General features: G+C 49.6%; 2 protein-coding genes across 21 annotated transcripts; one reads left to right on the forward strand and one right to left on the reverse strand.

Annotated features, from left to right (window-relative positions):
* Positions 1-799: 799 nt before the first annotated feature.
* On the forward strand, positions 800-92,868 carry DIP2A (disco interacting protein 2 homolog A). Of its 20 annotated transcripts, none has more exons than XM_060151144.1 (40): positions 808-1,096; positions 16,910-16,981; positions 21,764-21,883; positions 25,942-26,061; positions 27,144-27,371; positions 31,558-31,692; positions 38,674-38,793; positions 39,913-40,110; positions 48,069-48,160; positions 51,583-51,693; positions 52,886-53,009; positions 53,355-53,464; positions 53,804-53,906; positions 55,263-55,327; positions 55,549-55,642; positions 56,619-56,738; positions 58,034-58,148; positions 59,524-59,663; positions 61,678-61,814; positions 62,262-62,342; positions 62,789-62,916; positions 65,336-65,450; positions 70,092-70,293; positions 71,149-71,258; positions 71,344-71,424; positions 73,772-73,895; positions 78,772-78,893; positions 79,000-79,111; positions 80,273-80,382; positions 80,886-81,016; positions 81,589-81,757; positions 82,051-82,221; positions 84,103-84,164; positions 84,734-84,791; positions 87,865-87,939; positions 89,212-89,386; positions 89,912-90,035; positions 90,627-90,875; positions 91,438-91,500; positions 91,669-92,868. In XM_060151144.1, exons 1-40 carry the CDS (start codon positions 1,006-1,008, stop codon positions 91,781-91,783), a joined length of 4,872 nt encoding a protein of 1,623 aa, XP_060007127.1. In that variant the 5' UTR covers positions 808-1,005; the 3' UTR covers positions 91,784-92,868. The 20 variants fall into 20 exon arrangements, 10 of the variants coding, with proteins under 10 accessions (XP_060007133.1, XP_060007134.1, XP_060007127.1 ...); XM_060151146.1 differs by having other exon boundaries at positions 91,323-91,500; positions 91,669-91,798; XM_060151145.1 differs by having other exon boundaries at positions 91,323-92,868.
* A 16,040-nt stretch (positions 92,869-108,908) lies between these two features.
* On the reverse strand, positions 108,909-112,856 carry S100B (S100 calcium binding protein B). Its single transcript, XM_060149480.1, has 2 exons — positions 112,689-112,856; positions 108,909-110,162 (listed from the first exon to the last, which is right to left on the reverse strand). Exons 1-2 carry the CDS (start codon positions 112,824-112,826, stop codon positions 110,022-110,024), a joined length of 279 nt encoding a protein of 92 aa, XP_060005463.1. The 5' UTR covers positions 112,827-112,856; the 3' UTR covers positions 108,909-110,021.
* Positions 112,857-133,109: the final 20,253 nt, after the last annotated feature.

The following is a 133,109-nucleotide window of genomic DNA, read 5'->3' on the forward strand; positions in this document are numbered from 1 at the left end:
CCTGGCAGCTACGCTTCCCGCCGACACCGGGGATCACCTCCCTCAGGATTCCCGGTGTGTGTGTGGAGGGGGCGGGGGGGTCTCAGTTCAGCTCCGCCAGCCCCCAAGGCTCCGGACGTCTGTAGTTCCCTCATGTCTGTCCTCGCACTTCCCAAGGTCACCCCACGGTCTGAAACGGCTGCTGGAGCTCCTTCCAAGGCTGTTTTGAAAAGCACATGGGCTAACACACACGTCACAGCGCGTCTACGAAGGACGTCCAAAGGTGCCCAGGGTGTCCTGCTCACTCCCGAGAGTCGTGAAAAGGCCCACGCGTGCTGGGGAGGAAGCGTGTGGACGCCCCCCGCCCGCCCCAGCGCAAGCCCAGCGCACCCCGAACCCTCAGCGTCCGCGCGGACACCAGACCAGGGCCTGCAGGGTCGCCGTGGACGGACGCCCCCCTGAGGCCCGCGACCCCAACACCGGAGGCGAGGGGCGTCTCGCGCCCGCAACCCCAACACTGAGGTGACCGCGCTGAGAGGCGAGGCCGCGTTCCTGCCTGTCGGCGATCCAAACCCTCGGCGCAGAGCCTCTCGGGAGTGACGCTCTCCCTGCTCTCCCAATGGGAGCCCGGAGCGGCCTCGCCGCGTCCTCGCGACCAATGGGAGCGAGCCTCTGGTGTTGCTGGGCGGGCCCGGCCTCCCAACTGGCAGGCGACTCGCCGCGTTACCCGTCTTGCCCTTCCCGCCGCGCACGCGCGCTCCGTACAGGGTCGGCCGGGCGGTCGGGGGCGCGCGGGGCGGTGGCGGCGCCAGAGGAGCCGTCCGCGCTCGTGCCCGCGCCTCTGTGGAGCCGCCGGGGCCGCGCCCCTGACCGCCGCCTGCGATCCCCGCGGGCCGATGCGGGTCGCCGGGCAGAGGGGAGCGACGTAGCCGCCGCCAGTGCCGCCACCTCGGCTCGGCGCGGCCCGACCCAGACCCCGACCCCGCCCGGGTCGAGCCGGCCGACCGGCCGTCCTTCGGCGGGGCCATGGCCGAGCGCGGGTGCCCGCTGGAGGCGGTGCCGTTACCCGCCGAGGTGCGGGAGAGCCTGGCCGAGCTGGAGCTGGAGCTGTCGGAAGGTGAGCGGCCCGGCGCCTGGGACCCCCGCCCGGCCCTCCTCCCAGACCCTCGCCCGACCCTCCGCGGGCCCGGGACCACCGCCCGGCCCTCACGCCCGAACCCCGACCCCCGTCAGGCTTCCGGCTCCCGGCGGGTGGCCGCGCTTTGGGTGGTTTGGCCTAAGGCGCGGGAACCTGGACGGGGATGACCGTTCTGTCCGAGCGGGCTGTCCGAGCGGGCTGTCCCAGCCGAGGGCTGCGGGTCAACGCCCTGGCAGTCGCGCCGGCTGCAGCCCCGCGTGCCTCGGTTTCCTCCTCTGAGACGGGGTGGTCGCAGCACCTGCCTCTCGGCGCCCGTATGAGCCTAATGCCTTAGCAGGTGCAAAGCACTGAACACTTCGAACGAGGTTGTTAGCCCCTTTTAGGGAACTTTTAAAAATTTAAAAAGCATATTCAATAAGTGGTTGTTTGTTTAAAATAGACTGAGTGATTAGGCCTCAGAGGCGTGGGTGGTGTTACCCCTTCGTCTGTTACCCCAAGGCTCGTGTCCTGAACTCCGCGTGGCTGTCGGCGCACAGAGTTAGTTCTTGTCCGGGATCAGGGAGGCCTCGTAGCCGTTGAAGAGAAGCAACTAAAGGCTTAACTGTTCTTGACACTTAAATGCGTTTTCAACTGTCAGCAGCCATTTACTCCATAGTCTGAACCCAGTTCAAGTTTCGCTCCGGCTGGGGTAGTGACTTGTTACCACTGTCTAATAAATATGCCCCGGACTGTAGTGACTGCTGACCAGCCTTCGGGAGGTAGGTGCCATCGTTATCTTTGTTTTACAGATAATACAGCATTTACATGCAACCGCTTTGAATTCAACATCCAAATTTTTAAACGTTCTGTGACATGTGGCTTTTTTTTTTTTTTTAATGGAAGTGCAATTGGAAAAGGGTGGATTTGAGAATTCTTGGTGATTAGGTGCTCCTGGAAAATCTGAAAAACTCAGATTAGGAATGGTTCTGACAGTAACTACTGTCCTGAGTTTGTCATAGTTCTTCATCGAGAGAAAAATCATATAGATGCCGTTTAGATTTTACACAATTTCAAATATGTTTTTGCAGATTGTTCTTAATTTCTTCCCCAGTGTATTAGTTATTTCCTCAATTCCTTGTTGTTTTGTGGTTGGATGTTGAAGGTCTTTCTAGGAGTTGACAGATAAGATTGAGAGCTTCATGATTTGTGTGACAGAACACACATAAAGACAAGTACTTCAACAAAAGAAATGCTTCTCTATTGAATCCTTTTATGCTGCTGTCATTTTAGACACATGTAGAGGATGTACAGTTGGGTGAAGGGTACAAGATTACGCATAGGTGGATAGGAGCCTGGAAGCGTAGCTTAAGCTGAGGAAGGAGAAGACAGTGTTGAGGGGAAGGGACAGCAGAGTGCGGTGCAGCCAAGGAGGCAGGAGCCCCGGCCTCTGTCCCACGCCCACACCGGTGAGGTTTTATTTACGTAATTAAAGGAAGGTGTTATTAATGAAGCACACTCCTAAAGCAACCAAAGTTCGTGTCATTGTCATTATCATTTTTATATTTTCATCAAGTAGAAGTAGAAAGTGGGTCTCCCTTTGCCCTACGTGCTATGTCTCTCCCCCGGCTCCCCTCCCCCCACCGTTTGAGAGAAACTTCTAAGTTAGAATAAAGTCAAGTCGGAATAGGGTGCCTTCATGGCACTCACATTTGTCTGAATGAGGAGTTGCTTAAAACTTCGAGATGACATCGTACGAGGCAGGTTGGAGGGAGGAGGGAGCTTAACACAGACAAAACGCTGCCCACATGGAGACAGGGGTCATTGTCAGATACCGGGGTAACCTGGAGAAGCCTTCACGATGTCCCCTCAGCCTGTACCCGGCCTTGACTAGGAGAAAATACACCCCTGCCTTTATTCATAACTCGCACGTGGCCTTGTTCTCCAGCATCCTCACTGGATTCTCACTGACTGTTGAAATTGGGGTTCACCCTCAGGGATGGTTCTTGTCTTTGGAGGCACTCATTTCTCCCCATAGAGCAGGTCTGTGGACTTTCTCATTCCAGAGGGAAACAGGCACAACGGTGCTCTTGCGCCCTAGCTTTCCTGGCTGCTTTGCCCGTCCTGACTCAGGGGTCTTCTTCAGATGAAGTTGAGGGTGACGGGTGGAGGTACACAGAGCCTCACTCTTCTTAGAAGCCCCCCCACCCCGTGAACATACTCAGAAGAATTCACGTATGTGGCTCCTCAAAGCGGATCAGAATGTTTGTGCATGAAAATGAGGTTATTAGAGGTATAATCTTGATTTTTTTGAAAGAATTAATTCCCAAACATTTACACTTTGCCTATTACTGTCTGAAATTACCTTCGATTTGCCTCACAACTAATTTTGGTGCCGAACAGTGTCTTGGGGCTGTTGCTGCTGAACTGCTTTAAACGAGGATGACGGGGTGAACAGGCGGAGCACAGGGGATCTCTAGGGCAGCGCGACTGTTCTGTACAATACAGTAATGGTAGATACAAGTCATTCCACGTTCGTCAAAGCCCAGAGATTGTACAACACGAAGAGTGCGCCCTAATGTTAGCTGCGGACTTCGGTTATAATAACGTATCAATTTTATTCATCAGTTAGAACGTATGTACCACAGTAATACAAGATGTAAACAGTAGGGGATGTGTGGGAAATCTCTGTTGTTTCAAATAAATTTTTTGTAAACCTGAAAAAAAAAACCCACAAAAAACCAAGGGTGATGGTGTGAAGTTTGTTCTTTGTTTTAGTTGCCTGCAGAGGTTTAGAGAGGAAATTCCTACACAATAGGTTACATTTATCCCACTCCTGTTTTTTCATTCTGGTTAATAGGTCTATTCTGTAGCTTTAACTTTAGTCTGTTTCTTGTTTTCATGCAGTTTGACAGTGCAGGGGCTCCAGCCTGGATGGAGTCGACCAGAAAGGGGAAAAGCTCCATTTGTGGATGTAGAGGAAGGGACTTCTTTTCACAAAAAGCGTTTTTCCTCATTAAATGTCTTTAATTTCTAAAATTTGTGATATATTGATAATTCTCTAGTTTTCAAAATGACAGCCCGACATTGCCTTCACATCGATAAACATTTGTTGTGCTTCCTAAATATTCTGTGGTATACTAAAGTTCTCATGTCCAAATTCCATTCATCTGTCAAAGCCCAGCCCAAGTGTCTTATGTGACCCTTTCCTGATCCTCTCTGATGAGGCTCCTTTCTCATAATTCTCATCACCCTGCCCCCTCTTTTGGAGTTCTTGCCACCTTTTGTTTTTTGCATTTGTTATTTATATATATTCATTCATTCAGTAATTATTGCGTACCTGCTGGGTGCTAGGTAATGTTTTGGCTGTAGTGGTCAGGTTTAGCGTTGTTTCTCCATTGACCATAAGGCTTTGCACAATGTTGTATTAAAATAGGAACGTAGATACACATTGCAGAGAAATGAAACAATTTAAAGGAAATGTAGGCTGGAGTGAGCATCCCTCCTACCTCTGGCATCTTCCCAGATGTGGCCCGTGGTATCCATTTCTTGTGTTTTCTTCTAGAAATAATCTGCCCGTGGTTCCCATACCGTGGTTCACACACCTCCCGGGCTCCCTAAGACCGTTGCTGGGGGCCTATGAGGGAAAACTGTCTTTTTATAATAATACTAAGACGTCATTTCTGTTTTCCATGTTTGTACTGATGGTGCAGGAGCAGTGATGGATAAAACTACTGGTGCCTTGGCAGAAACTGTGAGGCAAGGGCCCCAAATCACACTGATCAGTGCATTCTTCACCACCTCCCCACTTGCAGTAGGAACAGTGCCACTTTGACTTAGACATATCCTTTCTTGCTGAAGCAGTAACAGTTAACTTTCTTAAATCTCAACCCTGAGTACTTGTTCTAGTCTCCTCGTGAGGAATGGGAGGTGCACGTAAAGCACATCTGCCACACTGAGAGGTCCAGAGCCTGTGAACGGCTCTGTCGTGCAGTTTGAGCTGCAGAACAAATGGGCCACGTTTGTTGTGGAGCGTGATTTTTACTTGAAAAAGTGAGTGACAGACAAGCTACAGTTATTCAGAGTTGGGTATGTGGTGGATGTTTTCTGAGAAATGAAGAACGATTGTCAGAAATTGTAGCCAATGATAATATTTGTGCTTTCAAGCAAAAATATAAAAATTTAAAGCTTCTGTCTGCTACCAAGAGCTTGACAGCCTCTCAGTACTTAACGACTTACTTTGATGGGATCAGTGGCAATATTAATGAATGTGAGTTATTGATATTATTTAGTGAAATGTGTCAACGTTAGGAAGAGCTGCGTAATTCTGTGAACCAGCATTTTCCAAATGAACAGCGTATCATGTTACAGATTTGTGCATGGGTAAAAGATCCATTCAAATATATACCAATAGATTGCAATGAAAAGTTGCAGTACGAAAAGTTCATTGACAAGGTTTTAGATTCTACATTGCAGCTGTCATTTAAGAAACTACCACTTGCCTAGTTTTGGTGTGGTATAAAGCAGAATGTCCACAGTGATCTGAAAAGGCTACTGAAATACTCCTCCCTTTTCTAACCCATGTGTGTGTGAGGCTTTGCTTCATAGACTTCATAGACAGGATTTGCTTCATAGACTTCAACCCACATATCCTGCAGCCAGCTGAATGCTGAAGCAGATATGAGAATCCACTTGTCTTCTAAGAAGCCAGATATTAAGGACGCATGTAAAAGTAAAACAATACCTGTACTCACTAAATGCTTTGGAAATCTATTATTTTTTTAATTTAAAATATTACTTATGTTAACATGGTAGGTTTATTATAAAATTTTTTAAATTAATTAAATGTTAAAAATTGCATAGTTTTAATTGCTAATATGGTAAACATTGATAACTCACAAAGAAACAACAGCTCTTTGGGGTCCTCAATAATTTTTAAGCGTGTGAAGGGTTCTTGCGGGCAACACCTTTGAGAACCACCAGACCACGTAACACTAACAGGGCTTTTAAGGAGATACCTAGATGTCAACATCTAAAACGCATCTCATTTTTCGTCCCCTGGTACTCGGGTTCGCCATTCCAGATGCTTTACTAACAATCTCCCCACTTGGAGAGTCAGTGCCTTTAACCTCCCGTTTGGCACAGTTTGCAATTTCTGCGGAGGATGAACTGGAATAGGGAGAACCAATGAGAGGTATTTTTCTTTTACTTTGTGTAACATTTTTTTAGCTGTTGCCTGGTATAATGTGATTTCTGTTTATATTTTTAAGGGAAATCAGATGTTTCAATTTATAAAACATATGTTTGAAAATCTTTAAAAATTGTACTTACTGACTAGCTGCTTGTACATCCATCCCACTTTATGCAAAATCCATCATCATGATTCAGGTGTATTCCCTTTAGAATGTTTTTCTTTCTATAGCAAATCATCCTAGTGCAGCTGTCTTTTTAAAGAATATTGATTTATAAATTTTTAAAAGAATATCAATACTAGGATTTCCATTAATATCGTAAAACTTTGCACATGCTGTTCATTGCCAACTCTCTGTACGTGTTGAATTCCTTCCTTCGTTTTAAGACTTAAGTTTAAAATTCACTTTCTCTTTGAAGCTCTGCCTTCCTCTGAGAACAGCCCGCTCAAAGTTAGGTGCCTAACTTTTTGTCCCTGTAGCACTTACTGTGTCATTCTTACAGGATTTATCCAATTCTGTGTTTATTGTTTGTTTGGCTTTTCTTTGCCACTTCATAGGGAGCAATTCCAGAGGAAGTTTGATCTGCCCATCATCATGTCCTCAGCGCCTAGCACATTTTAGGCGTTTTACTGAGCGCTTGCTGAATTAATAGAAGAGTGACCCACGCGTGGTGCTTATTCTCAGTTTTAAATCAAGAATCCTCCGTAATTGGCTTGAATACTTAGCTTTTTGATAATAGTTTTTCAGATTCAGTGAAGCCCTGGGAGGACTGACCTGTGCCTCGGGGAGCCATTGAACCAGGATGTGGTCTTTGTTGCTCTGAACTCCTAGGAGGAAAAGCGGCTGAGATGAGTGCGCTGGGAGTCTGGCCCCGCCGCGTGGAGCTCCAAGACCCCAGTCTAATCCGGCGCCGCAGTGGCCGTGATCCCCCTGGGCCCTCCCTGCTGGGGTCTGGGTCCACACTGACCACAACTGAGGTCACGACTCCTGCCCCAGGAGTACAGCAGCTGCTGCATGCCTGGGAAGCTGTGACTCCCAATAGGGACCTTGGCTCAAGGACCCCACGTGGCCTGAAACTTTCCTAGGGCTGCCTGGAGTCTAGGACTTTTCCTGCCCCACCCGCCTGCCTTTCTTCTTCCTTCTGCAGTCACACCCGACAGCTCGCCAGCCTCCTCTGGGGCCCTCCCCATTTTCCCACCTAAATCTCTTCACGTCTGATCCTGTCATGATGTGTGCTTCTTGGAGGACCTGAACTGCCTACAGGGTCATGGGTTTAGACCCGTGTTGGGAGGGCTGGTTTATTTGGTGTTCTGGTTTACGTGTGTGTCTCCCTTGTCGATGGTCTGCCCTTCGCGGTGGTACCCGGCACGTAGTTGGTGGTCATCGTGCACTGAACTGACCTATTTACTCTTTCAGGACTCTCTTGGCCGCGGCCAGCTCTGGCTTAGTTGGCCATCGTGACGCTTCACCAGAGCAGGGGCCGAGCCCACCTTGCTCTCCTCGGTGTCCCAGGCACCAGAGCTGCCGAAGTATCGGCCATGTCCATTGACCTGTTACACTTCCAGGCTCTGTCGTAAAGAAAGGCGCCATTTGCTCTGTCCATTTGCCTTCTGTTAACACCTGGCAGACAAAGGGAGGTTGGGCCCTTGGGGAGGTAGCCTTAGACTGGGTCAGGAGGAGCCGTCCCTGTGGCCGGGGAGGGAGCAGTCGCGGCTGGCGGGCTGGCTGGGCCGGGGCCGCAGAGGAGGGAGCCTGCCGAGTCACGGCGCGAGGGGCAGGCCCTGGGAGACGGGCCAGGAAGGCAGCCCGGGCCGGCCGGGCGGGTGTGCTGGGCCCTGGGCTTCTGCGCCAAGTGCGCTGAGGAGCCGCTGGAGCTCTTGCTGCTCTGACCACTGGTGCCCTTAAAGACTCCTTGGCTGCTGGGAGGAGGGAGAGTGAGCCCGAGGCCAGCTGCAGGGCAGGCGCTGCGGCAGCACGTGCTCGGATGCAGGGCAGCGGCTACAGGGCTGAAACGTGGCTGGATCGGAGGCGGGTCCGGAGCAGGACTGAGGGCATCGCTGTCGCTGTTGCTGGAGGGTGGCCAGGAGTCAGGACTGAGCGCCATGATTTGCTGCGTGTGCCCCGTGAGATGGGAGGGGCCGGGGAGGGCCGGGCTGAGGGAAAGCATGGCTGCTCCTTCATTCGCAGAAGAGCTCGCGCGAACACAAGGGCCGTGACTCGTGTGCGAGGTGGCCGCATGGAGGTGTTACAGGACAGAAATTTCTACCCTCACAGACGTGCGTCCTCAGTGGGGGGCGCAGACGGCCAGATGAATAAAAACATACGCAACATTAGATTTCGATAAGTGCGTTGAGAGAAACCGGGAGGGAAGAGGGACGGGGAGGAAACGCTTGTAGACTTGGGGCGGGGGGGCTGCAGTTCTTCCCAGGGTGGGCAAGGGAGGCCTCCCCGAGGAGGGCCTTTGAATCCAGGGAGAAACTGCATTGCTGGGAGGTTTGTTTGAGGGGAGGGCTCTGCAGGTGGGGAGGCCCCAGGGCTGGTGAGGACTGTGTGTGTGTGTGTGTGTGTGTGTGTGTGTGTGTGTGTGTGTGTGTGTGTGTGTGTGTGTGTGTGTGTGTGTGTGTGTGTGTGTGTAGCAGAGGGGGACGAGCAGCGGCTGGAGGAGATTCCCCAGGGCCCCTTGTGCCTCCGCAGTATCAGTGTTTATCCGGGGGGTGGGGCTCCGTGGAGGAGGGCCGTGGTCTGGCAGGTGCCTCATGCCGATCTCTGTCCTGGCAGTGAACTGGTTGCCTACGATGAAGCTGAAGGCAGAGAGTGGCGTGGTGAGCGAGGTGGGGACCCCAGCCAGTCTGCTCCATCGTTCCGCTGTGTTGGGATGACTTGGAGGGGCGCGCCTGCTACCCTGTGCAGTAAATGCTTCCCATGTGACACACGGGCCAGGACGCGGGATGGAGACGTGAGGGTCCTGTCTCCCCCTCGGCAGTCGCAGCACCTGGGGGAGAGCGACTGCCGTCCTGCTCGGCACTGGCCAGTCTGGCCAGGCCCTTTCCTCGGCTGGCGGGCAGGAAGGAGCGGGTGTGTCGGGGCACAGTGCCCTTCTGGGGACAGCCGCCTGGCGCAGGCCTCAGCCCAGGCGTGTGGGTCTGAGTCGTGCACTCGTGGCAGCCTCTGTGGTCATTCAGTTCCCTGCCCTCCTTTGACCGTCAGCCTCGCAAAGTGAGATCAATATACATTCAGGACTTAGAGTCTGAAAAGAGACCAGGGCGGGGGCACTGCTCTGCTGGGGTGAAGAGTCCTCGCGGAGCAGGGCCCGGGGGTGGAGTCCCTGCCTGCCGATGCGGCCCGCACCCCCATGGGGCATCCCCGCAGGTGTCGTCGTCGGGCTCCAGGGTGAGTGCTCCGTCGTCTTAGTTGGAAAGACCCAGAGACTTGTAATTTTGAAGACATATCTCTCTTTCATCTTTTAACTGACATGATATACACCATTTAATATAAAATGAGTGCCTACAAAGCATTTGGTCACTCTGCTATGACACGGCCGAGGAAAGGGGGGAGGAAGCAGGGTGGTGGGAGTGGGAAACGCACTGCTGGCACGTCCTTAAGACAGGCTCTTCCTGGAGCATTTTGTTTGCAGTGAGCTGCTTCTGAGTGAGACCAGCATAACCCTTGTGGATCGGTCTGTATACCCGTAAGCTATCAAACATTTCTGGTGTTGTGCTTCTGCATTAAAATGACTAGGAAGTTAGGTACTATTTGGCAAAGAAAAACCTCTGTGGTCAGGGAAGGAAACCCTAAACATTGTTACCTCTGTCATCTGTTGATGAAGAATCTTTTGGAGTGATGCCCCCCAAGGGCTCCCTTCCCACTTTTCACACAGGAGATGAATGGCCTGTGTTTTGAGAGTTCCTGCATTCTTGGGGCAGCACTTCAAGTAATCGCCGGGGTACAGTGATCACGCAGGGGTTTCCATTCAGACTTGGCTTTGTGTCATTCAGCCGTAAGGAAAGAATAGAAATCCTGTTCCTTCAGTCTACACTGACTATTCGTGATTTAAGACTACCATTTTGGAAACAGAGAAGGAACTTTTATTCCCTTTCAGACTTCACAAATTTTCTACAGGGTCTTTGGTAAAGAACCTTTAAACTGAGTATCTGAAACGTCAAAAGCTATGCTTATGCTTGTTGAGAACAGGCAACTCAAAAGAGCATGTCCTAGTAAGTTCCTCCATAACTCACGGGTTTGTGTCCTTAGGTTACCTCTAAAGATGAAGGAGGCTAAGCTGTTTTCAGGAAACAGCTAGGAAACACTAAAACTAGGATCGTTTTGAAATGAAGGTCATAGAAATGTTATAGAAATAGAGATTCTCATCTCATCGTCAGATAGCCTTGGTGCTATGGACTGAACTGTGCCCCCCAAATTGATATGTCGAAGCCCTAACCCCCAGTGTGACTATATTCCTTTAAGGAGGTGATTAAGGTTAAATGAGGTGCTAAGGGTGGGTCCCCAATCCCCTAGGAGCCGTGTCCTCAGAGAGAGAGAGAGACACGCACACACACGGGAAAGACTACGTGATGACCCAGGTGGGCGGTTGTCTGTACACGAAGAGAGAGGCCGTGGGAGGGACCAGCCCTGTTGCGACACGTGGATCTCAGACGTCCAGCCTCCAGAACCGTTGTTTAGACCACCCAGCCTGTGGCATTTTGGTATAGCGGCCCGAGCAGGCTAAGACCCTCGGCGTGTCATCCTGTCCTTCAGCAACCTTCAGCAGACTGAGTAGAAAGGCTCATGACCTAGCGGGGCTGACAGACGCGTGAACTGGCAGTGCGGTGAAGTGTGCGGGCCCAGTCGGCGCTAAAAGGGGAGTGACCGTCAGAGCTGGGCAAGCAGGAAATAGAGTTTCCTCCAGCTTTGTTTTGAAGGCACGTGTGAGGAGGGTGGAGCAGAAGAGCACGGAAGGACGTGCTGGGCAGAGGAGGGTGAGCCAGAGCTGAGTGAGCTGGGGGTCCAGACAGTGTCCCCCTGGCCAGTGGTGGGAGAGCAGGCTGGAAGGACGGGGCTCCTCACGGGAGGATTTATGCATGCCAGAGAGGAATTTGGACCGGACTCTGGAGTCTAGACCAGTGTTGGAACAAACTCACATGCTGCCTGCAGCCAGGTGGGTGTTGTAGATGTGAGGTGACAGGCACAGTAGAACCTTCTGTGGTGGTGGAAATGTTTTGTGCTGTCCGGTGTGGTAGCCACTGGCTACTTGAGGCATTAAACACTTGAAATGTGGCTGGTGGGCCTGGGGGACTAAATAGTCATTTAATTTACTTTTAATTAATGAAAATTTAAATAGCCACATATGGCTAGTGGCTGTTGTATTGGACAACACAGCAAAGTGTGTGGTCTGCTAAAGGCATTGTATTAAAAAAGAAGAATGCCATCAACGTATACCTTATGCAGTCTTCTACCCCAGCTCTCAACAGTGGGAGAAGATTAAAATGAGTGTGTGCGTTCAAGAACCCACAAAATCTTGAAAAGAGAGATGGCCAATTTTCTGTTTTTGAAAAAGGGCTAAGGGAGTGGTTACCCTTGGGTGCTTTATTTTAAGCAGGTCTTCCTTAATAAATGATGGAGCCGGCGGAGTTTTAAGGTATTAAGCAGCAATTGAAATATTCCTGTGTGATCTCTGTCTGTCTCTCTTTACTCCTCTCTCTCTCAGATTTAGAATGATTTTTCTGGTGGCATGTAGAGAGTGGTTTGGATGAGTGTGACATTGGGATAAGAAACGTTAAAGAGCATGTTGCCGTGCTCCAGGGCAGGAGACCGTGCTGACCTGGCTGGAGGCTGAGCCAGTGGGCTGGGGAGAGTGCTCTGAAATAGAAGCAGCAGCCTTGGTGTGAAGAGGGGCACGTCGGAGGATGACCCCTCATCGGGGGGCTCTAGGATGACTCCCGAGTTTCTGAAATGAATGCTGGGGAGATGATGGGTCTCTTCACTGAAGATGTGGGACACGGGAAGAACACATCTGCTTCATACCTGTTGAGCGTGAGGCACCTCTGGGAGATCTGAGGGATGGTGTCCAGGGAACATTTGGGTGTGTAGGACAGGCACTTTTAGAAAGGGCTAGTCTGGAAGTAGAAATTTGGAAGTCATTGGTACAACAATTGCCCCGTCTGGAGAACTGAAAAATGCAAAGAGGCCTAGGATAAACCCTCGAGGGACTCAAGCCCCAGAGGGAAAGGCAGAGCGAGGAGACCACAGAGGAGACTGAAGAAGGAAGACACCACAGCAGGAGCAGAGCAGGGGTTGGGCCTCTGTGCACAGAGGCTGGAGAGGGTCTCTAGCCAGGGAGCATTTACTTGGGGTGGAGGATTTTCTAGGTCAATATGCATGACCAGTCATCAGGTGAAGATGACTCTCCTTCCCCAGATGTCACGGAAATGGTAGCAGTTTTAAAAATTGAAAGGAAATTGACAGCAGTCTAGATTCTGGAAAGTCAGAAAGGTCGGTCGGCACAGTGAGCAAGGTCGGGGCGGGAGCGGGGAGGCAGGGCTGAGGCGGGGAAGCCTCTGCACTGGGGAGGAGAGGGTGCCTTTCTCAGGGGTTTCCGGAGTCCGCCACGCCACTGCATTGGGAGGAAGGGGTGCCCAGAGGGCAGGCCCGCCGCTGCCTCAGCAGCACAGTTTCTCACTCACATTCCTCAAAAGAGTTCGCTCGAGTGGAAGCTGTGCAGCTGAAAAGTTGGGAAACCCTGGAGGGGATGATATTTAAGTTCTCCTTTCAGCTGCAAGAGTGTTCTGCGTTCTGGTTATGAGCATCCAGTGTGAATCATACCATAGTGTCGCTTTATCTCACCAAGGGATGTTTAAAAGCAACCTGCACGTGGCTGTTTATAGGGGCTTTATTCATTTATTCATTCAAACTTGGAAGCAACCAAGATGGATGTCCTTCAGTAGTTGAATGGATAAATAAACTCTTACATTGAGACAATGGAACATTATTTAGCACTAAAAAGAAATGAGTTATCAAGCCAAGAAAAGGCACAGAACAATCTCAAATGCACGTTACTCAGTGAAAGAAATCAATCTGAAAAGGCTACTGATTCCAACTATTCTGGAAAACTATGGAGACAGTAAAAAAGCTCAGTGGTTGCCAGGGGTTCAGGTGTTCAGGGGGTGGGGAGAGGGATGAATAGGCAGAGCACAGAGGATTTTTAGGGCAGTGAAATACTCTGTATGGTAGCGTAATGATAGATACATGTCATTATACGGTGGTCCAAGCCCACGGAATGTATGACAGCAAGAGTGAACCATATGGGCTTTGGGTGATGATGACATGTCAGCGTAGCTCATCATCTGTGACAAATGCACCACTCTGGTGGCAGATGTTGATATTGGGGGAGGCTGTGCATGTGGCGGGCAGGGGATGGATGGGAACTCTCTGTGCCTTGCCCTCAATTTTGCTTGTGACCCTTAAACTGCTCTAAAAAAAGTAAAATAAAGCAAAAGAGAGAAGGAAAAAAAAAACCTGGAAAATAAATCTACAAGCCCAGATGGTTTCACTGACAAAATTTATCAAACATTTAAAAAAGAAATAACACCAATTTTACATAGTCTCTCTCACGTATATTTTAACTTTTAATTTTGGAATAATTTTAATCTCATAAGAAATTGCAAAAATAGTACATAGAATTCATTCAGTTTCCCACAGTAACATCTTATATAGCCATAGTACATTATCAAACCATATTCCATATATTCTTAATTATAAAAGATTATATGATTATTGTGTTAAAAGATTTAACGAGTTCAAAAGTGCATGAAGTAAAAAGCGAAATCTAACACCCACCCCAAGCCAAATAAATAAATCACTTCCTAGAGGTAACCACTGCTAATAATTTGTTGGGTACGCCTCCAGACATTTCGTGCACATACAGAAATATATATACCTACATGCATGTGAATATAGTTTTATTTTTTAATTTTTATCAGAATTACATCATTTCATATGTACATTGTTTTTCAGCTTGCTGTTTTTACTCAGTAGGATATCATGGATCCCGTGTAAGTGATACCCACCCCTTCCCCGCCCCCTCAAGTACCAGAGTATTTTTTAGGACTCACAGTATCCTGTAGTAGTGAGGTATGGCATCACATTCACTTCTTCCTACTTGTTTTCATGGACAGTTAGGTTTTCTCACATACTTTGCTGTTACATGTAATGTGCACCGCCTGTCCTCGTTCACGTGACCTTAAGGAGCTACTGAGTGCCTTCGAGAATAGGTCTTTAGAAATTGTGTTGCTGAGGTAGAGACATGATGATAGCATTCGGGGTTTTGCCTTTATAATCCAAAGTGGATTTGGTTTGTGGCCGTGGAGGTCAACCCGAGCCACACATCGTGCCCCTGCCTGGAGCATTCGTGAGAGCAGCTGCCCACAGGCCACCAGAGAGGCACCTTCTGCCGATGGCCTGGTGTGTTTCCAAAATCGCCCTGGGGCCGGGGTGCCCTCGCAGGGGAGACCTCCACTGTGTCTGGGATTCCCTCTGGCTGGTGGTCAGGGTCATCCCGGTTCTGTGCAGCAGACTGAGGAGCTTGCTCTGCTGTTGGTCTCTCTCTAGCGTTTACCGAACCTGGGGTCAGAAATCTTGGATGTGAGTCCCTTTATTAGTTCATTAGTTTTGCCCTGGAGTCTGTTTTGGATTCCATTTTGCTGTCTGTGGCTGGAAGCTTTGCATTCAGAGGTGTGTCAGGTTGGTGTCTACATTGGATACTTGAAAATATGCTAACTGGTTACACGCGGAAATGTGTAGCGGGTTATATTCAGTTGGTTTGGGCAGCTTTCAGGATATCATGAGCACCAAACTGGGAGTTAGCACGTTTCCTTTCTGAATGCTCTTGGTACCTTCACCATGTAAGCGTTCATTTGAAACGGGAACATGAGAAGAGACAGTTTCTAGAAAATGAGTACTTAATTTTAAAATATTCTGAGATTGGAATTGACATATACACACTACCATATATGAAGTAGATAACTAATAAGAAACTACCATATACCACAGGGAACCTTATTCAATACTCTGTAATGACCTATATGGAAATAGAATCTAAAAAAGAGTGGATATACGTATATGTGTAACTGATTCTCTTTGCTGTACAGCAGAAACTAACACAACATTGTAAATAACTGTCCTCCAATAAAAATTAATTTTAAAAAAATTGAAAAAAATATCCTGCAAAATCCAATGCTCTGCTTTAAATGAGGATTTATCTGTTTTAGTTTAGTGTTGCAATATTGTTTTCATTTAAATTTGTCTTAATTACATATTTTCATATGTTCTGGAGGAAACAAATTTTTTAGTAGATATTGTTTAAAAAAAACACATGTGCTTTAAATTTGTTCACAAGTTGAAACTCAGTAAGCAAAATCATACAATCATATCCTGGATCCAGTCAGGGTCTGTGAGTGTCCAGTGAGTGTAAGACAAGGACAGCGCAGCCCACGGGCCACTGCAGTCAGCAGTGGATTAGGTGTGCTCATTACATCACAGATTGGGTGATGATAAAGACGAAGTGCTTAGTGAAGAATTGACAACAGAGTGAGATTTATTATATGATGTCATTCAGGTAGAGTAAAGATACACAGACACAAGGCAGGATATGTTTTGCAGAACATATTCAAATTAAAAGGCCCACAAGGCAGTAGAATAGTTTTGTGTGGGGTTGGTGGGGGGTCAGGTGCAGACCAAGGCCGAGTCAAAGGGTGTCGGTGGCAACCGGGAGCGGCTCTGTGGGCGCCCGACTGGGTGCGCAGTCCTCAAAGCGGAGGCTCTGTGCAGTGGCCTCACCACTTTGCCTGTTTGTTTGGGGTGGGTGGGCGGGGGGCAGGGGCAGGAGGGGCGCGGAGTGGGTGCCAGGAGGGCTTGCAGAGCACTGGAAGATTTCTGTTGAAGACCACTCACCCAAAGTGCAAGGTACTCGTGGACACTGTGATACATGCTTCTGGTCGAAATAAAGTCTCCCAGACATGCTGGATCTGCCCTGAGCGCTCCAAGTTATCCAGGAAACCAGCTGCTGTGCTTAGACTGAGAAGTGTTTCCCTGCAGACACATTTCCTGCCCTGTTTCTGGGTAGGTTAATTCATTTTTAGGCTGTTCTTCTTTAGGTCCTATTCCCCGAGTGCTGGCCCAGGGACACCCCGTGGCCTGCGAGGGTTGGTTTCCTGTGGGTCCCTTACACCAGTACTTCCGCAGCTTGAACCTGCACAAGTCACCTGGGGATCTTGGTAAAATGCAGATGCAGATTCTGTCGGTCTGGGGCATGGCCTCGGAGTCTCTGCAGTTTTGACTCTTGTCCAGAATGTCCTGTGACGGGAATGATTCGGCATGTAGCCTTCTGAGTCTGGCTTCTGTCACTCAGCAATATGCGTGTAAGATCCACCCAGATTGTTGTCTGTCGATAGCTTGTTCCTTTTTACTGCTGATTAGCATTCCACTGTGTGGATGCATCATGCTTTCTTTATCCAATCACCAGTTGAAGGACCTAAGTGTTTCCAGTTTTTCCATTATGAATGAATTTTTAATTAAAAAATTTTGGGAACTTCAGAAGAAATGTAATTCTATTTTTCCATTGTTGTTTTAGGTGACATCACTCAAAAAGGATATGAAAAGAAAAGGGGAAAGCTGCTTGCACGTTATGTACCACTCGCTCAAGGTAAGGTCAGCACGCGTCTCGTAAAACCGATTTAAAATTTGATTTTAGAGCTTGACATTGGTAGTTTCATATTTTATTGAGAAGGTCTGGGCAAATAGCATGTCTACTATAAGATTATAAAATCCAAAGGCATAGAGTATAATTTATATCTCTGGTTTGGTGTAGATTTCATTCCCAAATAGGATTTCTTTTATTTTTATGATCATAGACCATGATTATTTTTATGGTTTTAGTAAGGAACATTTCCTTACTTAGGTTTGGAACCAATATTATAAAGATGTCAGTTCTTCCCACCTTAGATTGATCTGTAGCGTGCACATTCAGTGTTTCAACAGAGTTGTTGGGGGTGGAATTTAACAAGCTAATTTTAAAATTTATATACAAGTTTGGGACTTCCCTGGCAGGCCGGTGGTTAAGACTCTGCCCTTCCACTCCAGGGGGCGCGGGTTCGATCCCTGGTCAGGGAACTAAGACCCCATGTGCCGTATGCGGCACAGCCAAAAAAAAAAGAAAGGTTTATAAAAAAAAATGTATATACAAGTTTAAAGGGCCAAGGGATTCAAAATATGATAAGAAAGAAGAATGAGGGGGGAGGATTTGCTGATTAGGGTACGAAGAGTTAATATCAAGCCGTCGTCATTAAGACAGCCTGGTTTGGCACAAGGGAAGACGGCTAGAATGCAGAGCAGATCATGGGCCCAGACAGACATGCGCCGCTGTGGAGACCAGGCTTACGGTGGAGGTGCTGTTGCCGCTCCCGGTGCTGGCGCAGCTCCTTAGGACACGGAAACCAGATATTAAGGGCCTAAATGAGAAAGGCAAAAATCATAGCACCTTTGGAAGACCGCACAGGAAAACGGCCACCGTCTCTAAATAGGAGGGATTTCTCAAGTCCCTAAAGGTACCAATAAGCAGCAACTGTAAAGGAAAAAATTGGTAAATCGGGGTGTGTTAAAGTTGAGAATTTTATTCTATCGCAAGTCCCCATGAAGAGACTAAAGACAAGCCACAGCGTGGGAGGAGATAACCCCAGCACAAATAACAGGAAAAGGACTAGTTTTCCGAGCCTGCAAGGCAGCAGCATCAGCAGAGCCCTTTGCGATAGTGGGAATGGTCTGTAGCTCCACTGTCTGGTACACTGACCAGTTGCCACGTGTGGCCCCTGAGCAGTTGAAGTGTGGTGGTGTGACTGAGAGACTGAATTTTTAATTTAATTTTAATTAATTTCAACTTTAAAGAGCCAGAAGGTCCCCCAACATGATTTTTTAAAAAGCCCAGTAGGAAAATGGAGGAAACCCTAATAGCCAGCAAGCAAACGAAAAGATACTTACCTAAGCTTGGTAGCAGTCAGAGAGATGCACATTAAACCTTGGGCTGTTGGAGAGGATTCAGACGGGTGTGCACAGCTCGTGGGACCTGGCAGAGTTGAAGAGGTGCAGAGGCAGCCGGCAGCTCTCCTTCAGGGACACGCATGCCCTGGAGAAACTCTGCATGCCTGCACCCTGTTCTTGTTCTGTGCAGAAGAATGTTCATTGTTTTCTCTCAACTGCCAGGTGCTCAAACATCCATCAGCAGGATGCATACGTGTGTCAGCAAGGATGAATCTCATAAACGTAACGGGGAGTGATAAAATGATTACACGGGGATATAGCCTGTAAAACTAAAAAAACCACCGAACTGCCATTTCTCAAACCTTTTTGTAGCTGGTAAAGAAAGAGGAGGAGGGAAGTGGTCTTCCCTGAAGTGAGTGTGGCATTTCCGTGTGTGTGGAGACTGGAGGGGGCCACAAGGAGCTCTAAGGCACATGAGTGTTTATTTCTTAACTGCTGCAGTTGTTACATTGAGTTTTTTTCTGTATAATAATTTTTGAACTGAATACATGCTTTATTCTGCCTGTATCGGTACGATATATTTTACAATAAATCAGTAACAAGAAGAATACTGAGGAGGTGCTTTATGTACTGACATTCATCCATCAAAATAAAGGAAAAACAACTAAAATTGAGTACAATTGGAGGAAACTATTAAAGAAAACATCTTGAAGCCCATTTGCCAGGCATCAACAGCAGCTGTCCAACGAGGCGTTCATGTGGCATCGTACTTCCTTTCCTCAGCGGCAGCCATGCCCGCCATGCCACTTCCAGGCCCTCCGTCAGGGTGGCCAGTGCCTGTGCAGCGCCACAGACAGACAAGGCAGGCGAGTGTTAGAGAGCGCAGCATGCCATCCTTGCACAGGTGCTGTTATTTTATACCTTGAAAACCTAGGTGACTCCTTACTTAGCTATTAGAATTAGTAAGAGCTTTGGTTTGATAGGAGACAGATATGCAAGAATCAATAACTTTTCTCTGGCAATATTGCTCTTTATAAAACAACTCACGTTCGTAATGGCACTAAACTATCAAATGTTTTTAATACATTTAGCAAGAAAGCCACAGGACCTATGTTAGGATCATGCAGTCCGTTTGAAAGAAATAACCAAGACCCTAAAATATGAAGAAATATACCAATATCCTAAATGGAAAAATTTAATATTATAAAAGTAGTAGTTTCCAAATTAATGTGTGAACAAAATGTAGTCCATTCTGAATACCAGTGGCTGATTTTTTTTTCCTGAAACCTGGCATTGGAAGTAATAACCCACTTGAAGGAGAAAAGTTCTTCAAGTAGCCAGTACACTTTTGGGAAGGAGCCAGTGAGAAAGGCCTGGGCTTCATGGTGTTCAGCCCGCTTGCTCGCACTTTCTAGTCCCAACCGCAGGGCGTTGGTGGACGGTGTGGAAGGCCCAACAGTGTAAGAGAGGGGCGTCTAGAAACGATTCGGGACAATTCAAAGGAGGGAAGATTTATTTAGTAACCGGCGCCATCCCTTTGGAGGCAACAGTGGGACCCTCTTCCTCTCCACCATTAGCGAACGTAAGCTTTAGAAGGATTAAAGCTCTAAATATGTTTGTAATTATAAAATACTACAAAACTCCAGAGAACATTTGAACAACCTTCGAGTGGGGGTTACAAGATAGGAGACCTGGAAGAAAAAACAGGTTATGATTGTCTCCCTAGAAATGAAAACTGCAGAGTGATTGCGACCAGCTGGCCATGGCCTGGGGTGCGAGCACAGCCCAGGGTGGTACCTCCAGCTGAGCCGAGGCTTCCTGCAGGTCACTTGGGGGGGCTCCTTAGCTGGATAGAATTAACAGAAATTCAGAGAAGAGAACATACGGATGGGCAATAAACAGTAAAGTATGTTCAACCTCACTAGCAGACACGGGAATGCAAATTAGTGAACCATTTTTCTCCTGTCAGATTGGCAAAATTCTAAACCTTATAACATCCATCGCTGACAAAGACGTGGGGAAATAGCACATTGCGGGAGTGCGAATTGCTGTGACCTTTCTGAGAAGTTCTCTCTTGATACCTGTTAAAAATATACCTACTCTTATCCAGTGATTTCCCACTGGGCTTTGTATCTTCGTTGAATAAATGAATCGATTTCAATAAAAGCACTGTATTTTGGAGTAAAACTGTAAGGATGTCCATATGCATATATGTCACTTAGCAGCATGCCTGGTTATAGTCTGTAACACGTAAGATTCTGTGTTCTCTGTCACGGACTCTAAAGAAATTTTATCCAGTCACAAGAAGCAAAAAGCCAGAAGCAGTGCTGACCAGTATTGCTGTATGTCGCGTATGTGTATGTGTGTATATGTTCACACTTTGAAGAGCTGAACATGGATTTCCAGGGGGTGTCGCTGTCCTCTCGTGCTGCATAACTAACACCCCAAACCTGGTAGGTAAAACAACAGCAAGAGCAGCGCTTTGCCCCCAAACCTGCAGGTTGGCCTGGCTCGGAGGGCAGCTCCTCCCTGCCTGCGGAGCCAGAGCTGGTGTTCTAGGGGCTCCTCAGTCACAGGGGTGGCGTCGGTGCCGGGAGGCTTGGGCAGCCGAGCGCCTGTGGCCCCCGTCCCCTCTGTCCTCTCTGTGTGTCGTCACAGAGAGCTGGGGGCCAGGTGGCCTTTCACGAGCAGCGTTGGAGGTCAGGACCCACCCGGGCCCAGGTGGGGATAGGCTGCTGCTTTTGGGGCAGTGGTAAGGGCTGGGGGCCCTGGAGGTGATTTTTCGGAGATGTCTTGAAACAAAGGCTAAAACACTGAACAGATTATTTTGTTGAAGCCCAGCTGAAGGCTTCACTTTGTGCTCTTCTCAGATACCAGCAAACTAGGGCTCAGCCCACACTGGCTGCATGCTCGTGCGCCGTGGCACGTGGCGTCCGAGGGCCTGGGTGTCGGGGCTGTGGGCATGAGAGCCCGGGAGGCTGCGACAGGGCGTGGAGAGCTGGCCGGCCGCCCGTCGGGGTTGGTTGGCACCTGTCTTCATCCCTGTGTCTGAGGGCGGCTGGCGACACCCCCAGTGATGGCTTTGTGGGCTGTTTCCCACTGGGCTTGCTGACACCAGGGACACTGAAGGGGAGGGAGAGCCGGCCCTAGAGAGCCGGCCCTGCGTGCGCACGTGCCCAGCTCGGGGCCCAGGACGGCTGGGTGCCGGTGGGCAGTGAGGCCGCGGGGCTGCGCTGGGCTGTGGGTGGTGGGACTGGAAGCGGACATTGACGTCTACGCCCTGACCTCCAAATTCAGGGTCTTCTGGCGTTGGGGCCACCACAGCGTGCGTGGTCGTGCAGCGGGTGCTGTGCAGCAGTGGACGGGAAGCGTGGGCTGTTTTACATGGGTTTTTCCATGATTGGAAAAGCAAATTGTTCACAGCAGGTGCTCCTGTAAAACTGTGTTTCAGGAGTAGATCCATCCCTACAAGCAGAGACTAGGATCCCCGGGCCCTCACAAGCCACGGCCCCCGTGCCCGAACAGCAGAAGACGAGGCCCAGCCACGCCCGGGACGAGCGCTTCAGGTCAGGTAGGGACCAGAGGCCTGCAGGCCTCTGCTCGGACACCACGTCTCCGCTGAGGAAATTGTTTTCTTTCTTTCTTTTTTTTTAACTTTTTATTTTATACTGGGGTATAGCCGATTAACAATGTTGTGATAGTTTCAGGTGCACAGCAAAGCGACTCAGCTGTACATATACATACACGTATCCATTCTCCCCCAAACTCCCCTCCCATTCGGAAATTATTTTCACTTGAACCATAACTTACCACATCATATTTTTCAAGAAAAAAATATAACTTCCACATAATATAGTATGTTTTAATGTAGCCTGGAGTGTAAGTGTTCTCTTCTTAGGGGATGCTTATAGGAATCTCAGGAGAAAGCTAAATCTTCCTTCCCCCATTAGAATAATTTCTGTAAATGTTTGTGTCCATTTTTCTACCTAGATCTTTGGGGTTGGTATTGGTGGATTTGTGCATCAAGGACCACTTTACTACTGTAGGTGTTTTAGTATTTTTTTCTTTCTCTAATTTTGGAGATTTCCTTCTAATTAGATTTCTGCCACTCTGTTAGTGCTTTTATAAATATTTAAATTTGTCTCTGATATTTTATTTGAATCATCAGGACATCCATTGAAAAAATTTGTGCTTTCAATTATAGATTACATATGGATAACTTTTGAACACTCTTTTGCCTGTTTAACATTTTCACCATTGTGTGATTGTATATTTCCTTTGTATTTAAACTCTCTCAGTAAACCTTTGTATAAAGAAAAACTTTAAAGAGAGATAAAGAAATGGCCGTTTTGTTTTAAGAATACCTAAAAAGAACGTTAAGTTTTTAAATGTTATGTCAATATGGGAGTGTGATGAAGTGATTTGAGAAATTTTGGTCAGATAATTTCTTACCAATTTAATATACATTTTTAAAAACTTCCTCACGCTGATAATAGTTTCTTTTCTGATTACATAAGTGATACATGTAACATAGGATATTAGAAACGGCCCCATCAACATTCCACTGATACCATCTTCTTTAGCCCTGGGTACAAAAGCACACGCATGTACACGCACCGTAAGTAGGGTCACCAGAGGTCTCCTTCCTGTCCCTGCCTGTCCTCATCTCCCCGCTCCCTGTCCCCCCTCCATTTCCATGTAACTGACGTTGATGACCTGCTTTCTGCCCTTGTGAACTGTATCTGGTTCTCATTCTTTACTTTCTGAAAACAAGACTTTTATCATTAATGTGCTTTGCTCATATTTTCCGTAAGGCTTTGTCTTCTCTTTGAACTCTCTTACAGTGGCTTTTGTAGCAGAAGTTTTTAATTTTAATGAAGTCCAGCTTATCAGTTCCTTTTCATGAATAGTGCTTTTGTTCTCACATCTAAGAAATCTTTGCCAAACCCAAGGTCACAAAGATTCTTATCTGGGTTTTCTTCTAGAAGTTTTATAGTTTTAGGTTTTAGCTTTAGGTCTATGATTTAGATTTTAGTTAATTTTAGTATGGTTCAAGGTATGGCGCACAGCTTACTTTTTTGAATGTGGTAATCCCGTCGTCCCCGATGCCCTTGCTCCTTTGTCTAAAAGCGGTCGCACGCATGTGTGACTCTCTTTCTGGACTCTGTTCTATTCTGTTGATGTATTCGTCTGTTGTTATGGCAGAGCCGGCTCTCTTAATGGTTGTAGCTTAACAATCATGCGTTCACATCAGTAGTGTTATTCCTCCAAGTTTATTCCTTACTGTTGTTCCCTTGTATGTACTGTGCCTTTTTTCCCTCTGGTACTTTTAAGATTTTTCTCTTTGTCACTGGTTTTGAGTGACTTGATTATGATGGGCCTTGGTGTAGTTTTCTTTGTTTCTTGTGCTTGGGGTTTGTTGAGCTTCTTGGATCTGTTGCTTTATACCCTGTAATGTTGATATTGTCTAGATTTTGAGTTGTTGGTTGTCTTATCTGTACTTAGGTTTTTGTTTGTTTCTAAGGCAGCAGTAACGTTTAAGGTGTGTGCTCAGCCCGTCACAGCCAGATCTCTTGCAGGGGCTCCTAGGTTTGTCTCTTTCCTGAGCACTGTCTTTCATGAGTGTTTTCGGTTGTATGTCTGGGAGTATTTTTATTAGACCCTCAAGTTTAAATGATACTTTGGCTGGATATAAAATTCTAGGTTCAACACTCGTTTCTTCAGCTGTGTTGCTTTCTTGCACCCGGTGTTTACTCCTGAGTAAAGTCCGTCTGTTTCCTGAGCCTTCAAGATGATTTGCTCTTTCTCTGGGAGCTTTTAGGATTGGCTGGCTGTCTTTGATATTTGTAAATTGTACTTTAATACGCCTAGGTGTGAATTTTTCATCTTTCCTGATAGTACCCTATGAGCCATTTTACTATAAGGTTTCTAAATGCTTTAAAAACATTTTGTTGGGGAAAATTTGAACATGTACAAAAGTGGACTTGGTGGTGTGATGAGGCCCAGACTCGTCCAGCCCCCACAGTTCCTGCCGTGCTCAGGCTCAGTCTTGGCTTCTTCATCAATCCCCTGCTTCCTCCCTTCCCATGTGATTTTGAAGCACATCTCAGAGATCATGTTATTTCATTTAGAGGGCATAATATTCTTGGCTTCTGTATCTGAAAAGAATGCATGTTATCTCTAAAAGATAATGCCATTGTCACAAAATAATTAACAATAATTCCTTAGTATCAAATACCCAAATGTTCCTGTGGTTTGGGAAAAAAAACAGTTTGTTTGGACCCAGGATCCAAATGTGGTTGCACATACCTCAGGTGGCTGATGTGTGTTTCCACCTTTGATAACTCGGTCTTGGGGCCTGGGCTGTGGTCCGGCGGCTCCATGGCTCCAGCAGGTCACTTAGGGTTCTGTGTTCTCTCATCAAGAGGCACTGCAGGCCTGAGTCTCTCTCCTCCTTGGGATGCTGGCAGACCCATTTGTTCATTAGGGTGGCAAAATGGCTGGACTGCTTCTATGGAGAGAAACTTGTGCTCGCTCACCACAGGGCACAGGAGAACCTGGAGAAACACTCAATTCTTTCCATCTGTTTACTCCTTTTTAAAATAATGGGTTAGGTCACCGGCATCCTCCAAAGGCAGCCAATTACTTTTGCTTCCTCTCTTCCTTCCTTTCTTTTCTTTTATCTTGTTTTTTAGCATTGTAGTTGATATTCAGACCTTCCAGCATTTATCCTTGGTGATGTTCCAACTGCCCCATCTTTATGAGCCTTTGGGAGCGTCTCCACATCGGCTCTGGCATTTGGGTCACTGGGCCGTGTACTTATGGCTGTTAGGATGCAATGCTCCAGGCTCCCCTGTGTGCTCCCTGCCCCCACCCTAGAATCCACCATGTCTCAGGGTGCTTGCAGTGAGGATGGTACTTTAAGACCACAGTCTGGGTGGTAGGGATGCTCATTGCTATTGGGCTTGTCATCATTCCTAGACATTGTTAGGGACAGAGGTTAAGACATACTATCTAAAGATAAAATGCCACATGTGTTCATGCTGATAATTTTCACTCAGATTCAGGACTGCAGGGTTTTCCCTCACTTTTGGTCTCTGTTTGTGTCTCTTGTTTCCCTCACGAGTGTCTTGGTCTCCAGGGAGGGGCGATGGAGCGAGACCGTCAGGCCCCTCTTTGTTTGCTCTCTCACACTCGACCACAAGCGTGGCAGTGTGGCGGGGCCCCCGTGACCACCGGCAGCAAGACTGCAGGAGAGCCTGCGTTCCCTGTGCGGTTCTGCCGTCCTGGGGCTTGTCTGGGGTAGCGGCTTGACGGTCTGACCACAGGGCTTTAGCGCCACTTGGAGTGGTTTGTGCCACAGTCAGAGCACATTAGGTTCATGTTTCATATTATTTTCAGTTTGGAGGATTTCTTCTTTTTGATTTAAATCTGAAAATATTTCCAAAGTCAAATCTACAAGCCGAGGAATATTTATGGAAATCTAGGACCAATGTGTGGGACCCACGTGTAGGCTGAGCTTGTGTTCCTTTTACACTCAGTGAAAACAAATAAAGACGTGAACCATGGTTTTGTTACTTCATAAGGAATCTTGTAACACGTGTTTTTGTTGCTGTTCTTTCCGTGCAGATGTTCATACCGAGGCCGTGCAGGCAGCTTTGGCCAAATACAAAGAGAGGAAGATGCCCATGCCTTCCAAGAGGCGCTCCGTCCTCACGCACACGGCCGTGGAGGCCTACACACCTCCAGGTACTGGGCAGGGTCACGGTGGCCTGGGAGGGGTTTCCCGTTGGGGCGGCACAGCCTCCGACTGTAGTGAAGAGTGTGTGTGTGTGGGGGTGTGTGTGTGTGTGTGGGGGGGTGCAGACTTGCTTTCTACAGGACATCTGTGTATATTTTAATTTTTTCACTAAGATGCAGTTTGTGTCTTTTAGTAAAGAGAGGAACCTGGAGTACGTACTTCATGGAATGACAGAGTTCCCTGAATTCAGAATTCTAAAATTATTCTCATCTCACTAGCTATTACTTGTTATGTTGTTACCAGGCCTTAAATGGGAAAGAATAAGGCTATTTGGAGGGTTATTTATTTTGTTATTGTGCTTTTGTTGTCGTGACCATTAGAAATGAAAACTTGTATGTGGAGTCTCTCTTCAGGATAGTTAGTATGTCTGAAGTTTCTTTGAAAACCCTGTCCAGGTGCTTGAGAGCACGAGGCTGCTGCCTGTCTGGTTATTTGAGTCACGAAACTGGTGACGTGCATGTTTGGTTTGAAGACATGGTAAAAAACCAAACACACCAGGTCTGCAAGATAAGCAGAGCGTTTTGGTGATGCTTCCTCACTTACAAAAAAAGTCTTAGAAATGGCTGTCAAATTCTTGTTTCTACTGAGTATAACCATAGATACTACCCAGTTTTTAAAGAACTTACTGGTAACTGTGAAACCCGTGATAAAATGCAGTCCTGCTGACTGGATGAAACCAGAGCTCACCTCACTTTTCTTGCCCGAGGCGGTGGTCTCAGGCAGGGGCTCTTTTCAGAGCTCAGTCACGTCTGCTGAAGGGAGGCAGGTGCCCTGGGGGTGGACTCCCGGGACCCCACAGCACGCACTGAGGCCGTCAGGCTTGCGGCTGGCTGTGCCTCCGGGCGTGGCGCCCCGAGACCGAGCCTCCAGGGGAGCCCGGCCGCGGGGCTCACGGCCGGTCAGACGCAGGCCCTCGTGGACCCGCGGGCGCGGCTGTGCAGGGGCCCAGGGCACGGGCCGGCTGGGGCCAGTGGGGACTCCGCCCCGGAGGACGCCCCCCTCATGCCTGTCCTCGTTATTCTGACCACAGACACGTCGTCCGCCTCAGAAGACGAGGACTCTTTACAGCGGCCCGGGCGACTGGCCTCCGCGCCGCTCCAGAGCCACGCCGGTGTCGCGCCCTGGCTTGACCAGGCCGTTCAGGGCTTGCCCGCCTCCTCCGCCGCATCCTGCACCTCATCTCACCCGGGAGGGCGGCCTGCCGCCGTGCCCAGTGCCGCCGCCGTGCCCGTAGGCCCCGCGGCCCTCGCCCGCGTAGGTCGGTACAGCCGCAGGGGCCCCTCCAGGCAGGGGAGCCCCCGCGCCCAGCCAGACCCACCTTCTCCTTTTCCTACGGAAAATGTCCTTTCGGTAACAAAAGTGGTTCCTGATGCTTCTGTGGTTTGGCAGCCCCAGCCAGACCCTGTGGCGTGTGGGCCTCCCCCGGGGTCCCTGATGAGTGCCTGGTGTTTCCGCTCTGGAGGCGGCGGCCTGCACAGGTGGACAGTCCCTGACGATCGGGGCCTGCCACCTGCACGTGGTCCCCGCCCTTGCTCCTTCCTTGTGTGTGCAGCTGGAGCCCTCGGTTGTCCCTGCACTGGGCATCCCAAGGCGGGGCTGGGGCTGCAGCCGCCGTCCGGCCTTTCTTTCTCCACGTACCAGGGTTAGACGGCCCTCAACCTGAAAAGAGATGTCAGTCAGAGCTCAGTCATACGGGTGCCCAGACCTTTTCCAAGTCACCCGGCCCTTTAAACTACATTAACCTTAGGGGCTTCCCTGGTGACGCAGTGGTTAAGAATCCTCCTGCCAGTGCAGGGGACATGGGTTTGAGCCCTGGTCCGGGAAGATCTCACGTGCCACGGAGCAACTAAGCCGGTGTGCCACAACTACTGAGCCTGCGCTCTAGAGCCCGCGAGCCACAACTGAGCCCTCGTGCCACAGCTACTGAAGCCCACGTGCCACAACTACTGAGTACACGTGCCACAACTACTGGAGCCTGCGCGCCTAGAGCCCGTGCTCCGCAACAAGAGAAGCCACCGCAATGAGAAGCCCGCACGCTGCAGTGAAAGTAGCCCCTGCTCAACGCAATTAGAGAAAGCCCGCGCACAGCAATGAAGACCCAACACAGCCAAAAATAAATAAATAACATTAATCTTAGAAAGGAAAACATTGCAAGCCTTTCACCATTTAAAGTCATTTTTTTAAAAGCAAAACTAGTAACGTAGCTGGCATGCAAAGCCCATATACATTCTTGCACGAGTACCTTAAAAAAGTGTACTTCTCAGATGGTGCATCAGTATTGCTGGGGTCATCTGAACACCCTCTTCCTTCCAGGTGTGGAGGGAAGAGCTAAGTTGTGTGATTGTAGCCTGCCTGAGACCACACAGCTGGCTGTGCTGGAGCCAGGGCTGGCCCACAGTTTTCTGATTCCTGTTCATTTTCTTTGCTGTTAGCTGCTGTTCTGCTAAAACCAAAATGGTGCATCAGAGGTGTGCCCATGACTGGCCAGTGTTTTGGGTGGGGTCCCAGTGGGTTAACACCCCCCAGGCAGGCCCAGGTCTCAGGTGCTGGAACTGCTTTTATGTAAGATCTTGGTCATTTGGCTGGACTGGGCATTGTAAGTGACTGACGTCTTCCATCTCTGGCCTCTGTGGGCCCATCAGGGATGCTCTTTGTTTGTCATTGGCTGTGTCACTGCAGACGTCTGCACATTTCTGTGGAGCTCGTGCTGTGAGTCTTGGGTGAGAACTCATGACGCCTCGACCTGCTTCCGGCAGGTGGAGGAGGCTCCAAGACCGCTGGGGTCGGGCTGTCAGGACTGTCCTGGGGAGTTTGCGTTACGAGAAAAGGCTCCTTTGGAAACAGCCTGCCAGGATTGTTTTGGTAGCTTTCCTGGGGGTCCTAAAATGGCTGGTGTTTATAGCCCACCTGCCCTCACGGGGGTTTACAGTGGAGAGCTTGAAAACAGCTTGAGATGGATATATTTTCCTGTTTGTCACAGCGATTTCACATTTTGGAAATACACAGGTACCTCCAGTGTGAGGAAAGCAGTAGTGTTTGAATGTTCTCTTCGCTTAGTTCAGCTTCCCGAAGCTCTCTTCTGCGTTCGACGGTGAGGGGAATAGGTTAGAGTTTGCTTGTATCAGCCATTGCCGAGCTGTCGTAAACACAGCTTCCTGGTGGGTTAGAAATAGAAGCATATTTAGCGTGAGAAACTGACCACAGTTCAGAATGTTTAAGCAGACAGCCCTCGACTCCTCAGGGTTGTGGGATGTTTTGAACATAAGGTGTGTTTGAGTGGGCGTCTCCATCCCCGGAAGGTCCTGGCTGTAAAGACGTACAGGTGGGTTTGTCACCTCTGTGGGTGGAGGACTCCTGGTGTGCAGCTGTGGCTGAGGCCACTCTTCTCGCGTCCTGCTTGCCTGGCCTTACGTACACATTGTGTGATTCGTTCTGGTAGATTCTAAACATCTTAACTCGGGCTCTACTTGATACCTTACTGTTGTTTGTAACCTTCATATGCTACCTGTTTGACCTGAATTTTTAAATCTGAAAAATACTCCATTTCCCTCTCCTTGTTATAAAAACCACCCTTTGTTTTAGTTTCTGACACTAGAGAATTCTTCAATTTGGGCTAAGGAAAGAAGTGTAGAAAGAAGATGACTGTAAAAAATTGGAGGCAGAAAATGTTAGGTAAAGGTAATTAAAAATATGTATCATTTTCAATTTTGGGTTAGGAAAATCATATACATAAAACATTTGGACACAAAGTAAATACCTATATTTAAAAGCAGTACGTTTAATTACAGTAGTTCAGTTTTGTTTTGTTGTAAATTTATTTATTTATTTATTTATTTTTGGCTGCATTGGGTCTTCGTTGCTGTGCACAGGCTTTCTCTACTTGCGGCGATTGGGGGCTACTCTTCGTTGCGGTGCGCGGGCTTCTCATTGCGGTGGCTTCTCTTGTTGCAGAGCACGGGCTCTAGGCGCGCGGGCTTCAGTCGTTGTGGCTCGCAGGCTCAGTAGTTGTGGCTCGTGGGCTCTAGAGCACAGGCTCAGTAGTTGTGGCGCGCTGGCTTAGTTGTTCTGCGGCACGTGGGATCTTCCCGGACCAGGGCTCCGACCTGTGTCCCCTTCATTGGCAGGTGGATTCTTAACCATTGCACCACCAGTAAGTCCTAGTAGTTCATTTTTATTTTGAGTGTAGTTTGCTTATTTTTATGCAGCTATTTTAAGAAACTACTTTGTAGTTGAGGTTACCATTTGTACCTTTTTTCATTAATAACTGTTAAAATCACTTTTTTTTTTTTGCTAGATTTGGAAGGGCAGGGAAATTCCTTTTTAAACTGAAAGAACTTTGTGATAGGCGTACTGTAAAATGCTAATTTCATTAATATCAAGCTTTTTCAAGGGTTGTGAAAACTGTTGTCAAAAAGTTAGTTTTTCCAGGTGGTGTTTTCTGCTATGTTAATAGTGAGTTTGTGTTTTTCTGCCACATAATTTCATCTTTCTACATATTTTTAAAAATTCTTAGATTGCATACTGCCTAGGTTATGAAATGATAGATAAATGATTGGCATTAAAAAATTTTAAGTATCAAGGTGCCATCTATGATGGTGGGAGCATTCATTTGAAGACTAAAGAGACTACAGATCAGTATCGATTCTCAAGAGTGGACGAGCGTCACGCTAGGTCCAGACTCGGTACTTTCCTGGTGGAAGGCTTGGTTGTAGCAGAGATGCTACAGCAGCTCTCAGCCAACCAGTATCCGAACAGATAAAAATGCCATACAGTGAAAACGAAACCCAGAGTCGACATTCAGACAGTGGGAGGAGTGACTTTAAACATTTTTTGTACCTGACATAGTTTGTCTTTAAATGTGACATTAATAAATTCTGCCTTAAGAACCTGATTGCAGCCTCTTAATAGTGAGGCTTTTGAACTGGCAGGAGGGATAGTTTTTAATCTGTGTAGGTTTATTCTGTGAAGACTGCAAAGGTTCGTGTCTGCATGACAGCCAACTTGCCTTTTGGGGGCGTGGGGATAGTTTATAGAAGCCTGGCAATTTTTCTCATAATACAATGAAAAATGTTCCAACAACAATTGATTTAAAATGTGTTTCTGCTTCATTGAGGGAGATTTCTAAGTAAAACCTCATTAGGCCGTCGGGAAAGGCGAGTTCCTTGCACCGTCTCTGTGCCGTAGTTGGTGGTTCTGGTCTAGTTCCCTCTGAGAACTGGATGGCCACCTGCACGCGGTGCTGTCGGGCCATGTCTGGAGTTCAGAGTTCACAGGATCCGATGTGCCTCGGTCAACCGGAAAAGCAAAATGAGGCAGAATGCCCCATGCCTTGCTTAGAGCTCAGCTAGTGAAGCTTCAGCCGAATGGGGTTTAAACAGCAACTTAAGGTTAGTGCTCTCCTGAATTAACAGCACCTTTATTCTGGGTTTGTTTTTCAAAAGCAGATCTGCACTCTGCCCCTCCCGATGTCACTACGGGCCTCGCACAGCATCAGCACACCTACTGTGAGCGTCCACAGCTGGCTTCTATGAGAGGAGCCCCTCGGGGGGGCAGCAGGAGCGTCCTAGAGACGGCAGGTGGTGAGCATCCTCTCTTCCTTCTTTTGAGACAGCAGAGCACAGGTATTGGACCTCACCTTGGTGTCTTCAGTTTAGCAAACCTGAGCCAGCCATCAGGTATCATCCTGGTGCACTTAAACTGCCCGTGTGTATATCTTGCGGAGAAATAATCAGGAATAGCTTCGGAATTGGTCAGATGGGGAAAGAGGGGAGTAGGGAGGAGAAAGCCTTCACATTTAAATCAGACGCCCAGAGTTTGGATCTACGGTACTGTGGGAAAATGAGAAGCTGGGGAAGTTTCCTTTCGTGGACCCAGTAGGATGAGGGCAGCCCTGCCTGGGACAGCAGCCCCGCCTGGGACAGCAGCCCCTGCAGTCTCCCTCCTCAGCAGCCTGTGATCAGTGCAGCCATGGCTGGGCTGTCCCACATGCAGGCCCCGAGATGTCAGCATGAGTCTCGTCTCCTCATTTGCACTATTTCCTTTTGAAACAGTTTCCAGTATCTTTTATCAGAATCACATGGAGTTTTCCTTCCAATGTGCCAAATTTGAGTTAAAGAAAAATCCAGAGTATCTCAGGAGTGTTTTATACTCCTGAGCAGTTGGTCAGATTTTGTTGAGGTCTTTCAACTCCTTGTTCAGGTGCAAGAGGAGAAACTAAGTCAACATGAAGCAGGCTTTACATTTGTTAGATAGATTTTAAAATTTTAATTTGTTACTCTCTAAATTTTCTTTTTCTAAATATTTATTTATTTATTTTTTGGCTGCGTTGGGACTTAGTTGTGGCACGTGGGATCTTTCGTTGCAGCGCGCGGTGCGCGGGCTTCTCTATAGTTGCATCTTACAGGCTTAGTTGCCCCGTGGCCTGTGGGATCTTAGTTCCCCGACCAGGGATCAAACCAGCATCCCCTGCATTGCAAGACGGATTCTTAACCACCGCACCACCAGGGAAGTCCCTATTTAAAATATTTTAAGAACTTGGTTGAGGTATAAATGACATATTTTCTACTGCACATATTAACGTGTGTAATTTTATCAGCTTTAAGAGACATGTACACCGTGAAACCCCCACTGCAGCCAGCACACCCAGCGCTCCTGGAGGCTTCCTTCCTTGTATGCCTTTGTAACAGCTCTTTGCTGCCCTTTTTGGCTTCCCTCAGACAACCGCTGATTTACTTCCTGACACTATAGATTAGTTTGCACTTTCTAGGATTTTATATAAATAGAATCGCCCAGCATTTACTCTTTATTGCCTGACCTCTGCCACTCTGCAAAATGATTTCGAAATTCATCCATGTTCTCGCATGTATCAACAGTTCATTCCCTTTCTTGATCTATTTCATCCTACAGATGCACCCTAGTTTATCTTTTCACCTACTGATGGATATTTGGGGTGTTTCCAGTTTTTGTCTATTAGAGGTAAAGCTGCTGTGACTATTCCTTTACAAGTCTTTGTGTGGGTATATCCATTCATTTATTTGGGGTCAATACCTAGAAGAAAACCTGGATCATATAGTAGGTTTATGTTTTAGCTTTTTAAGAAATTGCCAGACTGATTTCCCAAGTGGTTGTACCATTTTACATCCCCACTGTTAGTGATAAGAGTCCCAGTTCTGGGCTTCCCTGGTGGCGCAATGGTTGAGAGTCCGCCTTCCGATGCAGGGGATGCGGGTTCGTGCCCCGGTCCGGGAAGATCCCACATGCCGCGGAGCGGCTGGGCCCGTGAGCCATGGCCGCTGAGTCTGCGCGTCCGGAGCCTGTGCTCCGCAACGGGGGAGGCCACAACAGTGAGAGGCCCGCGTACCGCAAAAAAAAAAAAAAAAGAGTCCCAGTTCCTCCACATCATTGCCGAGAATTGGTATTGTCGGTTTTTAAATTTTAACCATCCTAATAGGTGTGTAGAGGTATCTCATTATAGTTTTAATTTGCATCTCCCTAATGACTGATGATGTTTAGCATCTTTTCATGTGCTTATTTGCCATCTATATATCTTTTTAGAAGAGTCTGTTCCAATCTTTGGCTTACTTTTTAAAATGTGTTGTTTGTTTTCTTACTAAGTTTTGAGAGTTCTTTATATAATCTAGATACAAGTTCTTTATCAGGTTTACAAATTGTACTTTCTCCCAGTCTATGGCTTGTGTTTTCATTCTCTTAATAGTGCCTTTCAGAGAGCAGAAGTTTTTAGTTTTGATGAAGTCCAGTTTACCATTTTTTTCTTTCATGGATCCTATTTTTGTGTTATATCTGAGATATATTTTCCTAACCCGAGGTCATAAAGGTTTTCTCCTATAGTTTTATGTTTTATGTTTAGGTGTATGATTCATTTTGAGTTAAGTTTAATATCAGTGCAAGGTATGAACCTAAGTTCACTTTGCTGTATATGGGTGTCCGGTTGTTCTAGGATCATGTAATACAAAGACCCTTCTTTCCCTATCCAGTTTCTTTGGCATCTTTAGTGAAGATCGGTGGACCGCATGTGAGAGAAGCCTGTTTCTGGGCTCTGTACGCTGTTCCACTGCTTTGTCTGTCCTTATACCGGTACCACACTGTCATGATCATATATGTATATGTGTGTGGGGGGGTTATATAATAGATCTTGAAATTGTGTACTGTAGTTTGTCTTCAACTCTTCTTTTCATTTAAAAAATTGCCTTAGCTATTCCAGTTCCTTTGTATCTTAATATATAGTTTAAAATCAGTTTGTTAACTTCTACCAGAATTCCTGCTGGGTTTTGACTGGTACTTCACTGACTCTCTAGATCAATTTGGAGAGAATTGGCATCTTAACAATACCATATGTTTCAATTGATAAATATGGTATATCTCTCCATTTACTTAGCTCTTTAAAAAAAAATTTCAGCACTGTTTTGTAGCTTTCAGTGTACAGGTATTGCACATGTTTTGTTAAAATTATCTCAGAATAGGGACTTCCCTGGTGGTGCAGCGGTTAAGACTCTGCGCTCCCAACGCGGGGAGCCTGGGTTCGATCCATGCCACAACTAAAGGAGCCTGCGAACCGCAGCAAAGGAGCCTTCCTGCCGCAGCTAAGGAGCCCACCTGCCACAACCAAGACCAGGTGCAACCAAATAAATAAATAAATATTTAAAAATGTGTACATTAAAAAAAATTATCTCAAAATACGTTATATTTTTTGATGCTATTATTGTACAAATGGTATTTAAATTTTTTTCCAGTTGTTTATTGCTCATCTAGAGAAACATAGTCGGTTCTTGTATATTGACCTTACATTAATTCTAGTAGTCTTTTTGGTAGATTCTGTAAGATTTCCACATGTATGATCATATTGTCTATGAATACCATCTTACTTTTCTTTCCAAATTGTTTGCCTATAGGAACATTCAGTTTCCTGGCTTTATTGCAGTTTCTAGGACTTGTAGTAATGTCAGTTAGAAATGTCAAGAGTGGACACAACTTGCCTCGTTTCCCATTTTAGGGGAAAGATCCGCTTTTCACTTTTTAATTGTGGTGTTAGCCATGGGTTTTTCATAGATGCTCTTCATCAGGCTGGGGACGTTCCTTTTTTTCCCCTAGTTTTCTGAAAATTTTTATCATGATTTTTGTTAAATGATTTTTAAAATGTGTTACACTCATCACATGGTTTTTCTTTCATAGTTTGTTAATATAGTACATTTCATTGACTGATTTTTGAAGATTAAGCCAAAGGTATGTTCTCAAGATAAACCCCACTTGGTTATGGTGTATTACCCCTCTTACGTATTGTGGATTTGATTTACTAGTATTTTGTTAAGGATTTGTGTCTATGTTTGAGATAAATACTGGTCTGGGATTTTTGTCTGGTTTTGGTATCAAGATAATACTCATCTCAAATGAATTGAGCAGTGTTCCTTCCTCTTTTGTTCTCACGTCAGTTTTGTGTCTTTGGAGGAGTTTGTCCGTCTTGCCTCCGCTCCGCAGGTTCCCTCATTATGGGTTGGTGTGGGACCTGCGATGCTGTCCTGCCCGGTCCTGACACCAGCAGTTAGGGTCTCCTCACTCTTCATCTTAATCGTTCTAGCTAGAGCGTTCACTGGATTTTGTTTATCTTTCAAAGAACCAGTTTTAGTGTAATTGTTTTTCTCTATTGTTTATCTTTTTTTTCTATTGCATTTATTTCTACTCATATATATTACTTCTTTCCTTCTCCTTACTTTGGCTTTCCTTTGCTCTTCTTCTTCCAGTTTCTTTATTTTAAATCCAGAATGTGTTTATCGGGAGGTTTTTCTGTTTGTCTTGATTCAGTTGCTGCCACGCCTGCCCCTCCCACATCGTCTGCTGCTTTCGTGATGGCAGAGACGGTGCCACGGCCCCAAATATTTACTCTCTAGCCCTTTAAGAAAAAGTTTGCCAGCTCCTAGTACAGGAAAATAAGCAGAAAATACAGACAATTCACAAAAAGAAATGTAAAAATAGTTCTTACACATGATGTTCATTCAGCCTTTTTCGCAATTAGGGAAATACACATTGTTGGTGGGAATGCAAAGCAGCTCAGCCTCTCTGGAAGAGCAGTTGGTAAGATCTGTGTCTGTGCTTCCATTTGGACCCAGCAGTGCCAGTGTAGGAGTTTACCCTGAATGCACACCTCTAAAAATAAGGAAACACGTGCAAACGAGGTCGTTCATCGCAGCACTGTCTATACCTCCAAAATATTGGGAAGTACCTGTTATCCAAGCCTCTCAAACTGGTTGAATAAACCTGGTACATTCACACTGTGGCGGACCGCGCAGCTGCCAGGAGTAGCGAGAAGACCTTTATGACCTGGAATGAGGTGCTTTTCCGGGAGACATTAAGTGAAAAGGCGAAGAGTAAAGAAACGTTTATAGTACACCGCCTTTTGTGTGAGAAATAGGAAAATAAAGCAAGCATAAATCTATCTCTATAGAAGGAAATGCAGGAAGGATAAGCCAGAAAGCAGTGGGCTGGTTCAACCCGCAGGTGCATGGGGTGGGGTGGGCAGAAGGACTTTAGGAGGGAGTGACATTTCTTTGAGTTTATCTTTTTATATAGTTGTGATTTTTAGAAGTACGTTCTACACATTCAAAACATAAACTTAATGGATGGAAGGAAGGGAAAAACCCTAAAACTGAAAGGAATTGTAAGTAAACAAACCTGATTGTATTTCCAAGAACTACGTAGCCACCCTTAAGAGGGTGAGGGGAGAGAGCTGACAGAGGTCAGTGATGGACACAGCACCCTCGGTCCGGGACGAGGCTGTGTAGGAAGCACAGAAAACCAATTCTGAACTCTTGTTCCTAGCTTTGTTTCTGTAGTGGTTTGGGTACAACAGTTGGAACTGATTCTGTATCTGTGATAGCACTGAGCGAAGGTGTTGGTGTTGGGAGCCAGGGTTCTCGCTGCAGAAGGAAGGCGCCCAGACGTGGAGCACAGCACTGGGGGCCCTGGCGTGGACTCGGGGCTCTAGGATAGAGACCTGTATCTGTTACGCGGCCCGTGTGCACATGTGTATTGTATGTGTAGGGGGTATGCATATCCATGGGTACATACGTGTGCATGTGCACAGCATTCGTTCTCAGCTCCGTGTGCTAGAAGAAGAAAGACACGGAGCGGCAGCAGTGAGCACACCGAGGCACCAGGTCTTGGCCTTCAGCACCTGTCCCTCTCAGGAGAACCAGGAAGGGAGGAAGGAAGTCAGGCGTCAGCCGTAAATGTCAGTGGACTGCTCAAGCTGGAAAGTAATTCAGCAACCGTTGCAGTAAACCTTGCCTCTGGCAGAACGACCAGCGGCTGTTAAATGGAGGGGGAGCTGGGTGAAGATCGGGATACTCGTGAGGTCCTGAAGTGTCTCCTCTCACACTCTTATTGGTGGCACAAGCCAAAAATAGTACCGATAGTGGAGCCCTGCACGGCACATGGCCCGGGTGACAGAAACCCGCGTCTCCCGGAGGGTAGGTGGGTGTCCCGTGGGTCTGGACGTGATGCTCAGGTACTGCTTCAGCCAGGAATGCAGCATCTGACTTGAATCCTGAGAAAACCTCAAGCAAATGCAGGATGAGGTATGTGCTACTTAATGATGGAAAGAACTGGACTCTTTCAGAGTGCTGGTGTTGTAAAGGACAAGGGAGACTGCTGACCAGGCCAGCGAGTGCAGCTCTCGATCGCTGGCCCAGCCCTGGAGGAGGGAGGTGCCAGCTGCCTCGCAGTGCTCGGGGGTGGCTGGGGCTCCAGGCCTTGCCCTCGCCTCCTCTGCCAGAGCGCCTGCTTGTGTTCCCACGTGCCTTTCCCTCGGAGCGCTTGTCACCGAGGCTGGTGCCCTGTTCCACCAGCACATGTACATATTTCTGCTGGGTTTTGTGCAGCAGACGGTGGCCTGTTTGAGGGCAGACTCTTATCTGTCTTGGCTGACTTTACATCTTCCTTAATAATTATGGAGGACACCAGAGAGCTTTTAGCTTATGCGGGTTATATCTCTGTATATTTACCATATTAGAAATTAAAACTAAAGATTTTTTAAAATATTTACTAACTCATTTAAAAATAACAATAATAAGCTCATTATCTCTTAACATAAGTAGCACATATTTATGAAAACAGTTCTAATACAACGAGATGCCGTGAGAAGGGTAGGCTTGTCTGCTGCGGTTGCTGGTCTCTCATAGCTGGCGAGAGAGCAGCGTCTGGGTGGGTTCCGTCTGCTGGGCGTCCCGCACTGTGTGGCCTCTGGAAACCTCCACTGTGCGCGTGTGAGAGAGGAGAGGGAAAGAGCAAATGGCGTCTATAATGTGACCCCTGAAAGGGTCTCGGGCACCCCCAGGGGTCCCTGGGCCACTCTGAAAACCGCTAGCTTAGAACAAGTTCTGGTTCCTGGAAGGCATTCAGTAAACATTTGTCAAATGAACTAATAAATTCCAAAATGGCCATTTGAGGGGGCCAATGCTTGGTTGGATTTACAAGTTCTGACGCACTCACGCGGGTGGTCTCTGGACCTGGGTTCCGCATCCAGCCTCAGTGCTCTCTTCCCGTGGCAGGTGTCCCCGTGAGCAGCAGAGTGTCCTCCAAGATCCAGCAGCTTCTTAACACCCTGAAGAAACCAAAGCGCCCTCCACTGAAGGAGTTCTTCGTGGATGATTTGGAGGAGGTGTTGGAAGGTGAGTGTCCCAACTCCGGCATACTAGTTTGTGCAGACAGGGTGGCCGTTACAACTGAGGACGCAGGCAAACGTTCTTCATATGTGGGTCAGACCCAGACTCTGTGGTCATCGTGTGTGGTGGGGACCTCAGCGTCACACATGACCTCGGGCTCTGTGTCAACAGCTTGTAGTTAAGAGACAGCGTCTCTCTGTGCCTCTGGTCCAGTGGTTAGTACTTTGTTAGAATACGTCTAAGATTTCATTTTACTTCCATGATTTAAATTTTTATTTAAACTTTAAATCTGAAATACTTGTCTTCCCGTGGTTTTATTTATTTATTTTCCCCTTGGTTTTAAATTATTATATCTTTAGCAAAGTTTGGTCTCTTTTTCAGGATTTTAGCCTCTCATTTATGAATGATATATATATTTGGAGAAAAAGAATAGACTTATTTTTTTTAATTACCAAGAAACAGAAAGGAGTATAAATCTGTAGAAAAGTAAGAGAAGTGAAGCCCCGTACAAGATAGCAGCGTGTGATGTGTGGCTGGGGCCTCGGGACACCAGGCCACCCCCTGCCCCCGGCCTTGCACCTCTGCTGTGCAGTAGTCCCACAGACAAGCTCTGGTGTCTCCTCCTACTTGGGGATTAGACATGGCTGTTAGGGCACGTCTGTGTAATCAGATCACGCCTTTCAAATTCAGAGTTCAATGCTATGAATGCTTTTTAGGAAGTCTTTCGTACATTTGGGCAAATCTTGATGACATATCCACTGGAAACGTAAGAGATTTTACTTTATTCTTTTCATTCAACGTGGTTTGAGCACCTAAACTGAAGTGGTTATTCTACTCTCATCCTTTATAAGTGGGGACACCTGCTTCTCAGGTGCCTTCTGGGTGAAAGCCTGGGGGTCGTTGTAATCCTGGGGTTACAGTAGCCAGGATTCATCTTGATCCATGACTAGCTCTCTTTCCATCCTTGCTCAGTTGGTCTGTGACTGTTACAATGATGGGGAAATCTAATAGCCTTCTTATAATTGGTATTTTTAAGGAAGAAAAGTATAAAATGTGAATGCCTAACGGTAGAGTACGTGCCTGCTTCTGTGAAATGCTGCTTTTCACACTCGGTTTTGCTTGTAGTGCAGCAACCAGATCCAGGTCAGCCGAAGCCTGAGGGCGGCCAGACGGCGGTGCTGAAGGGGGAGCTGCTGGCCGTGGGCAGCACCTGGCCGCCGTCACTGCTGGCCACCTTGCAGCAGTGGGGCACCACGCAGCCCAAAGCCCCGTGCCTGACCGCCCTGGATACCACGGGGAAGGCCGTCTACACCCTCACCTATGGCAAGTGTCAACAGAAAGCAGCTGGGCGCTGGCTAGCTGTGAAATATTACATGTCGTACAACACAGACGTGCAGCTTGAGGACCATGAGAGAACAGATTCCTGACAAGCTGACACAGCTGGCAGGGAAACAGAACCTCGCCTCCCCCCGGGGGCCCCTCCCGGGCCACTGCCCTTCCCCCACCGGGGGACCACTTCCTGCCTGGTGGTTTCGAGCGTTCACATCTGTGTGTGCATTTCTGAACAGTGGAGTTTAGTTTTGTCTCATTTTGAACTTTGGACAAGTGGCGTCAAGCAGTATGTGTTTTTCGTGTTTGGCATCTTTTGGTTCCATTCTACGTGTTTATGTAACACGAATCGCGTGCATTTGGCCGGACATGTTTTCACAGAGCACTCAGCCCCGAGGCACTTCTGGCCCCCAGGCCGGCGTCCCCCACAGCCGAGGCCAGCGCCCTGCTGACCGCTGGGTGTGAGCCAGTCCGAGGTGCTCTGGGCTGCGTCTTGCTCAGCGTTGTCTGAGGTTCATCCCTGTGCTGTGTGCTGCATGGTCAGTTCATGCTCGTTGATGGATGGTATCTCATTGTGAGAATGCAACGTCTGAGCTCAGCGGCAGGTGGGCGTCTGGGTTGTGTCTGCTCCGGGGCTGCTGCGTGTCAGGCTGTTGTGAACGTTCTCTGTGGGTCTGAGGTGGACGTGTAGGCAGGCGTTCGTGCTGCTGTAGGCGTAGGACTCGCACGTCAGCTTCAGGACGAGCTGGCGAGCTGTTTCCACCCCCCCAGCCCTGGGGGAGGAGTCCCAGCACTGGATACTGTCTGTCCCCGTTCGCCTTCCTTGAGGGAGCATCGTGGTGTCCAGTGCCTGGTGCCGAGGGTGCTTCTAATGTGCTTACTGGCAGCTTGAACACCTCCTTCTATGAAGTACCCAGATCTTTGGCTCATTTTTCTGTTCGCTTGCTAATGCTTTTTATGTTTCAGATACACACCTTTTGTCCAGTACATGTTTTGCAAATATCTTCTTCCACCCTTTGCACTGCCTTTTAACACTTTTAATTGTGGCTTTAGAGGAATAAGAAGCCTTAACCTAGGCTCAGGTTAATGTAGTCTGATTCATCTGTTTTCTCCGTTGTTTGTGCTTTCTCTTCTGTGTAGGAAGTCTTTGCCAGACCTAAGGTCACAAAGGCATTCTCCTCCTCCGAGTCTTCTTCTGAAGACTCGTTCTACTTTTCACACTTGTTGTTATGATCCATCTACAGTTTAGTTTTGTGTATGGTGTGAACTTGGACTCATTTTCTCTCCTATGAATGGAATTGACCCACTATCATTTGTTGAGAAGCAGCCCTTCCCCCAGATATGGCTTTGTCATCCGTCAGGTGAAAACTGTACTTGTGGGTCTGTCCTCTTCACCATCCGCGCTTGCTGAGTTGCTGGAGCTTTACGAGTCTGTGTTGGATGTCAGTCCTCCAGCTCTGCGATTGCGCCTCAAGATTTCCTTGACTATTCTTTTTTTTTTTTTTTTTTTTGCGGTACGCGGACCTCTCACTGTCGTGGCCTCTCCCGTTGCGGAGCACAGGCTCCGGATGCGCAGGTTCAGCGGCCATGGCTCACGGGCCCAGCCACTTTGTGGCATGTGGGATCTTCCCGGACCGGGGCACGAACCCGTGTCCCCTGCATTGGTAGGCGGACTCTCAACCACTGTGTCACCAGGGAAGCCCTCCTTGACTATTCTTGGCCCTTTACATTTCCAAGTAAACTTATTTATTTATTTATTTATTTTTGGCTGCGTTGGGTCTTCATTGCTGCAGGCGGGCTTTCTCTAGTTGCGGTGAGCGGGGGCTACTCAGCTACTCTTTGTTGCAATGCGCAGGCTTCTCACTGCGGTGGCTTCTCTTGTTGTGGAGCACGGGCTCTAGGTGCGTGGGCTTCAGTAGTTGTGGCACACGGGCTCAGTAGTTGTGGCTCGCGGGCTCTAGAGCGCAGACTCAGTAATTTTGGTGCACAGGCTTTGTTGCTCCGTGGCATGTGGGGTCTTCCCGGACCAGGGCTCGAACCCGTGTTCCCTGCATTGGCAGGAGGATTCTTAACCACTGCACCAACCAGGGAAGCCCTCCAAGTAAACTTTAGAATCAGCTTGTCCATTTCCAGAAAAAAATCCTTCTGGGGTATTGACTGGCAGTGCACTGAACCCATTGTCCAGCTTGAGGCGAATCGGTGTCGTTGCATTTATGGGATCTTCCAGCTCATGACCCTGGAATATCCCGCCTTTGAAGGCCTACTTTAGTTTCTCTCAGTGACGTTTTACGCTTTTGAGTCCAGGAGTCTTGAGCTTCTTTCGTTAGATTTATTCCTATTGTAATGGAATGATTAAATTTTTTTCTACTCAATTGTTGCTTGTAAATAGAAATGCAATTGATCTTTTAAATGGTGACTTTGTATCTAGTGATCTTGTGAAAGTGACATATTAATTCTTTTTGGTCTATTAATGAGTAGTTTTGGACATCCTGTGCACAAGTTGAGCCCCTGTGAGCAATGACGGTGTTGTCTTGGCCTTTCTAGTTCTCACACCTTCGGTTTCTGTTCTTGTCTCACTGCACAGGCTGGAACCGCCAGTGCAGTGTGAATCCTTCTCTGTCTTAGGTGGAAAGCAATTGGTCTTGAAGTACGCTGTTTACTGTAGCTTTTTTGCTTGTTTTATGGTAGAAATTCTTTGTCATAATGAAGTTCTGTTTCTAGTTTGCTGAAAGTTTCGCACCATGGGTTGGCTTTTTCTGCTTCATCGAGCTGACCATACAGTTTCTCTGCCCTCCTCCACTAATTTGATGAATTACATTGATTAATTTTCAAATGTAAAGCAGCCCTTGCATTCCTGGATTAAATCCCACTTGGCCGAGATATCTTTTCAATAAACGCCTGGATTCTAGTTGCCCGTATTCTGTTTGGGGTCTTCGCACCTGTGCTCGTTAGAGACATGGCTCTGTAATTCTTTTTTTTTTTGTTTGTTTTTGTTTTTGTTCTGCGGTACGCGGGCCTCTCACTGTTGTGGCCTCTCCCGTTGCGGAGCACAGGCTCCGGACGTGCAGGCTCAGCGGCCACGGCTCACAGGCCCAGCCGCTCCGCGGCATGTGGGATCTTCCCAGACCGGGGCACGAACCTATGTCCCCTGCATCGGCAGGCGGACTCTCAACCACTGTGCCACCAGGGAAACCCTGTAATTCTTTAAGAAAGGAGCTCGCTGCGCACTCATGAGTGTGCTTTGCTGACAGCCTCCACCTGGAATTCAGCTTCCGGGTGCGGGTTACACGAGGCATTGGGACCAGGCCTGTGTTCCATTCAGCACAGACTTCCCTTGTGAGGGAGTCTGCAGGGACTGCGGCCGGACGGCGTCACCCGCATTCACTGTCCCGCACTTCCCGGGAGCCCTTCTTGTGCCTTGCTCTGCCTCAGTGCTTCCTGAAGACCCCAGCCTGTGGTCCTTCTCTCCTTGTCTTGCGTTTTAAGTCTGTATCCACTACACCCGTAAGACACCACTCACTATTCTTGCTTTTTAAGTCAGGAGTCGTGCTGTTTTTTCTTTCCTTTGCGGAATGTTCCTTCCTGCCACTCCGCGTTTCCCACTGTAACCTCTCCTGCTGGCTGTGGGACTGCCCGCGTCTTCCTTTCTGAAGGCGGACAGGCATCTGTCAGCACTCTGAAGACTTCTGTGATATCTTTTGAGGAGTGAGATGCCAGATTATCGCTCCTCTCTGGATGAGGATGTGTCTTTTTCCCTGTGATGGCTTTTTGGCTTTGGCTTGCATCTGTCTTACTGTGATGTACATATTTAGCTGTTATGTTCTTTGGAAGTTTCCTGCTTGGGGTCCACAGGGCTTCGTAGATCAATGGAATGGTATCTTTCATCAGTTTTTGGAAAATTATAGCCATAATTTCTTGATATAGTGCTTCTTCCCCATTTCTCTCTCCTATCCTCCTGGGAGTCTGATTACATTTATATTAATACCTTTTCTGAGTCCCACGTGCCTTTTTCATATTTTGTGTTCTTTTTTAAAAATTTGATAATTGATTAATTTTGGCTGTGTCGGGTCTTAGCTGCAGCATGCGGGATCTTTCATTGTGGTGCATGGGCTCTTTGTTGCAGCCCACAGGCTTCTTTCTAGTTGTGGCACCTGGGCTCTCTAGTTGTGGCATGCAAGCTCAGTAGTTGTGGCGCACGGGCTTAGTTGCCCTGCGGCATGTGGGATCTTACTTCCCCAACCAGGGATTGAACCCACGTCCCCTGCATTGCAAAACTGATTCTTAACCACTGGACCACCAGGGAAGTCCCATGGCATCCTTTTTATATATATACTTCAGTTTGGAGATTTTCTGTTTTCCTTTATTCACATTTTATAAAATTGGTGTGATCTGTGTGACCCTTTCCTCTTGTGCGGGGGGGGGTCCCCAACCACGGGTTTTGTCTTATGTGGCGACTTGGGGGCTCTGCCTGGCCTTTCAGAGGTTTCCACCCGCTGTGCATGGCCCCGAGATTCAGCAGACTCCTCTTGAAGCCCCAGTCTCCGCGCCCCAGCAGCAGCACTCCGAGGGGCGCAAGGCCGTGAGATGTTCGTCTCCTGTGGGTGCCAGACGCTAAGCCCCGCCCCCCCCCCCCCCCCCCGCTTTTGTAAGAACAGCTGCTGAAGGTCAGCTCACCTCCCAAGGGTTTCCCCAGGGGTCTTAACTCCTCTAGTTGTCTTTGCTGCTTCCGACAGATGGTTTTGCATTTTATCCAGTCTTAAGTCATTTTGGGTGCGAGTGCTGGTCTGCCACCACTGCTCCTTCCTGTGTGGAAGCAGAGTCTCCGACCTTTATGCTTTTAAGATTCATCTGTATCATTGTGTATAGTTGTAGCTCATTCATTTCTGTTGAGGAATGAATATTGAATATTTCAGAATGTATGTCTCCATTATACTGTTGATGGACTTTTGGGTCATTTCCAGTTTTAATTGTTACAGACAGTGCTACCGGGAACATTCCGGTATGTGCTACCTGGTGTGTAAGCGTGCATTTTTGTAGGGTATGTACTTAGGAGAGGAGGCGCTAGCTAGTTCTGGGATTATGACATCTTTACATTTATCAGATAATTCCAGACTTTTCCAGTTTGCACTCACCTGATCAGTGTATGAGTCCCACCTTCTCCCTGTCATTGGCAGGCTTATTAATTTTGGCTAATCTGGTGAGAATATGGTGACAGTCGTTGTGGTGCTAATTTGCCTTTTCCTGATGACTAAGTAGGTTGAGATCTTTTCCTGTTTTTGATCATTTGGGTTTTCTCTTTTGTGAAGTGTTGTTGAATCTTTTGCACATTTTTATACAGGGTTATTTGTGGGCGTTTTGTGTGTTCTGGATGCCAGTCCTTGTTGGCGGCTTACTGTGTGCCCTGGCCGCTCACGGCCCTGCAGCAGGCTTCCCTCCTCCCCTCCTGGGCTCTAGCTCTGCTGTTCTCCCACCCGCGTTTAGACTTGCCGCCCACCCGGAGGGAGTTTAGTTTGTGTGTGTGGTGTGGGCCTGGCCTCCGGGTCAGTTCTTCAGGAAAGATGGCAGTTGTCCCGTTCTTGTCCCCTTGGTGCTACCTGTGTTGTAAGTGGAGTTGTCCACACGGGGGTGGGTCTGTTTGGGGTTTTTTGTTTTATCACGTTGATTTATATTCTACCCTTACGCCAATAGCACGCTCTTTTTTTTTTTTTTTTTTTTTTTTTGCGGTACGCGGGCCTCTCACTGTTGTGGCCTCTGCCTCCGCGGAGCACAGGCTCCGGATGCACAGGCTCAGTGGCCACGGCTCACGGGCCCAGCCGCTCCGCGGCATGTGGGATCTTCCCGGACTGGGGCACGAACCCGTGTCCCCTGCATCGGCAGGTGGACTCTCAACCACTGCACCACCAGGGAAGCCCTTTTTTTTTTTTAAAGATTTTTTTTGTTGTGGACAGTTTTTAAAGTCTTTATTGAATTTGTTACAGTGTTGCTTCTGTTTTATGTCTTGGTTTTTTGGCCTTGAGGCATGTGGGATCTTAGCTCCCCAACCAGGGATCGAACCCACACCCCCTGCATTGGAAGGCGAAGTCTTAACCACTGGACCGCAGGAAGTCCCAGCCACACTCTCTGAATTGCTGTCGCTTTATAATATTCTTGACGTCCATTGAGAAAGTCTTCCTGTCTTGTCTCCTTCTTCCAGAATGTCTTGGCTTCTCTCGCCCTGGTATTTCAGTGTCAGTTTGTGTCAGGTGCCACAAACACACCTGTTGAGGTTTCGGTTATCGTTGCCTTGAGCAGTTTGAGGAGAATTAGCACGTTTGCATTACGGTGCCTTCTAGCAAATGGACATAATAGGTTCCTCCGTTCATTCAAATCTTTTTCAACCTCAGTACTGTTTTATAAGTTTCTGGGGGGAGACTTTGCATATTTTTTGTAACACATTTTCTTAGATATTTGGCATGTTTATTTAAATCTTATTATAAATAGTATCATTAAAATTTTTATTTGCTGTTTATTGATGGCACATAGATACTAAATGCTATTTGCGTATTGCTGTTATATCTGATAGCCTTGCTGATTTCAGTTATAGGATTCATGATATGTGCAGTCACGTCTTCTGCAAATAATGACAGTTTTGTTTCTTATTGTTTTACCTTCTCTGCCGCTTTCACCCCAGTCGCATTGGCTGAGACTTTCAGTAAAAGGCAGCTGTCCTTGACTTACTCCTGCTCTCTGAGGGAAAGCTTTCAATATCTGACCATTAGTTATGATACCGCCTGTGGAATTTTTAAAGATGACTTTTAACAATCACATTAAGGAAGTTTCCTTTCATCCCAAATTTAAGAAGGATTTTTAAAATCCTGAATGGTAAATTATTTTAGTTTTTTTCACCTTTATTCTGTTAATGTGGCAAATTATGTTGATTTTCTGTTAAACCTCTTTGCATGGTTGCAGAGAGGTCATGATGCGTTTTTCTTTTTATAAATATCTGGATTCAGTTTGGAAATCTTTACGTGTTACAGTTACAGTTATTAACAGCTTGAGTTGACCTTTCTATTTAGGCAAAGGCAGCGGTGTTTTGAGTTGACTATTTTTCTCATTTATTTCTCAGGCCCCACAGTCCACTTATCTCACAACGTTGTGCCCGAGTTTAGACTATTTACAGCAAAGGGCGTGTGGTTGCCGCGTGGTTGCCAAGGGGTGGGGAGGGAGAAGGACGGCTCTGTCTTCCTGCTTTGCTGCACCGCGCAGGGTGAGTGGGAGGGCTGCTTCCGGTTTGGGGTGGACTTCAGGCGTTTCTGTCTTCCTCCCCCTCTCCCCCTGCCCTTCACTGTCCCGTGTATCATGTGCCGCGTTCCTCAGGGAAGCACCCACAGGGCTGGGCACCTTCAGGAGGGGTCCAGACGCTCCCCTCCAGCCACCCGTGGCTCTGCCAGGTTCCCTAACATCTCCCTGACTGTCTCCTCTTGAGTGGAAGCAGAGATGAAGATGGACCCACCTCATGAATTGTTGTTGTAAAGGTTAAATGACTTATATGCCACTCTTATAAGGGATATAATTGAGACACATTCAAAGACACGAAAGCGCATTCACAGTGCAATGTTGATTGAAAAAAGGGTGAAGTATGATCCCATTTCTTAAAAATTATGCATGTGTGTGTGTGTCTGTGTGTATACATATATAACAGAATGCTTTTTTCAGCTGGCTTTTCTACATTCTAAATTTTCTATAATAAAATGCTGTTTTACTTTTCTGTTAAGAAAAATAAATCTGTAAGTTGTTTTTAAGAGAAAACTTCATTGCAGCATTGTGCAAAATAATTATCAATTGGAAACTACCTGAATTTTCAGCAATAGACTAATAATGGTATGTTAATGGGATGTTATGATTGCTACGTTAAAATGCTAATTATTAGTTTCTTAAATTTTACATTGCTTAGTATTTTTATTTTATTTTAGGCAAACTTTGGAGTCGGAGTTTAAAACTAGCTTATACTCTACTTAATAAACTGACTAGTAAGAATGAACCACTACTTAAACCCGGAGACAGAGTAAGTAACCAAATGCACCTTTGTTGGAATGAGTGAGAATGGAGACTAAAAATCTGTTTCATTGACATCAGTGTGCTCTCAGTTGTTCAGATTTACAGCATTAATACAAGGGATTTAAGTCAGCAATGAAAAAATATTAAATGTGGAAAAAGTTTGTGTTGATGTAGGTAAAATGATCGTTCCTTTTATTCTCCCTTATTGCCCCTTTCCTGTTTCTTAAACCTCTTTTCTCTTTGACTTCATATGTGTTGATTTTAATAAAAATATTAATGTCAGATATTAATCAGTGCTACATTTCCAAAGCTTAAGTTTTGTGAAGAAACGTTGACCTTACTTTGAAACTCTGTGTGTTTTATATTCATCTCCTTCCCTCTTCCATGTGGCCAGAACAGAACTGAGAGGAGGCTTGGGGCTCAGTTCCTCGTCCTGCACTGCCCAGCATGGTTGGCAATAGCCACAGGGGGCTGTTTAAATTAACCCAAATTAAATGAAATTAGAGTTTTAGTTCCTTAGTTGCACGAGCCCCATTTCCAGGGTTCAGTCACTGCGTGTGGCTGACAACTAACTACCATATTTGATAGCTCGGAGAAAAAACGATTCCACCATTGTGGGAAGTTCTGCTACACAGCACTGCTCTAGGCAAACTGAGCCAGACTTGGGGAACCCTGGTGTAGCGGGAGGTCCAGCATGGTGAAAGCCAGCATACTCAGCCGTGAAATCCCCAGTGAGAAAGGTTGCCTGAGGTCAGGTCACCCATCAGGGAAGCTGTAGGTTGACAGGATGGTGTGGGGTTTCAGACTGCTCTCGAGTGCCTCAGTCTTTAATGTGGACCAGTAGCCAAGGACATTTATGGACCACGAAACTTCAATGTGAAAGAGCACAACCAAAGGGCAAAAAATGGGGAAAAAAAGAAAAGGGGAAAGTGGGGGGAGGGAGGGAGGAAGAGGAAGCAGACCTACTTGGAGGAAAGCTAGATACGGAAAACAGTTGTTTTTTTTTTTTTTAATTAGTCTTAATATCCCTGGAGATCTGAGGTGAAGATATTGCTCCATAAATCAACAAGAAGATGCTAGTGGGGGAGACCGAGATGGAAAGTAGGAAGGAAAAACGGTGCAGATTAGACTTGATCAAGAAGGCCGACATCTGACTAATAGGACTTCCAGAAAGAGAAGGGGGAACAGAGAGTAGAAAGTTTTTAATGCTAATGATGATGCAAGACTATACCCCGGAGCGGGGGGCGGGGGGGGGGGCGAAGGACCGGCAGGCGGTGCGGGGACCCCCACCGAGGCGCTTACCCCAGTGCTGCGTAGGGCAGGGTGCAGGAACCTCGCAGCCTCCTGGGGAAAGTGGGCTGTGCACAGAGGCCAGCAACCCCAGGGGGCCTCAGTTTCTCAGTGTGGCACTGGGGGAGACAGCTGTGCTTCGGAAGCCCAGAGGGAGTACGGTCTTCCTGGGCAGTCGACGGATGTGAGGGTGGGGCACCATTCTCAGACAGGCAGGACTCAGAAGACTGGGCTCTTTCTTGGGAAGCTCACAGAGGGAGCGCTCCCGCATACGAGTGAGTGGTCCAAACAGGAGAGCCACCAGGGTGGCCCAGGGTGACTGCGAGCTGTGGGCGAGGAGCAGCCGGACAGGACCAGAAGGGCGAGGCCCCAGGTGGGCAGGCTGGTCAGCAGCTGGTGAAACCCAGGAGCTTACCTGACTGGTTGGCTATTTAGAAATACTATTGACAGGTTTGACACACCCAGCGGGGCATTTCCGAGCAAGGTGGCCGGTGCACACAGATGAAGGGAAGCCGGTGAAAGAGGCAGTGGCTGTCACCACCAGAGAGAAGGGGCACGCTTGGCTGTAGAAACGTAAACAGTACAGGAATGATTCCTTATGATACCTGGCGCTTTAGAACAAACCTGTCGGAACCCCTGACTTATGTTGTGCTTTAAAATGAATGATTCTAAGGATCACAAATTTCTTTCTCTTGAAGAAAGTTCTTGCAAGGACAAGGACTTCCAGATACTTCGTTGACTTGCAAGTGAATCCACGTAATTGGGTTAATTATAAAGGATTGATGAAATCACAGTTAGCGATTGATTTAGTGATTGGAAATGAATGGCAAGTTCATCCTCCTGTGATAATATACTTCATATAAGTGAACAAACACAACCTTTATAACAGATTCTCTAAGGACATGTATGTTCTACCAGACATCCAGTCTCTAGGCTAAAGGTCACAGTTCTTAATCGTGGGACAAATGCAATTAACACCAACTTTCAAAGGAGATCTTTGCCGTTTTCAACAAACTTATTAGAAACTTGATTTCCAGTCCTCAAGTACAGAATTTTGATACAGATACAGCTTAAATTTTGTCTTATGAAGTACAGGGTTATTAATTATCCAAAGCCCTCGAAGGCCCTGTGTTAACGGTTCCCTCAAATACTATTCTGACTTATCATGTAGGTTTCGAGCACACTATTATTACAATATTTGGGACTTAGAAAAACCTCATCCCATAAATAGCTTTTAACTTAACCAGACATTATAAGAAATGGAAATTGGGATGATGGGAGAAGAGAAAGATGGGGAATGAAGAGGGCTCAGTGTTTGTCTACAGTAACAGGAAATAAAACACATGTCCAAATACCTTCACACGTAAGACACAGCAGTGTGAGCATAGTATCGAAAAAGATAAGAGCAGTTGGCAAAAAGAGGATATAAAGCATGTTAAGAGTGGCTGTCTTGGGGAGTGGGGAAGGGTGATATGGGTGTTGCTTTTCGTTAGTACTTTTCGTCATTTTGATTCTGTGTTTTAAAACTTTTTCATAAAAATAAAAATGTAAGGTAAATGTAATAGAATATGTAATTTAAACAGTGGCAGCATGATGACCAGGTGGGAGCAGGAAGTGGGCCCCCCCTGGAGACTCTGAGAGGGCAGCTGTAGGGGTCTTGCTGAGTTCTCTGCCCACCACCCTCCTCTGTTAATGTTTTGGTCTTGAGCGAAGGTCTGTCCAAGTAAAACATTGGTGTCAGGATTTTTTCTTTTGGAAGACCTTTTGATAGACTTTGATTCCTGGTTCCCTCCTCATGTCCAGTTGTTTTTCACCTGGGCTACTTGATGGTGGGTGATGGTCCATCGCGTCCTTCCCTGAGTCGCTGCTGCCCAGATGGTCAGAGTGGACGGAGCTGGACCTAGACCCCACGGGCAGACCCAGCTGCGCTTGCCTCTAGCCCCAGGAGTTTAACATTATTTTGTCACATGCGAGGTAAAGACCGTAACCTAAAGACTGTGTATTAGAAGTTACATGGCTGCAGACACTTAAGGACCAAGGGTTAGCACTCAAAGTAACGTTTTCTGTCTCAGCAGCAGGCATTCAGATGACTGAATTATTCACCAGTGGATTTCACGGTTTTCCTTTGTACTCTCGTAGGTGGCACTGGTGTTTCCTAATAGCGACCCTGTCATGTTCACTGTTGCGTTCTATGGGTGTCTCCTGGCAGAGCTGGTTCCTGTCCCCATCGAAGTGCCACTAACAAGAAAGGTAGCAAGCGCGGTGCAGGCCCCAGGTTCACGGTCTCTGACGCTGCATCCTGAAGTCCACGCGTCCATTCGCAGGCCTTAGTCTCCTCACTCCAGGTGCCGTCTGGAGCCGGGGGACAGGCTGGCGGGTCTCAGAGAGATTAGAGCAGCTTCATCTCCAGACGCTCCTTTTATGTATCTCGCTGGTGACAAGGGCACTGGAACAGCTGTTGGTGGGGCCAGTATCACTTTCTTGAATTTCCCAACAGAAACTAACATTTTCTCCTCCAATGCATAGAAGTTGGGATTTGATGAGGTTTTGTTAAATCATTTCTCAAAATGGTGTGTTTATTGATAATAACTTTCATTTCTTGGGGATAAGTAAATCATTACAGAGATGTCTTTTAGCTCACTTCTAAGTGATAGTTTTAAACATATGACATTCTCTTGCATTTCTGTTCACTTCCATAACAGCGAGCAGCTTTCATCGCTGACAGATGACTTCTGGCCGGGGCAGGGGGCGGGTTGCTGGTGTTCTGGGTAGCTATTACATTTTAGGTATAAATACCGGTAATCTGATTATTGAAGAATAGATCATTTTAGGAGTAGATTCCGCATGTATTTTAGAAAATCATAGTTTTCTATGGTATCCCAGTGCTCAGGCAGTTGTTCACATGAGTATTATCAGCAAGAAATATTCAAGAATCCCAAAGGTGAAGCTTGTGAATAAAAGCAGTATATCCCGAAGGATAATATGTGATGAACAGATATTTGAATACCAGGATTCTTAGGGTAAAACTAGAGTTTGTAAAATTTATAAGAAGAAAATGATAAAACTCTACTGAAGGACATATTCTGTGTGGAAATAATTAAGATTGCTAAAGGTCAGGCCTGCCCATATTAATCAGTAAATTTCAAACACAAATCAAGCGTAAATTTCAATGCTGTTATGTTTGGAGTTTATTAAAACGGTATTAAATGTCATGTGCAAGAAAAAAGTTTGAGAAATTAGCCCATTACCCAGAACTTTATATGTCATGGCAGAAAATATATCTTTCAAATTTAAAAACAATTGTATTTTATTTGGATGAAAACATAGTATATACTTATAGCATATACCTACACAGGGCTGAATTGTCCTAATTTTCCACGGGCTGAGAGAAAGAGTTCTGCTCTGTGTGAGCTGAGCACCTCTGCCTTCTCTGTTTCTGCAGGACGCTGGCAGCCAGCAGGTCGGGTTTCTGCTGGGCAGCTGTGGCGTCGCCCTGGCCCTGACCACGGACGCTTGTCAGAAAGGCCTGCCCAAGGCCCAGACCGGAGAGGTGGTGGCCTTCAAAGGTGGGCCTGTGGGCGGGCAGCATGCGGCCCAGTTCTCTGCCAAACCGGGCCCTCGGGCGTCCTTTCCTGTCAGTGACCGTTACAGAGACGGAAGGGCCTTCAGGAAAAGCGAGGCCGTGTTCTAGGCCTTGGGGAATCTTGCTCCTCGCCTGGGTCAGGCTCTCGACCTGTGCTGTCCAGCCTGGGGGCCACTGGCCATCAGACATAAGTTCATAAAGGTTCAGTGAGGCGAGGCTCCTCAGCTGTCAGCAGCTCGGGCTGCATGTTGGGCGGCAGAGGCGCTGTTGCGGGGAGCAAAGACTCCTGACCCTCACCTCTGCCGTGTCCCTGTCTGCACCCTCACAGGTTGGCCCCCCCTCACCTGGCTGGTGATAGACGGGAAGCACCTGACTAAGCCCCCCAAGGATTGGCACCCATCAGCGCAGGACGCGGGGGCCGGGACCGCCTACATCGAGGTAGCCACCTCGCCTGGCGAGGCTGAAACAGACCCCCGTGTTCAGGGCTTGTTCCCCGAGTGTAGCTGCTGCTGCTTAGATCACAGGCAACAGCTTCTGTGCTTTGCCTTCACCCCAGAAAGATGAGGTGTCTTGTGGGAACTCACTGAGATCCTCCCCTGGGGACCAGCCCGCGTGCCCTGTCGCCCTCGGTACCTCCCCAGGGTGACCCGACTTCAGCTGAGGGTGTCACCTCGAGGGCCTGGGCGTGAAGTGCGCTCCAGTTGAACCGATGGTTGGTGAAGGGGGACAGCCTCCAGAGACATCGCCTAACGAGCTTGTGCTTTTGAAATCTTGCAGTATAAAACCAGCAAAGAAGGCAGCACCGTGGGGGTTGCGGTGTCCCACGCATCCCTGCTGGCACAGTGCCAGGCTCTGACCCAGGCATGCGGCTACTCAGAAGGTGAGGGTGTGGGGCGGCTCTCCAGCGGGCACAAGGCACCTGGACGCTGTCCGCGTAGCATCTGCTGTTTAATCCAGGTCGTGCGGCTCGCGAGCTCGCGGCCTCTGCTCTCCTGGACAGGTGGAGTTTGGACATTGGCGTTACAGAGCGTGAAACCCACTCACTACCCATTGGTCTGTGCCCAGTGAGCTGAGGGGCAGCGCATTTTGCATTTTCTTATCGGGGCGCGCTTTTTCGTACTGTTTTCTGTGGCTGGCTTTGGCCTAAGCTGTCACACACTCGGAGGTACCAGTGGAATATTTGTGGTCAGGGCTTGTCTCTTGGCAATGTACCGGCAGCTCCCTCTTCACTGTGAAATATCAGCTATGTAACGTAGAGAACTTTACTTCTTTCCACTAAAATACTGGAATTGAACAAAACTAGGAAGTAAATTGAGTGGTATGTGTAAAATCTGAAATATCAGTGTTTAGAAGCAAGGGCTAGCTGAGGGCACCGGGCAAGACTTCGGTGGACATTTGGAAAAGGATTTTAGGTGTGTTCAAGGGCCTGCGTAGTTTTTTTTTAATTCTATCAAATCAGGTCCCCCGGTTTTCTTTTTCTTCAGATCCAGTGCTAGCCATACATGTATCACCTATAACTTGGGCTCTTTAGCCAACAAGGGAACGTGTGTACAGTATTCTTAGCAGAATGCAGCAGCATTTCCTGGCACACAAACCAAACTTCCCATTCACTGTTGGGTGTTCCTCCTGTGGGTGCGCCTGGCAGCCCCAGGCTCTGTCCTCTGCCTGAGCTCTGAGCTCAGGGCTGTGCTGGAAGCGGCCCTGGGACCCCAGCTACCGCTGCGCCCTACAGCACGCTCGGCACAGCCTCTGGGAGAGAGAGTGGGCAGGAGGGAAGGAACAATCTCTGAAGGGAAGTGACACAGGGAGCCTGTGACATTTCCCGGGGCTGCAGGATGACGTGAGAAGTGGGGGTGTGCGGACGTAGGGTTTGAGAGGTGAGAGACCTGCCACGGTCCTTCATCTCCACATCCAAGCCTGCAGCCTCTGGAGTGTATGCTGCTCCCTGTGTTTCCAGATTAGTGATCAGCAGATTCTCCGTTTTAATCCACAGTTGTATGACCTTCTACTTTTATGTTTTTCCAGTAATTTGAATAACCAAGTAACTTGATAACCAACATTATTGATTGATTGGTGCATGGCATTTGGGAGCGCTGTGTATCTTTCCTAAAACTCTTATATGTTGATGATGTAATCATCTCAGGGTTTCTCTGAAAATGCACATGACTTGTGAGGAGGGTCACTCCCCACAAGTCATGGTTAAACACGTGGTTTAACCATCTTTGTCCTCTTTCAGCTGAAACATTAACAAATGTGCTGGATTTCAAAAGGGATGCCGGCCTGTGGCATGGAGTGTTAACAGTGAGTGCTGTGTCTAAACGACCTGACTGTTAGAGGGAGGGTTGCTAACGTTTCACGTCCGTGGGTGACACCAAACCCTATCATAGCTGATGGATAACGCTTAGTGGTGTTGGTGTGAACGGTGTCTCTGGACTGAGCTGTCCTGTGAGCAGAGCTCTGATGCTCTCTGTGCCTTTCCTGGCGGGGTGCGTGCCCAGCCCCGACCGCTCGTCTCTTTGCAGAGTGTCATGAACAGGATGCACGTGGTCAGCATCCCATACGCGCTGATGAAGGCGAACCCACTCTCCTGGATTCAGAAAGTGTGTGCGTATAAAGGTAACGGAAATAGCACCATCTCTCCATTCATCCTTCATTAGAGAAGTCTCTTTGAATTCATCTTTGGCGATTAAGAAAAAATAAAGCAGCATGCAGAACCGCAGGCGTGTGTGGGCCGGGGCCAGGCTCCCCTACAGCTGTGGTGGGTCTGAGTTGCCAGCGCTGGGGAGCTGGGGGGTCGTGGAGGACAGCTCTTCTCTGCAAGGGCCGTAGACTCCTAACTTTATTCTCTCACAGAAATGCTCCTAATTCTTAGTTCTTGAGGTGGTTTTGATTTGAAGTTAGGGCTCTTCAAGCTACCAGTAGCAAAGCTGTGTACTCAAAGCGGCTTATGACCCAGAGTGAGGGGGCTGCCCGTGGGGCCCAGCCTGCCCTGCTGTCCACCTGTGGTCAGTCGGTGCTTCCCCAGCACGGCCACACCTGCGTGGTCTGAGCGTCCCTCTGGCTCTGCTTCGGCGGAGCTCGGGGGCACCTTTAGTCACCCCTGAGGGGGACTCGGGCTTTTTTCGCACTGACTTGCCCCGGGTGGCCGTGTGCTTGCCGACTGCACCGATGATGGTGCCAGTTACCGATGTGGACGTGGGCTGTGCTCTGTGGCGTGTTGGGCGCTGTCTCTGTTTACCCTGTCTAATGGAGGAGAACCAAGGTCTGGTGGGGCGTTTGGCGGGTGCCTCTGCTGGTGAGAGCAGGGCCGGGAATGAGGCCCAGCCCGTCTGTTCACATCGGGGGCCTCCCCGCAGCCCCACGTCCCCGGGGCCCCCAGCACAGGGCAGGCCTAGCCTCGTGGCTGTGGAAGGGGCAGCTCGAGAGGGAGGGGCCAGTGTGGGGAGAGCAGAGAGGCTCCGAGAGAGAATCAGTTGCGAACGAGCGAGTTGATTTCTAGGTACGCTGGGCGGGGAGGCCGGGCGGCAGGGAGCACGCGGCCTGCTCTGTGTGCACGCGCCCCTGACGCAGGCGCGTCCCTGCCCCCCCGCAGCCCGGGCCGCGCTGGTGAAGTCCCGCGACATGCACTGGTCGCTCTTGGCGCAGCGAGGTCAGAGGGACGTCAGCCTCAGCTCCCTGCGCCTGCTGGTCGTGGCCGACGGTGCGAACCCGTGTGAGTACCGCCTGCCCACCCCTGCCCCCGCGGGCCAGCCGCCGGGGCTCAGGGCTGAGCCGGAACGTGTTGGGTGCCCCGTGGACATGGGTGCGTCTCCTGCTCTGTGACTCGGGGTCTCGTGGTGACTCACGGGTGCGTCTCAGACGTGTTTGTCAGGCCTCTCCGTTTAAAGTGGTTTTGACACAGTGGACGGGAGGTCCATGCCTGAGCGGGTCTGACCAGAGTGTAGATACAGCCAGAGCCCGGTTCAGGCTCCCAGCCTGTGGCCTGGGCCCCACTGCACTGGCGTGGCGGCTGCGCGTTCCCAGCCGCCCCGTGTCCTCCCGGCGAGTTTTTTCACTGCTTTAACACCTGTGTGTCACTGTTCGTGCACTGAATCCGCCCTGGACCAGAGGCTGCCTTTCATCTAATACCCTGTCCAGCTATGGCCCCGACACTCGGGAGGGCACCCTACATTCTAGCACCCCAAAGCCTCTTGTTCCCTCCACCCACCCCGAACCCCGAGGGCCCCGCCGTCCTGCCTCCAAAGCACCAGGAGCTGCTGGCTTCTCCAAGCCTCCACTGCGGTGCACCCGTCGAGCCACCAGGAGCCCGTCCCAGGGCTGCTGCCCCCCAGACCCCAGATCCCACCACTCCGAGTGCCCGTCACTTCCCTGTAGCTCCGAGCCCTCTGGACAGTCTTGTGTGTCCTCTGCTGGACACAAGGACCCATGACCAGGTCCCCTCCTTCCCTGGAGCCTCGCTGTGCAGAGAGAGGGTGCAGGTCATGGTGCAGCCCCGGGGCCCCAGTGGGTGCAGGGCTGTGCTGACTCAGGCCCTGAGCGGGCAGCACCCAGCCTCCTAGGAGCTGAGTTTTCGTGGCCCGGTGACACTGGCGGAGAAGCAGGGACAGAGAGCTAGGCTGTGCCCACAGGAGAGGCACGGCAGGGCCGCCTGGCAGAGGCTGCAGCTCCAAGGCACGCCCAGGAGAGGGCGCGCACGTGGCCGGGGCCTCAAGCGGTGGAAGGTTCGGCTGCGGCTCCTGGGTCACCTCCCCCTTGGCAGAGCTGCCAGGAGGCGGGTGAGGCCGTGGGTTAGACCTCAGAGACAACGCGGGGCTGAGAGTTGGCTGCTTGTTTGCTGGTGATTTGAGAACGCGCCCTGTTTTTCATGGAAAGAGCCCCACCCCCTCCCCATGAGACTTTGACTGTGAGGTGAAGGGGTGCAGCCTCCAGGCCCGGCGCCAGGCGTCCCCCACGCCGCGTGCCCGTCGGCCTTGCACTCAGCTCTTGCGTCCACTCTGTCTCACGCAGGGTCCATATCCTCCTGTGACGCATTCCTCAACGTCTTCCAGGCCAGAGGGCTGAGGCCGGAGGTGATCTGTCCCTGCGCCAGTTCCCCGGAGGCGCTCACGGTGGCCATCCGCAGGTAGACCATGCTGTAGACGCTTAGTTCTTCCTCGTTCAGCCGAACTACCTGTGGTAGCAGATTTGGTTGATCTGTTCCTGAGCAGGAGAAATCGAGAGCAGCGACTGGCCCTGGGCCCGTTTCCCAGGTGTGTTGGTGCTGTAATGGGGCAGCCCCAGGTGCCACATCCAGCAGCCTGTGTTGGCCGCACGTCCCACACCGGCCTGGTTTGTGGCGCGAGTTCGATAGCGGCTCCCTGGGTCGCCATCTCTGGATTCTTGCAGCACGCGGGCTGGTTTTCCCGAGTGTTCCTCCGATCAGGAAGGCCTTGTGTCCCGCGGTAAACACTGCAGCCAGGACTCGCCCCTATTCCGGGGCAGGGTGGCCGGTGGCCAGTGCACATCAGCTGTGGACGGGGGTCTGTGCCTGTGGGACCCTTGACCTCCCAGTGGTGCCCCCAGCCCCTCCGCCCCCAGGCTGCATTGTCTCTGGGCTCATCCATGTCGCTCCGCGGGCCTCCGCAGGTGTGCCCCTCGGCTCACCTTCCTGCCCACGTCGTCCACGCTGCCCTGAGCGCCATCCTCGGGTAGAGGGCAGCGTCCTTGCAGCTGAGGGTGACTTAGTGTTAATTTTCCACCCTCAACTCAAATTAGCCTCAGCTGTGGTCTTGTGTTACGTCTGTGTATTTATAAATAGTGGTGTAAGTGATGGTAAAATTTTAGTAATAATTAGCATTGAAAACAACGTCTTTATTCTTTACAGACCATAAGGTGTTCTTCGTTCCTTTGTTCTGTGGTGATTTCTTGTGCTCAGCAGAGTAGTGTTTTCCCGCTGGAGAAGATATGACATTTGTTTCTCAGCATCCTGGTTCCTGCTGCTGCGAAACTAATCAGGCCCAAACTTGGCGTCGCAAACAGCAGCAGTCACTTTCCTCCCTCTCCTGCTTCCCACGGTCAGGAGTTGGGAAGGGCTGCTCAGGGCAGTTCTGCCGGTAGTTTGATGGTCTCGGGCTGGCACGTGCTGGGGAGCGGCCGGCGCTTCGCTTCGTTGTTCCTGCGTGCGGTCCCAGGCTCCTTCCCCTGGCTTTGGTGCTCGCAGGCTTGCTCCCAGGAGGCGTGTCGCTCTGCTCACCTGCTGCTCGGGGCCCCGGGGGATGTCCCAGGACGGCCTGGTGGAAGCATCCTTGCGGCCCACAGGGCCCCCCTGCAGAGGAGTGCGTGGGGTGGGGCGTCGTGCAGACCTGTGGAGATACATGCTGCCCCCCAAGGTCCTGCAGCCAACGTCCCCACAGCCGGCGCAGACGGGCACCTGGCTGCTCATCGTCCTGTCGGCAGGGGGCCGTGGTCCTACGCCCACGGGCTCTTTCCCCTTGTCGGTTAATCAGTTTTGTTTCCAGGCCGCCTGACCTGGGGGGCCCTCCTCCAAGAAGAGCTGTGCTGTCGATGAGCTGCCTCAGTCACGGGGTGATCAGACTGGACGCGGAAGAGAAGCTCTCGGTCCTGACGGTTCAGGACGTCGGTCAGGTGATGCCTGGAGGTGAGGTCACAGCTGGGGATGGTCTTGTCCTGCGGCCGGGTGGCAGCAAAGGCTCTGGAGCACGTGAGCACCAGAGGGCTTCAGGTGATTCCCCATGTGAATTGGGATTTTAATTAGTAACATATTTTTTGCTTTTTGCCTCCCTCTGTATCAAGTTAAAGTTGTGCTGAAATACGAGGTGTGTCTATGGCCTGTGAACCGGACTCTGGTTCCCCACCGTTGGGGAAGTAGTGCCAGAGCTCGGGTTCTGGGTGCTCACTGCGCACCAGGCAGTCGTCACGCCTCTCTCGAGGCCAGGCGTCAATCTCAGACCCCTGGACGTCTGCAGGTAACCCGGTGATGAGACTGTCTCTACATCCTGACAAGGGCCTGTTAGGGGAGCAGCGTGGCCCTGAAGGTTCCCAGGGATCCCTGTGCTCCCAGAAAGGCCCCGGGCCCAGATGACGCATGCGTCGCGGGGCGTCTGTGCCGCCGTGGCAGCCGGCGAGCGCAGGAAGGTGACGGCGCTGTGCCCTGAAGCTCCCCCGCAGGCGCGAGCACACGCGGGACCCTGCGCAGGGTCATGGGGGAGAGTTGAGAGCAGAGCCGGGCCCGGGAGGCCCTGTGGCACTGAGATGGGGAGCGCCCCTCACCGCAGTGACCCCGTGGCTGCTCCAGCTGCCCTCCTCCCCGTGCTGGCCCTCCCGGGCTCCGGGCAGCTGCCAACCCACCTGGGCAGCCCCGGAGAGCAGCCCCATCTCTGCGCCAGTCGCCCCGTCTGCTGCTCTCCGGGGTACGGGGCCTGCGCGGGCGGGGCGTGAGCCGCGCACGCTCGGGGACAGGCTGGGAACCAGTGGGAGGGCCACGGGCCGCGGTCTGGGCCTGTGCGTGTGCCAGAGGTCGGACACGTAGAACAAGGCGGGACGTTTGAGTTTGTTTCTAGCTCCACTTCCTTAGAAGCGTGAGTTGTGTTTTTTCCTTGCATAAGTCTACCAAAAGTAAGGACTCAGCGGTTCTGTGGAGGCAGAACTCCAGCATAAACATTTTATGAGGGGTAAAGAGCAGGGTCTTTCTGATTTTTAGTTGTTATGTGGCGAGCACAGTAATTCTTTAAAAGGTGGTGAAATATTGTAATAGGTGATTCTTTTGATTGAAAGTATAAGGACTCTCGTTTTATTCTTAAACTTGGACCAGGTTCTGTGTGTGTGCACACACTCCCTCAGGCACGTGTGTGCTCCCTCGGGGTGTGTGTGGTGTGTGTGTGCACGTGCTCCCTCGGGTGTGTGTGTGTATGTGCACATGCTCCCTTGGGGCGTGTATGTGTGCACGTGCTCCCCTGGGTGTGTGTGTGTGTGCGCGTGCGTGCACACGCTCCCTCGGGGGTGTGTGTCTGTTGCCAGGATTGTTGCAGGTCTGTCAGTGAGGACCTGGGGGGTCTTGTTTTCGGCAGATGCGCAGCCTTCTCTGTCCCAGCCCCAGGTTGTGTTAGCGCGGCTCGCCGGGGTTGTCCCTTTGGTCCGGTTGTGGCGTGGGCGGGGTCTCTGTTGCATTAGAATGCGGGCGAGCGCGTGGATCTGGGGGGAAACGCACACGCAGCAGCGCCACCCTCCGCTGCCTGCCCTCCTGAGGCTCTGGGCCACAGGCGGCCGCATCGGCGGGCATGCTGCTTGGTGAAGACAGAAGGGGGTCATGGGGCCGCGGGAGGGGCCCACGCTCGGGGGGGTCGTCAGGCCTGGTGTGGGAGCCAGCCCGAAAGGCAAAGGTGTGAGCGGGTGGCACCGCCCATCTCCTGCGGGTTCAGGAGGGCGGTGCCGGGGGGGACGACAGAGCCCGCGTGACTGGGAGCATTTCTGTCACCTTCAGGCACCGCGTGTGGAACACGCAGGCTTGTGGCCAGAGGGGTGTGAGTGTCCAAGCCTGGAGCACACGAACTGTTCGTGTCCACCCTGCAGAGGCCAAGCCCGCGGGTCTCTGGGGATGGCCCATCTCAGTGTCCTCTTTGTTTGTGCCCTTGAGGGTTGTTTTCTCTCTTTAGCTAACGTGTGTGTTGTGAAGGTGGAGGGGACCCCTTACCTCTGTAAAACCGATGAAGTTGGAGAAATCTGCGTCAACTCCAGCGCGACGGCGACAGCATACTATGGGCTGCTTGGGATCACAAAGAACATCTTTGAGGTCCGTGCCTGGTCCCTACTTTGTGCAGAGGTCGAGTCCGCAGCTGCGGAGGGGTGGGAGGGGACAGTGCGGCTCTCGGCAGTGCCCGCTCTGTCAGGCCAGCCCTGCGTGGGCACCTCGTGGCCCTGACGGATCCAGGTTGGCCCAGGGAAGCTGGCCTCTGGGCTGGAGAGTCCAGCGAGTGCCCCCCAGACCCCGGGCCGGGACGGGACAGGCCGGGAGGGGGAGCACGGGCCGTGGAGGCCAGGAGCCTGAAGGGGGTCTCACCAGACGGCAGGGACTCTGGCCCTGGTGGGAGCCCCTTCCCCTCCAGGCAGACGCGGTGATGCCCGTCTGAGGAGCCACGCCCGGCACGGGCAGCGCATGCCTGGCCCTCTCTCTCACCTGCCTGCCGCTCGCTTGATCCCTGTGGACCACGCCTAACCTTGTCCTCCCCACTCTGTGCAGACTGTCCCAGTCACGGCAGGGGGCACGCCCGTCTCCGACAGACCTTTCACCAGGACGGGGCTGCTGGGCTTCATCGGGCCTGTGAGTATGTCCCGCTGGCAGCCCTGGGCCTGCAGATGGGCTCAGAGCTGGGGAGGGGTGCTGCTCTGCATCCCCTGTGCACAGGACCCCCCCAACAGAGTCCCGGCCTCCAGAACGTCACTGGGGCCAAGCTGGGGAGCCCTGTCTGTAGCGCAGGAGCATCAAGTCCTTAACAGACTTCACCCTCAGCTGCATTCCCATCTCTGACCTTTCCGGTGCTGATGCCTGCCCTGGGTGCTCCCTCACCCCGCCCCGAAAGCCTGCCAGGCTTAGGGCCTCTTCACCCCTGGTGGCCCCTGCCTGGGTCTCCCTGTCACCGTGGGCAGGGGGCCCGCTGGCCCTGTCTGTGAGTTACTTGGTCTCCGAGCTGTCAGGTCTCTGTAGCAGGGCCTGAGCCACAGGGCCTGCCCACGTGTCCGGGGCCCGACCAGCGTCCTTGCCTTCAGGATAACCTGGTCTTCGTCGTGGGCAAGCTGGACGGGCTGATGGTGGTGGGGGTCCGCAGACACAACGCGGACGACATCGTGGCCACCGCACTGGCCGTGGAGCCCATGAAGTTTGTCTACAGAGGCAGGTGATGCGCTGCGGGTCCCCTTGCCGTGCCTTTAGGTTCCTTCTCTAGCTAACCTTCGAGAGGTCTCCTGCAGTGGAAGGAAAGCCTGGTGATTTGAATACACAAAACCTAAAAATTCCTGTTCATCAGAGGAACTTCACAAAGAACAGGATGACATTTGCAGCGAGGATGCCAGAGTTGGAGTCCTCACCGCACACAGAGCTCATGGTTCCTTAGAGGGTGAGATCCAGACCTCGACCTGGGCACGGAGCACAGTGCGCGTGAGGGCGAGGGCACCTGGGCAGCTGCCGGAGAGCCTCGGGAGTGCGGGCTGGAGCGGAGGGCACCCTTTTGCCTGAAATCACCCGAGGCTGTTGTCTCCTGGAATAGAGTCAGTTCGCCTTCTCTGAATGTGTTAGGCAGTCACTTTACAGATTCTCATGTCCACAGAGCACGTAAGGGGGCCCCTGGCCCGGGCCCCGGGCGGCTGGGGCGGGGAGGGGGCACCCTGTCCAGCTTGTCCAGCTCTGAGCTCTCTTTGTCCTGGAGGAGGCAGCCCCTTCTCCTAGTTGGTCCACTCAGCCACTGCACTCCTTCACTGTATTCTTCTCAAGGTAGTGCTTTCGTTACTCAAGCTAAGGTGCCTATAAGCCTGGCTGGAGCCGTCCTTTGAATATACCTTAAAGAAACGATCAGGGAATTCTGCCAGTGGTAGGTGAGCATGGTCTGCCGGCCCTTCTCCGGGTCAGGATGACGGCCGCGAATAAGCACTCGGGAGAAACCAGCAGGGCGGGCAGGCCTGGTGGGTGCGTGCAGCCTGGAGCCGGGGCGCACAGGACTCACAGCAGAAACCGGAGACACCGTCAGTGCAAGTGTCCACCGAGCGGACTCCGGGGTAGCCCACGCCTGCTCCTGGGTGCGTTAGGGAGCCTCGCGTGGCCACCGACACCTGACGGCACCTGGAGGTGAAGCCGGCCCAGCGACTAGCGGGGGTGCAGGGTGGTCGCACCGGCGGATGGAGAGGTGGCCTACCTGCGTCCACCAGGGAGGAGCTGTGCACTGGACGCGGTCACGGCGTCCCGACAGGACAGTGTTTAGCAGATGGAGTAAATGTAGGGCAGAGGCGGCTGTAGAGTGAGCTGATAAGCTGGAAAGCCAGATAAAGAAATTTCTCCGGAAGTCAAGAAATAGAAAGTTTAAAAGAAAAATTAAGAGGGAAGTGGAGCAAGAAGGGCTGGCATCCTGAGAGCAGACTCGGTGGGGGATGCGTGTCTGGACCCTGAGGAAGGGGGCCCGTGGGGTGGGCCTCCAGCCAGCATGCGTCAGACTCCCCGGCAGAGGGGCTGGAGCCAGAGGACGACAGTGCAGTAACGTTTTAAGTTTTTCAGAGGAACCTTTTTTTTTTTTTTTGCCGTACGCGGGCCTCTCACCGTTGTGGCCTCCTCTCCTGTTGTGGAGCACAGGCTCCGGACGCGCAGGTTCAGCGGCCATGGCTCACGGGCCCAGCCGCTCTGAGGCATGTGGTATCTTCTCGGACCGGGGCACGAGCCCGTGTCCCTTGCATTGGCAGGCGGACTCTCAACCACTGCGCCACCAGGGAAGCCCCAGAGGAACTTTTAACCTAGATTTTATATTCATCCCAAGATGTCACTTAATTGTGCAGTTGCAGTAAAAGTATTCTTGGGTACGTAAGGTTCAGAAGTTTTGTCACAAAAAGACCATGTTTGTGAAAACACTTTTGGGTGAGGTACTAAGAGAAACAAGATGTGTGAAAGTAAGGAAATGTTAATACTGGGTAAAGTTTGTTGCATTACAGAGAGTGGGTGCACGTGTGCGTGTGTGTGTGCCTGTGCGTAGAGGCCAAAGGAGCAAGCCAGAGAAGGTAGGTCAGTGAGGGCCCAGAGCTAGCTTGGCAGCCATGCCAGCAGGATGGGCGTGATGGGGAGACAGATGCTTGTCTCATAAAGAAAAAGAGAATCCACTCAAAGTCCAAAGGAAGAAAAAGGCAGCACAGAGAAAAGGAGAACATGTCGAACTTCTTCGATCAGACGTGAGACAGAAGACCACTGCCGTCAGCCACAGACAGGAGCAGAGTGATGGGTGATGCAAGATTTCACCTGGACGAAGAAATAGATAATTAACAGAACTTCTCGACAGAGGCTTCTGCATAAAGAAGTACATCACATAGATTAACATTGCAATTAAGGAAAACGTTCTTTACAACGTGTGCCTGGTTGTTTGCTGTGCACTGACGTGCTCTCTGTTTTGTGAATCGAAACTTATTTCATCCACATTGGAGGAGCTTCGTGGCTGCTTCCCTTTAAATTCTGTTGGACAACGTCTCCCTCCAGCCCTGCTGCGGCTTCCGTCTGGGCAGGACGGGGCGTCCGCGTCCCGGCCCCCCTTGCCGGGCCGTCATCTCTGTCCCTTCCTCCCCCAGGATCGCGGTGTTCTCCGTGACAGTGCTGCACGATGACCGGATCGTGCTGGTGGCAGAGCAGCGGCCCGACGCCTCAGAGGAGGACAGCTTCCAGTGGATGAGCCGTGTGCTACAGGTGGGGTGCGTGTGGGCACTGGCTGAGCGTGGGCTGACCCTCAAGGTGAGGGGTGGCCCCGCGGAGCTGCCATCCACCGGGGTGAGAGATGTAAACTTGCACGCATCGGTGTTTCCACTGCTGTGCTTTGAGAATTTCAAACATGTAGCAAGGTGGAAGCATAGCCCAGTGAACCCTTCGCGCCTGGGCTGGGGCTCCGCGTGCTTCCCACCTCGTGACACCCGTTTGACACGCACGTGCCCTCGGCCTCACCCGCGTGCTGCGCACTGTCCTTCCCTACACGTCCACGTTTACATCCTTAGATAATGAACTAGATTCAACAAATTCTTTTGCGGGGAAGGGAGTAAACTTTGCCTTCAGTAAAGAGCACAAACTAAGTGTCCACTCAGCTTTACTGAATGTAACTTCCATGTAGAAGGAGCCCATTTTCAAGTGTCCAGGTTGATGAGTTTTGACAAATGTACACACCCAGGTAACCACAGGTAAGAGCGCTCCCGTCTAACGGGGAGCCGCTGGCTGCTTTGTGTCGCCGGGGATGAGCCCTGCCCCCTCCCTGGACGTCCGTGCAGACGAATCTCAGTGTGGGCTCCTGGTCTGGCATTCTTTCCCTTGGCATCACGTTTGTGTGGTTCCTCGTGGTGTGTGGATCAGTGGCTCATTCCTTTTTATTGCCAAGTTGTGTTCTTTTGCTTATCTGTTCACACCTTGGTGGACGTTGGGTTGTTAATTTTTGGCTATTGTGAATAAGGCTACTGTGGACAATAGTGTACAAATCTTTGGGTGAATTTCAGTCCTGGCGGCTTTTCCAACCTCTGGTGTCCTGACAGCTCCGGTTGGTTTTGTGGCGTGTGCTCGGCCCCAGCCACCTAAGAAAGGACACTTGTACAGAGCAGACAAAGTCCAGCGTCAGGGAGGCCAGGGAGCTCTGAGCTTCAGAGGATCGGTTTTTCTACTAATATTTACAACGTTTATTTTTAATGAAAATTTTTAATGTTTTGTTATGGAATATTTCTGATATACGAAACATACAAAGGAGAGTGTAACAACCCGTGTGTGTCCATCACTGCTTCAGCAATGACCGACAGTCAAGGCCCCAGCCGTGCCCCGCCCATCCTCCCCGCTTCTCCCTCGGGAGTGCTTGGAAGCAAATCCCGGACTCACAGATTTTACCTGTAAATTTGAGTATTTCTTTCTTTAAAAAATAAGTACCAGTATCACATCTTAAAAATTAACAATAAAATTTTTATTCAGGTATAATTGACATGTAACACTGTATTAGTTTCAGGTGTACCACATAATGATTTGATTTTGTATATATAGTGAAAGAGTCACTACGTCTAGTTAATGTCCGTCAACACACAGAGTTACAGAATTTTTTTCTTGTGGTGAGCACTTTTAAGATCTACTCTCTTAGCAACTTTGAAACACACAGCACAGCATTATTAACTACAGTCCCATGCTGTACATGGCATCCCCAGTACTTATCACCTTATAACTGGAAGTTTCTCCCTTTTGATGCCTTCACCCATTTCTCCCACCCCGCCACCCCTCACCTCTGGCAACCACCAATCTGTTCTCTGTGTCTATGAGCTCATCTTTTTGTTTTTGTTTTTAGATTCTACATGTAAGAGATCATATGTTTTTGTCTTTCTTCATCTAATTTATCTCACTTAGCATAATACTATGAAGGTCCATCTATGTTGTTGCAAATGGCAAGATTTCATTCTTTTTTATGGCTGAGTAATATTCCTGTGTGTGTGTGTATGTGTGTGTGTGTGTGTGTGTGTGTGTGTGTGTGTGTGTGTACCGCAGTTTCTTTATCCATTCGTCCATTGATGGATGCTTAGGTATGTTGGCTATTGTAAATAATACTACAATGAACAGAGGGGTGCATGTATTTTTTTTAAGTTAGCATTTTGGTATTTTTTTATTCACTTATTTATTTGTTTTTGGCTGCATTGGGTCTTCGTTGCTGCATGCAGGCTTTCTCTAGTTGCAGTGAACAGGGGCTACTCTCTGTTGTGGTGTGTGGGCTTCTCATTGCGGTGGCTTCTCTGGTTGCAGAGCATGGGCTCTAGGCACATGGGCTTCAGTAGTTGTGGCTCTCGGGCTCTAGAGCGCAGGCTCAGTAGTTGTGGCACAGGGGCTTAGTTGCTCCGTGGCCAGTGGGGTCTTCCCGGATCAGGGCTCGAACCTGTGCCCCTGCATTGGCAGGCGGATTCTTAACCACTGCGCCACCAGGGATGTCCAGCATTTTTGGTTTTTTTCCAATAAATACCCAGAAGTGGAATTGGTGGATCATATAGTAGTTCCATTTTTAGTTTTTTGAGGAACCCCCATACTGTTCTCCATAGCGGCAGCACCAGTTTACTTTCCCACCAGCAGTGCACGAGGGCTGCCTTTTCCCCACATCCTCGCCAACACTTGTTGTTTCTTGTCCTTTTGATAATAGCCATTCCAACAGGTGTGAGGTGATATCTCATTGTGGTTTTGATTTGCATTTTCCTGATGATTAGTGATGTTTAGCATCTTTTTATATACCTGTTGGCCATTATATGTCTTCTTTGGAAAAATGTCTATTCAGGTCCTCTGCCCATTTTTTAATTGCATTATTTGATTTTTGTTTTTGTTTTATTTTGCTGTTGATTTGTATGAGTTTCTTATATATTTTGGATCTTAACCCTTATCAGATATATTATTTGCAAATATTTTCTCCCATTCAATAGGTTCCTTTCATTTTGTTGATGGTTTCCTTTGCTGTGCAGAAACCTTTTAGTTTGATGTAGTCCCACTTGTTTAGTTTTGCTCTTGTTGCTTTCGCTTTTGGTGTCAAATCCAAAAAAATCATCACCAAGACTGATGTCAAGGAGTTTACCATAGCCTATGTTTTATTCTAGGAGTTTTATGGTTTCAGGTCTTACATTCAAGTCTTTAATCTATTTTGAATTAGCTTTGTGTGTGGTGTCCAGTTTTCCCGACACCATTCATTGAGGGGGCTCTCTTTCCCTGTTGTCTGTTCTTGTCTCCTTTGTTGTAAGTTAACTGACCACATATGTGTGGGATTATTCCTGGGCTCTCTATTCTGTTCCATTGATCTACATGTGTTTTTGTGCCAATACCATACTGTTTTGATTACTATAGCTTTATGATATTTGAAATCACTGAGCGTGATACTTCTAGCTTTGTACTTCTTTCTTAAGATTACTTTGACCATTCAGGGTCTTTTGTGGTTCCGTACAAATGTTAGTGTATTTTCTAGTTCTGTGAAAAATGTCATGGGTATTTTGATATTGCATTAAATCTGAAGATGGCTTTGGGTAGTATGGACATTTCAACAATATTAATTCTTCCAATCCATGAACTCAGAATATCTTTCCATTTATTTGTATCTTTTTCAATTTCTTTTATCAGTGTCTCATAGTTTTAAGTGTACATGTGTCCTTCACCTCCTTGGTTAAATTTATTCCTAGGTATTTTGTTCTTTTGGATGTAATTGTGTATATAATTTTATACATATATATATATATATATATATATACACATATATATAAAATTAAATATTTAGTCACTATTCAAATTTCCTGGGTTATCTAATGTTTAGTATGTGTGTTAAACTCAGGATCAAAATAAGGTAAAAATTGCACTTGGTGGGGCCAGGCTTTTAAGTCTTTTTTAATTTTTTGTCTCACTATGAACTAGTGGATTATAGTTGTTATATTTTTGACAGTGGTCAGTGGGAGCCTCTTCGGACTGGCTCTTGAGCCCTTTAGACACACCTCCTGGGTTCTTTGAGGCCACACCCGGGAACAGGAAGCTCGATTCCTGGGGAGGTGGTGCATTTTGTGTCCTAGACCCGACACTCCTGGGGCCCCGCTGCCTTCTAGGGGAAGTGGAATTTGGGCACTGTCTGGGAACTTGATGTTACTGGCTTTTTTCAGTGGACAGAGTAGGAGGTGATGTCTGCCTGCTTTGCAAGATTACCTGCATCATGGGTTTATGCTGCTAGTTCCAGCTCAAGACCTCAGGGTTTTTTCTTAAGTCACCGATCTTTCTCCACAATGAAAAATTTGCCGTGGTGATGCTTCCAGCAGAAGTACTCATATCCTGAGGCCACTCTGCACACAGCACAGTCTCCAAATAACCGTCTCCACACTACCTCTCAAGTGTGAAATTTCCGAGCGCAGCTTAAGATGTTTTTTCAATTCTTTTTGCCCGTGGGACTGGATTAATGAAATTCCTGTGTTTAAAGTCACTATAAATAGATTCTCTCTCGGGCTGGGCTACCAACCTGATTCCACTTTGGTTGAGTTCGTTTTATTTTACTTTCAGTTGTTAGGGATTGCTTTTTTAAATTTTAAGTTTTTTGTGTGTAAAATATATACATGGTTCCAAATTTGAAAGCAAGGTGTATTCAGAGGAGTCCAGCTTCTGCCTGCCTTGCTGTTCACTGCTTCTCCCACAGGAAGTCACTTAACGACTTTTACGGCTTTTTTTTAATGTGAGCAGTTACAGATTTATATTCGATTGTGTACATACACAGAACGTGTGTGTGATAGGAAATGCACACTCGCCTCGCCATGTTTCTCTTCTAGCAAAACGTCCCAGAGGTCACAGTTCCCCGTCTCATGCCCCCCCTTCCAGGCCATCGACAGCATCCACCAGGTGGGCGTGTACTGTCTGGCCCTGGTTCCTGCGAACACCTTGCCCAAGGCCCCTCTAGGAGGGATTCACGTTTCTGAAACCAAACAGCGCTTTCTGGAGGGGATGCTGCACCCGTGTAACGTGTTAATGTGCCCTCACACGTGTGTTACCAACCTTCCCAAGCCTCGCCAGAAGCAGCCAGGTTAGTGTACATCACACAACACGTCTATTCTGTCTTCAGACTGCGGCAGCTACGCTTGTGTTTAACTGGTGCAGCCCTGTTGAACGCTCCATCTCTGGGGTCGGGGCTAAGAGCCAGAGCGAACGGCACACTGGGTCGGTCCCCACCTCCTGCCCCCCAGGGGAGAGCACAACCCCACGTACCCAGCATGGGGGTTCCCCCCGCCTGTTAGCACCCACCCCAGGACTGGATTCAGGCCTGGCGTCTGAGCTGTGGAGACTGCTCCCTGGGGGCAGAACTGATGCCCAAGAGCAGCCCTGGAGCTTGGAATCTAAAGCGCCGCCGCGGCCACCATTGTGCCGTGGGGCGCCGGCCACGCCGAGGCCATGGGGCCTGTGGGTGCCGCGCGTGCTGCTACTCGGCTCTGTCATCAGCCACAGTCACCGGGTTGATCTAGGAAGCCCCAACAAACGGTCAACTTCCCTTCCCTGGTTTAACTCTTACGTACAGTTTTTCATTCCTTTGGTTATGTAAATTTTTAGTAAATGCTAACCTTTGTTGATTATTACACACATAAAATACCATTAAATGAAACACAACCAGTAAAACAATGAGATCAATACATTAAGAGTTTAGCTGTGGCTGAGGTCAAATCATATCTCCCCAGGGCATCTGCCATGTGGTGAATGTCTCCATCTGGCTTGTTTGTAAGAGAGAGATTCTGTTTGTCACTTAGCATAACCCTTGTAGCTGGTTTCCCGAACACCTGTGTCATAGTGAAGAATTAAATGCCTGCCTGTTCAAATAAAAAGTTGTGTGATGATTACCTCTCAGACGTCACCCACCTCTCACTCGCAATCCCCCCTCGTTTTCTAGAGGTTGGGCCAGCCTCCATGGTTGTTGGGAACCTGGTCGCTGGGAAGAGAATCGCTCAGGCCTCGGGGAGGGAGCTGTCTCACCTGGAGGACAGTGACCAGGCGAGGAAGGTAAGGGCGGGTGGCTGGGGGGAGGAGGGGCCTCCCTGGCGGGTGGGAAGCCGCCAGCACTGAGCGCCCCCCGTGCGCCCCGCAGCTCCTGTTCCTGCCCGACGTGCTGCGCTGGCGGGCCAGCACCACGCCCGAGCACCTGCTCTTCCTGCTGCTCAGCGCCAAGGTGAGGCCGCCCACGCCTGCGGGCCACGCGCTGCCCGCCTAGGAGGGGGGCTGAGGTCTGTTTCCCAGCTGTGGCACTCAGGCTCAAGGCCTCACGTTTGGAGAACAGCAAGCCTTGGCACCCAGGCCCCGGCTGGCCTGCCTCTCTCTGTGGGAGCCTCAGCTTCCACACAAGCCACACAGTTACCTTTCTGTGGCTTTTATATTTAACAGGAAAATTCTCATTACCTTGTCTTTTGATTATGAATAGTATGCATGTAAGTACTCCTAAGTGAACTAAAAGGAAATGTTTATTTTGTAAAGATTAGGAATTTAGACCTTCTACATTTGTTGATAGCTTTAACATGACAAATACTGCTTACTGCCCTGATCCTGGGTACCTTTCAGCGGACGTTACATGCTACCAGGGGCTTCTAGGGTATAAAGGAGAAACTGTAAGTTGTGGGCCAGTAGACAAACTATGAAAACATGAAAAATAACAATGAAAATCCTGCATGACTCGCTGTCAGGCGCTCCCGGGCCCACGAGGACGCTTGTGCTCTGACGTCTTACAAACACTGGCCTTGGGACTTCCCTGGTGGTCCAGTGGTTAAGACTCTGCACTCCCAATGCAGGGGGCCCAGGTTCAGTCCCTGGCTGGGGAACTCAGATCGTGCTTGCCGCATGGTGCAGCCAAAAAACAACAGAAAGAGAAACACCAGCCTGGCTTTCAGTCCTGCTCATTACTGGCCACTGCTCCTTCATTCAAAAATATTGATTGCTGCCTGCTACATACACAGTGTTAAAGAAGACAGAAAAGGCCCCTGTTCGCCAGACAGTGAATTAAGTCTTCCTGTGGCTGATGGAACTCTAAAGCCAATAAGTAACAGTTGACCAAGATAAAGTCAGCTCATGGCGAGAAGCTGAAAATCAGTGCAGCCGGGGCTGTGAGGCGGTGAGGCCGGGGCACTGGGCTGACCCCAGGCGTGAGCCGTGAGGGGTGTGACGGGGCCCGTGATTCCGAGCGACTCCTCTGGATTGTAAGAGGGCAAGGGTGGGAGCAGCGGGCCAGGGGGCCGTGGTCCAGGCGAGAGATGGCCATTCAGAGAAGAGGACGTGGGGATGTAGACACGTGTGATGGGGGGTCAGAGGCAGGCCCGCGGGATCGAGGGTGGCCTGCGTGGGGGCTGAGCGCCTGTGCAGATGGGGCGCTTCCCAGGGAGGAGGGGGCTGTGGGTGGGCGTGTCCAGAGACACCACCAGGAGCACAGTCAGCCCAGAAGACCCCATGATCGTCTTTAAAGCTCAGAGCTCAGGAGGAACCAACAGAAGACCACCTGGCCTTCTCCAGGTGCATTCCAAAAACTTGTAAGTTTTTGCACTTCTTTTGGCTTGTCAACCTTCTGAGGTTTGAATTGTCCTTAGGTCTCCAAGGATATGCCAGCTTTCGACCCGGGAGGAGGCCTGTGCCTAGCAGGTGGTGTCCCTGGCACGAGGTGGCCCCTAGCCTTGGGGACTGGGGGGGCTCTGGGCCTTTGGGCTCCCGGTGCATGCCTGGCATGGCGCTCTGTACCTCGGCTTGGGTGTGAGGAGAGTCTGACCTGCTGTGCAAAGCCCCTGGACCTGCGTGGTGTGGCCTCGGCCAAGGAGCAGTGAGGGATTTGGACGCTGCGCCGGGCTGTCCTGGAGGCCGGTGGTGGTTAGGCCGAGTGGCGCTGTACTTCTCCTGAGAAGGACCGAGAGAGCTGTGAGGCCTGACTCGGGTCAGCAAGGGGAGGGAGGGTCAGCTCGGAGCTGGTCCCTGGCCCAGCTCTCCTCCGCAGAGACCCAGGTGCGGGGCGCCCCGCCAGCCGCTCGTCCGCCCAGGCTCCCTGAAAGAGCAGCCTGCGGTGACCCAGGTCCCGGGACCTGGTGGATGGGGTGCCTGAACATGCGTCAGGGTTCAGTTTAGGGGCCTGTATTTACTGTTTCTCATTTGCTTATGTGTGTTTATATTCAAGATAAGGGTTGCTTTTAGGGAGGGAGAGGATGGAATTGGGGGCGTATGTAGAGTGGCAATGATTTATTTTATAAAAGAGACATTGAAACAACGTGGCAAAATACTAGGTAATGAGAAACTGGATATTTATTACATTATTCTTTATACTACTGTTATATTTTAAATATTTTATCATAATGGCCAAAAGGGTTTTCTCAATCGCCAAGTCTTTGACCGTGGTGGACGACCAGGCTCTGAGAAGACTGCAGACGGGTCTGGAGTGGCACCTGTCCTGGTTCCTGACCACAGGGGCTCAGACACGGGCTGTGCGCGGAGTGTCCATGGGTCGTCCCCTGCCCCCCGCTCAGCAGTGCCCACGATTGCTTTCCTAGGGCACAGTCACCAGCACCACCACCTGCATCCAGCTGCACAAAAAGGCCGAGAGAGTGGCCGCTGCTCTGATGGAGAAGGCCAGGCTGACCACCGGGGCCCACGTGGCCCTGGTCTACCCCCCAGGTGAGGACCTGCCGGCCTGCCCTCTGCCCGTGCCCACCCTGCGCTCCCGTCACGCGTGCCTCCACCCCTGTGAGCACTTGTGTGTAATTGTGAGTCCACTCTTGCCTGTCTTAGTGCAGCCTTTCCTTTCTGTTTGCTTTCTTCATCTGGCTGTTCTTCCCGCATCTCTCCCCCTCTGTTTTATTACTAGAAAGCAAACACCCTTGTAACCACCAACCAGGTCGAGAAATGGATCTTTGCTTTTCCCGTCCCAACCACCTCCTCCATTCTCCAACAGTAGCCTCTGTCCTGACCTCTGTGGTCACCATTTCTTCCATTTCTCCATAGTTTGATCACCCAGATGAGCGTCCTAGTCATCACAGTTTAGTCTGCCGATTTTCTTTAAATCTGATATATTTTTAAGTCTCCTTTAACCTGCAGGCTGCCCTCTGTCCATCTCTTCTGTGGCCCTGGAGCGTCTCCGCCGTCTGGAGTGGCTCCGTGTATGCCGGCTGCTCCTGGGCTCCCACAGGGAACCCCGGGTCAGACTCCCTCGCAAGACCCTGAGGCTGTTTCTTTCTTTTGCGGAATTAGCACGCTAGCAGCCATTGACATTCTCTGTCCCGCGTTCATTAACGCTTTAAGGGTCACTAAATAGTGGTGTTCTGTCCTTTCTTTTTCACTTACCAGCCGTAAACTATAAACAGACACTTGCCCTCGTTAGTATCTGGTCACCCAGTGGTAGAATTCAGCTGTGAAAGGTAGAGTAAGTGTTGCTTCTTTCCTTCTATCAATGAAATGAATTCTGTTTCTTGTCGCACCCTAGTGGGAGCTTGCTCCCACGTCCTCGGGTGTGACCTCCCGTCCTAATGCCTCCTGCTGTCTGCTGGGACCAGGTGCCCCGGCCAATTCTGCGTGGAGCCTGGTGTTCACAGCACCAGTTTGGGCCAGGGGCTCGTCCCTCCTGGGCTGGCCGCTGGCCGTTGGCCCTTTCCTTGAACAGAGCTCTGATTTAAAATGAGTATAATAATTATATCTTGGAGACAGGCAGTGCCTCATGAGTTCATACTGCTGCACCTGATCAGATTCAGGGTTACAGGCTTTTACTGAGCCCTTCTTGACGTTCCGTCTGCTTTACGCCTGTGTCTCCCTTCTTCCCTACTGAGAATCCTGATTCTCCAGGATGGGAGTCGATAGAATTCAAATATCCCAAGATCACTCACTTGCTTTATCCTGTGTCACAAGCAGCACCTCCAAAATAACGGTAGTAATACGTGACCACCTGTGTGATTTTTGAAAGCAGCTTAAATATTTTCACACGTGCTTTCTCCACCCGTTTTCCCTGTAGCTGTGCTCTCTGTGTCACCGGGGCGGGTGGGGCTGGGGGCCTGCAAAGCCGGCCTCTCCTCACCCTCAGTCCCAGTGACTGCGTTCAGTCTCTTTGTGCCACGCTGGTTCTCTAATTGGTTTCTCAGGAAGGTTCATTGGAACAGTATCCCCTGAGTTCTTGCTTGTTGGTAACAGTCTGTACACTTCGTAATGAAAGTTGTTTTTGCTAGATAAAAAAATCCCTGACTCACATTTTCTTTTCTTGAGCCTCTCAAATATGTGTCCATTTTCTCCTGGCCTTAAGCATCAAGTCTGACGATAATCTAATTTTCTTCCTCTTATGAGTCACTGGCCTTTTTGCTCTAGGTGCCAAAAGGACATTTTTTTTCCCTTCTTAAAGTCCGGCATATGGTTGTAACATTGATTATTACAGGGCGGCATTCTCTTACCTAAGGTATCTTTGGAAGGCAGCTACGCTCACCACTATACCATCAATGCCGTACAATGTATAAGGTATCTTTAAATAAGAAGATGCAAATCTTTTTTTTTTTTAATTTCAAGGAAGTTTTCTAGAACCGTAGTCTTTTCTCTGTCCCTTCCCTTGCTTTGATTTTCTTCGCATCTCCTGACTGCTCCCGTGGCCCACGTGTTAGGTCTTCTCTGTCGTTTTCCCCAGGAGTGTCTCCGTTGAGTTTCCAGTCTCGTCCTCTTCGTGGTTTCTGTGTCCATTGTCTTGTTTGCTCTTGGGCTCCTTCTAGTTCCATCTTCGTTTCTGAAATGATTTTTTTATAATTTCTACTTCTTTCCTCATTTCTTTTTTCTAGTTCTGATTTTGGTTATTCTTTCATATCTTGCATCATTTTCTTAATGCATTTTAGCACATGTTAAAATGGGCTGCAGTTCTTATCTGCTGACCTTGTCTGGACAGATGACGATCTGCCCCTGATTCTTTTCCTTGTACCTTGGGTGGGACTTGGCCCCCGGGCCATCCGCACGGACCCCCCACCCCTCCCGTCTCCTTCTGTGCCCCGCACCCTGAGCCCCGAGCCCCACTCCGTGGGCCTCTCTGTGTTGGGCTGGATTGCTGGCCCCAAACCCTCATGGCTGCTCACTGGCGCTGGTGAGTGGGTGAACGGTTTCCGTCCCTCGCCCTGCTCTCTGATCAGACCCACAGTTGTGGGAACAAGATGCCTGCGCCTCCCCAGTCGGGATGTCTGGGCCTCCTGGGGCTCCCAGCCCTCCCGGCTCCCTCCGGTGCCACCTGGCTCCTGTGGAATCCCCTCACTCTGCCCAGTGCGGCCCCTATAGCCCGTCTCACCTGCTCGGCGCCCGCTCTGCCTCTCCTGCCTTGTCTTGGGGTCCTGGCTCTGGGAGTTTGCTGCTTGGCTGTTAGGGGATGCTCTTCTCCTGCGTCTGGCGCACGGGTGGTGGCACTCGGAAGACCTTTCCCTTTCCCTTTCCTGGGCGGCCTGGGCCTTCGCTGGAACAGGAATCACAGGTTTCTCTGGCGTGGCAGGTGCTTCCCCAGGGTTGTAGGTGATTTTCTTTTTTCCCCCCTTTATAAGTCTGTTGTTGTTTGGCCTGGAAGCTTGTTGGTTCTAGTTCAGGAATTTTACTGGGAAACGCCTGGGTCTAGGTCCTCTCTCACTTTCCTCCCACTTAATCTTCATCTCAGGAAACTGTTCTTTTTCGTTACTGCCTTTTCTCCCTCTTTTTCATGCTTCTGGAACTCCTGACTCAGGTTTTGGGTACCGTCTCTTTTCAGTGTGTCTGGCAGGACACGACTTGTGCTGGGCACTTTCTCTCTGCTTGTGAGATCTGGGGGCCTCTTCCCAGGGCGCTGTCCTGGAGGGCTCCCTGCCCGGCAGCCAGGGCGAGCTGGCGGCCCGGCCTGTTTCTGGACGTGGACGCGTGGCGGCTCGGACACCTCGGGCTCCCACTGGCGTTACAGTTACGCTGCTCTTTCCGGTCCCGGGAACGTGCGGTCATTTCTCTCCAGGACTGATTGCAGCTCCCACTCTTCTCGTCTCCCTGGCCTCAGTGTGAGGCAGACATCTCCCCGGCCGAGATGAGGCCAGGGACACAGCCGCTCGGGACCCCCGGCCATCACCGTCCACACCCGGCAGAGAGCCTGGGAGGACCACGGCCATGCAGGGGCTCCGGGCTGCAGCTGCAGGCGTGCAGCGTGAGGACATGCTGGGGGTGAGGGTTGCTGAAGTAACAGGAGAATAGGAGAAAAGACGGAAGGAGGCCCAACGCCTCTCTCTCTTTGGGGCATGTTTGACACTGTTTATAAAAAATTTTTAGTGAATAAAGGAAAATGCTTGTTGAAGTCCTGAATTTACAACCTTACCAGCAGGTGGAGAGTATAATGAATAGCTGGAGGGCAGATCCCACCCTGCTTGAAGTTTTGCAGATGCACACCGGTGTGTGTGTGCACGTGTGTGTGTGTGCACGCATGCGCACGTGTTGTGCATTCCCTGATTTACTGTGAGGGGCCAGGACTTTCTCCTTACAGGGGTGTGTGGCCCTGGGGTGACTCTCTGGGAGCTGCAGGTGGGGTGCGGGCAGGGACAGGGCTGCCCCACATGTTCGCCTGGTGATGCCAGGACAAGAGGAGATGCACACGCAGGGGCGGCAGGAGCTGCATGAGCTCGTGGAAGTGAGTTGCTGATGGTGCTTTCGTGTGTTCAGTTTGGTGATACCTTTGTGGCGCGTTGGGCAGAGTGGCCCTGCTGGGTGTGAGGATGCTCACACGCGTGTCGACCTGCCTGCTGGCTCTGTCTCCTGGGTGGTCCCTGGTGGGTGGGCTCAGGCCCGTAAAGATGACCGTGCTGAGTACCCCTGGCCCTGATGGAGCATCGTGAACTTGTAATCTGGTGAAACCCGTGAGCTGGGTTAAACGTTGTGTATTTATTTTGACCCTGGAATCAAAACAGCCTGAGACTGGTGTCTGGTAGCCAGATGTTGTCAGACAGTGCCTTGTGTGATTTGAGGACAACATCTGGAGGAGTCTCCAGGGTGTGGGACTCAGGTGTCCTCAAGTCGGACTGAGTTCAAGAGGGGAAGATGGGTTTTAAGCGTGGTACAGTTCCCCCCGAACTTGAAACACATGAAAGAGTTGAAGGAGCAGCCAGTGGTCCCACGTTGTGGCGCGGGGTTGAGAGCGGGGCAGGGACATCCTGGCCCATCCCCAGGGGTGTGGGCCTCCCTGGAGAAGCGGCCAGGCCCCCCATGTCAGGGCGCAGATGCACGCGAGAGGTGCAGGGCTTTCGGGGTGGGCAGCTCGCCCACCTGCCCTCCATGGCCTCCTCTGGGCCGTGACTGCGCCCCCCCCCCCCGCCCTCCTGGCCTCCCTGTGTCTGGGCGGGGGGTGACCTGCAGCGGGGTAGCTCTCTGTCCCTCCGTAACAGCGCTGTTCAGTGCACACCGTTAGTGTGGAGGAGGGTGGTTTTATTCAAGCACAGCAGGTAAGGCCCCTGGTCTTTCTCGTGGAGAAAGACCATGGCCCTGGACGTGGAGAGCAGCCTTTGACCCGCTGACGCCCTCTGACCATGTGTCTCCCCAGGGGTGGACCTCATTGCCGCCTTCTACGGCTGCCTGTACTGTGGCTGCGTGCCCGTCACTGTGCGGCCCCCGCACCCCCAGAACCTCGCCACCACACTTCCCACCGTCAAGATGATTGTGGAGGTAGGCAGGCACCACGGCCGGCAGGGCGGGCCTGACCGTGGGCCCGTGTGCAGTTCGCTCCCAGGCGCCGAGTCTCACTTGTGCCTTCAACCCCTGTGCCCTGCAGGTCAGCAAGTCTGCGTGCGTACTCACGACGCAGGCCATCACGCGGCTGCTCAGGTCCAAAGAAGCACTGGCCGCCGTGGACGTCAGGACCTGGCCGACCATTCTAGATACAGGTGCGCGTCCTCGCTGCGTTGGTGTGCTCGCTGGCCCCGCCAGGATCAGCCCCCTTTCCTTCCTTTGTTGTAGGGATTGCGTTGTCGCCACGTAAACATAAAGGTTGGCTAAGAGCAGCTTAGCAGCTTCAGTAAATGGTGAGAGGCTACTAACAGGAGGCTCGCCGGCTGGGTGCCTGACAGCCTATGTCCACCAGCTCGAGCCTAGAGCCGGACGCGCAGAACGGAGGGCGGCTGGTGGGGAGCAGAGGTCCTTCCAAGGCCCGGCGCCTGTGGACGAGCTCCCCTTGCTGCCTTTCATGCCCACGCAGCGGTTGGCAGTTGCGGGGACATAGACGGTGCCCACAGCACACACACACCTGTCCTGGGTCCCCATCGTGGGTGTGTGCTCCCGCGCCCCAGGAAATGCTTGTGGGCCCCCTCTGCCTTGGCCTGTTGGGTCAACCATCAAGACACCCCAAACCAGCAGCACCCTCCAGGCTCCATCGGTAACTCGAGGCGCACGGCCACATCGGTGCCAGCCGGCAAGCAGAGAGGGGTCCCTCCTTCCCCATCGCACCTGGTGGGTATAGGTGCCTGTCCTTGCCCACCAGGGCACTGCCCACGAGAGGAAGTCAGGGACCGTGTTGTCAGTGGCCACCTGCCTGATACCAGCAACAGGCACGGGGAGCTGGTCCAGGGCGGCTGGCTGGGCTCCGGGGAGTCCCCTCACCTCACCCGCTCCCTGCCCTCGCCTCGCCTGTGCCCACCTGTGCGTGGTCAGTGCTGTGCCCATCTCATGGTCCTGAAGGAATGCGATGAAGCACCCAGAGCCCTGGGGGCCCATCCTTAGCACTTACTGTGCACAGAGATGGTAATCCTGGCTCCATCACAGGCTCTGGGACCCTGGCCAAGTCCCTGCTCCTCTGAGCTTTCCTGTGGGGCTCTCTCGGCCCATCTCCAGCCCTCTGTGTCCACCTCGTCCCCTGTCCCCATCCCCACATGCTCAGCGTGGTTGCGAGGGTCCGTTCCACGTGACCTTCCCTGCGTGCACACGCGGCCTGCTCTCCCGCAGCCTGACTTCTGCTCTGAGCTCCCCAGCTCCCCAGGTGCGTCCTGTCTCCTCTCTCCCCACGAGAACCTGAGCTAGCATCCACGCCACCCATGTCTCCTGACCGACAGATGACATACCCAAGAAGAAGGTGGCCAGCATCTTCAGGCCCCCGTCCCCAGACGTGCTCGCATACTTGGACTTCAGCGTGTCGACCACGGGGATCCTGGCGGGTGTGAAGGTGGGTCCTCTGGCTGGAGCTCCCCTCCACTCCGGCCCCTGACACAGTGGGCGGGCAAAGGGCAGAAGGGTGTTGGCTGCAGGTCTGTGCAGGCCCTTCCTCCTCTCAGAGCTTAAAGCAGCAGTTCTGCTCCTTAAAGTTTGTGTTAAATACCAATATACCCCAGGATTAGGTTAGCCTGAGAGTGATGCGTATTTTAGTGTTTTATGGTAATGTCTAAACTTTCTGATTCATGACTGTCTGGCCTCGAGGACCAGGTGACTTGGATGAGTCTGTCACATTAGCAGGCACCAAACGCTCCACTAAAGGTCTCTATTACCCTGAACTTTCGCCTAGAAGATTCCTAGTGTGCCGTACCTGGGTACTGATTGGTGTATGTGGGATTGGGGCCAGCCACCCTTTCGGGAAGTGAAGGTGTCCGGCTGCTGTGGGCAGCAGGCACTGCCGTCAGCCCTCCCTCTTCCCTCACATCACTGAGCAGAGCTTTCCTTTCACCCCTTAAGATGTCCCACGCAGCCACCAGCGCCCTGTGCCGCTCCATCAAGCTGCAGTGTGAGCTGTACCCCTCCAGGCAGATCGCCATCTGCCTCGACCCCTACTGTGGCCTCGGCTTTGCCCTGTGGTGTCTATGCAGGTGAGTGTGCAGATAGAATGTGCAGGTGAGTGGAGGGTGAGTGTGCAGGTGAGTGGAGGGTGGGTGTGCGGGGGAGTGGAGCTGAGTGTGCAGGGGAGTGGAGGGTGAGTGTGCAGGTAGAACCCCCCCACTCCTTACCCCACCTCCAGCTGAATTGCTTCTTCAGACGCCCCCTTTCTAAGGTACATTTTTGACGCCCACCAAGCAGAGGATACATGTGTGAGTGGGTTGGTTTGTGTGGGTGTTTGGTGGGTTGGTGTTCGGGTCTGAAATTGAGTAAAAGAGTAAAAATGCCTTTTTATTAAGTGCACACTCTCCGTTACTACTAATTCCATCCAGAACAGGGAAGTAGGAACCCATCTTTGTAAGCAGAACCCCGTCCCTGCCGGCTGGCCCATCCCTGACAGCGACCCTGGATCCTTGAGTGCTGGTGGCGGGACCTGCGCCCCCAAGTTTTCTACTGAAAGCCCCACTCGGCCAGAGCAGAAAGGGTGGGCTCTGCCGGGAAGGGCAGTGTCCTTGAGGGGAGAGGCGCCCACACACGTGCTGACCCGCCCCTGTCGCTGTCGCAGTGTCTACTCGGGACACCAGTCGGTGCTGGTGCCCCCGCCGGAGCTGGAGACCAACGTGTCCCTGTGGCTGTGGGCTGTCAGCCAGTACAAGGCCCGTGTCACCTTCTGCTCCTACTCGGTGATGGAGATGTGCGCCCGGGGCCTGGGCGCGCAGACAGCGGTGCTCAGGGTGCGTGCCGTCCAGGCCTGGAGAGAGCCCCGGACCTCTCCCAGCAGCCGAAAACCCTCCCGGGGCGCCCCGCCCCCTGCTGTGAGCTCCCCACCCCGACACACACCCATGGTGCACTTCCTGGGAGGAGAGGGGGGCGGGCGCAGGGCAGGGTGGGCCCGACCCCGGGTCTCCGAGGCCTCAGGGGCCGGAGCCGAGAGGGCGGAGCGGGGGAGACAGAACCGAGGAGGTGGGGCTCGAGCAGCTTGGCCTTTACGCTCAGACCCGGCGGTGTGCGCCCACTCCTCCCACAGATGAAGGGCGTGAACCTGTCGTGTGTGCGCACCTGCATGGTGGTGGCCGAGGAGCGGCCCAGGATCGCGCTCACACGGTCCTTCTCCAAGCTGTTCAGGGACCTGGGTCTGCCTGCACGCGCTGTGAGCACCACGTTTGGCTGCAGGGTCAACGTGGCCATCTGCCTCCAGGTAGGCGGCAGGGTTTCCCGCTGGGCGCCACGTGCACACGCTGCGCTTCTCCGTCGGCCTTGGGTACTTTCTGGTCCTCCCAGCCTTTGATGTTGCGTTTTCCAAATAGCACGTTAGCTTTGAGAGCTGAGCATTTTACTTTAAAAGGTATTCTGTTCTTGATGAACAAAGACTTATTTGAAAAAATCAAAATGTTTTTGACCAGTGACTATTATCTGGAAGAATTTCTAAGTTGGATATGGTATGCAATTAATATTCTAAAGCAAGAATAACCTAATTGTTTTTTAAGACATCTAGCAATTTTAAATGGAAACATTAACGAGTGTGATAATTTATATTGCCCAGAATTCCTTTTTGGTACATTAAGATATTTTACTTATTAAAAGGAAACGAAGTTTCAGAACAGCTCACTCCAGTGCAGCGCTGTTTACTGCTGCTGAATGCAGGGGACTCTGCCTGTTCTCCAGATTCCTACTAGTACCTCAGTCCCACTTCTTTCTAAACCACGTTGCATGCCTCACGCACCCACGTTCAGGAGTTGTTGGGAGGAAAGGCCTCAGGGGAACCACAGTTCCTCATCCCCAAGCCCGTACTGGCCGGTGCCTGCCGGACACAGGGAGGGTCTCGACTGCAGAGGCGGGCATCCTGTTGTCCTGGTGTTCCTGCGACAGCCTCTCCACCATGGAGACGGCTGACCATCTCGCTTGGACCCTTGCTGAGTGGCAGGAGGAGCGGGGTGGTCCCTCGTGAGGTCCTCCCATTGTAGACAGTGCGACTGCACCTCGGCTGCTGGCGCAGGGTCGGTGGCTGTCAGTGCAGCCCTTCTGTCTGCTCAACGTCTGGCAGCCCGGCCCCTCCTTCCTGGAAACGCGATGGCATCTGTGTTGCTTATCAGCACGTGGGCAGCAGAAGTCTTGCTGGGACGTTCTTGGTTTGCACTTTGAGATGCAGTGACGCACTTTGCTCTCTCTCAGCTGTGTTTCTCACGTGCCTGTGCTCTCTGTGTTTCCTGTGGCTTCTCCTCCCTGTCTCCCTCTGCTGGCCTCCTTTGTCCGCCCAACTGGCTGGGAAAGCTGGCTGAGCAGGTACGACCTTGACCTCGCCCTCGAGGTGCCTCTGTGCTTCCCATGAGTTCACGTGGCCTCTCATGAACTCCAGACAAATACGTGTTTCTTCTGCTCACAGTGGACGTTATTTGACATATTACAAAAGCTCCTTTGTAACTGAATTTAAGACAGAAAGTATTTTCAGAAGCATTTAACCTTCATTTTAATCAATTGCCTCTGGAGGAAGGGCTGTGTTTAGTCTCAATGAAAAAATTTCCATTTTCATTCCAGGGCAGACATAGGTCGCTTTGGGATCTTCAGAGAATGATGCTGGGGCAGAGTGTCCGTGTAACTTGATGTTCCTTATCTAATGAAAAGGAACGTGCTGTCCTGTAATCAGGGCCAACGTCAGCTGTCAGATGAGAGGAGAGAGAGTGAGGACGTCATTCTGGCAAATTCCCTGGTGGGGCTTCGCTGTGCTCAGTCCTCAGGAGAATTAGGTCGGAGCGAGCATGGCTCAGTGGAAATGCCTCAAAACCCATAGCAGTGTTTTCTTAGAGACCAGCGGGAATAGAGCTATCAGGACTGAAATGTGAAACTGTTTGACTTGACATCTTCCTTCAGTGTTACTGGAGGTTTCCCTCGATGGTACCAAGCCTTGTAGATGTTTGCAGGAAGGCAGACTCTTGCTGGGAGCAGAGCAGCTGCCCTCCCGGCCCCACCCCACCCCCAGGGCCGGAGGAGCTGTCCCCCAGCTGCACCCGTGTGGAGGCGATGCCCCTGGAAACCACGGTGTGAGGCCCGAGTGGACGTACCTCTGCTGCTCCCCTTGCAGGGCACGGCCGGCCCGGACCCCACGACCGTCTACGTGGACATGAGGGCACTGCGCCATGACAGGTAACAGCACCCAGGCCCCCGGGCAGCCTGGGCCTCCCCTGCATCCCTGTCCTCCCTTGATCAGTCATTCCCACGACCAGGAAGGGAATGACCTTCCAAGAGTGACCGAGCATTTGACACGTGGCTTTTTATGGGGTAGAAAACAAGTAAGCCCATCGTTGGGCAGGACAGAGGCATCATGTCAGCAGACATGTCCCGGGGGCCACGGTGTGTACCTGCGGGTCGGGGTCCCTCCCATCTTTGGGCCGGATCCCAGTTCTGGATCCTCAAATGCAGCTTGAGGTAAACCATGGTGGAGCTTCCCGGGGGGCGAGGCCAGCTGGCCAGGGGCCCCCCGAGGACATAGAGCCAGCTCCTGCCCTGAGCAGTGCTTGGTGCACCACGCACCCGAAGTCACTGCTCCAAGGTCACAGCAAGGTCCTGATCAAAAGGCTAAAGGCTTGGCTGTTGTCAACGGACTGGCTGTCGCAGTGATAATCAATTTCTGACTACCTTGTGAGTTGCCTTTTTAGAGATTGTTGTCTGTGTAGTAAATTTTATTCTGAAATTTTTCCCTTGTTAATTTTTAGGGTACGTTTGGTGGAACGGGGTTCTCCGCACAGTCTGCCATTGACAGAGTCTGGAAAGGTAGTGCAGGGGACTGGGCCTCCACGCTTGCATCGTCCCTGGGAGGTGCTCGCCATGAGCACAGACCCCTGTGGTCGGGCTGGGCTGGGCTGACGTAGAGGCCTCTCCTCGCTGCAGTCACACACACACACACACACACACACACACCCCACACACACACACACCCCACACACCCCACACACACACCCCACACACCCCACACACACACCACACACCACACACACACCACACACACACACACCCCACACACCCCACACACACCACACACACACCACACACACCCCCCACACACACACCCCCACACACACCCCCCACACACACACCACACACCACACACCACACACACCACACACACACCACACACACACCACACACACCACACACCACACACACACACACCACACACACACACACACCACACACACACACCACACACACACCACACACACACACCACACACACCACACACACCACACACACACACACCCCACACACACACCCCACACACACACCCCACACACCACACACACACATTACACACACACACCACACACACACACCACACACACCACACACACACACCACACACACACACACCACACACACCACACACACACACACCACACACACACCACACACACACCACACACACCACACACCACACACACACCCACCACACACACCACACACACACACACACACCACACACACACACCACACACACACCACACACACCACACACCACACACACACCCACCACACACACCACACACACACACACCACACACACACCACACACACCACACACACCACACACACACCACACACACACCACACACACACACACCCCACACACAACACACACACACCCCACACACACCCCACACACACATTACACACACACACCACACACACACACACCACACACACCACACACACACACATACCACACACACCACACACACACACCACACACACACACCACACACCACACACACCACACACACACCACACACACACCACACACACACCCCACACACCACACACACACACACACACCACACACACACACCACACACACACACCACACACACACACCACACACACACCACACACACCACACACACCACACACCACACACACCACACACACACACACCACACACACACCACACACACACACCACACACATACACACACACACACACACACACACACACACACACACACACACACACACACACACTTGCTAAGTCTTTATGTCTACATCTGAGTTCCAGTTCCCAAAAGGGAGGACCTCAGGTGCAGAGATCTAGAAGGAACTACACTGCTGGGTCTTGAGGCCACGGGGCGCCTGTTGCCTTCATGGCGGCCCTGGAGCAGCGCACTGGGGCCTGGAAGAACTCAGCCCGTGGCCCAGGTGACAGCCAGGAAGTGGTCCCCACCACAGTGGCAGTTTACCATGAAAGCAGTCCAGGCCTGGTGCAATCTCAGGGGCCCAGAGTGGGCTCAGGTGGTGGGGCTGTGAGACCACCTGAGGGCACCCAGGGAAAAACTTTGAGCCACCGTGAGGGACCAGCAGACGTAGAGCCAGGAGAACAGGAGTTCTCAGAAGCAGGAGAGGTTCAGAGGAAGGAAGAAGGCCCCCAGGAACTGTCAGACAATGTGATGGTGGGGGGAAGGCCTGCGCCCCGGCCCCGGCCTTGGGCCTCCCTCTGCAGCTGCACAACCAGAGGAGGGCTCGGCACAGCCCCTGCTCTGCTCGCACTTGCCCAAGCGCACGCCACAGCTGTCCCCAGGGAGACGGGGAGGTGCCCACGGGCAGCAGCGCAGGACGAGCCCGCGGTGAATGTGAGGGAGGAGCAGGCGGGGGCTGTGCACCAGCAGGGGCCGCCCCAGAGGAGGAGCAGAGACCTGGGGAGAAGGCTCAGCTGGTGTAAAGGTCCTGGGGCCACGGGGAGGCCTGCGTGCGGGAACTGCACTGGGGGGAGGGGAGGAGGAGAGAAGGGCGCTCTCGTGGGCAGGTAGGCGTGGGGCCTGGGAAGGAAGGCACAGACCCTGGAGGAGGGGAGTGTGGACACAGGCCAGGGCTCCCTTCCTGTCCTTCCCACGCACACAGAAACGCCCTGTGTGCAGCCCGCGTTGTCCTTTCTGCAAACGCAATTCTTAATTCTTTCTGGTGCCTTTTTGTTTCCTATCACACATGGCTCTGCATCCGTTTTTGATGGACTTTCCCCCCGTATTTCTCTGTTATGATAAATTGGCGCTGACAGACCTGGGTCCTGGAAAGACCTCTGGCTTCAGGGTTTGGGTGGGTGGGTGGGCCACACGGGGAGGGGTCGGAGGGTCAGCAGCATCTGGGGAAACAGAACGGCCCCACCAGGGCTGTAGAGGCAGCACGAGGAGAGGAGGGTCTGGCGCCAGCCACGGCGACCTCCTGTGACCACTCGTCCCTTCCTCCACTGCCTGCAGGTCTCCACTGTCATCTCCCGTTTTATACCTGGGGAACTGAGGACACAGAACAGGTGTCCAGGAGCAGCCAGGTGGTCTGACTTGAGCCCAGTGAGGCCCCACAGTCCCGGCGGGGGTCCTGGACCCGGGGCACACTCCCCTGGAGTCTTCTCCACGGCCCCTGGTGGGCCCGGAGCCCGTGCTCAGCAGCTGCTCCACTCTGAGTCTGGGGGCAGGAAGGCCTCTTGGGGGCCAGGTTTCCATCCAGAGCTGAAGGCTCAGGGGGGCCGGGGTGAGGGGGGGACGCAGCCGAGGCATGTGGACCCCCGGCACTCGTGAGCTCTCACAAGGGGCCTCAGGGAAGGACCCCCTCGACCCCTCTTGCCGTCCAAAATAGGGTCCATTCTCAGGAACTGGATGATTTTGCTAGGATTCAGAATTTATTTTTCTCTATTAAAATGTCTCCTGTTAAAATTCAAAGTCAGATTTAGGTTGGCTCCTGAACCTGATCACCCCCGTGTACGTGTCCCATCCTTTGGATCAGCTTCGAAGGACATTGTTTTGATGCACTTGAGTCAGGAGGGCCGTGCTGCCTCTGACCCGGAGCACGGTTCTCCTTGCAGATCCTCCCTGGAGTGAAGGTCATCATTGCCCACAGCGAGACCAGAGGGCCCCTTGGAGACTCGCACCTGGGCGAGGTGAGGCGGCGGGGCCCCAGCGCCCCGGACCTGCTCTTCACCCTCCTCCCCGTTCTGCCCCGGATTCGGGAGTTCTGAACCTTTGGGGTCGCACGTGCTTTGGGGAACCTGTCCCCAGAGTGCTTGTGCTCCTGGACCCAGTCCCTGGGTAGGATTTCAGGGTCCTGCCCTTGGGATGAAGCCCCCCACCCTGTTACCCCACTAGCAGAGGGAAACCTTGAGTTGCAGGCACTGGGTGGCTTAAGGAGCCTCGCAGGAGCCAGCAGCCATGGAGGAAACAGCTGTCCCTCGAAGAGAAGTTCCTGCAGCCCCCAGTGAGGGACAGCACGGGGCAGACCCCGTAGCTAAGAGGGATGGTTTTCTCCATCCTGGGGACACGGGGCAGGGGGTTCCTTATTGCCCCAGGACACAGGCTGTGCTGGGGTCCTTGTTATGCCTGCGTACAGCACCTGGTCTAGAGTAACGGGACAGGTGGGACCCAGTACCTGGTGGCCAGGACGGCAGGTGGAGCCTGGGTGCCCAGCCTGGTCTGTTTCGGTGGGAATGGTCTCAGCTCCCAGTTCCGGGCCTGGGGGCCAGCATCCTGCACTGCTGAGGGCAGCACCCACGGGTGTCCACACACACTGCCTGGCCCCTGACCAGCTGGGACAAGGGCATGGGTGGACCTGGGGCTCATGCCGCATCGGCCAGGAAAGGTGTCCTAGTCCCAGGGCTGGGTGTGCTCTGCCTGGGGCCTCGCCCCAACCCTACCCCCTTCCTGGCCAGCTGGGCCCAGGCCTGTTAGGGCAGCAGTGGGTCCCAAGACAGTCCTGGCAGGTCTGCCCCAGGCCGGGACCCATGTGGCCACGCTGTCTCCTCTTTCGGACCCTGCTTTTGGGGGATACCTAGAGCCTGGTAGTCAGTCGGGAGCCGCCTGTGGGTCCTGGAGGGCCCTGGCTTTAGAAGGGTGCCCTGGGGGCCCGTGACGCTCTGGGCACCGTTAGCCCACGTGCAGGCGGGTCTGCACCCCGACTCTCGCTGGCCCTGTGTGCGTGTGCACGTGCAGGTTGCTCCCAGTACATCGCTGTCCCACAGGCGTCTCTCCGGGGTCCAAGGAGGGGAACGGTTCGTTTGAAGGAGGACAGTCGCTTGCTTTCCATGCCTGTTGTTGTAACTTAGTTCAAGTGCCCCGTCCCCGCCCCACCCCCGTGTGCTGTGGCGTTGCTGCCGTGAATTGGCACAGACTGTGCCGGGCACCGTGGCGACTGACCCCCTCGTCCCCTGGGCCCCCAGGTCTGGGTGAGTAGCCCGCACAGCGCCACTGGGTACTACACGGTCTACGGGGAGGAGGGGCTCCACGCCGACCACTTCAGTGCCCGGCTGAGTTTCGGAGACACGCAGACCGTTTGGGCAAGGACTGGCTTCCTGGGATTCCTCCGAAGGACAGAGCTCACCGACGCCAGTGGAGGTAAGGGGTCCCTGTGCAGCCCCATACCGGCACCTGAGCCCTATGCGGGTGGCATCTTGGGGGCCCCCGCTGACTCACCTCGCCCCTCGCTAGGAGCTCGTGTCTCTAGGTGCCCTGACACGGTTTTCTCTGAAAATTACTCTTTTTCCTTCACTGGTCTTGGACCCCAGCTTCTGTGGAGGATGTGGGGTTGCTGGCAGAGGCTGTGGGCCCCCCAGGCTTAGCCGTGGGCGCGTCTCGCTAGCCATCTGTTGGGCCCTCCCCACACGGCCCCCCAAGCTTTCAAAGTCCCTTGGCCACAGCACGTTGGCCAGATGCCATCAGAACTTTTGGGAGCCCCTGTAGCTGCTGCTTCGTTTCCAGAGATAGCAAAAGTTTTTGTTAAATACATATTCAGACATGGGCGTAACTTCTCTGAATCTCAGGGGGCCGAGCGTGGCAGGAGGGTGTTGTCAGGCAAGGTTTGAGTCGCCAGCCATCGGCACCGCGTGCCGTGCTGAGGTGGGCGAACTGTGCTGTCCACAGAGCGACACGATGCACTGTACGTGGTGGGGTCTCTGGACGAGACGCTGGAGCTGAGGGGCATGCGCTATCACCCCGTCGACATCGAGACGTCAGTGGTCCGGGCGCACAGGAGCATCGCCGAGTGGTGAGTGGTCCGGGCGCACAGGAGCATCGCCGAGTGGTGAGGGCCTGGGGCGCCTTTCACCCAGCTCTCCGGGGCCAGGGTAGGCACTTCGGCCATGCAGGTGAGGCAGCCACCTGCCTCTCCAGGAGCAGACCCCAGACACGCTCTTGGGATCACGGGCCAGAGACCCCTTGTTTGGGTTTGCTTGGTTTTTCCTCTTCCTAATCAGTCTTAAGCTAAGAGTCTGTCCGCAAATGCACAGGCAAAACGTGAGAGCTCCATGGTTATCCTGAAATGCTTCAGCTTTTAACATGAATTTTCTAATTTAAATGGTTAAGACTGAGGATTTCTTCACTTTCTAGGGAGCTTGCCTTGGGAAAGGTACAGCTTTCGACATCACATATTCTTGATTCTTAGCGAGAACTTTAATTAGAATAGATATTCCTGTAAAACACACTTAACTTGGCCTTTGAATTGTAACTGACCTTGAGCAGGAGGGTGACGTCAGTGAACCTACTTTGGTTTTTTCCACTGGTCTCTTTCTGATGCCCTTTCCCAGCCCCCAGAGCCTGTGCCCGACCCCGTGTGACACCGTCCGCCTTCTCCCTGCAGTGCCGTGTTCACCTGGACCAACCTGCTGGTGGTGGTGGTGGAGCTGGATGGACTGGAACAGGATGCACTGGACCTGGTGGCCCTGGTGACGAATGTGGTGCTGGAGGAGCATCACCTGGTGGTGGGCGTGGTGGTCATCGTGGACCCAGGTGTCATCCCCATCAACTCCCGCGGAGAGAAGCAGCGCATGCACCTGCGTGACGGCTTCCTGGCCGACCAGCTGGATCCTATCTACGTCGCCTACAACATGTGAGCACAGCTCACACCCCAGCCCTGAGAGGGGCCTCGGGGCGTATCGGAGGTGCTAGGATGTGTGAAAACACAGCAGCATCTGCAGCCCCCAGGGAGCGGACCCCAGGCCCTGGGAGCACGGTGCCCCGCCTCCTACGCTCTTACAGGTCCATCTCATTTTAAAAACCACTTCCTGAGTTATTCAAAGAAATCTTTTTATTATCAAGGACATTTACAGAAGCATGAATGTCAGTATTTTAACAGATGGGGTGACTGGGAAAGAGGCCTGGTGTGGGCGCTGTGGGAGCTGCAGGTGTGAGTCTGCACTTTTTTAGGCTGAAAATACAGTTCTCAATTTTAAAAATTCAAATGTTTTTTCCCACTTCAAATGACAAGTTCATATATAGAATTTATGCTAGGAGGAATTTGAGGCCCAAGTACAGCTGTTTCGATTCTGATTCACAGGAGAGCGTGGAGCCCAGAAAGGCTGGTGGACAGGAGTGAGCCTGGCCTGGCCGCCCTGCCCACCTTTGGGCCCCAGACCAGGCACTGGACGCACATGCTTCCTCTCTTGAAACAGGTGTGCACGGCTGTCTGCCCGTGTGGTCACTAATGCTCGACAGGGGCCATCTGGGGCCGTCAGGTGAGGTGCTCTGTTTCGGAAAGATAAACCAGCATTGAGTTTTAAACCACTTTCTAAGTTTCTGATTTCTTGCTCTTCAACTGAAGTGCTTGTTTTCATAACCACAGTAGAAGGTCTTCTCACTGCACGGAAGTGTACTGAATTATTATTTTTATTCCACGTCAACAGATGTGGAAGCCCCGGTGGGGTGAGGTTTCCGTCCTCGGTGATGTCTGCTGAGCACCGGCAGTGCAGCCGAGGGGCCCAGCCCAGGAGAGCCTTGCCCCTTGCTGTTGCGTTTTGAGTTGTGTGCCTGTAAGATCTGGCCAAATCATGTTCAGTTATTTTATTCTAACTTGACCAGACTGAGTGGTATAATATTATAGTAAGTCTAAATCAAAGAAGAAAACGTGATATCCTTTAGTTACTTCTAAGAATTGGAAGTGAAGCTCGAATCTAAGACAGAGTATTTTTGTATCACTAATGAAGAGTATGTTACCAGTTGTCAGGGACTGAGGGTGGGAAAGTTTATGAATCATGCATGCTTCCTAGAACAACCAGGCTTTTCTGGAATTCGCCTGGATCAGTGCCTAACAAAGTTGTTACTAATTCTCTACCACTTTACGTTCTCCACCAAAAAGGCCCGGCTCGCTGGGCCAGCTCTCACGTGTGGCTCGTATTCGGCTCCAAGTGGCTTGCGCCCGGTAGCTGTCGGCCTGCAGCGCTGGCCCGCAGTGTGGTGGGTAACAACATGCTGGAGTTTTCATAGTCCTCTTGTAATTGTGTACATAATCTGTGTAATTTATTGTTTGACATACAGAGGTCCTAGGAGTTGACTAATGGGCATTCCTTATAGCAGAATGGCCAGCAGGGAAAGAACTACCCAGCCTTGTATGTTGTAGTTTTATAACAAACAAATATTATAAAATTTTTGTATTGAAAGGTCGGTGGCAGTAAGACAAGGTGTCTTGTAAATTAAGATTTTAAGAAGCATTAAAATGTTTTAAAATTACTCTCTGGGAATTCTGTATATCACACTAAAATTTTTATATCATTATGTTAATAAAGTTATTGACTGTTTGTAATTCTGCATTTTGAAATGTGTGAAAAGGTTTTTAAAATTACCCCAAATACGATGTATTTTATTATGCATTCTTCTTTCCTGGATATAAAAGCTACAGCATAAAATCTACAAAGCACATTAAAGTATAAAGAAGAAAATTTAAATCTCCCATAATCCTACCTCTCGGTGATGACAGCATTAGTACTTGATGTAAATCCTTTCAAGGATTTATTTTTTCCTTTAAAACACTTTTACAAAATTAGGATCGATTATTATAATTTTATAATCAGCTTTTGTAGTTAATAAATTAGAATTTTAATCTGTTACATATATTCTTCTAAATGTTTTAATGACTGTGTCATATGGGAGGGGGGCTCGACTGCATGCAGCTTGTATTCACTCGCTCAGTGTCAGCGTCGTTTCAGCCGTGCTGCCGTGAACCTCCTCGCGGGTGTGTGTTCAGACGCAAGACCTGCCTTGGGCTCAGTTCCTACAGGTAGAGTTCGTGCCAGGTGTGACGCTTTGGGCGCCCCTGCCCTCGGAAGCACACAAGGCAGCGTGGGAGAAGCATTTTCCTGGCAGCCTGAGAGCACCGGCAATAAATAAATAAGTCCTTGTCAATTTGATAGTCAAATATCATGTCTAGTGATGCTGAGTATGTTTTCACGTGTTTGTGGTCATTTTAATTTCTCGTTTGATGTGTTCTATTTGGCAGGGTTTTTTTTTTAATTCTTTTTAAAAATTTATTTATTTGTCTGCGTTGGGTCTTAGTTGCGGCACGCGGGCTTCTCTCTAGTTGTGGCGCACAGGCTCCCGAGCACGCGGGCTCAGTAACTGTGCTGCGCATGGCTCTCTAGTTGTGGTGCCGGCTCCAGAGCACGCGTGCTCAGTGGTTGCGGTGTGCAGGCTTAATTGCTCCGCGGCATGTGGGATCTTAGTTCCCCGACCAGGTATCGAACCTGCGTCCCCTGCATTGGAAGGCGGATTCTTAACCACCGGACCAAAAGGGAAGTCCCTCAAGGGTTTTTTTTAAATCTTTATTGGAGTATAATTGCTTCACAATATCGTGTTAGTTTCTGTTGCACAACGAAGCGAATCAGCCATATGCATACACGTGTCCCCATATCCCCTCCCTCTTGAGCCTCCCTCCCATCCTCCCTATCCCACCCGATAGGTCATCGCAAAGCACCGAGCCGATCTCCCTGTGCTGTGCTGCCGCTTCACACCAGCCAACTATTTACATTCGGTAGTGTGTATATATCAATGCTGTTCTCACTTCGCCCCAGCTTCGCCCTCCCACCCCATGTCCTCAAGTCCATTCTCTACGTCTGCCTCTTTATTCCTGCCGTGCAACTAGGTTCATCAGTACCATTTTTTTTTATTCCATATATACGCATTAGCATACAGTATTTGTTTTTCTGACTTACTTCACTCTGTATGACAGACTCTAGGTCCGTCCACCTCACTACAAATAACTCAATTTCGTTTCTTTTTATGGCTGAGTAATATTCCATTGTATATATGTGCCACATCTTTTTTCCCGCCCCCCGTCTGGAATGGCTGCTCCAGCTCTATTTTATTTTTATTTTTTTAACATCTTTATTGGAGTATAATTGCTTTACAATGGTGTGTTAGTTTCTGCTTTATAACAAAGTGAATCAGTTATACATATACATATGTTCCCATATCTCTTCCCTCTTGCGTCTCCCTCCCTCCCACCCTCCCTATCCCACCCCTCTAGGTGGTCACAAACCACCGAGCTGATCTCCCTGTGCTAAGCGGCTGCTTCCCACTAGCTAGCTATTTTACGTTTGGTAGTTTATATATGTCCATGCCACTCTCTCACTTTGTCACAGCTTACCCTTCCCCCTCCCCATATCCTCAAGTCCATTCTCTCGTAGGTCTGCGTCTTTATTCCCGTCTTACCCCTAGATTCTTCATGACCTTTTTTTTTTCTTAGATTGCACATATATGTGTTAGCATACGATATTTGCTTTTCTCTTTCTGACTTACTTCACTCTGTATGACAGACTCTAGGTCCATCCACCTCACTACAAATATCTCAATTTCGTCCCATTTTATGGCTGAGTAATATTCCATTGTATGTATGTGCCACATCTTCTTTATCCATTCGTCTGTTGATGCACACTTAGGTTGCTTCCATGTCCTGGCTATTGTAAATAGTGTTGCAATGAGAATTGTAGTACATGTCTCTTTTTGAATTATGGTTTTCTCAGGGTATATGCCCAGTAGTGGGATTGCTGGGTCGTATGGTAGTTCTATTTTTAATTTCTTAAGGAACCTCCATACTGTTCTCCATAGTGGTTGTATCAATGTACAATCCCACCAACAGTGCAGGAAGGTTCCCTTTTCACCACACCCTTTCCCGCATTTATTGTTTCTAGATTCTTTGATAATGGCCATTCTGACCGGTGTGAGGTGATACCTCATTGTAGTTTTAATTTGCGTTTCTCTAATAATTAGTGATGTTGAGCATCTTTTCATGTGCCTCTTGGCCATCTGTACGTCTTCCTTGGTGAAATGTATATTTAGGTCTTCCGCCCATTTTTTAACTGGATTGTTTGTTTCTTTGATATCGAGCTCCGTGAGCTGTTTGTGTAATTTGGAGATTAATCCTTTGTCTGTTGTTTTATTTGAAAATATTTTCTCCCTTTCTGAGGGTTGTATTTTTGTCCTGTTTATGGTTTCCTTTGCTGCGCAAAAGCTTTTATGTCTAATTAAGTCCCGTTTGCTTATTTTTGTTTTTATTTCTGTTACTCTAGGAGGTGGGTCAAAAAAGGTCTTGCTGTTTATGTCAAAGAGTGTTTTTCGTATGTTTTCCTCTAAAAGTTTTATAGTGTCTGGTCTTACATTTAGTCTTACGTTTTGAGTTTATTTTTGTGTGTGGTGTTGGGGAGTGTTCTAATTTCATTCTTTTACATGTAGCTGTCCAGTTTTCCCAGCACCACTTATTGAAGAGGCTGTCTTTTCTCCATTGTACATTCTTGCCTCCTTCGTCATAAATTAGGTGCCCATATGTGCGTGGGTTTATCTCTGGGCATTCTATCCTGTACCATTGATCTATATTTCTGTTTTTGTGCTAGTACCATACTGTCTTGATCACTCTTGCTTTGTGGTATGGTTTGAAGTCAGGGAGCCTGATTCCTCCAACTCCGTTTTTCTTTCTCAAGATTGCTTTGGCTATTTGGGGTCTTTTGTATTTCCATAAGAATTGTACAAATTTTTGTTCTAATTCTGTGAAGAATGCCATTGGTAGTTTGATAGGGATTGCATTGAATCTATAGATTGCTTTATGTAGTCATTATAGTCATTTTCAAAATATTGATTTTTCCAATCCAAGAACATGGTATATTTCTCTATCTGTTTATGTCATCTTTGATTTCTTTCATCAGTGTTTTATAGTTTTCCGAGTACAAGTCTTTTGCCTCCTTAGGCAGGTTTATTCCTAGGTATTTTATTTTTGTTGCAACGGTAAATGGGAGTGTTTCCTTAATTTCTTTTTCTGATTTTTCGTTGTTGGTGTATAGGAATGCTAGAGATTTCTGTGCATTAATTTTGTATCCTGCAACCTTAACAAATTCATTGATTAGTTGTAGTAGTTTTCTGGTGACATCTTTAGGATTATCTGTGTATAGTATGTCATCGGCAAATGTTGACAGTTTTCCTTCTTCTTTGTCCAATTTGTATTCCTTTTATTTCTTTTTCTTTTCTGATTGCTGTGGCTAGGACTTCCAAAACTATGTTGAATAAGAGTGGTGAGAGTGGACATCCTTGTCTTGTTCCTGATCTCAGAGGAAATGCTTTCAGTTTTTCACCATTGAGTATGATGCTTGCTGTGGGTTTGTCATATATGGCCTTTATTATGTTGAGGTGGGTTCCCTCTATGCCCTTTTTCTGGAGAGTTTTTTTTATCATAAATGGGTGTTGAATTTTGTCAAAAGCTTTTTCTGCATTTATTGAGATGATCATGTGGTTTTTATTCCTTAATTTGTTAATATGCTGTATCACATTGATTGATTTGAGTATATTGAAGAATCCTTGCATCCCTGGGATAAATCCCACTTGATCATGGTGTATGATCCTCCTAATGTGCTCTTGGATTCTGTTTGCTAGTGTTTTGTTCAAGATTTTTGCATCTATGTTCATCAGGGATATTGGTCTATAATTTTCTTTTTTTGTGATATCTTTTTCCGGTTTTGGTATCAGGGTGATGGTGGCTTCGTAGAATGAATTTGGGAGTATTCCTCCCTCTGCAATTTTTTGGAAGAGTTTGAGAAGGATCGGTGTTCGCTCTTCTCTAAGTGTTTGATAGCATTCGCCTGTGAAGCCATCTGGTCCTGGACTTCTGTTTGTTGGAAGATTTTTAATTGTGGTTTCAATTTTATTACTTGTGATAGGTCTGTTTATATTTTCTAATTCTTCCTGTTTCAGTCTTGGAAAATTGTACCTTTCCAAGAATTTGTCCATTTCCTTGTGGTTGTCCATCTTATTGGCATATAGTTGTTTGTAGTAGTCTCTTATAATCCTTTGTATTTCTGCAGTGTCAGTTGTGATTTCTCCTTTTTCATTTCTAACTTTATTGATTTGCATCCTCTCCCTTTTTTTCCTGATGAGTTTGGCTAAGGGTTTATCAATTTTGTTTATCTTCTCAAAGAACCAGCTTTGAGTTTTATTGATCTTTGCTATTGTTTTCTTCGTTTCTATTTCATTTATTTCTGCTCTGATCTTTATGATTTCTTTCCTTCTGCTGACTTTGGTTCTTTGTTCTTCTTTCTCTAATTGTTTTAAGTGTAGGGTTGGATTGTTTATTTGAGATTTTTCTTGTTTCTTGAAGTGAGATTGAATTGCTATAAGCTTCCCTCTTAGAACTGCTTTTGCTGCGTCCCATAGGTTTGGGTCATCATGTTTTCGTTGTTGTTTGTTTCTATGTATTTTTTAATTTCTTCTTTGATTTCTTCAGTGATCTCTTGGTTATTTAGTAGCGCACTGTTTAGCCTCCATGTATTTGTGTTTTTTTCATTTTTTTTCCTGCAATTGATTTCCAGTCTCATAGCATTGTGGTCAGAAAAGATGCTTGATACGGTTTCAATTTTCTTAAATTTGCCAAGGCTTGATTTGTGAACCAAGATGTGACCTATCCTGGAGAATGTTCTGTGTGCACTTGAGAAGAAAGTGTATTCTGCCATTTTTGGATGGAATGTTCTATAAATATCCATTAGATCTATCTGGTTTATTATGTCATTTAAAGCTTGTGTTTCTTTATTTATTTTCTGTTTGGGTGATCTGTCCATGGGTGTAAGTGGGGTGTTAAAGTCCTCTACTATTATTGTTTTACTGTCAATTTCTCCTTTCATGGTTGTTAGCATTTGCCTTATGTATTGAGGTACTCCTATGTTTGGTGCATAAACATTTGTAATTGTTATATCTTCTTCTTGGATTGATCCTTTGATCATTATGTAGTGTCCCTTATCTCTTGTAACATTCTTTATTTTAAAGTCTATATTATCTGATACGAGTATTGCTACTCCAACTTTCTTTTGATTTCCATTTGCATGGAATATCTTTTTCCATCCCTTCACTTTCAGTCTGTATGTGTCCCTATGTCTGAAGTGGGTCTCTTGTAGACAGCATATATATGGGTCTTGTTTTTGTATTCATTCAGCTGGTCTGTGTCTTTTGGTTGAGCCATTTAATCCATTTATACATTCAGGGTTATTATCGATATGTGTGTTCCTATTACCATTTTCTTAATTGTTTTGTGTTTGTTTTTGTGGGTCTTTTTCTTCTCTTGTGTTTCCTGCTTAGAGAAGTTTCTTTAGCGTTTGTTGTAAAGTTGGTTTGGTGTTGCCGAATTCTCTTAGCTTTTGCTTGCCTGAAAAGCTTTTGACTTCTCCATCGAATCTGAATGAGATCCTTGCTGGGTAGAGTAATCTTGGTTGTAGGTTTTTCTCTTTCATCACTTTAAGTATATCCTGCCACTCCCTTCTGGCCTGCAGAGTTTCCACTGAAAAATCAGCTGATAACCTTATGGGGATTCCTTTGTGTGTTATTTTTTGTTTTTCCCTTGCTGCTTTTAATATTTTTTCTTTGAATTTAATTTTTGTTAGTTTGATTAATATGTGTCCTGGTGTGTTTTTCCTAGGGTTTATCCTGTATGGGACTCTGTGTGCTTCCTGGATTTTGGTGACTATTTCCTTTCCCATGTTGGGGAAGTTTTCGACTATAATCTCTTCAGATATTTTCTCAGACCATTTCTTTTTCTCTTCTTCTTTTGGGACCCCTGTAATTCGAATGTTGGTGCATTTAGTGTTGTATGATACTCAGTTTCAGTAATGAAGAATTCTTTTTTGTTTTTTTTTGTTTTGTTCTGGTTTTTTGGCTGCTCCATGGCATATGGGATCTTAGTTCCCCAGCCAGGGATCGAACCCACACCCCCTGCATTGGAAGCACAGAGTCTTAACCACTGGACCGCCAGGGAAGTCCTGAAGAATTCTTTTAATAGGTAACTACATGCAAAATTTCAAAACTTCTTGTGCTCAAGAGGAATAGTCTTTAAATTGTCCATGCAGGCGGCTGGGTCGCCCTCCCTGCTGTGGGTGGCCTGAGAGCCTGAAGCCTCACCCCAGGTAAGCTCACTCCCTTCCTCACTCTCATCCTCCCCCTGGTCTGCCTTTCGGGGTTCAATGGGGGAACCTTTTTACATGAGGCCGTGAGATGGTTTGGAAGTAAAATTTGCCAGGGGCAGTGCGAAGTGAGAACCTGAGATGTTATTCTTAATTTTAAGTGCCAACTGAGTATGGTGCACCTTACTCCCCAGGCTCTGAAATTGACTGAAAAGGCCAGATATTATGAATGTTCATTATAGATGCCACAAGCCCAAAGTTGAAGAAGGGCCAAAAGGGGCCAGATGAAGCTTTGAGGGGAAAAGGGGGCACAGAGGTATTGTCACCTGTCACCACCCCCAGCAGCAGCGAGCTGGTTTTTCAGGTATGTGCACCCAGGTGCTACAGGGCTCCAGGTGGAAGCAGCAGGATGGAGGCTGTCTGGAGGCTGTTGTGCTCTGATGGGGTGGAGCACAAGTTCAAAGACAAGCAGTGCTTAGCATATACTTTACATGAGAAGATGAAGAAAGAAGGTCAGCTTCTGGCATGATGGCCTGAGAAGCTCCATAGACATGCTTGCCAGCAAAATGGGTGAAAATTATTTTTTTTAAACTTTTAAGCCTTTGGAAATGGTCCTAAGTGTATACAACAAATGAAGAAATGTCTATACATGAAAGTTCATTAATAAAAGCAAGAGTCTGTTATTTGAACCAAGACTGCTCCTCCCCTCCCACCTCCCAGCTGAGCCAAGCAGAAATTCCACTCCAAACAGGCACAGCCAAGAACACAGGCTCCTGCCCCCAGTTACCTGTTGATGCAGCTAAGTTCTGGGTGAGTGCAAGTGAGAGATGAGAGATCTCTTCTTCCATCCAGCCTCTGCTCATGGAATGGAGCCTCTACCTTGGGTAAAGTGCCTCTGAGTGTACAGGGCCCTGGGTGCCCTTCCCAGCTCTTAAGTGGTTCCATACCTGGAGAGGCAAGCTGGGAGGACCTTAGGCTACTGCCCCCAACTCCACTGAGTGCTTAGCTCCTAAAGCAGCGGTGTCACTCAGAAAGACATGCGCCATTGTTCTCACTCCCAGGCCCAGAACCCTGGCTTGGAGATTTTGCCTTGGGGGAGAAGCAAGCTATAAAACAGGTATCTCCCCATCTCTTCCTAAAGGAACTGACTTCATTTGCACCAGAGCGTGGAGAAGTTCAATCATAAGGACACTCTCAAAAGCAGTACAAGTGTGGTGAAAGGCAATTGGGAGGAAGTTCATCGATTCAATGAAGATACAAGCTAACTTGTAGGCCAAGTAGTTTGCAGGAGAACCAGGGAAAGAGACAGGTAGGAAGAGCCCTCCTGGGGTTAGAACAAATCTCAAACACTGACTTTGGGAACTATTTCTTCAATAAATCCTGAATTGGATCACATTCAGCTATAGAGCAATTTATGCCCCCTGAGCATGCTGAAATGATAGAGCAGTCAGCTGGCAGTCGGTGGAACTTCACAGCTGGGTGTGGTCAGGGAAAGGGACTGGAGAGACCTGCCAAAAGCACCATCAGCCCAGGGCGACTAAGCCTGCCCAAGGCTGCACCTCCTTGAGGGACAATAGCAGAAGCTTCTGCAGGGGCCGAGGGGAAGAGATTTCACTGAAGTAATCCAGCCAGTCATTAAACAAAGGCCTGGAGGGAGGAGGGAGTGGCAAGAACCAGGCCTTGCTACAATGTATTATCTAAAATGCCCAGTTTCCCCCCCACCATGTTACAAAACACGTAAAGAAACAGAAAAGTATGACTTATACACTAGGAAAAAAAGGACAACGACAGATAATGCCTGTGAGATTAACCAGATGTCAGATTTGAAAGTAGCCAAATATGTCACAGAACTAAAGGAAACCATGATTAAAGAAATAAAGGTATGATGGCAGTGTCACATCGAATAAAGAATACCCATAAAGAGATTAAAATAAAATGTTAAATATAATGTATAATGTTTTATATAATGTAAATAATATAGGTATCATATAAACATAAATGTATAACTACAGATATCATTTATATAAATGTAAACCAAAGAGAAATTTCTGGAGTTGGGAAAGTACAATCACTGAAATGAAAAATTCACTAGAGGGGCTCAACAGTAGTTTTGAACTGGAAGAAGAAAGAATTAGCAAACTTGAAAGTAGATTGATAAATATTATGCAATCCAAAGAACAGAGAGGGACAAAAGAAAGAAGAAAAATGAACATAGTCTCAGAGACACGTGGGACACCAAGCTCACCAACAATATGTGTAATGGGAGTACCAGAAGGGGAAGAGAGAGAGAGAAAAGAGCAGAAAAAAATTCAAAGAAATAATGGCTGAGAACTCCCCAGATATATTGAAAACCTACACATCAGGGAGCTCAAGAAACTCCAAGTAGGATAAACACAAAAGATGCACAGACATATGGTAAAAATACCGAAACACAAAAGCGGAAACCTTGAAATCAGCAAGAGAGAAACTATTTTCACTTACTAGGGAACCCCAATAAGATTGATAGCTGAATTCTCAGCAGCAATAATGGAGGCCAGAAGACAGTGGGGTAACGTATTCAAAGAGCTGAAAGAAAAAAACTATCAACCAAGAATTGTACCTTTCAAAAGTGGAGGCCAAATAAAGACATTCCCAGATATACAAAAAACGATTGAATTTGTTGCTAGCCAACTTACATTACCAGTAATACTAAAGAAAGTCCTTTGGGCTAAAAGCAAGTGACCCCAAATGGTAACTTGAATTCACATGAAAAAACAAAGAACACTGTAAAGATAAAGGTAATTATAAGATGATATAAATGCATAATTTTTTCTCCTTAACTGATTTAAAAATCAATTGTATAAAATAATATGATTATAATGTAATCTTGGTCTTATAGAAATAAAATGTATGTGTAATATTTTTGCCAATAACAGTACAAAAGAAGTTGGTGGGAGCAAAGCTGTATTGGGCTAATTTTGAGATGGTAAAATAATAATTATAACAATGTACTGTTGGGTTTGTAACATTAATAGATGTAATATATATTTAAAAATCATAAAAAGGAGGAAAATGGAATAGAGATATATAGGAACAATGTTTCTGTATCTCACGGGAAGTAAGCTAGTATAAATCTGAAGCTGATTCTGATAAGTTAGGATGCGTACCACTAAAAAAATAGTGAAAATATCAGTCAAGAAATTAAAATGCTTCATTAGAAAATATTTACTTAATACCAAAGAAAGTGGTAGAGGAGGATTAGAGGCAAAAAAAAGAAAGAAAAAAAAAGACATGAGGCATGCAGAAAACGAAAAGTACAGTGGCAGAGGTAAATCCAACTATATCAATAATAACAGTAAATGTGGGTTAAACAATTCATTCAAAGGGCAGATTTTTCAGACTCTGTGTGTATTACCCTACTATATGCTACTAACAAGAGACATGTTTTAGATTCAAAGATACAGATAGATTGAAAGTAAAACAATGGAAAAAGATATTTCATGCAGGTAGCAACCACGAGAAAGCTGTAATGGCTTTACTAGTATTAGATAAAATACACTTTAAAACAAAAATATTTACTAGAAGAGATAAAAAGGGACATTTTATAATGATAAAAGGACCAACCCATTAGAAAGACCTAATAATTATAAATATGTATGCACCTAACAATAGAGCACTGAAATATATGGAGCAAAAACTGATAGAAAACAAAGGATGATATTGGAGACATCAATACACATTTTCTATAATGGATAGAATAACTAGGCAGAACATCAAAAGGTAATGGAGGACTTGAACAACACTATAAACCAACTAGACTTAAAAGACATCTATAAAACACTCTACCCAAGAACAGCAGAAGGGACTTCCCTGGTGGTGCAGTGGTTAAGAATCCACCTGCCCATGCAGGGGACACAGGTTTGAGCCCTGGTCCGGGAAGATCCCACATGCCGCGGAACAACTAAGCCTGTGTGCCACAACTACTGAGCCTGTGCTCTAGAGCCCACAAGCCACAACTTCTGAGCCCACATGCCACAACCACCGAAGCCTGTGCACCTAGAGCCCCTGCTCCGCAACAAGAGAAGCCACCACAATGAGAAGCCCGCGCACCGCAATGAAGAGTAGCCCCCGCTCACCGCAACTAGAAAAAGCCTGCGTGCAGCAACGAAAACCCAATGCAGCCAAAGATAATTAATTAATTTAGAAAGAAGATGTAATAGGTTCTGTTTCAAAAGATAAAATGCATATACAAAGCTTTAAAAAAAAAAAAAAGAACAGAATATACATTCTTCCTAAGTACACATGGAATATTCTCTAGGCTAGGTTGTATGCTAGGCCATAAAACAAACCTCAATAAATTCTGAAAAGATAAAAGTAATACATAGTACATTCTTCAACCACAATGGAATTAAATTAAGAATCAACAAAAACTTTTGAGAAGCTGAGAAATATGTAGAAATTGAACAACACATTCCTAAATAAACAATGAATCAAAGAAGAAATCAAAACAGAAATCAGAAAATACTTTGAAATGAATGAAAATGAAGAATGGCATGTAGCTAAAGCAGTGCTTAGAGGTAAATTTATAGCTGTAAATGCCTATATTAAGAAAGAAGAGGGCTTCCCTGGTGGCACAGTGGTTGAGAGTCCGCCTGCTGATGCAGGGGACATGGGTTCGTGCCCCGGTCTGGGAGGATCCCACATGCTGCGGAGCGGCTGGGCCCGTGAGCCATGGCTGCTGAGCCTGTGCATCCGGAGCCTGTGCTCCGCGACAGGAGAGGCCACAACGGTCAGAGGCCTGCATACTGCAAAAAAAAAAAAAAAAAAAGAAGAAAGATCTCAATAACATAAGTTTCCATCAAAAGACACTGGAAAAAGAGCAAATAAACCTAAAGCAAGCAGAAGAAAGAAAGTAATAAAAGAGAGTGGAAATTAATGAACTAGATAAGAGAAAAATAATAGAGAAAATCAATGAAACAAAAACAAGTTCTTTGGAAATATCAACAAAATTGACAAACCTTTAGCTAGGTTGACCAAGAAAAAAGAGAAGACTCAACTTACTAGAATCAGAATGAAAGAAAGGACATTACTACTGACCTTAGAGAAATTTTTAAAAAAATTATGAAGGAATACTATAAATAATTGTATGCCAACAAATTAGATAACTTAGATGAAATGGACAAATTCCTAGAAAGACATAAACTATAGAACTTGACTCAAGAAGAAACTAACAATCTGAATAGACCTATAGCAAGTGAAGATATTGAATAGGTAATTTAAAAAAAAAAAAAAAAACCCCAAATACTCCCCACCCAGGTGGCTTCACCACTGAATTCTACCAAACATTTAAGGACGAATTAATACCAGTTTGTCACAAGCCCTTCCTAAAAATAGAAGAGAGAACATTCATTTAATAAGGCCAATATTACCTGACACCAAAACCAGAGAATGACATTAACAAGAATAGAAAACCACAGAGCAATATCTCTTATGAATATGAACACAAAAGTCCTCAGCAGAATACTAGCAAACCAAATCCATCAACAGACAGAAAGAATCATACACCATGACCAAGTTGGATTTACCCCAGGAATGCAAGATTGATTTAAACTGAGAGGCAGTTAAGGTAATATACCATATCAATAGAATAAAAACCAAAACCACATGATCAGCCTCAATAAATACAGAAGAAAAAGCATTTGACAAAATTCAGCACCCTAGGAATAGAAGGGAATTTACTTAACCTGATAAAGGACATTACAGAAATCCCACAGCTAACATCGTACTTAATGACGGAAGACCGAATGCTTTCCCCTACGATCAGGAACACTTCGGGGAGGATCACACAAGGTGTAAGAACCAGGAGAAGGGGAAGGGGGTACCCTAGGGCACATCCACGCACCAGCCAACACCTGCTCCCGGACGAGAACGCTGCAGTCCAGAGGGGCCAGGTGCAGTGAGACTGGCCAGGGACTGGGGTGTCCCTGCTCCTTCCTACCCTCTGCCTCGAGTGAGGCCTGCTATACAGGGCGGGCAGCCACAATTCCTCCAGAAGGATCAGCCAGGCTAACCTGGTGTTTCCTAACTTCCCTGAGGATGAGAATCGCCTGAGTTCCTATTAAAACAGTCCCACAGACAAGGTCACATCCCAGATCTGGGAGGCCTGGTGCCTCGGATATTTAACAAGCTCCCAGGGGAGTTTTGTGTTCAGGGCTCTGTGGGGCCCACATGACCCGGTGTCCGTACCCAACCCAGCACAGAGGGGAACATTTCGGGAGTGGCCTCCTCTGTGTGCGAGCTACTCCAGGGACCTACATGATAAGTGAATGGTGCTGGGGTCAGGTTCTGTCCCTGAGGAGGTTGCCAGTCTCAGCCTCGGCTCTGCTCCAGCTCCAGCCGAGAGGCCGAACCTCCCTGCTTGGCCTCCTGCCAATGTGCTTGAATAGCGTGTCTTTTTCGCACGCCCTCCTTTGCAAGAGGCCAGTCCTTTCCTCCACAAATGCAGTGAAAGGATGTTGTGAAAGGGTCTTACTCTGCCGACGGCTAGCAGACATGCCATGAGTGTCATAATTAAAGGGGTGCAGGACCCTCTCTTTGCTTCAGGATGAGGGCCCGGGCACCCCCTGTCCACGCCTGCCTGGCCCAAAGGCCACCCAGCTGCCAGCATGGGGGCTGCCCAGGTCATGTCCAAGCTCCAGCTGGTTGAGGTGAAGGGTGAGAGCCACTGTCCTCCGATCTGTCTCCTGATGCCCAGAGGTCTCCACCGTCTGTAGTTACCAGAACCCAAGTTTCCTGGGCCAGAGAGGGATGGATCCCTCAATTTAAACGTCCTGCTCAAGAAAATCTCGATACTGTGAACCATGTGAGCTGGCTGCTGAGGCTCAGACGAGACAGTTGTCGTCTGAGCCCTGATTTAATTTTGATTATAATCTTTGGTGTTCGTCAAAACAGCCTTGTTTTTCATTGAATTTGAATAAATGTGATAAATTTGAACTGGTAAATTCAAACAAATAACAAAGTAAATAAAAACCCTGAAACAACAGCAAACAAACCTCATGGGGCAGAGATGTGGGCCTTCCCAGAACTTTCCGGGAAGAGTTGTCAAACTGGGGCCTCAGCTGGGGGCTGGCAGGCCAGGGCTGAAGGGCCCCCCTTGCCTTGGAGACGAGGGTGGGGTCCTGCACGTAGCAGCTCACAGGCTTCTGGAGCTCAAGGGGCTGTCATCGTGCGGAGACCAGCTGTCCCCAGGAAGAAACCCAGAGTGGGGCCGCCCACTGGTCCAGGGGAAACCTCGCTTCCCTTTGTAGCTGAAGGGAAGCAGGGCCGGTGCTGGGCAGGATCAGGTCTAAAACAGTGGGTGGGAGTGAGAGCCGGCTGGCAGAGGCCCCTGGGACTGACCCCAGGGCCAGAGAAGGCCGGGAGGGCCGGGGGCCTACCCAACCTCCACCTCCGCGTCACTGCTCCTGGTGGTCTGGGCAGGGCCAGGACTAAGGAGGGAGCGTGGCCAGGGGTCAGGAATCGCGGTCCCTGCAGGCCTCGAGGATGGGGTATGGCTGGACTCTGTGCGGGGGTGGGGGGGCCCTGAAACGTCGAGCCCCCCTCCCTCTGTGATCGTGAGGTGAGGAGTCCTCCCTTTGGTGGCAGGAAAGTCTGGCGATATTGTCGCCTGGACTGCGGGCAGGGACAGCCGTGCCTGCCAGGGTGGTCCACGCTGTCCAGAGGGCGAAGGGTGGGTCCTCAGCAGGCCCCAGACTCTCTGACAGCACTTGACACTGCAGGGCCAACAGATGGGATCCTGGCCATGGCCTCAGGGTCTCGCCCCGAGACACTCAATGCTTCTCTCAGGGACAGTTCTCTGGGTGACTGTGGACCAAACTGATAAACCAATAGAGCACGGGAATTCCTGTGAGGCTGAACTGGACCATGGGGAAGGCAACCTGGGGCAGAGTTCCCCTTGTCCTGTCTCTGAGGCCCTGAGTGAATTGTCTTTGCTCCTGGCTAAAGCTGCGAACTGATTTTCCCTGGTGATGCCTGAGACAGGTCATCCCCGCAACCACATGCCCCAGGCACCCTCCTACCCACCTGGGGATGCCACCTGCCAGGGGCCGTGTGGGACCATCACCACCCATTCATGGAACTAGACGGTGCTTCTAGTTGAGGACAGGTCAGAGGAGGATGAGGGACATTTTACAAACTGGAGCTCGTGGTAGTAGGTGAGAGGAAGCCCCCAGGAGCCCCAAAGATGGCTATGCAGATACGCTGGGAAGCAGCTTCCCTTCTTGTGGTAAACGAGCATGCCCTGGATGTGGGGTCGGGGGCACACTCAGCGGCTGCCCTAGGCAGGCTCCCTGGGGGCTGGGGCACTGGGGTTCTTTCCTGTGCACTTTGAAAGCACAGTGGACATCTGGGAACTGTCGCTTTGGGATTCTTGGGTCAACGGGGGCAAGGGAAGTACCAGCAGAGACTTATTCAACTTGTGGCTAAAGCAGCGATGAGCAGAGGCATAGAGACGTGTTTTGAAAGCAGGCTGGAGAGGTGTGTCCACCGCAGCACCACAGCCCAGAGCCAGCTCACCTCCCGTCCCTGGCTGACCTTCCGTGCACAGGCTATGCTGGCCCCTGGGCTGAGCTAGACAGGTGCGGTCCACCCTCCAGGCTCCCCACCCTGGCACGTCCCTGTGTCAACAAAACTTCAACTAGCAATCAAGAAGAAAAATGGGGCTTCCCTGGTGGCGCAGTGGTTGAGAACCTGCCTGCCGATGCAGGGGACACGGGTTCGAGCCCTGGTCTGGGAAGATCCCACATGCCGCGGAGCAACTAGGCCCGTGAGCCACGACTACTGAGCCTGCGCATCTGGAGCCTGTGCTCCGCAACAAGAGAGGCCGCAACAGTAAGAGGCCCGCGCACCGCGATGAAGGGCGGCCCCCCGCTCGCCGCAACTAGAGAAAGCCCTCACACAGAAACGAAGACCCAACATAGCAAAAATAAATACATAAATAAATAAATTAAATTTAAAAAAAAAGAAGAAAAATGGAATTTTATTCAAGCCAAACTGAGGATTATAACCTGGAAGACAAATAGAAACTGTGAGAATTGTTCCACCTGTTAAAAGTTGAAGGCACAGTCATACATTTTCAAGACAAAGGATTGTACATCAAAATGACATACTGATAATTTGCATAAAGTTCACCAAGGATACATGGTCCAGGTAAGCACATATAAAGTGAGAAGCAAGTCACCATGACCCCCTGCAGAGCTGGTGCCCATTTGGGGCCACTTCTGGTCTCTGACGTTCCTGCCAGGACCAGTGTATTTCCCCTCCCTGGCGACTGGTCCAGAGAGGGCCATGTGATGCCCACCAGGCTGGAAGTTCCTAGCAGGAGGTGGTGAGCAACTGAGGAGACAGAAGCTCATCCCTCCGGACAGGCACTGCCCCTCCAGCTCCATCCCTCTACACCCTGGCCCTTTATGTCCCTCCAACGGCCCCGCCCCTTTACCTCCCTCCCATGGCCCCACCCCTCCACACCCTGCTCCTTTATGTCCTTCCCCATGGCCCCGCCCCTCCACAGACCCACTCCTTTATGTCCCTCCCCCTGGACCTGCCCCACCCCACCCAAGCTTCCTGACCCTGGCCTGGGTGGTGCAGCATCTGCAGCCCTGATGACGTCAGGGTGCGTGGACTTTACTCCTTTTCCCAGTTTTGCAGGAATTTAGCTTTTATTTCATGTTTTACAGCTACAGAGACTTGTTACAATGCTTTTTATTTAATGCAAATACAAGCGAACAATTAGTTTATGATTTCCAAGTCTGTGTCCTTAAAAAAAAGCAAAACAGAAAAACAGTGGATAAGCTTAATTTGAATTTTCCTGGAAGTAATTCTTAATATTTGTAACTTGATTTATTTGAATTGGTGGATACAAAAGCATAAAGATCATAAAGTTCCCTGGCTTCACCAACAGCCACAAGCAGACCCTGTCTGCTGCGCACAGACAGGTCGGGAATGACCTTCACCAACAGACCAAACACATCCGTCATAACCCTCATTCTATAGGCAGGACAGGAGGCGTGGGTGCTTGGGTACAGCTGTCTCCAGAGGCAGAGCTGAGATCCGCCCCGAGCCCCCTGCCCCTGCTGCCCCATGCCCCACAGATCCAGCAAAGTGTGATCCTGTCGGGAGAACCCCACTGAATGTAGAAGCTTGATTCTCAGTTCTGATTACAGTTACCATGTCAGTACTTGTCGGCTTATGAAACAGATTTTCCATTTAGAACTGTTAGCATTAACTACTCACTCAATAATCACAGCCCACCTGTAGGAAAGGGCTCTAAATGTGACCATGCTCTTTGGTAGGTGGGACAGACTGTCAGGCCACCCAACCACATTAGGTTTCATTTGCCCCAGTGATGAGCAGATTTAATGAAGGGCAGCCTTTTCAAAGGATGGTGGACAAAGCTTTGTGTTTTTAAACATAGTGGAAGCTTACGGAAACCACAATGCTCCAGTTATTTCTGGTAATCAGTTTGTTTTTTCTGGGTTAGGGGGTCTACACAGCCAGGATAGCCAGGATAGCACATGCTTTGTGACTGAGGATTGACTTTCCTAAGTGATGATCACCAAGAGTCCCTGGGGCCAGTCAGCTAACACGGATGCCTAATAGCGCTGAAATAATGCTGGGGGCCACTAAAAATAGCCCTTTGCAAAGAGGTTTCAATTTTTCATTCGCGAAGCAACTCAAGCTCCCTAATTAGCTACGACACAGCTGGAAAGCTCAGCCCCTACTACCCTGCAAGCCCTGCCTTGGCTTCCCTGCCCGACCTCCGTCTCTGCTACAGGAACAGCCCGGCTGCTTTCTCTAGTTCATTCGTGTTCAAAGAACTCGTGGCAGGCAGTGGTAACCATGGCAACAAAAGCCATAAATTCCTGGAAGTCGCATTCACCATCTCCATCGCTGTCCAGTGTTTCCATGACTTTGTCCACAACCTCCTGCTCTTTGATTTCCTAAGAGAAATAAGAGCAGTTGTCCAGCTTGTTGCTCAATGAAATTTAAGGATATCAAAACATGATCAGGAGTTGGCTGGCTTTAATAATTTGTATCAGAAACAACCTCAGACATGAAATGAAAAATGCCAGAAAGGACTTGTCCTGTGACCAGGAGGCTGTTGGCTGGCAGAAGTCTCTGGGGGTCTGAGCCTTCTTTTCCACCTTCCTTTAGGTCCAGTGGGGCCTGGCCTACTTAAAGACTGAATGGAACAGCCAAGATCTGAAAAGCTGCGGGTTGTTTGTGTTAAAATACCCAGAAAAGAATAGTACGGTCTAGATCAGCCTGAGCATGTTACATGCAAATGTCTGAACTTTTGGCCCCTGTAAGTTTTTCATTGCTTCTGTGTGTAGAAGGCCCTATAGTGAGGGCTTCCAGTGGATTTTCATGTTTTGAAAGCGGTTTTTGGCTGAAATAACTCTGGGGAACATGCCCTAAATTTATTAACTTCTGTGTCTTTTTGCCACTTGAGTTGCCTTCCAGGTGTCCTGGGACTTTTCCTGACATTCTGCCCAACATGCAGCCAAGTGAGTGGTGAAAGAGTCTCAGAGGAACGGACACAGTGAATGAAAGATGTACGCTGAGCGGAATGTTCTGAATAACCAGTCCCCAGGGCAGGAGAGCTGGGCCTGAAGAAGTTGAGTGTAATGTACAGTGGCTGCCTTGGATATAAAACATGTAAAAGGTTGAGATTCCTGTGGGCATTGGGGTAGGACCTATATACAACTGCTAAAAGATTAATTTCAATTACATGATAGATTTGCCTCCAGACAGAAACTACCTCATAAAACCAGGCCAGCAATGTTCATGATACCTTGTAACACTTACTGTGAATTACTTACCTTTTACAAATTGTGGTTCCCACATGCTAAGCTTTTTCTATGTTTTAAATCAATAATTAATGACAGTAGCTGCACTCGTTGAGCCACACTTGACAAGCACTGTCTCATTTCATCCTTTCAACAATTCGTTTTATGGAAGAATCGGGGACCTTCTTCTGATTGTGAGGTTACGAGGCAGAATCGGGGGGACCAGGTAAGTGAAAGCGTGCATGGGGCAGCTGCCACTAGGTGAACTTGGACGCCTGAGAACACCAGCCCTGGAATCAGACTAGAGGGTCCCACCCCAAGCCTGCAGGCCACTTCCTCTGCCAATGGGGTGTTTGGGCGGGGCGGGGACAGTGGGGCGGGAGGAGCCCTGCAGACATGGGACATGGAGCCTGGGGCTTGTCTTACACGGTGGCCCAGCCTGCCCAGGACGACAGCTGTCCACCACTGTGTGGCAGGGCCCTGGCCTGGGGCTCTAGTATCTTCCCCGGAATTAGCTCTTGGTCAGACACTAGTGCCCTGGTTCATGGTCTGGCCATTTCCTCTGTGTGTGACTGGTCACTTCAGTGACCTTGGTTCTGGGCACCAAGGGAAGGTCAGGCACCAGGTGGACTGCAGTTTATTGCCTCGAGGACACGGGGCTCATGCCACAGAGATAATGCGTGTGGCTGATCCCAGGGCAGCGGAGGCAGCGGCTGGGGAAGTCTGGACACACGTCCACCAGAGCGGGAGCTGCCAGGGCAGGACGGGGCTCATTGGGCGCCCTCACGCAGCTTCTCAAGTTCCCCTCCAAGGCCCCTGGCCCCACAGAGCCCCCTGCGAGGCCCCGGGGCCTCTCTTGTGAGCTGCTCGTGGCCACTCAGTGATGCACCAGGTTGTGGGGCCTGTGTCTCTCCCAGCATCGACCGAGCTGAGAGCTCAGTAACGTCTGCTGTGTGAACGGCACCTTATCACCATGTAACCATGTAGGAAAAGCCGAAACAGTCCTTTTCCCAAGAACAAAAGCTTATTCTTAACAGCCTTCTTATATGTTCACTGTGACCCATGATAAGTCATGAGTATATTTTCCATCCCATTTTGTCATCTTTATTTATTTATTTTTTATTTATTTTTTTTGCGGTACACGGGCCTCTCACTGATGCGGCCTCTCCCGTTGCGGAGCACGGGCTCTGGACGCGCAGGCCCAGCGGCCATGGCTCAGGGGCCCAGCCACTCCGTGGCATGTGGGATCTTCCCGGACCGGGGCACGAACCCGTGTCCCCTGCATCGGCAGGTGGACTCTCAACCACTGCGCCACCAGGGAAGCCCTTGTTTCTTTTTTTTTTGTCTTTTTTTTTTTTTTTTGTCATCGTTATTGCTGTACATCCTTGGATTTCTCAGAGAAAAGGCAGTGTTATTTGGAACCTGTACTTTTGCATTTGAGACAGCAGTCTTTCCTTGATGCTCCTACTGCACACAAAATGAATACGGTGGGGCCTACCTAAGCCAGCCTCTGTACTGAGGGCTCACCAGTGCAAACACGTTTTCAGAAACAACCTAGGAGTCCTGACACTGACCTGGAACCACCTTCAGGGCAGCTCAGAAGAGAAAGTGGACAGGTGGTTTTACAAGCAGACAGGAGAGCAGATTAACTTGTCAGTTTTAAAAAGCAAGACTCACCTCTAAAAAGTGGGAAAGCTCATTGTTGATGAGCTCCTTGAGTTCGGACTTCTTCAGCTTGTGCTTGTCACCTTCCCTTCCGGAATATTGATGGAAGACGTCAATTAGGGCCACCATGGCCTTCTCCAGCTCAGACATCCTGGGGGCCACAAAGAAAGATGCCTTCTAGCACAGAACAGTTAAGGTGTTACCTACTCAGACCTCAGCCCCCAGGGGGCACGACGGCCTCGGCTCACCTCCCCTTTTGGGCTCAGAGTGGTGCATCTCTCCAGTCACCCCTTGAGGCCACTCTTCCCCACCCCTGCTCTGTTTACTCTGTTCCCACGCCCTCTGGCTTCTGGTTGGTTTGGCCAGTGGGAAACTTCAGCCAAAATACACAGGCAGAGCAGTGAAGGGGCTTCGGACTGACTCCTTCCACCACCCCCACCCGAGGCCCCGTCTGCCCTGGCTCCGAGATGAGAGGACAGAGCAGGGGAGCAAGCTGTTAGAATGAACTGCGGTGACTAGGAACCAGATGAGGATACGAAAGTCAATAGGATCCCTATGTTCTGTCAAGAACAATGAGAACACATAGTGGAAAAGTCTTCTTATTTTACAGCAGCACACATGTATTACTAAGAATAAGTTTAGCAAGAAAAGTGCAGGTCCTTCCAAAAGACACTAAGGGCATAAAATGTAGGAACTTACTTCCCTTCGAATGGATATATAAATTTAGCTCATTTTTTAAAACTCATTTTTAACAAAAATGTCTCTGGCATTTTTTTGTTTTTTGGATGGGTGAGGAACAGCTGTAAAATTCAACTGGAAAAATAAATATGATAGAATTGCCACAAATTATTTTGAAAATGAAGATGAAGAAAAGGTACCTTGACTACCAGAAACAAACATGTATCATACGGTCGTCTGATGAAGCTGTTGTAGGGAGAAAAGTTGCCACCCCAAATGTCTCTTTGGCATGCAGATTATTTTGGGCTGAAAACGATCCAGGCCCTGAAGTTTCAGGAAGAAACACTGACCTTCCCTTTAGCTGCCTGAATCAGAGCTTAGATGGAGGGCCTGTTACAGGAATGGAGTACTCACTAGAGATGTCAGCAAAGAATACGGGCCAAGGGTGGATCGGGGAACTCTTAGAGATCTGAGTCCGCTCTGTGTCCCATCGCTTCTTCATGGCGCAGCAAACACTGCTTTACCAAACATGTGCTTTTCCATCTCCATCTGAATTGCTTTCCTCCCCTTTGAACTGCCAGACGCCACCCCACCCCCCAACAGCCTCCTTTGTCTTTAGCTGATCATGGTATTTAAGGTGACTGACGGTCTGGGGCGTTTTTGTGAGTGACTCAGTCTTCCTGGGTCTCTCCCATGTATGCATGTTATTAAACTATGGTTTGAGTTTCTTCTGTTACCCTGTCTCACGTCTATTTAATTCTTAGACTGGCCAGAAGAGCCTAGAAGGGTGGAGGAAAATGTCTTCCTCCCCGACACCAGCCCTGAAGCCAGAACAAATGGGCCGGAGGCTGGGCCACCGCCAGGCACTTGGTATTCATGGAGGCGTCGCCATCCCCTTCTCAGCACTTATCGAAGCAGGAGGCTTCCATCTCCCGTCCCAGCGCATACCTTATACCGTGGCCTGCAACCTAAGGAAACAGCTGTTCAACCCTGGGAATCAGGCAGTTTACAAAGGACTGCTTGTCAATTGTTTCACAAAACTGAGACACTCAGCGAGAGAAATTGCCAACTTTTGGCCTTGAGTTCTAATCATTAAAGAATCTTTGCAATGTCATAGTTAAAAATAAATAAAAGAATTATGTCTAATTTTTGCAAAACCATTCCTGGGTTGAATATCATTTGCATCTTAAAAATAAATTGGAATATAACATTTAAATTCTTATTTTTATTTCTGATTTTCAAATGAAAAAGGATTGAGGATTTTGGCCTTGGCCTCTGATCTTTGCTAAATTCACCCTATTAATAATCAGTAGACTTTGTTTTGCTCTAAGTCCCTAAAAATCAGATATACCACACATAGAATAATGCAGATGGATTAAAATCTTTAGCATTTCATACTTTCTTATCCTTTGCATTCGTTTTCAATTATTAATTTTTTTTAAAACAAAAAACCCAAGAAACTTTTGCGTGATCCTTTCGCTTCTCGAGCTTCATGATGACTTGGGGGAGGGGAGGCTAAATTACTCTGTGTGAAGTATGACTAGCGGGGTTTCTTTTAAAGGAAAGGCATAAAATATATATCCCACGTGTGAAAACTCCATAAAATGTGATTTTCTTCATAACCACACTACAAGTTAACTTTTTAAAGTTTTTCCTGTTAAATTCTTCCCAATTGATGGTTAAAGGCTGTCTTTTAAGAGAAATGGAAATCAAATATCCATGTTTCCCTTTCACTTCATTCCATGAATGTTCTACATTAACCTTTTATTTCGAAAGCAAGAGAACTTTTGGGGGTTACTCCTCAGAAGGACACATCACACAAGATGTGAGTGTGAGAGTCCCTCTGGGCAAGTGGCCCGATCTCCCCAAGAAACTGCAAGACTGAGGAAGGTTAAACCCGCCATAAACCGCAATTTCTTGGGCTCGATGTGTAATTTACTTGCAAAGACCTCCTCACTTGCCATGTATTGTGGTTTCTGCACGGCGTCCAGGGGGCCCTGACATTTGCGCGGAGCAAGGGGAAGACCGGAGCATCAGGCCGCCTGTCCTTCTCCGCGGAGGGACGCAAACCCCTGGTCCTCAAAGAGTTAAGGAAGAGGCCTGTTTGCAGCAATCACCTGAGCCACCAGACGTGACGTTTCCCCGACTTGTGGCGACAAAAACAAGCAGAATGGACCACTAGCTGCCCCCAGTTGAGGGAGCCGTGTCCACAAAGCAGTAGTAAGATTCACACTTTTGAAACGCTGCCAATTATCCTAAAGGGGTTTTTTAACTACCACCCAGTTCCCAAGCCCACCCTCCGGGCCCTGCCCCCAAAAGACCAGAGCAGGTTCCCCTGAGTGTCCTCACGTCAAGTGGTCCTTGGTTGTCGCTCCTGGAACCTCCCGGCTGCCGCGTCCTGAGTCGCAGGCGTGGGGCGGAGGCAGCCTCTTATTCGTTCCCGGGCGGGGGCAGGGCCGGCACGGTCCCTCTGCGGGCCAGGCAGCCAATGGGGGCCGATGGCGGGGCGGGGGCGGGGCCGGCGCCCGTCCCCCTGCGGGCCAGGCAGCCAATGGGGGCCGAGGGCGGGGGCGGGGGCGGTGCGTCAGCTGGCTCCGCAGCCGGTGGGGGCGGGGGGCGGGGCCGGGGGTGCTGGGGCTGCCGGGCTGCACACAGGGCCGCATTGACGGCGCCACCGGGCACTCGTTGGGGAGCCAAGCCTGCACTCGGGCCAAGGAAGATAAAGGCCCGTGGGGCAGAAAACGGGGAGTCAGCTTTTTGTGCTGTTTTTAAATTTATGCATGAATATTGATGTTCCTCTAAAGGCAAGGATGGGGGTGGGGAGAGGAGACGAACTATTGATTGAAACCGACAAAGCAAATGTGCAGCCAAGCGCAGGCTGAATGCGAGGGATTCAGGGCCCGCGAGCCGGTTTCCAGTGGGGAGACCCCTGAGCTTCGCCCCTGCTCTGACCCCACTAACCCTCAGGCGGGGCACCTGTGGATATCAGTATCCCGAGCTAAGCCACTGGCCCAGCGTCTGCAGGGACTGAAATGTGGGGCGAATAGTTTAATATGATCGCGGGCACATGCCAGGCCCACCCGAAGGCCTCCCCATCCCGCCGGGGTGAGTGGCCGCAGACTGTCAGAGCTGGACAGTGCCCAGGCACGTCCTGTCCAAATGTTCCGGTTTAGGGGAGCTGCAGGCAGGGGTCCCTCGCCGAGGCCTCACAACCAGCCAAGGTAAGTCAAGTCCAGACTCCCCACTGCCGTCTTGAGAGGCTCCCTACAGGCCTTCCTTTAGACAAATTATACAAAGCGCACTGGCCCCAGACTCATCAAAGGACGTCTGAACCCGAATCAGGCCCTCTGCTGACTTGGGTTCACAGTGGCCGCGGAAGGATCAGCACACAATGTCTGTGGACACAGCTGTCTTGTTCTTGGGACTTTCACTAGCTTTCCCTATCACAATGGCTACCTGTAGGGGAGCCAGCGAGGGGATTCTGCAGTGGCCAAGCATGTCTGTCTTGACTGTACATTCAGGAGCTAAGAAGTAACTAGAGGGGTGCTCTGTGCACCAGCTGGGCCCCCCGTGAGTGTGTTGAGACGCCCCCTGACCACCAGAGAGTCCTTTGACTGGTGAGTCCAGGGCCAGTTTGCGGCCCCAGGACTTAGCATCAACTCAGAGCCCGTATCTGAGGATGCCATCCTGGGGGCCTCACAGCACCTGAAAGCCCGTCTCATCCCGATGGGTGGCCCCTCTCCTCCCTGTGGGCCCTGGAGCCGGGCGGGACACAGCCTGCCCTTGGCTGTCCCAGGAGGCCGATGTTTGCACCCAGAGGGCAGGCCCTGCGCTCAGCAGTCCAGTAGTTGGATGAGAGAATTCCAAACTATTTTTTTTACTCCTGAGGGAGCAGGCTAAAGTTTTTCTTGTGCACACTGAAGGGCAGACCCAGAGATCAGGACGTGGCTAAGGCCCACAGGGGTGGTGCCTGGCACCCATGTGAAGCCCCCAGAGCACAGCTGCTCCTTCCTCGGAGGCGGGCAAGTTCTGTGCTTCCCCGAACAAGCCTGCTCTGCCTGTGGGGCAGCTGAGGAAGTAGGGCCAAAGCACGTGGCTCAGGTCCCAGCTACGGGGTGTGGGGACAGGCTGGGGACCAGGCCGGTCAACTCAAACCCAAGGCTCACAGCCCAAGCTATTTCCAGGCCATACTTCTGGGACAACTTGCCCTTATCATGAGCGTGAACCAGAAGCTGTGCGTCACCCCTGGGAAACTAATGCCCCGATCAAAGGGTTGGCACAGCAGGGGGCGATGCTGATCACAAACCCATTTAACCTGCCACTTTGGTCTGTGCAGAAGCCGCTGGGTCTGGGAGGCTGGCTGTGGACTCTTAAGAAAAGCAACCACCCTCAGCTTCGACTGCAGCTGCTGAGTGCCAGGTGAGGTGTCTCCCACAGAGAAAGTCGACACGGCCCCGGCGCTTGGTGTGCAGCTGCGGACTCACTAATGCCTTTTTCTTCAAACCAGCTTCCAAGGACCACCAGCAGCAGTTTGCTCTCACCTGTCAGGGCCAGAGGTGCACCCTCAGTGTCACCCCAGGGACATGTCAGTTCTGCTCTAGGCCAGACACTGTCTGCAGAGACCTGGACCACCCGTGGGCCGCTCTGCTGATGACAGTGTGCTGACTGGGTCTGAAGGAAGCGGCAAGTACTGTAGATGCCTCAGCAAGACGTATAGAAACTAGAGAGTGGAGATAAGCCCCGCAGAAATGTCGGGCCCACCACCTCAGAGGAGCCCCTGGGGCTCCAGTGGTGCAGGACACATTGAAATATCCCCTTCAAGTGAAAGACAAATTGCTGCATCTTGCACCACCTGCCAGGAAAAGAAGCACAGCATTTAGTTGGGGTTTGGGGAAATGACATATGCCATGTACTACATTTGCACGTGCTATTTCACCCACGAGGCTGGCAGTGCCAAGTGGGGACCAGAGCAGATTTAGGCTGTGGTACAAGCTGCTTCACCATTAGTTCTCAGGACCCAGCAGGTCCGATGGTATTCAAAGCGTCTACGGTGCACGGGGATCGGCACGGACCCTCTGACGAGCACCAGCGGGAGATCCTAGCACAGGACTCTGGAAGGTCAGTGCCCTCTTTGGCAGCTAATGAGTCTCATTTCAAGAACAGCTTCTGCCTTGCTGTTGGGCCTTAGTGGAGGCTCCCAAGCACCTAACCCAGGGACCTCGCCCTAGGGCTGGGTGTGTCACAGCAGCGCCCCATCAAATGCAAAGCGCAGGAAACGTGCGTAGGCGCTCAGACTCCTGTGGCGTCGCCTCCCCTCTCAATCCACGCCCGGGGTCTCCAGGCTGTTTCTTATAACCAACTGGCTGTAGAAGAAAGAGCTTGAGCCTGCTTTACGGGGGGTCTGCATGACATGCTGGGACCACCCCGAAGTGGACAGAAGCAGCCCTGCAGCCCCACCCAAGGCTTACCCGGAAGGACACAGTGAAGGGAAGTCCTCTCAGGGCAGAACTTGGAGTGGGTTGTTTGGCTGTCCATTGTCAGGAGTGAGACGTGGCTGGAGCAGGGATCTGTATTAATTCATGGGTAGTTGCTGATGATTTGGTTGGTCAGCAACCTGGAAGGAACAGGATTGGAAAATTGGTCCAAGGAAGGCTCTGGAAGAGGTGTGGGGATGGACCTCTCTGAAGGAGAAGAGTCTGTGGACCAGGCGGATGCCCACCGATGGGTGTGCCCTGCAGAAGAGCCTCTTAATAATCAGGTGGAGAATGACCGCCCCACGGGTGTCAGCTAGCGCCTACTGCAGCCACTCCAGGGCTCACTCGATGTGTCCACAAACAAAGTGGCCACGTGGCAGGGGTGGAGGCGTGCAGGGCTCAGCAACACGCACTCCCCTCACCGAAGCTGGCCCGGCCACTGCTGCCGCTGAGTGCCCGGTCTGCCGGCAGCCAAGACGAACGCTGAGTCCCATGGTGACCGCCAGATGCCTGGGGGCAGGTGGATTACATTGGACCTCTTCCATCATAGAAGGGGCGGAGATCTGACCTCACTGGAATAAACATACACTCTGGGTATGGAAGACGTTCCTGCCTGCACTGCTGCTGCCGGCACCAGCATCCGTGACCTCCCAGGGCCTCCACTGCGTCTGAGCCGGGGACTCAGTTCCCAGCAAAGGAAGAGCAGTCTTACCACACATCGCGTCACCCAGCAGTGGCTGACCCGGTTGAAAGCTGGAACAGCTTCTTGAAGCGTTGGTTATAACGCCGGAAGGGAGGGAGGCAACACCCTGAAAGGGTGTAGGATATGACCCATACTTTGAGTTAGGGACCATTATATGGTGCTGTGTCCCCCAGAGCCAGAATGCATGGGTGTGGGAGTCGAGAATTAGAAGTATGAGTGGTCCTCTCACTGGTACACTTCATAACCTCCTTGCAGAACTTTTGTTTCTTGTCCTGGCAGCTTTGAGATGGTTTGGACATTTTACTCTCCAGAGGGGAAGGCTTCCAGCAGGGCTCAGAGCAATGGTCCCACTGACCTGGAAGCTGACATTTTGCCACTGGCCGCTTTGGGTTCCTTATGCCTCTGAACCAACAAGCAAAAACAGGGTTAATCCATTGGCTTGAGCGATTGAGCCCAATTACCAAGGTGGGGAGTTGTGTTACTGCTACATGACGGTGGCAGGGGGGACTCTGGCACCTGGGGATGCTCGGGGGCCCCTTTTAATGCTTCCACCACCAGTAGTAACGGTTAATGAAAAAACAGAGCGACCAAAACATGAATTATCAGTAATTAACTAAAGCAGGAGTACTGAGGACCCAGCCTGCTCAGGAATGAAGGTTTGGTCACTCTGTCCAATAAGGAACCCAGAGCAGGTTCTTGCTGAGGGCCGGGAGAGATGGGATGGGTCGTTGGAGAAGGAAGCCACGCATGTCGACCAGGACCTCAGGACCGGTTACACGGATGGAGGCTGCAGCAGATGAGCATGCGTTTTGCTTGTTATATGTTGTGTTTATCTACTAACCATTTTCTTTTCCCTGCATCTCCGTTTTTATTTTACAAACAAGTTGTTGGAGGTTAGCATTTCAGTTTAATCTTTAGGTAACAATTTTCTGTGGAACGGTGGGTTTGAGGACTGATCGACACAGCCAGCGATGGATACAATAACTGTACGACTGTGCATCTTCTCATTGGGGGAGGAACTAGCTCACTTGTAACAAAGAGACCTGTGTCTTCTGGGGCTGCTTTAGTTGCTGAAAGGGAGTCCAGACGTGTGTAGAATGTTGCTGGTGGACGTTGAGTACCAAACGGGGCGCCTGTTGTGAATTCATTGCCTCTTGGGTCCGGCTGCCTTCAGCGTCCTCTAATCAGGCCTCCTGGCGGGGAGCCTGGTGTTGTGCTTTGGAGGGAGGGCCTTCGAGGCCCTGCGTGGGGAAGGAGCTTCTCTCCTCCTCCTGGTGGAGCACGTTTGCCTGTCCTGTCCTGCTTCACCGTCCTTCACAGCATCTCCTGGCGCTGGGCTCCAGGACATGGCCAGCGAGGGCTGCCCTTGCTGCCCTTGCAGCCTGGCCTGGCGTGGAGGCCGCTTCGCCCTGGTTCTTTGACACATGGACTCCAGACACTGCATTCACATCAGCCCCTCCCCTGCGGCCCTTTAGATTCCTCTGTGCAGTACTGTCCGATTGTAGGTTCATAATTCTTTATGTTACACTTGCCCTGTTTGAATTCCTGTGTGGTTTCTGTCTCTTGATTAGAACCAGGCTGATACACTACGTAACAAGGAAAATCAAAGCTTTATTAATTTTTTACTACGCTTTTATTAGTCTAAAGTGGTTTCAACACAACATTGTTATACAACCGTGCTCCAATATCAAATAAAAATTAAAAAAACAATGGCCACCTAAAAGAATAAAATAAAATGATTTCAAAATAAAAGATTTAAAAGATGCTCTAAGGAAAGAGTAAACTTGGCAGAAGGGACAAAGTGGAGGGAAAAAAGGCACTGATGCCAGAAATCAAGTGTTAAGTTTTGAGTGTATAAAATCCCCCAAACGATGTGCTGCAAGCTGTTTTTTACCAATAGAAAACACTTCTGACACCCAGTGTGTGGGCTTTTCCCCACAGCAACCCACTCTCCTATACCAGCTGGGTGTCTTACAATCTAAGTCCATTCTGACAGCATCCACCACAGGTTAGGGGCTCAGTCCCACAGGACTGCCCCCTTCAGCGGCCACTGCAAGACCCTGGCCATGGACGGCCTGTAAATCGGGGTTCCACGCCCCCTCCTCGGGGTTGGTTAACCCGCCAGAGCAGCTCACAGAACCCAGAGAAGCATTTTACTTGCGTGGTTTCCAGTATATTGTAGAAGGGTAGAACTCGGGAACGGCCGGCTGGAGGAGAAGCCGAGGGCAGGGGTGGCGAGGAGCCCAGGTGCCCGCTGTCTGGGTGCCTCTCCCTGCCAGCCCCTCCGCGTGCTCACCAGCCCCGAAGCTCCCTGACCTTAGGCTAGTGGGATTGTGTGGAGGCCTCCTCACGTGGGCCTGACTCACCAGCAACTCCATCTCCAGCCCCTCTCACCCTGGAGAATGGGGGGTGGGCCTGCAGCCTCCTAACCATGGCTCGGTCCTGCCAGCCCCTCTGCGTGCTCACCAACCCGGAAGCTCTCCAAACCCCTTTGTTTGGGGTTTCTATGGAGGCGCTGTTACGTAGGCATTGGTTGATTAAATCACTGGCCACTGGTGATTAACTCCATCTCCAGCCCCTCTCCCCTCCGTGGTTAGAGGTTGGGGGTGGGGCCTAAGTTCCAACCCCTAATCGCGGTGGGTTCCTCTGGGACCAGCCCCATCCTGAAGCTCTCCAGGGGCCTCAGGGTCACCTCGTTAGCATAGTGTCAAGTGTGGTTGAAAGGGGCTTATTGTGAATAACAAAAGATCTTCCTCTCACCACTGTCACTCCAGGAATTACAAGGGGTTTAGGAGCTCTGTGACAGGAACCAGGAACAAAGACCAAACATATCTTCATTATATCACAATATCACACAATGTAATGAGACTTTGTAAATATAAACAGCCCATCTATAAAAGGAATATGTACTATTGCCCAAATAATAAAAAAACTTTTGAGCAGACAGAGCCCCGACAGGGCTGGTTGTTGGAACGCCATCACTGCGGGTGTTTTTTCCAGGAGGTTGAGACCAAGGGGCTGCTGGGCGTTGGCCCTGGAAGGAAGGCGTCTACTGTGAATTACGCTGAAGCGGCTCCCCCGGCTTTGCCGTCTCTACAGCCCAGAGCCATCGCTTGGCTGGTGGTCGTGGCATTGCTGAGAAGTGCCCCGTCTTTCCGCCTGCAGAACTTCAGGGGTAATGGAAGCGGTGAAGGAGGCTCAGACCCTGTAGCATCTCTGGTGCCAAAGGCCCCCGAGTGCCCTACGGTGAGGGTCTGCTGGCCAGGGAAGGTGGGCTCCCAAGCGGGGTTTCCAGCATCAGTCATGGTGGGGAAGGGGTCCTCTTCCCAGGCAGCAGTGCCTTCGCCCAGTGGACGGAGACACTGGTGGGTCGACAGTGCCCTCTCGGATGCACAAAGCTCCTTCCAGGGTCTTCCTCCTTCTGCCCAGGCTTCACCCACCTGGCAAACATTTAGCACCAGTTAATTCAGTAACCCGAGCCAAGCCTAGCAGAGTCAGCTCAGGGGGAAGCAGTCATTCTGGCTTGAGTTTCCGGGAGGAAAGGCCTTGGGCAGTGACATTGTTCTCTTGCACAAAGGACAGTGCCATCCACCACCAAGCTGCTCACGAGGTGGGTCACAGTGACCCATGTCCACAGGGAGAAAAGGACGCCTGTGTTCCAGAGGGATGTGGGAGAAGGAACACAAGGCTGCTGTTGTAGCAAACGCAAGTGTCAGGAGATGAGAATTAATTGCCTTTCCTGCTCTAGGGACCGCTGCTCGGCCATCAGCTCTGGGGCTGGAATCTGGAGCTGGGTTCAAATCCTGTCTCTGTGGACAGAACTTTGGCGGATGACTTAAGCCTTCTCAGCCTCAGTAAATGAGGGGAATTTGTGCACGCACACGTGAGTGCACACACACACACACACACGTGTATATATAGTGTGCTGTGCCTAATGCACCCAATTAATGGTCATTATCATCATAAAAGTTACTATTCTCATCTATCAAAGGAACCTGCAACTGTCGGGTGAACTCCTGGTACAGGAGGCAGACAAAGCAAAGCAAAGAGCAGCAAAGAAGCAGAGGGCAGGGATTTCTTTCTGAGCCACAGATATCAGGGTCCAGCAGTGCAGAATGAGCTCACTGGCTAATTTAGAAAACTTTGAGTCCAGGAGGCCCCAGTTTGGCCAATTGTGATAGAGCATCTGTATTTCATGGGTATCACGTTTTATTATTTTTATACCACATCAAATTCCATGAATCCATTTAGTTTCTAAGCAGTCATTCCAAAGCCAGAGCTCCCTTCGAGAAGGGCAAGCACAGCGTGAGCAGAGCTGTCAGCCTCCACGATGCTGGGTTTGCTTTGGATCCATGGCGACGTCAGGGTCCAGCTCAAGACAAGAGAGCTTTTGTTTTTGTTTTTGTTTTTGTGCTTTCTTTTTTTAAATTTTGAGAAGGCGCTGGAGGTTGGAGCAGTGCAGCACGCCCCACACGAAGCTGCTTCCTCAGCCTTGCTTTGTGAGTGTAGCTTGTTGCCCTGGAACTGTGTCCGGGGATGTGAGAGAAAGTGATTGATGCTGGGAAAGGCACCCAGAGGAGACTGGCCAGTGCCTTCCCTGGTAGAACTCAGTGCAAATATTTATCTGGTTATACTTTTAAGGACTCAGAAATTTGCCATTGTGAAATAAAATTCATATCTATGGCAAGACAAGAAAAATTTAAACATCAAAATTCTTCTCTGCCCTTTGCACCCTGCCCCCCTGCCACTGTGCGTCGTGTGTCCGCATTAGGCATCCACCAAACCTCCCCGTCGGCAGGAACACCTGGTCAACCTTAAACAGCAGCATTCTCCCAGCATCAAGACAACTCCTCCAAGATAACTTTTCTTCTTGAGCTTATAAAGGGTCACGTGACACACCACGATGGCGCTTAAATCTGGATTATGTAAACTGTCAATAATATGTTATTTAATGTACAGCCTCTGTCTCAAAAAACTTATATATTAACTGTGTTTTCTCACAGCCGGGACAGTTCTTAGGGCTTTCTGAGATGCTCTTCCTGGGTTATGATCCTCAAATTTGGCTCAAATAAAATTTTCCAATTCTTTCTTAGATCGACTGATTAATTTTTCGTTGACACCATAAAAACATGCCAGGTTTAAGGTTAAAAAAATCACTAGATTAGCCTACTTGGTGTTTTTACTCAATGGGAATATTTTTTGTTTAACTGCTTGATAAGCACTGCACGTTTTATTGCCTTGTCCCACGTGGACACAGCACAGCACACGGTATTCAACCACATGAAGCCAAGTGAACCACAACAAAAATCTGCTCAATTGTTAAAATTAGTCAGTGATGAGGATTCCTACACCTTGCTTTAAAAATAACTCTGTGGAGGGCTTCCCTGGTGGCGCAGTGGTTGAGAGTCCGCCTGCCGATGCAGGGGACATGGGTTCGTGCCCCTGTCCGGGAAGATCCCACATGCCGCGGAGCGGCTGGGCCAGTGAGCCATGGCCGCTGAGCCTGCGTGTCCGGAGCCTGTGCTCCGCAACGGGAGGGGTCACAGCAGTGAGAGGCCCACGTACTGCCAAAAAAAGTAAAAGAAATAAAAACCCAACTCTGTGGAATTGAACCATCTCTAAGAAGAATGATCTGGGAGGTGGGAATGAGTTAACTTATTTAGAGATTTAAATAAACAATTTATCAAACAAAATAGAGAATATTAAACATAAGAACGTGTAAATCTGGCAGCCTAATCCCTAGCAGTTTTCCTACTGCAGGACAATAATATTTTTTGCCTGTTAAAAACTAAGTTAAAGACACTGTAAAGAGTTGGCCTGATATTTAAAATTTCAGTTTAACTGAAATATGTCCACAGGTATATTTATTATCTAATGGTACAATTGAGTGCCAATATAAATAAAAATGTAAAGAATACTTAGATAAAATCATAGGAAGGATAAACTATTTTTGGAAATTAAAACAACGTAGCCTCCATAATAGAACTGAATAAGTCGATACAGTTCTCTTGATGTGTGTATTACTCACCAGCAAGGCGGTCCCGGGGTGGTCAACCTCCCACATGGGGCCGCCTTTCCCAGAGCAGCTCCCGTCAGAACCGGCGGAGGTGGCATCCACCGTTGAGACCTCAGAAGTCGTGGGGGCCCCTTTGTCATTTCCCGTTGGTTACAGACAGGTGGAAGGCCTGCCTGGAATCCCAGGGAGGGGATGGAGAGGTGGCCCAGCCACAATGGAGAAGAGCATATGGGAAGGGACACAAAAGGCTCTGCCAAACCCCATGTACATACACGGCAACGCCGCCCCCCAGATCTGCCAACCAGGCCTGCCCGGCCGCGTCCACCATGGAGGCCAGAGCCCCAGGAGCTGGTCCACGTGCGCAGAGCCTCCTTGGGCATGACTCCTTGGGAACAGCTGCTTGAGGATGTTTCCTTCAAAACTGTGACCTAAAAAGGCAGGTTACCTGACTCCATCCTCTGGCCACACGTCCAGTGTGAGGACAGGGGCAAGAGAGCCTGACTGAGACAGTCCATTCTTTTCTTTTTTTAAAATCGATCTTTAATGCAGTATAATTGCTTCACAATACTGTGTTAGTCTCTGTTGTACAACAAAGTGAATCAGCCACATGCACACATACATCCCCACATCCCCTCCCCCCAAGCCTCCCTCCCACCCCTCTAGGTCATCGCAAAGCACCGAGCTGATCTCCCTGTGCTATGTGGCTGCTTCCCACTAGCTATCTACTTTACGTTCGGTAGTGTATATATGTCAATGCTATTCTCTCACTTCGTCCCAGCTTCCCCCTCTCCCTCCGGGTCCTCAAGTCCACTCTCTACATCTATGTCTTTATTCCTGTCCTGCTACTAGGTTCATCAGTACCATTTTTTTTTTTTTTTTTAGATTCCATATATATGTGTTAGCATACGGTATTTGTTTCTCTCTTTCTGACTTATTTCACTCTGTATGACAGACTCTAGGTCCATCCACCTCACTACAAATAACTCAATTTTGTTTCTTTTTATGGCTGAGTAATATTCCATTGTATATCTGTGCCACATCTTCTTTATCCATTCGTCTGTTGATGCACACTTAGGTTGCTTCCATGTCCTGGCTATTGTAAATAGTGCTGCAGTGAGCATTGTAGCACATGTCTCTTTCTGAATTATGGTTTTCTCAGGGTATATGCCCAGTAGTGGGATTGCTGGGTCATATGGTAGTTCTATTTTTAGTTTTTTAAGGAACCTCCATACTATTCTCCATAGTGGTTGTATCAATTCACATTCCCACCAACCATGCAGAAGGGTTCCTTTTTCACCACACCCTTTTCAGCATTTACCGTTTCTAGATTTTTTGATAATGGCCATTCTGACCGGTGTGAGGTGATACCTCATTGTAGTTTTGATTTGCGTCTCTCTAATAATTAGTGATGTTGAGCATCTTTTCATGTGCCTCTTGGCCGTCTGTATGTCTTCTTTGGTGAAATATCTATTTAGGTCTTCTGCCCATTTTTTAATTGAATTGTTTGTTTTTTTTGATAATGAGCTCCAGGAGCTGTTTGTATATTTTGGAGATTAATCCTTTGTCCGTTCTTTCATTTGCAAATATTTTCTCCCATTCTGAGGGTTGTCTTTTCATCTTGTTTATGGTTTCCTTTGCTGTGCAAAAGATTTTAAGTTTAATTAATCCCATTTGTTTATTTTTGTTTTTATTTTCATTACTCTAGGAGGTGGGTCAAAAAAGATCTTGCTGTGGTTATGTCAAAGAGTGTTTTTCTTAGGTTTTCCTCTAAGAGTTTTATAGTGTCTGGTCTTACATTTAGGTCTTTAATCCATTTGGAGTTTATTTTTGTGTATGATGTTACATAGTGTTCTAATTTCACTCTTTTACATGTAGCTGTCCAGTTTTCCCAGCACCACTTATTGAAGAGGCTGTCTTTTCTCCATTGTATGTTCTTGCCTTCTTTGTTGTAAATTAGGTGACGATATGTGCATGGATTTATCTCTGGGCTTTCTATCCTGTATCACTGATATATTTCTGTTTTTGTGCCAGTACCATACTGTCTTGATTACTGTAGCTTTGTAGTATAGTTTGAAGTCAGGGAGCCTGATTCCTCCAGCTCTGTTTTTCCTTCTCAAGATTGCTTTGGCTATTCGGGGTCTTTTGTGTTTCCATATGAATTGTAATTTTTTTTTCCTAATTCTGTGAAGAATGCCATTGGTAGTTTGATGGGGATTGCATTGAATCTGTAGATTGCTTTGGGTAGTATAGTCATTTTAACAATATTCGTTCTTCCAATCCAAGAACATGGTATATCTCTCCATCTGTTGGTATCATCTTTAATTTCTTTCACCAGTATTTTATAGTTTTCTGAGTACAAGTCTTTCACCTCCTTAGGCAGGTTTATTCCTAGGTGTTTTATTCTTTTTGTTGCAATGGTAAATAGGATTCTTTCCTTAATTTCTCTTTTTGATTTTTCATTGTTAGTGTATAAGAATGCAAGAGATTTCTGTGCATTAATTTTGTATCCTGCAACATTACCAAATTCATTGATTAGTTCTAGTAGTTTTCTGATGGCATCTTTAGGATTTTCTGTGTATAGTATCATGTCATCTGCAGTGACAGTTTTACCTCATCTTTTCCAATTTTTATTCCTTTTATTTCTTTTTCTTCTCTGATTGCCATGGCTAGGACTTCCAAAACTATGTTGAATAATAGTGGCGAGAGTAGACATCCTTGTCTTGTTCTTGATCTTAGTGGAAATGCTTTCAGTTTTTCACCATTGAGTATGATGTTTGCTGTGGGTTTGTCATATATGGTCTTTATTATGTTGAAGTAGGTTCCCTCTATGCTCACTTTCTGGAGAGTTTTTATCATAAATGGGTGTTGACTTTTGTCAAAAGCTCTTTCTGCATCTACTGAGATGATCAGTAGATAAAAATCAGGATGGTTTTTATCCTTCAATTTGTTAATAGGGTGTATCACATTGATTGACCTGTGTATATTGAGGAATCCTTGCATCCCTGGGATAAATCCCACTTGATCATGGTGTATGATCCTTTTAAAATGTTGCCAGATTCTGTTTGCTAGTATTTTGTTCAGGATTTTTGCATCTATGTTCATCAGGGATATTGGTCTATAATTTTCTTTTTTTGCAATATCTTTTTCTAGTTTTGGTATCAGGGTGATGGTGGCTTCATAGAATGAATTTGGGATTGTTCCTCCCTCTGCAGTTTTTTGGAAGAGTTTGAGAAGGATGGGTGTTAGCTCTTCTCTAAATGTTTGATAGCATTCGCCTGTGAAGCCATCTGGTCCTGGGCTTTTGTTTGTTGGAAGATTTTTAATCACAGTTTCAATTTCAGTGCTTGTGTTTCGTCTGTTTATATTTTCTATTTCTTCCTGGTTCAGTCTTGGAAGGTTGTGCTTTTCTAAGAATTTGTCCATTTCTTCCAGGTTGTCCATTTTATTGGCATGTAGTTACTTGTAATAATCTCTCATGATCCTTTGTATTTCTGCAGTGTCAGTTGTTACTTCTCCTTTTTCATTTCTATTTCTGTTGATTTGAGTCTTCTCCCTTTTTTTCTTGGTGAGCCTGGCTAATGGTTTATCAATTTTGTTTATCTTCTCAAAGAATCAGCTTTTAGTTTTATTGATCTTTGCTATTGTTTTCTTCGTTTCTATTTCATTTATTTCTGCTCTGATCTTTATGATTTCCTTCCTTTTACTGACTTTTGATTTTCTTTGTTCTTCTTTCTCTAGTTGCTTTAGGTGTAGGGTTAGATTGCTTGTTTGAGATTTTTCTTGTTTCTTGAGGTGAGATTGAATTTCTATAATCTTCCATATTAGAACAGCTTTTGCTGGACAGTCCATTCTGAAGGGGAAATGGGAGGCACAGGGTAGCACCGTCCAGCCCAGCACGCAGCACCAGGCTTCATCAGCCCACAGTGCCCAGGAATGATTCCCCTGACTTGGCTTTGACCCCTTTCCATGCTCTGAGTCATTCTTCCTTTTCCGTGAACAGTAGCCCCTGTTTGTAGCCTCCACCTACCTGGAGAAGTTCAGGGTCCAAACGCCTCTTTCCATCTTGTGCTGTCTCTGCTTCTTTTAGTGCAAGTTGCTGTGGATTCTGCTGGTACCATTCTCTTAATAACTGTGGGTTTTCTGCAAAGTTCATCGGTGTCCATGCCATTTGACAAAACCTACACCCGAATCTCTTTGAAACAGGCCCTTTTCTAATTGGTCCCCATGAGACTTCTGCGTCCAGTGACCTCAGGTTTGGGGCTGGTTAACACAAGAGCATCCGAGGGGCCCGAGTGCCAGGTCCACAGAAGGCTTTTGCCCACCTGAACGGGTCTATGAGGCAGCAATTAAATTGTCTCCGAGTCTTAGAGGGTTTTCCAATCCCACCTCGTCTTGCTTTTATTCTGAGACCACACTTCCCCAACAGTGTCTCGGATTCAGCCTTTGCCCTGAGCTCACTCTTTGTTTGAGAATCTTCTGCTGGGAGAGACTGGAGGTGGGGGCCTGGGGAGAGGGTGGGGGTGAAAAATAGTTTCATTTTTGAGCCAATCGTGGCTCCTTTATAGCTCTTTTAAGTTCTGTTTGCAAATTGGATAATCCTTCTTTAGTTCCTCTCTCCCTGACCGTAGCTTAGATGTGTAGCTGCAAGACCGCCGCTGACACTCTGACGCTGTCTGGAAGCCGCTTCACCAGTCCTGGCATCACCTCGACTTGCACGCAGGCCACCCTGGTGCCCGGCTTCCTGGGCTGAATAACAGGGGTCTTTCCTCCTGCCTCCAGGGGCATCGTCTTGCTGCCCCTGCCGTGGTCGACCACGCCTCCACCCCCGGTGCGCAGGCCCCCCAGCTCCTGCCTGATTGCAAGCTAGTGCTGTAGGCTTTAGGCTCCTGCTTTGGCAGCAGCCACGTCGAAGCACCAAACTCCACCCCAGTTCCCACCGCCACACAAGAAACACCAGCAAACAGCGTAAAAGCCTCAACCTCTTCCTCATTCTCAGTGTGCACGTCGGTCAGAGTGCAGGGGAACAGCTTGCTCCAGCTCCACAATGTCTGGGACCACAGCTGGGAAGCCTGGAACAGTGGAATCGCTCAAATGATGGCAGTGGGTCCCCTGGCCCCCTCCACAGTTGCACATCTGGCATCTGTGTGGGTCCCTGAGCGGCTTGGGTCCCAAGAGCAAGCATTCCAGCAGAACTAGAGGATGCTACATGGCCGCTTGTGAGCTGGCCTCAGAGGTCACAGCTGTTCTCCTGTTCTATTGATTAAAGCCCACCCAGATTCAGGGAGAGGAATGTGATGGGAAGAGTGTCAAAGACTTTACAGCCCTTAAAACCCCCACAGTTCACCCTCCATCCACAAATTACTTACACACAGTGGAGGGCACACATCTTTTTAAAGACATTGAGAGATTAATTTCAATTGAGGTGTACTTTACATTGTGTGGCTTACATAGTATACAACACCCATTTGCACCTTTTTAAAGATACGGACCCACTCCAGGACCCCAGAAGATTCCTTCACGCCATCCCTCCACTGTGCACCCTTCTTGCACCTATCTGTCGAGGCGCGTATGCAATTTTGGGGGGAGGGGGCACATACCTATGAGTGGAATTGTTGAATCACAGGACAGGCATATGTCTAACTTTACCAGAAACTCCCAAATAGTTTCTAACATAATTATACCGGCTTATATCCTCCCTCCCCCAGCAACGTGTAACTCTAATCGGTCAAGGTACTCACCAACACTTCAGTATTTTTAGTCTTTCAACCATTCTGATGGGCGTGTGGTGACAACTCATTATGGTTTTAATTAGCATTCCTTGATGTATCAATTAGCTTTTGCTGCATACCAAACTGTCCCAAAGTTTAGTGTTTTCAAACAACAATCATTTATTTAGCTCACGATTCTGTGCATTGGTTATTTGGGATTTGTTCAGCTCGGCAGGTCTTATGCTGGTGTCATCTGGACTCACTCCTGTCTGTAGTTACTGCTGGTCAGCCAGGTGGCTTTGGTTCTGGAGGTGACTGATTGTCAGGTGTGTATGTGTGTGTGGTGTGCATGTGCCTGTGTGTTTCTGTGTTTGTGTTTGTGTGCATGTGCATGCATATGCGCGTGTGTGTGTGTGTGTGTGCGTGTGTTTATGTGCCTGTGTGATTTAGCCCTCTATCTCTGCTCATCCAGCAGGCTCACCTATGCCTTTTCACCTGGTGGTATGGGTTTCAAGAGTGAGATGGAAACTGAGTGGCCTCTTGAACCCTAAACTCGGAAATTGCACATGGTCACTTCTGCGACTTCTGTGGGTGCATTGCAAGGCCAGCCAGGATTCAACGGGTCCACTTCTTGCTGGGAAAAACTGCAGAGTACTGTGGCCATTTGGGGGCCAAAATGAAAGAGAAACCTCATCTAAAATGGAGTCAGGATGCCCTGAATGGGGAGATCCCCCCGCCCCGTACCTTCCATCCCAGCTCGGTTCACATTCCTGGGCCGGAGGAAGCCAACTTTACACCCAGCAGGAGAAGGAGGGTTTTCTTCCTGCCCAGCAGTAGCCCAGCCAATGAGAAGCCGTCACCCTGAAGCCTCCCTTCCCTCCAGTGGACTTGCCTGCAAAGAAGCCCCTCCCAATTCCCCCCTTTCTCTGCGAAATGGCCTTCCTCTCCTGTGTTCTCTAGACTTGCCTAAAGTTTGCCATAGCCTGCATGTCCTGAATTGCAATTCCTCTGCTATTCCCGAATAAATCCATTTTGCTGGTAAAATAACTGGCTGTTTTATTTTTCAGGACAGCATTTGCAATCTCCCACACTTAACATTCTAGCCACAAAGTATTTACATTCCTTAAACATAAAGCGTTTGCTCACCCTGTACCCAGACCCCCCCTCCCCGCCCCCGCCGCCCACCAAATCTTATCCCACTGTGGCATCAGGCTTGAAGCTCAGCATCTCATGATTATAGTCAGGTCTAGTAGCCACTGGGCCTCCTGAGCAGCACCTCTTCTTGTTGCAGAGACTTGTGAGCTAGGAAGACAAGTCGTCTGAATTTCCTGCACACACCCCCAGCACATGCTGGTGAGACAGGAGGGTAGACATGAGAGACACTCCCACTCACGCAGCGTGGAGCACAAGGCACGTGTCCTTGCCCGCTCGCTGCGGCCCTGAAATCAGCAGCGCCAAGTTCCCAGGGTCCCCGGCCCGGGAGTAAGTGTGTTTGGATTAGAGCCTGTTCTGCTCCTTACAGGAGACTCCCCAGTCCAAGTCCCCCGCTGCTCCCTGGGAGGGCACACAGCCTCCCGTCCTTCCTTTTCTGACTCCTCAGCCTAGAAGGTCGGGGTCCCCGGCAGCCTGGTTTCATTTTGAATGATCTCAGTCCCTTTTAGTTCAAGCTGGTCGTGATTTCACCGACGTGAAAGTAAATCTCGTGAGCGGTGTTCATTGTGGGAATACACCACAGTTTGTGTATCCATTCTCCTGTTCAATAACATTTAGAATGGTACCAACTTTTTTGTTATAAACATTCTTGGGCAAGGCACTTGCATTTCTTTTGGAGAATGCCTTGGAGTTCTTTTTCTG

This window comes from Lagenorhynchus albirostris, chromosome 5 (genome assembly GCF_949774975.1).
Source record: "Lagenorhynchus albirostris chromosome 5, mLagAlb1.1, whole genome shotgun sequence".
In the NCBI taxonomy this organism is placed as follows: domain Eukaryota; kingdom Metazoa; phylum Chordata; class Mammalia; order Artiodactyla; family Delphinidae; genus Lagenorhynchus; species Lagenorhynchus albirostris.

Coding starts and splice junctions, on each gene's coding strand:
- DIP2A (XM_060151144.1), top strand. CDS start 1,006: ATGGCCGAGCGCGGGTGCCCGCTGGAGGCGGTGCCGTTACCCGCCGAG. Junction 71,259..71,343: donor ACAGTGACCAGGCGAGGAAG/GTAAGGGCGGGT, acceptor TGCGCCCCGCAG/CTCCTGTTCCTGCCCGACGT. Junction 71,425..73,771: donor TCCTGCTGCTCAGCGCCAAG/GTGAGGCCGCCC, acceptor TTGCTTTCCTAG/GGCACAGTCACCAGCACCAC.
- S100B (XM_060149480.1), bottom strand. CDS start 112,826: ATGTCTGAGCTGGAGAAGGCCATGGTGGCCCTAATTGACGTCTTCCAT. Junction 110,163..112,688: donor AGCTTTCCCACTTTTTAGAG/GTGAGTCTTGCT, acceptor TATTTCTCTTAG/GAAATCAAAGAGCAGGAGGT.